Source organism: Nerophis lumbriciformis, linkage group LG18, assembly GCF_033978685.3.
Source record: "Nerophis lumbriciformis linkage group LG18, RoL_Nlum_v2.1, whole genome shotgun sequence".
NCBI lineage: Eukaryota > Metazoa > Chordata > Actinopteri > Syngnathiformes > Syngnathidae > Nerophis > Nerophis lumbriciformis.
Window position 1 is genome coordinate 18,536,088 of NC_084565.2, and position 142,439 is coordinate 18,678,526.

The 142,439-nt window shown below is 40.7% G+C and overlaps 2 protein-coding genes across 5 annotated transcripts; both read right to left on the reverse strand.

The window, feature by feature from the left end:
- Positions 1-1,864: 1,864 nt before the first annotated feature.
- abl2 (c-abl oncogene 2, non-receptor tyrosine kinase) lies at positions 1,865-97,481 on the reverse strand. 3 transcript variants are annotated; one of them, XM_061977783.2, is made up of 11 exons: positions 96,837-97,481; positions 32,924-33,088; positions 24,854-25,149; positions 24,490-24,762; positions 24,226-24,310; positions 21,390-21,567; positions 20,700-20,884; positions 20,466-20,618; positions 20,277-20,366; positions 12,157-12,339; positions 1,865-6,850 (listed from the first exon to the last, which is right to left on the reverse strand). In XM_061977783.2, the coding sequence occupies exons 1-11, from the start codon at positions 97,051-97,053 to the stop codon at positions 5,130-5,132; spliced, it is 3,546 nt and encodes a 1,181-aa protein (XP_061833767.1). In that variant the 5' UTR covers positions 97,054-97,481; the 3' UTR covers positions 1,865-5,129. The 3 variants fall into 3 exon arrangements, with proteins under 3 accessions (XP_061833767.1, XP_061833768.1, XP_061833769.1); XM_061977784.2 differs by lacking the exon at positions 96,837-97,481 and adding an exon at positions 33,247-33,396; XM_061977785.2 differs by lacking the exon at positions 96,837-97,481 and adding an exon at positions 33,247-33,386 and having other exon boundaries at positions 32,924-33,085.
- Positions 97,482-102,852: 5,371 nt separating this feature from the next.
- soat1 (sterol O-acyltransferase 1) lies at positions 102,853-130,758 on the reverse strand. 2 transcript variants are annotated; one of them, XM_061977781.1, is made up of 17 exons: positions 130,612-130,758; positions 130,206-130,351; positions 116,457-116,515; positions 114,645-114,793; positions 114,229-114,288; positions 114,024-114,131; positions 113,646-113,931; positions 113,486-113,564; positions 111,935-112,019; positions 111,818-111,863; positions 111,601-111,730; positions 111,397-111,494; positions 111,197-111,295; positions 103,923-104,058; positions 103,698-103,843; positions 103,549-103,610; positions 102,853-103,357 (listed from the first exon to the last, which is right to left on the reverse strand). In XM_061977781.1, the coding sequence occupies exons 2-17, from the start codon at positions 130,348-130,350 to the stop codon at positions 103,354-103,356; spliced, it is 1,692 nt and encodes a 563-aa protein (XP_061833765.1). In that variant the 5' UTR covers position 130,351; positions 130,612-130,758; the 3' UTR covers positions 102,853-103,353. The 2 variants fall into 2 exon arrangements, with proteins under 2 accessions (XP_061833765.1, XP_061833766.1); XM_061977782.1 differs by lacking the exon at positions 116,457-116,515.
- Between the last annotated feature and the right edge of the window lie 11,681 nt (positions 130,759-142,439).

Here is a 142,439-nt window from a genome sequence, read left to right on the forward strand (position 1 = left end):
CTGCAATTTGTCTGTGAGAGAAGTCATGTACTGTGTGATTGGGGTGTTTAGGATAGGTTTCATACACTGAAGACATGGAGGGCATGTCCACCGTGTACATTTTGAGTCCTGCGCCGTCCATAACTAGCAAGGACACTTGTTAAAAAAAATTAAAAACAAATAAAAATTGCTGTCCTTAAATGGCCTGCTTGTGCAAGTGCTACCCTGTGCTCCTGTTGAGTCTGTTTTTGCTGAGCAAAGATAAAGTGTTATGCGGAAAAAAAAATAAAATTACCCCATTTGAAATATTGAAATGCTTTTGAGGACTTGGCGAGGTGAGAAATTCATTCAAGCCAGAAGAGGGAACGAAAACACTCTGCATGAAAGAAAACATACTAGGTTGAAATCCAAAATCAGTGAAGTTGGCACGTTGTGTAAATGGTAAATAAAAACAGAGTACAATTATTTGCAAAACCTTTTCAACCTATATTCAATTAAATAGACTGCAAAAACAAGATACTTAAAGTTTGAACTGAGAAACTTAAATTTTTGCAAATATTACATCATTTGGAATTTGAGGCCTGCAACATGTTTCAAAAAAGCTGGCATGATATGGGCTCTGGAACACTTCAGAAAACCACTGTCAGTAACTACAGTTGGTCGCTACATCTGTAAGTGCAAGTTAAATCTCTACTACGCAAAGCCAAAGCCATTTATCAACAACACCCAGAAACGCCGCCTGCTTTACTGGGCCCGACCTCATCTGAGATGGACTGATGCAAAGTGGAAAAGTGTTCTGTGGTCTGACGAGTCCACATTTCAAATTGTTTTCTGAAACTGTGGACGTTGTGTCGTCCAGAACAAAGAGGAAAAGAATCGTCCGGATTGCTATAGGCGCAAAGTTGAAAAGCCAGCATCTGTGATGGTATGGGGGTGTATTAGTGCCCAAGGCATGGCTAACTTACACATCTGTGAAGGCACCATTAATGCTGAAAGGTACAACATATGCTGCCATCCACGCAACGTTATCATGGACGCCCATGCTTATTTCAGCAAGACAAAGCCAAGCCACATTCTGCACGTGTTACAACAGCGTGGCTTCATAGTAAAAGAGTGCGGGTACTAAACTGGCCTGCCTGTAGTCCAGACCTGTCTCCCATTGAAAATGTGTGGTGCATTATGAAGCCTAAAATACCACAAAGGAGACCCCGGACTGTTGAACAAGTTAAGCTGTACATCAAGCAAGAATGGGAAAGAATTCCACCTGAAAAGCTTCAAAGATTGTTCTCCTCAGTTCCCAAACGTTTACTGAGTGTTGTTAAAAGGAAAGGCCATGTAACACAGTGGTAAAAATGACCCTGTGCCAACTTTTTTTGCAGTGTATTGCTGCCATTAAATTCTAAGTTAATGATGACTTTTATTCTTTGGCTTTTAACAACACGTGAGTTGTGTGGTCTTCTGTCCTGTTTTTTTTTTTATTTTTATAAATTGTGATTTCTATTTACTGTTTTAATTGGTTTTACCCTTTAAAATCGTTTTTAATCATATTTATTTTTATATTTATTTTTTGTTTTTATTCAGTCATTGGTGGAGCATAATATTGTTTTTAATATTGTTTTTAACATGGCTGTGTAGCACTTTGGAAACATTCTTGTTGTTTAAATGTGCTATATAAATAAAAAAAAAAATGGGTTGTACTTGTATAGCGCTTTTCTACCTTCAAGGTACTCAAAGCGCTTTGACACTACTTCCACATTTACCCATTCACACACACATTCACACACTGATGGAGGGAGCTGCCATGCAAGGCGCTAACCAGCACCCATCAGGAGCAAGGGTGAAGTGTCTTGCTCAGGACACAACGGACATGACGAGGTTGGTACTAGGTGGGGATTGAACCAGAGACCCTCGGGTCGCGCACGGCCATTCTCCCACTGCGCCACGCCGTGGGAGAATGGATTGGATTGGATTGGATTATTTGCAAAAAAAATAAGTTTCTCAATTCAAACATTAAATGTCTTGTCTTTGCAGTCTATTTAATTGAATATAAGTTGAAAAGGATTTGCAAATCATTGTATTCAGTTTTTATTTACGAATTAGACAACGTGCCAACTTCACTGGTTTTGGGTTTTGTAAAATAGGTTTCTGTTCTTCTGTTTATGATTAAGTGACCTGTGTTGTGTGTCATGCTTCATTTGGATTTTCCTACGATACAAAAAACCCCAAAAATTATGCAATATTGCCCATTGCACATTTATTTTAAGCTAATGATGGGCATAATAATCGATTCATATGTTGGTGGGCTTCATTGTCGATTAATGATTAGATTATAGTCAGATTATACCTACTCAGTGGCCTAGTGGTTAGGGTGTCTGCCCTGAGATCGGTAGGTCGTGAGTTCAAACCCCGGCCGAGTCATACCAAAGACTATAAAAATGGGACCCATTACCTCCCTGCTTGGCACTCAGCATCAAGGGTTGGAATTGGGGGTTAAATCACCAAAATGACTCCCGGGCGCGGCCACCGCTGCTGCCCACTGCTCCCCTCACCTCCCAGGGGGGTGGAACAAGGGGATGGGTCAAATGCAGAGGACAAATTTCATCACACCTAGTGTGTGTGTGACTATCATTGGTACTTTAACTTGAATAAGAGTGGGTCTGGTGTAGTCAGTAGGGCTGCTCACAACTAACAGACACACATACACAAGCAGAGTGAGCGTTCACTTTCGTAACAATCTGTGCTGGTGACCCACACTTGACATTCATTTCACCACATTAAGTTTGTAATTATGTTTGTAAACAACACAAATTTCTCTGAGGTACTTAACACATTGTTCTAATTTCATCACCGCATCCTCCCAAAGGTACCGCATTGACCCGAATATGAGTATTTTCACCATAAAAAAACAACAATCTTGGGATTTATAAATGCAAACCAATAGAATACTGCAGGACAACTTGGTTTCTCTGAAATCTTTGTCACCCTTTAATATTGGTTGTGTTGACACTTGTGGTTCGGTACGCAGGTCCTGATAAAAAATTTAAAAAAAGGGATAGTTGGTGCAGTTTGCGTGGCTTCATGGGACCAAAGTCCGCACAGTAAAGATTGTATGCATATTATGCGACAAACCTCAACATTTCCAAAGCAGAGTGCTCTCTATTGTGTTGAGAACATAGGATATTTCTATATTGGGTTAAATTTCACAAAGCTTCTAAGAAATGCAAAACCCAAAACCAGTGAAGTTGGCATGTTGTGTAAATAGTAAATAAAAACAGAATACAATGATTTGCAAATACATTTTAACCTATATTCAATTGAACAGACTGCAAAGACAATATATTTAACGTTCGAACTGGTAAACTTTATTGTTTGCAAATATTAGCTCTTTTGGAATTTGATGCCTGCAACATGTTTCAAAAAAGCTGGCACAAGTGGCAAAAAAGACTGAGAAAGTTGAGGAATGCTCATCAAACACTTATTTGGAACATCCCACAGGTGAACAGGCTAATTGGGAACAGGTGGGTGCCATGATTGGGTATAAAAGCAGCTTCCATGAAATGCTCAGTCATTCACAAACAAGGATGGGGCGAGGATCACCACTCTGTGAACAAATGCGTGAGCAAATTGTCCAACAGTTTAAGAACAACATTTCTCAACCAGCTATTGCAAGGAATTTAGGGATTTCACTATCTACGGTCCGTAATATCATCACAAGGTTCAGAGAATCTGGAGAAATCACTGCACGTAAGCGGCAATGCCTGTGACCTTGGATCCCTGAGGCTGTACTGCATCAAAAAGTGACATCAGTGTGTAAAGGATATCACCACACAGGCTCAGGAACACTTGAGAAAACCACTGTCAGTAACTACAGTTTGTCGCTACATCTGTAAGTGCAAGTTAAAACTCGACTATGCAAAGCGAAAGCCATTTATCAACAACACCCAGAAACGCCACCGGCTATGCTGGGCCCGAGCTGATCTAAGATGGACTGATGCAAAGTGGAAAAGTGTTCTGTAGTCTGACGAGTCCACATTTCAAATTGTTTTTGGAAACTGTGGACGTCGTGTCCTCCGGACCATAGAGGAAAAGAACCATCCGGATTGTTATAGAGGCAAAGTTGAAAAGCCAGCATCTGTGATGGTATGGGGGTGTATTAGTGCCCAAGGCATGGGCAACTTACACATCTGTGAAGGCGCCATTAATGCTGAAAGGTACATACAGGTTTTGGAGCAACATATGTTGCCATCCAAACAACGTTATCATGGACACCCCTGCTTATTTCAGCAAGACAATGGCAAGCCACATTCTGCATGTGTTACAACAGCGTCGCTTCATAGTAAAAGAGTGCGGGTACTAGACTGGCCTGACTGTAGTCCAGACCTGTCTCCCATTGAAAATGTGTAGCGCATTATGAAGCCTAAAATACCACAACGGAGAGTCCGGACTGCTGAACAACATCAAGCAAGAATGGGAAAGAATTCCACCTGAAAAGCTTCAAAAATTGATCTCAGTTCTTAAACGTTTACTGAGTGTTGTTAAAAGGAAAGGCCATGTAACATAGTGGTAAAAATGCCCCTGTGCCAACTTTTTTGCAATGTGTTGCTGCCATTAAATTCTAAGTTAATGATTATTTGCAACAAAAAAATTAAGTTCGAACATTAAATATCTTGTCTTTGCAGTCTATTCAATTGAATATAAGTTGAAAAAGATTTGCAAATCATTATATTCTGTTTTTATTTACGAATTACACAACGTGCCAACTTCACTGGTTTTGTGTTTTTGAAAAGTCCCCTTACAAGCAGACAGAAACCTCTCTCAAAAGAAAGTATCTGGCAGCTTGCTTGTTGCATTCACACTCGACCAAAATAAACCGCCTTAGTGGAGCAAACACGCCAGAGTTTATTTTAGCGAACGCACCTGTAGCAAACAACAGAAAAAGATGCTGATTGGAAGATTACAACAACTGTCATATGAATTTGATCAATCATTCTTAGACCAACGGATGGATGAAATGAATAAAAAATCAATTTGTCACAACACCCTCTTCTTCCACAAACTTGTAAAAGAGGATGTGTGATATTCAGGGTCATCTTATATTCTGGTCAATACGATATTAAAGGAATAAAATAATCTTGCGGCGTTAGTGTCAGCTACCTCTGGACTACATCACTAATCTCTTTAATACAGCTGTGCAGGTTATCTAGTTGGACGTTGGGCCCCACGCAGCTCGGCCCCCCACCACCTCCCGAGGACGAGGCCCTCAGCTCCTGCAGGCTGAGCTCCAGCTTCCCCACCACCTCCCGGAAGGCAAACTTGTTCCTCATCTGGGGAATGCAGTCCACGTAACCGGAGCAGTAGTCCAGCAGCTGGTGGCCGGCGTCCAGTACTTGGCTGCTGGAGGGGCTTTCGGGGCTGCTGTGGAGGATGTTGCTCAGGCACTCAGCACACTCCAGCAGGGCCTCGCGGCTCACGCGCTCCGGCTGCGATTTTTCCGACTGCTGCCTGGTTCGCCTCAGCCCCGCTTTGGAGTGCGTGGAGGATGTGGCACTGGGTGCTCCGTTGGACATTTTGGTGGGAGTTGTGTTGGCAGGGAAGGAAGTAGGAGGCACCTGCGGAGGAGGCACTGTCGGTCTACACGTGGTCACTCCTCCTGGCAGTCGCCCTGACTTATGACCTTTTAACGAGTCCCCGTTGACTTGGACTGGTGTGGCTCCGACCTGCTCATCCCCCTCGCTGCTGTAAGAGGGATGCATGCCGCGGAGGGTCGGCGGAGGTGGCGGGGCGCATTTGGGCTTGACAAGCCGCGGCCTGTCCCGGTCCGCCTGGTGCTCGGACAGAAGCTTGAAACGGTTCCCCTGAGAGTCCAATCCGACGAGGTGCACGTCTCCTAGGCTGTTCTTTAACGTGGGGGATATAAGAACCGGAACTTTGTGGTTGTGAGTTTGTGCACCTGCAGCAACTGAACTAGAAGTCTTAGAGGGGGACGCCCAGCTTTGCTGCCCGCCCCCGTCGGATTCCCCCACTTCCCCTCCAACCCCTGGGGCCCTACCCCCTGCAGCGGTTGTCCGGGGTAGCAGCTTGGCTTTGGGCCTTTCCCTGATCTGTGCGGTCCCCTCATCCATCCTCCTGAGCGGAGTGTCTGTGGGCCGTGCGGTCCCGTTCTCTGGCTGGGAGGTTGTGGAGGCAGTCCTCTCCAGAGGAGCTTTAGCACTGCGGTTCCTGGGCAAAGTCAGAGCAATACGCTCCAGGTCTGGCAACCCGGAGGACATAGAGGAGGTAGAATTGGACCTCGGTAACGGTTTCGGCCCCCCCACTATGGTTCCACCATCCCCTGAGCAGACCGCCTTTCCTGTCCGTAGCCCGAGGGTCTTTTTGATAAGCCTGGGGGTAAAAAAGCCGGCAAGTCCCCCCCAGCTGCTACCACTTGTTACCTGTGAAACAAACCCTCCGCCAGAAGGCTTCTGTCCAAATGCGGCTCCACAGCAGCGTGACTGAGCCTGGGCAGGCTCACCTTGGGAATGAGAGGGAGAGGCGGAGAAGCCCCCTAAACTGTCAGAGGGAGGCGGGGCGCTAAAATCAGCAGTAGGCTCATATTTCTTGTGGGGTTGCGTCTCCATCTCTCGAAAGGAACTGCTCCTTTTGGGAGGCGTCGGAAGGTTCTGTTGGTGCTGGGAGGACGGCGAGGAGGACGAGGATGACGACTTCTTCTTAATGAAGGAGCTGAAGAAGCTAGTCTTGCGGTCTCGTGTGAAAGTCCCCGTATCCAGTGTGTCCTCTAAAAAGCTGCTCGGAGATTTATCACGTGGCTGCTGTTTTCTGGGCAGTGCTGGGGAGCTGCCCGAGCGTCCATTGCCTCCTAACAGAGGCCAGCCTGAAAGGAAGAGAGAGGGATTAATTAATTGTGCCTTGGTGAGCTCACCAGGAAAGTAGCAGTGTTGATCACATTCTCTTGCAAAAAAAAAAAAGTTGATTTTTTCATTGTAGACCAGGGGTTCGAAAGTGTAGCACAAAGAGCCAGAGTGGAATGCACAGGAAGTCTCACTGCCTGTTCACTTTGTTCTGTTCAAGGACATAACACAATGAATACACACACATAGTATCTTCTTGGGTTTGGATGTTGAGAAGAGGTGCCAGAAACGAGACAAAACGAGAACGGACGAATGAAACACGTTTCATTAAGCGGTGGCAGCAAGGTGGACAAACGCGTGTGTGTAAAGGGACCATCGAGAAAGAGCACCAGACTTTGTAGGGCATGGTCTTCTCTCCGGCGGTGGTATTGCTACCGTTTGTCCATTTGTGGAATAATTTATTAATCTTCATTTGGAGTCTCCTCACACAAGCGATTAGAACAAAATAACCTGGGGGGAGTTTGCCCTTTAAAAAGAAGATCCAAACAATATTGTATTTCTAAACCGTTTTGATGATTTTAATTTACAGCTAATAAAAAAACCAAAAACATTTTTTATTCAAATTCAGTATAACATTCATTTTTGTTTGACTACTTTTGGATTGTTTTGTTTGTCCTCAATTGCTCTGTTGATTGCTATTCTGAATGTTGCTAGGCCGGGTTTGGTTTTGGAATTAGGATTGTATTATTGGGTATTATTTTGTTGGACTTTTAAATAGAGATGTTTAAATGCGTTAAAATATAATATCGGAATTTATCGGTATCAGTATTTTTTATTATCGGTATCGTTTTTTTGTGTGTTTTTTTTATTAAATCAACATAAAAAACACAAGGTACACTTACAATTAGTGCACCAACCCAAAAAACCTCCTTCCCCCATTTACACTCATTCACACAAAAGGGTTGTTTCTTTCGGTTATTAATATTCTGGTTCCTACATTATATATCAATATAGATCAATACAGTCTGCAAGGGATACAGTCCGTAAGCACACATGATTGTGCGTGCTGCTGGTCCACTAATAGTACTAACCTTCAACAGTTAATTTTACTCATTTTCATTAATTACTAGTTTCTATGTAACTGTTTTTATATTGTTTTACTTTCTTTTTTATTCAAGAAAATGTTTTTATATAAATTTTTATTTTATATCATACCTGGTTGTCCAAATTAGGCAAACTGTATATATCAGTTGATATCGGTATTGGTAATTAAAGAGTTGGACAATATCGGAATATTGGATATGGGCAAAAAGCCATTATCGGACATCCCTATTTTTTAAATAATCCATCCATCCATTTTCTACCGCTTGTCCTGTTCGGGAATAAAAAACATATTTATAATTTTTTTTAAATTCTGTATAAAATTAGAAAAATTGTCAAAAAGGTAAGTATTGTAAACTACTGGTTGACGCTTTAATCAAATAATGAACTGCCAAAAAACATCCACATCCTCCATTTAGTATCTTTGTATTAACTGAACTCCGGAATTCAATTCTGCACAATTTTCTAATTTATTGAGATGTGACTGTATAATACTGTCCCCTTCTTTTCGAGGACTATTATGGAGCATATCTTGTGGCGTTCTCACCTCAGACAGTTTACTCTCTCACCATATAAAGTCAAACTGAAATGAATAATGCATAATAGTCATAGCTGAAGTTGGCTAAGTGTGTTTGATTCTCACCCCGACCCCAAAGCTTCTGCAGCTCCCTTGAAATCTTCTGCCTGTCTCACATTTTGAAAACCCCTGCTATACACTCTCTTTTTTTTTAATACCGGTTGTGCCTAGTAGCCGCATGGGCAAATAATATTGTTGATTTAGATGTCTGTAATTGCTGTACAGATTTACCTGACAAATGAGAAGTGCAGAATACTTCTTGTTGCATTATTTGTATTTAACTTTATTGAATGTTTGGCTATATTTACTGTTTGGCGCAATCTGACCTGAGTAAGAGGGGATAGAAAGAAAAAGAAAAAATGTGGGAATTGTGGGGACAAAACAGAGAGGGACAATAACAACAACAAAAAACTGCATCCACAGACACAATATACTGTATATACAAACATGATACCAGTATTAATAAAAAAAAAAAAAAGATGGGATAAGTAGAAACTAATAACACATTGTTAACAATGAACATTAATACGGACACTTGCAGCATCTTAAAAAGCTGTTTTTCCATCATGAGCCTGACAGGGTGACAGTACAGGATGAAAAGATACAACCATGCGAGTCATGCACACTTAATTTGGACTTCAGTTGCACTTTTGCAACAATTTGTGAATTTAAACATTCAGTGAACACATGCAAAATTGCCACGCATACAATTATGTATGATGCATTTTGTGGCTGCTCTGATCAAATGCATTCATTTTTAACCAGCATCTTCTTCTTTTTTTATCACAGAAACAGTTTTATTAGAATCAAGAGGTTGTTCACGTGTATTGTAATAGTACAATGAATGCTCTATGTGTTAATAGACAAGGGAGGGAGAGTCAACAAAGTGGTTGGGGACTGACAGCACAGAGTGAGGACAAAGACAGGCATACAGGCAGACTTGTTGACATCACAAAGACACAAGATTAACACTTTATTACCAAAGAAAGAAATAAAGGGCTCAACTGAAATCACAAATATGACCTGTTCTGACTTTGGAATATTTTAGTAAAATGCAACAAAATACGATCTTTATTTTACTTTACATCACATTGGTCTTTTTAGTTTGCCATTATACCAGAAATGTATTTCTTATTTTCAGCATTGAGGTTATAGTTAGTAGTTACATTTATCTATCTATCTATTTACAGTAGCTAGCTATCTAAATATTAAGACAAAGGGATATTATTCTTGTATTGTATTGTTGTATTCTGGAAAAACTAAACTGGAGAATCTCCGTAGTTCTGTAACAGCTTCTTCCCTCAGGCCATAAGACTCTTGAACGCATCATAATAATCCCCTCAATTCACCCCAAAAGGAATTAACTCGCTGGACTATAAAGACAGTATAACATACGTCCATAAACATGGATGCATATGCAAAAGTGCAATATATTTATCTGTATAGTAATTTATTTATATCTGCAACTTCTTTTGTAAATGCAAACACAGCAAAATATTGCTCTTTTATCCTGCACTATAACGAGCTAATGCAACGAAATTTCGTTCTTATCTGTACTGTAAAGTTCAAATTTGAATGACAATAAAGGAAGTCTAAGTCCAAGTCTTACTTTCTGATCTACAAAAGGTTTGTGTGTAATTAAACACGCGCAGACCTGGCCTGTGCAAAGCTGATTTACTAGGCTTGTGCACCTCAAATTGTGCCATATATTCAGCCCTTTTGAATTCATGCATATGCACAACATATGGAGAATATCAGAATGTGCAAAATACTAGAGGATATGGAAATGTTTCCCTTTAGTGCCCGCAATGTGCTTTATCAAAGCTAAATGTGTTTGTTATTGTGTACACATTCATAATAGATCACCTGCAACATGCCCACTAATAGTAAGTGCACCTTTTTAGTTTTCACCCACCACATTTGAAGGTAGAAAAGCGCTATACAAGTATAACCCATTTATCATTTATTTATTTATTAAGAGCTTGTTATTTGGGATCTTAGTAGATCAGGCCCTAGGATTTTAAGGCACGCAGCATTCTCTGAATTTAGAATATATCGCATTTTTCGGACATCAAGGCGCACTTAAAATCCTTTCATTTTCTCAAAAATCGACAGTGCGCCTTATTACCCGATGCGCCTAATGTACGGAATAATTCTGGTTGTGCTTACCGACCTCGAAGCAATTTTATTTGCTACATTGTGTAATGATAAGTGTGACCAGTAGATGATAGTCACACATAAGAGATACGTGTACACTGCAATATGATGGCAGTAAACAACACCAAAACTTTAAATGTTCCATTGAAAATAAAGAACATTTCACACGGCACTCAAAAATCTGTCAAACTGTTTTAGTATGACTTTGAAGCCGCACCGCTTGATGGATTGTCGGCCCATTACGGCTACCGTGGTCAGAGATGCAAGTATTACTATGGTGTTTAAAATGGAACCCATTAGCAGACATATTATCTGGCGTTTTGTTTCACAATATTATGCAAAACCAATTTTTCTTACCTTCTGGTACCTGCTGATGTGTATTTGAGATCTGCATAAGTCCTGAAAATTTGCGCAAGTCCGCCACTGTAGTCCGTGACGAGGCTGTAGTCGATAAGATTCTTCTTTTTCACTATCTTCTTGTAACGGGGCATTCACCCTCTGCTGTTGCCATTTGTAATATAAAGTAGTCTTAAGTTCTAACTTATATCTCGCTATGGAAGCGCTAAAACTTCCAGTGTAGTGAGTTTACATACCGGTAATTCACCAACGGAACTTTAGTTATTAGAGTTCCGGTCGGACGGTTTTTCACAACACAAATTTTTCGGCGTTGTTGTTGCACAAGTGAGCCACGGATGAGGAGATGCTGCTCCGTTGTTGATTTAAGTAAAGTCTGAATGTCATTAAAACAGTTAGCTCCTTCTTTTGACACTTCTTCCACTACACCGCTACAACAAAGATGACGGGGAGAAGACACTGTTGAAGGTGAGCCACGTAAATAAGACGCATCCTGAAGCGACTGTTGGAAAGCGACTTGAAGATGGTCTGTAAAACATAATCTATGTGACATTTTGACCAAAGAACCACCATCACATGTTATGGAGACCACAAGGAAGTGTTTTACATTTAGAAAGAAATCATAATATGACCCCATTAATGCGCCTTTTGTATGAAAAAAGACCTGAATAGACCCGCTCATCGGCAGTGCGCCTTATAATCCGGTGCGCCCGATGGTCCAGAAAATACGGTAATTAACTTTCATGTCAGGCAGATGCACTTCCTTACATTTCTGTACGTTCATTAGACTATATTAGCACTTATAACATTGCATGTGTTTCTATTTTGTCAGTGTTGGGTTGTTTTGTTTGTTAGAAAGAGTTAGCAGAGCCATTTATTCTTTTCTCATGGAAGAAATATAAAGGATGGATGATTTTAATGATTTTACTGAACTGCCAAGAACAGACTGGTTGACTGGAAAAGGACAGACGACTATATAAGGTGGTCATTCGTGGAGAAAAATGACAGCCCTTCTCCTCAGACGACGGGCTTGACGACGCTGCAGTTGGCTCTTCGAATCAAGGCCGCCTTGGACACTTGTGAGGTTGTAATGCGGTACACGTGATGGCTTGGCGGCGAGGAAGGCATGTCTAGCTGTACCTGAGGGGCCATGAGTGCCGTGGTCTGGCCGCCCGTCTAGCCCACTCTCGATGTTCTCCTTGTTTTCCGTGTGCTTTAGGTGTGTGCGAGATTTGGAAGGCAACAGGGGCGTGTCATGGCTGAACGCGTGAAGGGCACCGCTTTGACCAGAGGAGGCCATCTTGCAGAGCTCCTCTGCAACCTCTGCAAAGAAAAAGAAAAATAAATCAAATTAAAAGGTAGTAGCCAAAAGGAAAACGGAACTTTTGAAGTCAAACAACCGTGAAGCTTAACAACATTGGCGGAAAATATACCTCTAAAGTCATACACAATCGGTTTCTGCTGTTGCCATTAATGCTATCACACAAGACCTCCACAAATCCTGTAAAACTTTATGTTCAGATTCAAAGGGTGGCCAACTCCAGCTCACAGAGGATATCAAACAGTCACACAAGTTAACATACATGTTTTATTTACTTTTTGAAATGCACAAAATATTGTGCATCAAAGATCATTAGTGTTGTTGCTGATGTTGTCAGATGCCACCTTGGGTTGCAAAACATTAGCTGTAATAATCTACCGTTTGTCAAATTAATCAACCATTAGAAGTTTCAATGAAAAATCCATTGAGATGTGTGGCATTGAACAATTTCAACAAGACTCCAGTGTTTGAGGTTTAGCTAAGTTAGATAATTATATTCCACATGACTAACTATTAAATAAGTTAACGTGAAGAGTCGGTCACATTTTGTGATGCCCATATGTTGCTCCAAAACCTGTATGTACCTTTCAGCATTAATGGCGCCTTCACAGATGTGTAAGTTACCCATGTCTTGGGCACAAATGCACCCCCATACCATCACAGATGCTGGCTTTTCAACTTTGCGCCTATAACAATCCGGATGGTTCTTTTCCTCTTTGGTCCGGAGGACACGACGTCCACAGTTTCCAAAAACAATTTGAAATGTGGACTTGTCAGACCACAGAACACTTTTCCACTTTGTATCAGTCCATCTTAGATGAGCTCAGGCCCAGCGAAGCCGACGGCGTTTCTGGGTGTTGTTGATAAACGGTTTTCGCCTTGCATAGGAGAGTTTTAACTTGCACTTACAGATGTAGCGACCAACTGTAGTTACTGACAGTGGGTTTCTGAAGTGTTCCTGAGCCCATGTGGTGATATCCTTTACACACTGATGTCGCTTGTTGATGCAGTACAGCCTGAGGGATCGAAGGTCACGGGCTTAGCTGCTTACGTGCAGTGATTTCTCCAGATTCTCTGAACCCTTTGATGATATTACGGATCATAGATGGTGAAATCCCTGAATTCCTTGCAATAGCTGGTTGAGAAAGGTTTTTATTAAACTGTTCAACAATTTGCTCACGCATTTGTTGACAAAGTGGTGACTCTCGCCCCATCCTTGTTTGTGAATGACTGAGCATTTCATTGAATCTACTTTTATACCCAATCATGGCACCCACCTGTTCCCAATTTGCCTGTTCAGCTGTGGGATGATCCAAATAAATGTTTGATGAGCATTCCTCAACTTTATCAGTATTTATTGCCACCTTTCCCAACTACTTTGGCACGTGTTGCTGGCATCAAATTCTAAAGTTAATGATTATTTGCATAAAAAAAAAAAGTTTATCAGTTTGAACATCAAATATGTTGTCTTTGTAGCATATTCAACTGAATATGGGTTGAAAATTATTTGCAAATCACTGTATTCCGTTTATATTTACATTTAACACAATTTCCCAACTCATATGGAAACGGGGTTTGTACATAAGGTTTGGATTTTTGGAAGAGATATCTTCTCTGTCATCTGCATGTGCATCCATCTCTCTTTATGCTGTTAATTTGATCGACTCACGTAACATGCGAATTCTCTGGCTGTCTGACATGAGCCCACCTTTGAATGTTGCCGAGGCTGAGTCGAGCGGACCCTATTGTTGTAGTAGCGGCAAAATTCTTTTTTTTCTTTTTTTAAACGAAAGGCAGAAAAACTGGAAAAATTTCAAAATGCTGGTAAAAAAAAGACAAAAAAACCAAAAAGGCTGACAGGTATGACCAAATGCTCGTCTTTTTGATCTGTTACTAGTAGGGTTGTCTCGATACCAATATTTTGGTACCGGTACCAAAATGTATTTCGATACTTTTTTTTAAATAAAAGGCACCACAAAAAATGGCATTATTGGCTTTATATTAACAAAAAATCTTAGGGTGCATTAAACATGTTTCTTATTGCAATCGAAGAACAATTTATTCCTTAAATAAAATAGTGAACATACTAGACAACTTGTCTTTTAGTAGTAAGCAAACAAACAAATTGACTGCAGACATATGCAGTAATATATTGTGTCATTCCCCATTCTATTATTTTGTCAAAATTATAAATTACAAGCTGTAAAAATTGATTATTCATCTACTTGTTCATTTACTGTTAATATCTGCTTATTTTCCGTTTCAACGTGTTCTATCTACACTTCTGTTAAAATGTAATAATCACTTATTCTTCTGTTGTAGAATTAGTTTTGGATGATACCAGAAATTTAGGTATTGATTCGATACCAAGTAGTTACAGCATCATACATTGGTCATATTTAACATCCTCATGTGTTCAGGGACATATTTCCTGACTTTATGAATATAATATGAATAAAAAGAAAAAAGATTTTCTGACGATAAAAAATATCGATGTAATTATAGTAGTATCGACTAGATACGCTCTTGTACTTGGTATCATTACAGTGGATGTCAGGTGTAGATCCACTCATGGCATTTGTTTACATTGTGACGCCGGTGAGCGATTGTATCCTACGGTGTGTAGTGAAGCATGTTTAGCTATTCCTCGTCCTGCAGGGATGATACTTGTAAGAAACCTCACTTTATTTGTCGCCATGGAGGCAAAGATTAGTGATTTGGAAGTAGCTAAAACACTGCCGACTGCGGATGGACGTTAGCCGCTAACTAGCTAGCCATGTTTTAAAGTACATCTTCCTGTGGGCGTTTCAGTGTTATAACTTCAACTTTATTGTTAGTTTTTAAGCCAAAATGCATCCGTTCTCTCTTTTCTGTCTACACACTGTGTCTACTTGTAAGCACTCCGTGATTGTGCGCTGCCGAACATGCTCCTCTGCTCGTAAAACCAGCAATGTCATGACGTGACATGACCTACTCAGTGGCCCTGAGATCGGTAGGTTGTGAGTTCAAACCCCGGCCGAGTCATACCAAAGACTATAAAAATGGGACCCATTACCTCCCTGCTTGGCACTCAGCAGCAATGGTTGGAATTGGGGGTTAAATCAACAAAAATTATTTCCCGGCGCGGCCACCGTTGCTGCCCACTGCTCCCCTCACCTCGCAGGGGGTGAACAAGGGGATGGGTCAAATGCAGACACATTTCACCACACCTAGTGTGTGTGTGACAATCATTGGTAATTTAACTTAACGTGACGACGACGCGCTATCATGTACGTCTAAAAAAATTTGACGAACCGGTACCTTACAGAGTATAGTACCGTTTTTGATTCATTGGTACCGCGATGCTATACTAGTACCGGTATACCTTACAACCCGAGTTATTAGCATGCCAAATCATGAATTTTACTACCATCAATCTTTTCTTGTTTCATTACCCCTAACTTTCGGCTTTTCAGTGAGTGATCTGCATAAATGGTTTTGGCTTCGTTTTACATTAGATGCCCCTTCTCACGCAACTTTGGCACGGAATCGGAACCATGATCCCATGCATTCTGTGAAAGGCATGTATCATTACTAGGGGTGTAACAGTACGTGTATTTGTATCGAACCGTTTCGGTACGGGGTTTCCCTTTCGGTTCGGTTCGAAGGTGTACCGAACGAGTTTCCACATGGACATATTAAGTAGCGTAGCGCTCTTTGTGTAAACAATGCACACTGAGGCACAAGTTACACACGGCATGTTAGCAACAACCGGGCTAGGACAACATGTAAAAGCCAGAGCTGGAAGACCCTCCTGCCTCGTTAAGATCTCCCGTTTGGGAACATTTCGGCTGCGCAGTGCGATACAACAATGGAGGACGGAGCTTTGCAGAGATTGTTCAGCAGCGGTAAAGCATGCTTCTGCCAACACGTCAAACATGCTAACCCATTTGAAGCGCCACCACCCCCAAGTGAACATCGCTTCAACAAAGATAAAAACGAGCAAACAGCTCCCACCTCTTACTGCCAAGTTAGCCAGGCTGGGGGGAAGAAAAGTTAATCTGAGGCTGAGTTGACTTGAAACTGTTTAATGTTGTACTTTTTATATGTAGAAGAAAAGTTTTGTCATTTTATTTAATCTGAGCAACAACTTGAAGCAGTTTAATGTTGATTAACGTGGACCCCGACTTAAACAAGTTGAAAAATCTATTGGGGTCTTACCATTTAGTGGTCAATTGTACGGAATATGAACTGTACTGTGCAATCTACTAATAAAAGTCTCAATCAATCAATCAAAAAAAGCACTTTATATGTAGAAAAGTTTTGTTAAGAAACCATTCTGAGCCTTATCTTATTTAGTTTTTATTTTATATACGTTGACCACATTATCCGCCATCAAATCCGTGCTGCAGTCGCTGCTGGGCCACAACATTAGGTATACCTGCAGACTGCAGAACGGATTTCATATTTAATTCATTCACAACTCCTCCAACACGAACATTATTGTTTTTGCACTTTTGGCTTCTTATTAAATACCTTTTTTAAATAGTTTCAATCTTGCACGTGGAAACTTTAAGTGTGGGCTTTAGTTGATATAACACTCCCGTCAGGGGGTGCATTCTACGCCGGGGGTGCATTATCCTGCACAACACCTGAAACTTGGAGCTTCAGCTGAAGAACAGAACGGCCGACTTTGACTGTTTTTCGCTGGCTTTGGATGAGAGCTGTGATGTACGTAACACCGCCCAGCTGCTCATCTTTTTACGTGGGATAACTGCTGACTTTCAAATCACGGAGGAGCTGGCAGCCATGCAGTCAATTAAAAGGGACAACCACAGGTGAATGCGTGTTTGGACATGTTAGGACTGAAATGGGACAAGCTGGCAGGTGTGACAACAGATGGTTGTCCAAATCTGACGGGGAAAAATGTTGGACTTTTAAAGAGGATGCAGGATAAACTTTAAATTAACCCTGCGCAGAAATTTACATTTTTGCATTGTATTGTACATCAGGAAGTGTAGTGTAAGACAGTGTTAAAAATAAAACCATCAAAAGCAATCTGATTTTGTATAAAGTTAAGTTAGGTTAAATGAAAGTACAAACCCCGTTTCCATATGAGTTGGGAAATTGTGTTAGATGTAAATATAAATGGAATACAATGATTTGCAAATCATTTTCAACCCATATTCAGTTGAATGTGCTACAAAGACAACATATTTGACGTTCAAACTGATAAACATTTTTTTTTTTTGCAAATAATCATTAACTTTAGAATTTGATGCCAGCAACACGTGACAAAGAAGTTGGGAAAGGTGGCAATAAATACTGATAAAGTTGAGGAATGCTCATCAAACACTTATTTGGAACATCCCACAGGTGAACAGGCAAATTGGGAACAGGTGGGTGCTATGATTGGGTATAAAAGTACATTCCATGAAATGCTCAGTCATTCACAAACAAGGATGGGGCGAGGGTCACCACTTTGTCAACAAATGCCTGAGCAAATTGTTGAACAGTTTCAGAAAAACCTTTCTCAACCAGCTATTGCAAAGAATTTAGGGATTTCACCATCTACGGTCCGTAATATCATCAATTTGGTTCAGAGAATCTGGAGAAATCACTGCACGTAAGCAGCTAAGCCCGTGACCTTCGATCCCTCAGGCTGTACTGCGTCAACAAGCGACATCAGTGTGTAAAGGATATCACCACATGGGCTCAGGAACACTTCAGAAACCCACTGTCAGTAACTACAGTTGGTCGCTACATCTGTAAGTGCAAGTTAAAACTCTCCTATGCAAGGCAAAAACCGTTTATCAACAACACCCAGAAACGCCGTCGGCTTCGCTGGGCCTGAGCTCATCTAAGATGGACTGATACAAAGTAGAAAAGTGTTCTGTGGTCTGACGAGTCCACATTTCAAATTGTTTTTGGAAACTGTGGACGTCGTGTCCTCCGGACCAAAGAGGAAAAGAACCATCCGGATTGTTATAGGCGCAAAGTTGAAAAGCCAGCATCTGTGATGGTATGGGGGTGTACTAGTGGCCAAGGCATGGGTAACTTACACATCTGTGAAGGCGTCATTAATGCTGAAAGGTACATACAGGTTTTGGAGCAACATATGTTGCCATCCAAGCAACGTTACCATGGACGCCCCTGCTTATTTCAGCAAGACAATGCCAAGCCACGTGTTACATCAACGTGGCTTCATAGTAAAAGAGTGCAGATACTAGACTGGCCTGCCTGTAGTCCAGACCTGTCTCCCATTGAAAATGTGTGGCGCATTATGAAGCCTAAAATACCACAACGGAGACCCCCGGACTGTTGAACAACTTAAGCTGTACATCAAGCAAGAATGGGAAAGAATTCCACCTGAGAAGCTTAAAAAATGTGTCTCCTCAGTTCCCAAACGTTTACTGAGTGTTGTTAAAAGGAAAGGCCATGTAACACAGTGGTGAACATGCCCTTTCCCAACTACTTTGGCACGTGTTGCAGCCATGAAATGCTAAGTTAATTATTATTTGCAAAAAAAATAAATAAAGTTTATGAGTTTGAACATCAAATATCTTGTCTTTGTAGTGCATTCAATTGAATATGGGTTGACAAGAATTTGCAAATCATTGTATTCCGTTTATATTTACATCCAACACAATTTCCCAACTCATATGGAAACGGGGTTTGTATTATTATTATTAATTACTATTATTCTTTATCTTACGGTATATCAAAATTGATTGATATTGAGCAAAATGTAATTGAAATATTGTCGATGTGGCCCTCCAGCAGTGCTCAGGTTGCTCATGCGGCCCCCGGTAAAAATTAATTGCCCACCCCTGCTGTGTGTATATGTATGTTATGCCATTGTTTACAAATTTGGTAAATAAATAACCAAAAAATTTATATTTTGTTGTTTTCTTACTGTACCGCAAATGAACCGAACCGTGACCTCTAAACCGAGGTACGTACCCGACCGAAATTTTTGTGTACCGTTACACACCTAATCATTACATCACCAGGGATTTTATCATCGCAACAAATATTTATATTTGCATTATTTCACATGTTCAACCTTAGACGTTCTAATGTACCACTGTTCAAAACTATCGACTAGCCTAGGGCTGGGCGATATATCGATATACTCGATATATCGCGGGTTTTTCTCTGTGCGATATAGAAAATGACTATATACTAACGGTGTGGTGCGAATGGTAATACGAGAGAAAGAAGGTGAGAATCTGGTAACAAATGGAGGAATAATTAATTCCCAAGAAAAACAGCACGGGGTTCATCGTCTGACGGTGGTTTGGCTTCAAGCGGGAATATGTCTTTACATCATGTCAACATCTATGTTCGGTGCCACACCAACTAAATGCCGAAGCAACTATTTCCACATCAACATCGAAGGACATATACTATTTCATATGCAGCTCATTTTTATGTGACACTTTTTGAAATATCTTGTGTGTCATCATGCACAAAAGTGCACTTATAGCTTGTTTTAAAATGTCTCTGACGATCTTGCACTTTGTTTTGGAAATGACATGATTGTCCAGGGTGTACCCCGCCTTCCGCCCGATTGTAGCTGAGATAGGCTCCAGCGCCCCCCGCGATCCCAAAGGGAATAAGCGGTAGAAAATGGATGGATGGATGAATGTTTGTGCCGCTGCTTAATAACTCTTTAATAAATACAGTTATGTTAAATTGACTTAGTTGTGATTTCCCTCTCTGCATGAAAGTTTAAAATTATTATATATTAATGCAGTATGAACAAGAATGTTTTAATGTAGACACATAGAATCATCATACTGCTGTGATTATATGTATCAAGTGTTCATTCAAGGCTAAGGCAAAATATCGAGATATATATCGTGTATCGCGATATGGCCTAAAAATATCGAGATATTAAAAAAAGGCCATATCGCCCAGCCCTAGACTAGCCTACTCATTTATCCTGTTGCTCTACCTTCTGAGATGCTGGAGTCATGGAACATTGTTTCAAAGGCTTGGTGGATTTCTGCAAAAGATGGTCTGTCCAATGGACTCCACTGCCAGCCTGGTAGGAACACAATCAAGTTTATTCTACATAAAGTAAGGATTGCATTAACATAACAATCCAAAGAACTCTTGTTGTTCTGAAGGGAAATCTGCTTACATGCTCTCATAAGCTCATAGACCTTTGGTGGGCATCCCTCGGGTTGTTCCATGCGGTAGCCCTTCTCCAGAAGGTCATAGACCTGAGACAAATCAATGCCTGGATATGGAGACATTCCGTAGGTGGCAATTTCCCACAACAGGACCCCAAAAGCTATAGGACAACACAATATGGTTCAGCAACCATAAGTGCAGTGATAATACTGTTATTGAATTCATGAGATGTGTTACTCACCCCATACGTCAGATTTGATGGAGAAGGTGTTGTAGGCAAGGCTCTCGGGCGCGGTCCACTTGATGGGGAATTTTGCCCCAGCGTGCGCAGTGTAGGTGTCGCCAGTCATCAACCTGCTCAGACCAAAGTCTGCCACCTTAACAACATGATTCTCCCCAACCAGGCAGTTTCTTGCGGCTAGATCCCTGAGAAGGGAATGAGATGTTAGAGTAGCTAAAAATATTTATTATGCCTTCTTATTGTGAAATGTGAAGTGAAGTGAATTACATTTATATAGCGCTTTTCCTCAAGTGACTCAAAGCGCTTTACATAGTGAAACCCAATATCTAAGTTACATTTAAACCAGTGTGCGTGGCACTGGGAGCAGGTGGGTAAAGTGTCTTGCTCAAGGACACAACGGCAGTGAGTAGGATGGCGTAAGCGGGAATCGAACCTGCAACCCTCAAGTTGCTGGCACTGCCGCTCTACCAACCGAGCTATATCGCCATACTTTCCCTTTCTTCCTTCCAAGCTTTAGGTATAGTATATATTTTCTTAATACTTTATTGCTTTGTATATTTAATCTCAGCCAATGCAAAGTAAGGTGTATATATTCCTAACCTGAAAAGCTGAAAGTATGAGACGGTAAGAGTGTTATACTAAATAAAGGCACAAAGAAATGGCACCTGGATTTTTTTTTAAATCACTTACCTGTGGATGAAATTCTTTTTCTCCAAGTATTCCATTGCAGAGGAGATCTGTGTGGCCATGTAGAGCAGAACTACAGCATTCACTTCTTCCTTGTCGCAGTCTCTCAAGTAGTCCAGAAGGTTACCATGTGGCATGTACTCGGTCACAATGTAAAACGGAGGCTCCAATGTACACACACCTGTGGGAGAGGCAGCTTTATTATACTTCACTCCTACCAGCGTGGTGATTTCTTTCCTTTTTTTATTTGTGTGATACAATTTTAGTACTATTTGACTCAAACTAGAATTTATTTAGATGCATGTTTTGGTTTATTAAAAATAAATGATAAACAAATTGTTTAATCAAATATATTTTAGTACAAAACAACAAAATTCACAATAAAACAAACCTCTGTGTGCTATCCCCTAATTAATATTTGTTTGTTATCGACAGGAATTAAACCAACATTTTCTGCTTCAAAAGCGCTTGCTCTTTTAACCCAGTGGTTCTCAGACTTTTTCACCAAGTACCACCTCAGAAAAAACTTGGCTTTCCAAGTACCACCATAACGACCGACATTAGAATAGTAGCAGAGGTTTTATTTTAACAACTATATTTAATATTTTTGGCCACTACTCCTCCATGAATCGCCACCTTAATGTGGTGGGGGAGTTTGAGTACCCAAATGAGCCAAGGAGCTATGTTGTCAGGGCTACATGCACCCTGGTAGGGTTTCCCAAGGCAAACTGGTCCAAGGTTATGGGTCAGACTAAGAGCAATTCAGACGACTCTTATGAAGAAAAGAAAATCGAGGAACCGCACCTCGCCCGGGCGAGGGACATTGGGGCCCCACCAATGTTCCCTCTAATTGTTTATGTGTCTGAGCAAACACAAAAACTCCCTGAGCATTCAGTGGAGCACATGTGAGCAACATCACACGTGGCAAAACCAGCAGCACACCTGTCTCAAACCAATCTTTTATAATACGTTTGTAACACTCAAATGAGAGGAGTCATTTTCATGAGATTATTTTGTAATATTAGTGATTTGGCCTACTTGTAATGAAAATAAAAGAAATCTTGTTTTTCATAAGCTATGGATTAGTATTGTACAATATGTCTAGGTGTGGGTCCTGCTTTGGAAATCATTTGTACCCCTTTCAGAGATCACATTTAGTTCCCCTTAAACATCCTCATGTTGCACAATGAAATGTAAGCATAGGATGAAGTGTGCATTCCTGTAACTTTCTCTAGTAACAGCATTCCATAATTAATATAAATAAATTAACATTAATAATAAATGACAGTAGAATAAGCAAACATATGACTGAGGAGTCATAGTGTAACTTTGAGTGGTGTTTGAGTTGTCCGACTTTTTGTGTGGCCATAAACGCACCAGTGGCTTAGTGGTATGCGTGTTGGTGACAGATGACAAGTTGGTTTTGGCCTGGTTTGTACGGCATAAAATGACTAGTTTTTCGAGATAGAAGTTTTTTACTCATGTTTTTGGTGTGGTTCTGGCCGAATACAAACAGTTTTGCTCAATAAAGTGATCGATATAATTCCTGTCCTCGAAGCATCTCGATAGACGTTACAATAATTGAACGGTGTTCAATTGAACGGTATTGACGAACACCGTTAGGGCCGCTTGCTGTCACTGTCACTCAGAGTTGCATTGCAAAATTATACAGAATAAATGTGTTTATTTAGTTTAGAATTCAGATGGGTTTGATTTGGTGCGCGGCATATATTTGCTATGCGCAGAGGACGCTTGAGCAGTGCGCAATTGCACAGGCGCGCACCTTAGAGGGAACGTTGGGCCCCACTATGGATCGCCAGGCCAAGGGCAGGGGCTTGTCAGCGAGCGCCTGGTGGCCGGGACTTCCTCCACGGAGCCCGGCCGGGCACAGCCCGAAAGAGAGACGTGGAACCGCCCCCCACACCCCCACCTGCGGGGGATCCACGAGAGTCCGCTGTTATGTGGATTGGGTAGCAGTCGAAGGCGAATGCCTCGGCGACTCGGTCCTCGGTTGACAAGTCCTGTTGTCGGGACATGGAATGTCACCTGTCTGGCGGGAAGGAGCCTGAGCTTGTGAATGAGGTGGAGAGATACCGTCTAGATATAGTTGGGCTCACCTTAACGCACAGCATTGGCTCTGGAACCAAACTCCTTGAGGAGTTGGACTTTACGATATGTATGCTGGAGTTGCCACAGGGAATAGGCGGCGAGCATGTGTGGGCTTATTATTAGCGCCTGTGAGATTACCAGTTCGAACATTAAATATGTTGTCTTTGCAGTGTATTCAATTGAATATAGGTTGAAAAGGATTTGCAAATCATTGTGTTCTGTTTTTATTTACGATTTACACAACGTGCCAACTTTACTGGTTTTGGGTTTTGTAGTTGCAGTGTGTATATGAAACTTTAACGGAAGCTTTTGGATATCTTTTTTAAGGGCTTTTATAGACAGAATAGAGAAACCATCATAGGCTCCATGGTAAACGGAATATTGATTGCATTTATTTACTATTTAGAAAGCATTAAAAAAGAAAAACATGTTATTTTTTACATCAGGATTGTGAATGACAGGCAAATTTACCAAAATACTGCAGTTCTCCTTTGAAGCCACAGACACATAAAAAGTTCAATTTCCAGTTGAGCTTACGAAAAGCACTTTTAAACCGTCCAAATTTCAGAATCAACGCTAGTGTGACGATTGTGTGACCTTTGAGACTTACATTTTTTAAAATAGTATAATATGGGACTAATCTATGAGGAATGTGGTTATAGCCCTGTTCCATATGAGACAAATGGTGATGTACATTTACGACAAACTATAAAACAGAGACGATACTGACCTAGAAGCTGAACCAGGTTTGGATGTTTGACCTCTTTCATTACAGAAGCCTCTTTCAAAAATTCCTCAACTTCCATGGTATCCTCCTGTTATTAAAGAAATAGAGATAAATACAAACAACAACCGTTAATAATAATAATAATGGGAGATACAAAGACAAGGCAAGCAATTTTAATTTCTATGTAATACCACAGTCTAACTGCAGGTGGTGACTTACAACCATGTTTGGCCATTGCCAGATAACAAAAAAGTACATACAACAAACCTTGAGCGTCTTGACTGCCACTGTGAGGTTGTACTTCTTCCACACGCCCACGTACACCTCGCCGTACTGGCCTCCTCCGAGCTTGTGCTTCATAGTGATGTCGGTGCGCTCCATCTCCCACTTGTCATGGATGGGCGATACACCGTACACGGTGGGCTTGTTGCACTTGGGTGCTGGGTAGTGCAGTGTGGTGACCAGGCCGTCCGCTACTGTGGAGTGGTGGTGGACCAGCTCAGCCAGGGTGGCGAAGCGGCTCTCGGAGGTCACATATACCTAGATGAGGTGATTGTTTAACTATTGGATGCCGTAGTTTACAGTGTAATATTAATACAACAACTCATAAATAACATTTACATAACCTTACCTTGCCATCCGAGGAAGTGTTAATCCGGTAGTGGTAGACTCTACCCTCATAGCGGAGGGAAATGGACAGCTGTCCGGGGCTGCTTTCACTTTCCCGGACAAGGAAGCTGCCATTTATAAGGGACGACAGCAGGTACTCGGCGGCACTGCGTGACACAGGCCCGTGATACCAGCTATGCTTCTCCAGGCTGTTGACAGGTGTAATGTAGTTGGACGGGACCCAACCCTGGCCGTTCTTAGAGCGAACCTCACTCCACTCTCCATTCTGGTTGTAGCCCAACACGCGTAACTTCTCGCCTAGATAATAGACACAGGGGGGAATATATCAAGACTACATAAACCACAGGTGTCAAACTCAAGGCCCAGGGGCCAGATCTGGCCCGCAAACACCTGGAAATGATGTGTCAATATTTTCTCACTCAATTTAGGTAATGGATATTTTTCATTTTGACAGAAAAAATATAAGTACTGCTTGAAATTGCATGCCTTCTAAACTTTAATAGTATCCATTATTGCAACAAATATTACTGTAGATTATCATTCCAAACATTTTTCTGTCTAAATAAATACTTACGGTAAATATCTGCTTGACTTATGATTTTACAGCAAACTACCCATCAAATTAATAAAAATGACAATACATTTTACGGTGTTCTTTATAGTATATTACTGTAAATTTAAAAAACCTACCATTTTTTTGCGTTCAAATTCTGTTGATTGAGCTGCTTATTTTTACTGTAAAATCTTGTTTTTAACGGTGTAGTAATGGAAAAACGATTCATTTGTTTTTACTAGGGGTGTAACAGTACGTGTACTTGTATCGAACCGTTTCGTACGGGGGTTCCGGTCCGGTTCGAAGGTGTACCGAACGAGCTTTCACCTGGACATATTAAGTAGCGTAGCAAACGTTGTGTAAACAATGCACACTGAGGCACAACACACGGCATGCTAGCAGCGACCGGGCTACGACAACATATAAAAGCCAGAGCTGGAAGACCCTCCTGCCTCGTTAAGATCTCCCGTTTGGGAACACTTCGGCTGCGCGGTGCGATACAACAATGGAGGACGGAGGTTTGCCGACATTGTTCAGCAGCGGTAAGGTATGCTTCTGCCAACACGTCAAACATGCTAACCCATTTGAAGCGTCACCACCCCCAAGTGAACATCGCTTCAACAAAGATAAATAGAATAGAATAGAATAGAAAGTACTTTATTGATCCCTGTGGGAAATTCAGCACCACAGTTCGCTCACAACAGTAATAATAATAAATAATATATATAATATATTATATATATAATATATAAATAATATAAATATATTCTACATATACTCTACATTTAAGTGCAGTCAAGGAACATATCATACAGTCTGATGGCTGTCGGTGTGAAGAACAGCTCCCACCTCTTACTGCCAAGTTAGCCAGGCTGGGTGGGGAAGAAAAGTTAATCTGAGGCTGAGTTGACTTGAAACTGTTTAATGTTGCACTTTTTATATGTAGAAGAAAAGTTTTGTCATTTTATTTATTCTGAGCTACAACTTGAAGCAGTTTAATGTTGATTAACGTGGACCCCGACTTTAACAAGTTGAAAAACTTATTGGGGTGTTACCATTTAGTGGTCAATTGTACGGAATATGTACTGTACTGTGCAATCTACAAATAAAAGTCTCAATCACTCAATCAAAAAAAGCACTTTATATGTAGAAAAGTTTTGTTAAGAAACCATTCTGAGCCTTATCTTATTTAGTTTTTATTTTATATATGTTGACCACATTAACCCTGGCAATGGACCCTGTGTGTATATGTATGTTATGCCATTGTTTACAAATTTGGTAAATAAATAACCAAAAAATGTATATTTAGTTGTTTTCTTACTGTACCGAAAATGACCCGAACCGTGACCTCTAAACCGAGGTACGTACCGAACCGAAATTTTTGTGTAGCGTTACACCCCTAGTTTTTACGGTATAAAAACTGGCAGCTAACTAATACAAAGTATTCTCCCCATTCCCCTCAGGCAGGAGACTACGGTCCATCCAGACCCACACCTGCTGCCACCTGAAGAGTTTTTTCCCCTCGGCCATCAGGCACATGAACAATAACAAGATCTGATAGCTCGGTTACAGCTCATTTTATTACCTATTCTGTGTTATATGTTTTATGTTGCACGATTGCACCAAGAAAAATTCCTAGCTGGTGAACCCGTTCTCAAACAATGGCAATACAAACTATTCTGATTTCTGAGCTAAATTGCCAGAATAAAAAAGGAACTTTGTACTGTGTTTCCATTAACAATATAATGTTGTAAAAACCAATGTAAATTTAATAGTAAAATTCTGGCAACTAAGCCACCAGCCTCTTCCGTAAAAAAACAAAACAGTGGTACTGTTTTTATAGTTACCGTAAAATGTAATAAATAAATAAAACATTTTTTTTTACAGTAACAATGCCTGTACAAAAGCATACATTAGATGTTTTAAAAGTATGACGACGTCAGGAGAGGCACAGTAGTTTAGAAAAAAATAAAGAATTGAAACAAAGATTAATAAAAAGAGAAGAACAAGAAATATTTTTTTCTCAAACTGGTTAAATCATTTATTATTTCTTAAACCCACTAAGTAAACCTCAGTTATGTTTAAAATATTTTTAGTTCCTCCGAAAAAAGAGTCAACTTGGACTGTGACATACTTTGAAAACCCCTTGCTTGAAGATTTCACCTGCAAAAGCAAATGAAAGGTTACAATCGAGCTCTTAACTATTAAAAGTTGTAGAATTTCCTCATCAATTTATTCTGTATACAAAGGATCAAAATGTATTATCATACCACAAATTCACAACAAACCTATTCTGTTTATGCACTGTTCAAACTTGTTAAATCTAATTGCAAGTAAATGCACTTTATTGATGAGATCTGTTGGAAAACTGGGTTGTAATTACAGCTTCATTCTATCCTGTGTATGTAAAAAGTCAGACGGTCAAATTATTAATTTTCCTGAACTACAATAAATATACTTTTGAGATGTGATTAATCATGATTAGGGATGTAACAATAACATTTTATATCACCTGACTAAAATGATCACGGTTATTACTATTGCGATATTGTATTGTGGTCAAAAAGTATTTATACACACAATGACATTTTTTGATTATTTCAAATAACTAAATAAGTACACACACTGTTAGAAAGGCAAACATTTGCTTGTTTTAAGTTTCTTATGTTTCACTGACAAGTGCCGTTGTGTTGTCCTCTGTTCAGCGGTCCTTGAATGCACCATGAAAACACTTGCGTCATATTTCTCCAAGTATATATCGACCCCTTGAAGAGAACACAGCTTGTAGGTTTAATGTGCTCAATTGAATAGCTTAGTTACTAAGACAGAAATGTGCTTGTCTAAGTTAAGATAGGGGTATGTCTTTGCTATATGGGGCAAGACGCTAATGTCTTTTGTTTTCATGTTAGCATTTAAGCTACCGAGCAAGCATCAGTCGGTTTGTGAGTTTATTAAAGTGCAGTTATCAATCACGGTTTTTCGATAATTTTGATTCAAAACTGTTATACCAACTGAAAGTAGTTTTGACACGGTTATCATTAAGAACTTTTGTCGTTCATTCCCTAATCATGATTCATTGAATAATCACAGTAGATTAATTGCTTGCATTATTTGACTAAACTTTAAAAAAGCCCCCGATATTTTGACACAAATGCTATCTGTCAGAATGGTATAATTGAAGGTGTAATTTATTGGCTCAATTTGGTAACAGTATTATCTAGTCCCACCGGGGTGTACTTAGAAGCAAAATTTGCCAGTGAGCACATCAGTCGGAGTCTACTCACTTATCTTTGCACCGGTATGTGCATTGACCAGATCACTGACCGTATAACAACCCGTGCCGCCTTTCAGGTAAACATCTGTGGTTAAGGTAAAGGAGCATGTGCAGTCAAAATAAATAGAGTGACTCACCTGCTTTGATACATGATTAATGTGTGTGATTAACCGCCCTGGTAAAAAGTAATTTTAAAAATACATTCATACGTTCTAAATCGGCGCTCAGTAACTGAGCGCCGATTGACCTAAGTGTTGTCCTATACAAACCTGGATGAAAAATTTATTTTTTTGGCTTCTTGTCATTAGGTTGGAATGTTGGCGATAGTGTCCTTGTGGCACAACACAAAAAGGAAAGATATGGTCATATTGTGAGTCCTGCTGAACTACATCAAAAAGCTGTGCACCATTAAGAGAGCGAGGCCGGGCAAAGGCAGACATGTAGTGACTTGGAGTCTGTTCTCTGTCAGTCTCTTGACGTCAGAGACATGAGACAGATGTAAAGAAGACCGTGAAGCTTGATTTTCTCGAAACTGGAGGACGGAGTGTTTCCATAACCCAGCGCTGCCTTTCTGTACCTTATTATCTGGCAGATCTAGATTGCCAAAAGTAAACAACCTACAGCAGAGGTCTTTAACAGGGGTCCGTGGAGGTACTGCAGGAGGTTCGTGACATTTTTGGCATTTAACACTGATCCAACAGACTGCAGTGGACATATAAATGGAGGCAGAAGACCTGTGGATGAATTACTACAGTAGTGAATCTTACGAGCAGAAGAAAGTCCACGGCAAAGATATTAAACTGGTCACTGATTAGAAGGACAAAAGGACTTTCAAGCAGCTAATTCCTGTTTGTAGTCAACTCCTTCCTGCTGGGAGTACCCACTGGCTGTGACGGATGAAAAAAAAAAAATCCATCTTTTCACATATCTGTGTTATCACTATCACTCAGCTATGGACATCTTAGTACAAAAATACTTTTTGTAAAATACAGTACAGGCCAAAAGTTTGGACACACCTTCTTATTAAATGCTTTTTCTATATTTTCATGACTATTTACATTGTAGATTGTCACTGAAGGCATACAAGCTATGAATGAACACATGTGGAGTTATGTACTTAACAAAAAAAGGTGAAATAACTGAAAACATGTTTGTGGAGGGGTGTGTGGCCTGCGGGTCTGCCGCGGAACGGGGTGTGCAAGGACCGGCCTCGAAGACAGCGACAGGTGTCACAGCCTTGTTATCTAATCACCTGTCGCCTTTATTAGCAGCAGCCGGAACGAGACAGGGAGTTGGAGTGTGAGCCAGAGAGAGAGAGACACGGACTAAGACAAAGACATTTTGCTGGAAAGCGAAATCCTCTCAACATTTATGAAAATAAAACAGTGTTGTACCCTGAAATCCGGGCTCTTGTGGCAGTGTGTGGTGGTCCGAGGAACCCACTAGAGGGCAACCTCTACAATGTTTTATATTCTAGTTTCTTCACAATAGCCACCCTTTGCTCTGATTACTGCTTTGCACACTCTTGGCAATGAGCAGGTAGTCACCTGAAATGGTTTTCACTTCACAGGTTTGCCTTATCAGGGTTGAGTGGAATTTCTTGCTTTATCAATGGGGTTGGGACCATCAGTTGTGTTGTGAATGAGAAGGTGTGCCCAAACTTTTGGCCTGTACTGTAAGTGAGATGAAATAAATTGGAAGCACTGTAAAAACATTCCAATGGCATTACTTTACATGAAACTGCTTTCCTCAATAATGACCACCTGCCAATCAATGGCATGGCTTGAAGGAGCGTCTGCTAAGCAAATCGGTACGCAGTTCTGTTGCAAGACATGCTTTTGTTGAAGGTGTGGATATCAACAATAACAGGGCGTAACCAAGCAACTGCTTCAAGCATGTTTGATGATGCAGACATGATTCGTATTCTGTTCACTTAGGACATGATTCAGCCTGCAATGACGCGCCATGTTTCATGTTATATCAGCAGCCATGAGATAATATGCACACTTCACTTAGAGACAAAACAATTCTAGCTAAATAATGATAAAGCTCGGTTTTGATTGAAACTGGCTGAAAGGTGTTTATTTAACAATATGTTTGTTATTGTAGTTTTAGGAGGTTTCAGTAAGGTGGAAGGAAAAACTATCAAAAACAGATGAATCAGTATGATGTTGTGTGGTTTGACAGACACCAATCTACAACCACACATATCCTGATTAGCAGGTTGACTGACCACTTTAACCTGACTAAATAACTTGATGGGCTGGATCCTTAACTTTTTAACAAACATAACCCAGAAAGTCAGGGTCAATGATACTTTGTCTGTCAGGAAAGGTACTTCTACCGGCTCACCACAAGGTTGTGCGTTGTCTCCCTGTTATTTATTTTGTACACAAACATGTGTCGGAGTAAATATGACAACAGAACAATAATCAAATATGCTGATGATTCAGTAATTGTTAGTTTGCTAAATGGAGAGGAAAACCGCCACGGCCCCATTATTGATGACTTGTACGCTGGTGTGATGACTCTTACCTCCAGCTCAACTTATCAAAAACAAAAGACATGCTGATTGACTTTAGGAAGACACCCAATGTGAACCAGCCAACTGTGATTAAAAACCAGGTCATTGAATATGTGCACACAAGTATAAATACCTTGGGACTATAATTGATGAACAACTGAAATTTGAAGCTAACTGTGAAGTAACTGTGTGTAAAAAGGCTCACCAACGTTTGTACTGTCTGAGAAAACTGCCTCATTTTAATGTTGACAAGACCATCATGATCATGTTTTACCGTGCTTTTATAGAATCGGTTTTGTCCTTCCCCCTGGTCTCATGGTTCAGTCACCTGTCACTGAAGGACAAGAATTCCCTAAATCAAATTGTCAGGTAATTTAATTAGTGAGTCTCAGTTGTCTCCAGCCACCCTCTACAACACCCAGGTAGTGAGGATAGCTTCCTCCATTTAACTGATGTATCTCACTACCTACACATCCATTTTCAGGTTCTACCATCTGGACGGAGGTTTTTAGTCCCAAGAGGCAAAACAAAACATATGTAGTTTTGTCCCAGGTGCCATCACAGAACTAAATAAGCTGTGGTATCTATTTTTGCCTGTATTTATTTTAGTGCAATTTATTCTTTTATTATGGTGTTTTATTCTGGCTTGTCACAAATCTTATCTGATTGGGATTTTATATGTTTGATCCTTTTTATGGGGAACTTTAAGTACATGTACTATTTTGTGATCTTGGCAATGTTTGTGATGCTTGTTATGTGGTAGGTCGTTGTATTGCATATCTAAGATGTTATTTTCTCTGTATGTTTAAATGGATGTCCTGATCTTGCTGGCTGCAAATCAAGTTTTTTCCTTCGGGTACTAATAAATAGGGATGTCCGATAATGTTTTTTTGCCGATATCCGATATTCCGATATTGTCCAACTCTTTAATTACGATACCAACCGATACCGATATCAACCGATATATACAGTCGTGGAATTAACACATTATTATGCCTAATTTGGACAACCAGGTATGGTGAAGATAAGGTACTTTTTTAAAAAGTTAATAAAATAAGATAAATACTGTAAATTAAAAACATTTTCTTGAATAAAAAAAGAAAGTAAAACAATATAAAAACAGTTACATAGAAACTAGTAATTAATGAAAATTTGTAAAATTAACTGTTAAAGGTTAGTACTATTAGTGGACCAGCAGCACGCACAATCATGTGTGCTTACGGACTGTATCCCTTGCAGACTGTATTGATATATATTGATGTATAATGTAGGAACCAGAATAATAATAACAGAAAGAAACAACGCTTTTGTGTGAATGAGTGTAAATGGGGGAGGGAGGTTTTTTGGATTGGTGCACTAATTGTAAGTGTATCTTGTGTTTTTTATGTTGATTTAATAAAATAAAAAAAATAAAAAAATAAAAAAAATAACCATACCGATAATAAAAACAACGATACCGATAATTTCCAGATATTACATTTTAACGCATTTATCGGACATCTCTACTAATAAAGTAACCTAACCTAACCTAACCTAACCTAACAAAAAACCTAGTGACTAAATAACTTTCTTGTAAACACCTTTTGGATTTGATGTCGTTATACCGTGCCGGTTTATTGAAATAATGCAAATGTCATTCTTAATAAATAAAAAATCAAAATTACCTGTTATTCAAGACTGTACATAAGCGGGAAAAAAATGAACATTTCCCACTATTTACCTTTCGTGATGCTGAGAGTATTGTCCCCACTGGCGACAAAGTCATAAAGTGCAACAAACAGGTTGGGGTCGCTCTCAGCTGCCCCCAGCAAGTTCTCCTTGGAGCTCCAGCGTACCGCTTCTGTCAGGGCTGCAGAGTCCAGGCCGAACGGCCTGTGGAGAGCTTCTGGAAAAAGGGAGAAACAAAAAGAGAAGAGAAAAGGAGAAGATGAGTGATGATACATTTAGCAAGCCAGCATGAGGGCCCACTGCTGAAAAAAGTACATATGAAATGCCTTAAAAACCTCCAGATCGCAACCTAATTAAGCTGTCCTTGTGATCTACCTGTTTGTCCAGATTGAGGTTTGTGTCCCAAGCCAGTGTGGAGATGTTGGCCACTAAAGGCTGTGCACTCTTCTTCAAAACTGTTTGCCTGCAGACACCTTAAAAGCATTACTTTTACCAAACGGCTCTTAAGCGCACACCTCTAAGATCGGCAATGATCTGAGCTAGAAATGTTTTTAATGCCTTTTTAAAGAGCACAAAGAGGGAGGGGACCAAGACGTGACGCTACCTGACCAAGGTGCGGTGATACACTACACACACCCACAGAGACTGACAACCAATTGATGAACGAGCTTATGAGTAGCCAAGATGAACATATTTCTGCAGCTGCTGCCAAAGTCACTGCATGCCTGGACAGCTGCTGTTGAAGTGGGAGAGGATGGTGATGAAATAGAGTCACTGATGATGGAGTGCACGCAATGCAGAGAGCTGCTTTGATACCAAAGAAATGTCATGTAACCTACAGTATCTGTATTGTAGAAGAGACCCCTCACATTTCAGTAATCACTTTTATAACTGTATACTGTATCTTCTCCAGGGACAATACTGTAATATAGAAAGGATTTATGTATGTTAGAGTAGTCAGTATACAGCTTGTATACCAGTTATGCATTGTTATCCACTGAAAATTACTCAACACAGCCATTATTGTTTAACCCTCGGAGAATATTCAGGACTGAGTTGTCCTTTGAGGTAAATTGTTGCTCTATTTTGGGCCATAACTTTGGTTGTGTTACTCAGAATAGAATGCTTTTTTTCCCCAAGAGTTTTTTTTTTAATGTTAAATTTTAATATTTTAATTTCAAATACTTTCATATATCAATGATACACTCGGAACAAAAAAAAAGTCCTCTGGGAGTTTAGAGTGTATAAAACATGATTGGATTAGTATATTTTTCTACTTTTTTGCTCAAATCTCTCAATTAACTCTTGCCCCAAATAAAAATAGCAAACATATTGTGTTTTTATTTTAACCCACGTCCATGTGATCCAATTATGTCAGTTTTGTTTATTTTGAAAAATTTGCATAACATTAGTTATCATCTATATAGTAAATGTTAATAGACTGTAGTACCGGTGTAAAGCTCATGACTAAATATACATAAGATTAGTAATAAAACCAATTTTGATGCATTGCTATAATTTTTGCTGTGTCAGGGTACAAACTTTATAGCAGTGTAGTAACCTTGGATCCCTCAGGCGGTACTGCATCAAAAAACGACATCAGTGTGTAAAGGATATCACCATATGGGCTCAGGAACACTTAAAAAAAACACTGTCAGTAACGAGAGTTTGTTGCTACATCTGTAAGTGCAAGTTAAAACTCTACTATGCAAAGCGAAAGCCATTTATTAACAACACCCAGAAACGCCGCCGGCTTCACTGGGCCCGAGCTCATCCAAGATAGACTGATGCAAAGTGTAAAAGTGTTCTGTGGTCTGATGAGTTCACATTTCAAATTGTTTTTGGAAACTGTGGACGTCGTGTCCTCCAGACCAAAGAGGAAAAGAACCACCTGTGATGGTATGGGGGTGTATTAGTGCCAAAGGCATGGGTAACTTACACATCTGTGAAGGCACCATTAATGCTGACAGGTACATACAGGTTTTGGAGCAACATATGTTGCCATCCAAGCAACGTTATCATGCTTACCCTGCTTATTTCAGCAAGACAATGCCAAGCCACGTGTCTTATCGAATTTCCTACATGTATGTGCACTTCATGTGTACCGTATTTTCCGGAACATAGGGCGCACCGGATTATAAAGCGCACTGCCGATAGTCTATTCTCGATCTTTTTTCATATATAAGGCGCACCGGATTATAGGGCGCATTACAGGAATCGTTTTTTTTCTTTTTTCTAAATTGAAAACACTTCTGTGTGGTCTACAAAACATGTAATGGTGGTTCTTTGGTCAAAATGTTGCATAGATTATGTTTTACAGATCATCTTCAAGCCGCTTTCTGACAGTCGCTTCCGGATGCGCCGTTTTGTGGGCGGTCTTATTTACGTGGCTCACCTTCGACAGCGCCTTCTCCCCGTAATCTTTGTTGTAGCAGTGTAGCGTGCTAGGACAGGGGTGGAAGAAGTGTCAAAGGATGGAGCTAACTGTTTTAATGACATTCAGACTTTACTTAAATCAATAACGGAGCAGCATCTCCTCATCCGGAAACAACAAGGCCGAAAATGTGTGCTGTGAAAAACCATCCGACCAGAACGGTTTAATAATTAAAGTTCCTCGGGTGAATAATGTAAACTCACTACACAAGTATGTTTTAGCGCTTTCATGGCGAGTTTACTGACAGATATAAGTAAGAACTTTACACTACAATTTGTAATAACAAATGGCAACAGCAGAGGTTGAATGTCTCATAACAAGAAGATAGAGAAGAAGAAGAAGCTTATCAACTAGGTGTCGCCACGGACTACAAAGGCGGAAGCGCGCACTTTTTCAGGATTTATACAGATCCCAAATGCAGATCAGCAGGTACCAGAACGTAAGAAAAGTTGCTTTTGCATAATATTGCGAAACAAAACGCCAAGTACACACACACCATAATAATACTCGTACATTGAAGCACAGTACAATCCATCAAGCGGTGCGTCTTCGTAGCTTACCAAGGTCGTACTAAAACATTTTCATAGATTTTTGAGCGCTGTGTGTAATGTTCTATATTTTCAATGGATCATATAAAATGTTAGTGTTGTTTACTTGAGGCATATTGCAGTCTATACGTATCTCTTATGTTTGGCTGTCATCTACTGGTCACACTTATTATTACACCATGTACCAAATAAAATTGTTTCGAGGTCAGTAAGCAAAACTAGAATTATTCCGTACATTAGGCGCACCGGCTTATAAGGCGCACTGTCGAGTTTTGAGGGGAAAAAAAGGATTTTAAGTGCGCCTCATAGTCCGGAAAATACGGTATATATAATGCACTTTCCTTACTGTGGTTAGTTTTACAGTGACTTCAGTGTGGAGAATAGCAACAAAACACCTAAAGTTATATTTTTTTCCATCCCTAATTCATATTTGGTAAAGTAAATTGCAACATTCAGGGATGGCAGAAAATAGTGTAGCCTGTTTAGTTTAGTTTATTAAAGGCCTACTGAAATGCGATTTTCTTATTTAAACGGGGATAGCAGGTCCATTCTATGTGTCATACTTGATCATTTCGCGATATTGCCATATTTTTGCTGAAAGGATTTAGTAAAGAACATCGACAAGTAGCGTGACGTCACAGGTTGTGGAGCTCCTCACATCTGCACATTGTTTACAATCATAGCCACCAGCAGCGAGAGCGATTCGGACCGAGAAAGCGACGATTTCCCCATTAATTTGAGCGATAATGAAAGATTTGTGGATGAGGAAAGTGAGAGTGAAGGACTAGAGGGCAGTGGGAGCGATTCAGATAGGGAAGATGCTGTGAGAGGCGGGTGGGACCTGATATTCAGCTGGGAATGACTAAAACAGTAAATAAACACAAGACATATATATACTCTACTAGCCCCAACACAACCAGGCTTATATTTAATATGCCACAAATTAATCCCGCATAACAAACACCTCCCGTCCATATAACCCGCCAATACAACTCAAACACCTGCACAACACACTCAATACCACAGCCCAAAGTACCGTTCACCTCCCTAAAGTTCATACAGCACATATATTTCCCCAAAGTTACGTACATGACATGCACATAGCGGCACGCACGTACGGGCAAGCGATCAAATGTTTGGAAGCCGCAGCTGCATGTGTACTCACGGTACCGCGTCTGCGCATCCAACTCAAAGTCCTCCTGGTAAGAGTCTCTGTTGTCCCAGTTCTCCACAGGCCAATGGTAAAGCTTTGACTGTCATCTTCCGGGAATGTAAACAATGAAACACCGGCTGTGTTTGTGTTGCTGCAGTCGGCCGCAATACACCGCTTCCCACCTACAGCGTTCTTCTTTGCTGTCTCCATTGTTCATTGAACAAATTGCAAAAGATTCACCAACACCGATGTCCAGAATACTGTGAAATTTTGCGATGAAAACAGACGACTTAATAGCTGGCCACCATGCTGTCCCAAAATGTCCTCTACAATCCGTGACGTCACGCGCTGACGTCATCATACCGAGACGTTTTCAGCAGGATATTTCGCGCAAAATTTAAAATTGCACTTTAGTAAGCTAACCCGGCCGTATTGGCATGTGTTGCAATGTTAAGATTTCATCATTGATATATAAACTATCAGACTGCATGGTCGGTAGTAGTGGGTTTCAGTAGGCCTTTAAGGATCCCCAATAGTGTACACCGCAGTGGAGACTATTCTTCCTGGGGTCCAGCCTGTTACCTTTCACAATAAGCAGCAACAATTGAATTTGCATTGAACAAAGAGAGCACAGACTGCCAGCCCTCCCGTGACGCGAAAGGGACAAGTGGCAGAAAATGGATGGATGGATGGAATACGACTCCTTTGTCGAAAGAAGCCAGGTATGTTTAACTACTTTATGCTTTTGGGCTTTCACTTACCCTTTAATATTACGGATTTTCACTCTGCTTTTTTTGTTGAGAGATACTTTGCATTGCCTGGTAACCCGTGCTTTTGGTGTCATCATATCCAGCGTTTTGGTCTGTAGGTGTGGTTGGTGTTCACACTTGCCTGGCTCAGGAGGTCAAAAGCACTGTTTCTTATAGACCTGTTGGTCCTAGTCTGTGCTCACACTTGGCCAAATGAACTTTACTTGCAGAGCAAACGGGCTAGTGTGTTTTAACAGCACCACAAATTACACTTCTATCCATTAAGCTCCACCAGTGATGTCTTCATAGAGAAGTGGAAGAGGCTTCCAGTAACAACCTTCAGTCACATTTACTGTATGTTGCAACTCGCTCGCCTTAATTGTGATTGGAGTATAATGAGGACGTTTGTGTTTGTGTGATGATCGCTGGCTGTGGTGGAATGTGTTTGTGTTGGATCTGATGACTGCTGTTGGCGTGTTAAGAGCGACAATAAAACGTAAAAAGAGCATCCGACAGTGTGTGTCTGAATTGCTGCATTAATGTGTCAATTAGTGCTGGGCGATATGACGATACATATTGTTGGCACGATAGAAACATGTCTATGCCATTTCTATTTTTAGCGTTTCAAGCGATAGGCTGTATTTTATCCATAGGGCTTGTGCCATCAGATGATTCATAGTAACAACAACAATAATTGCACATTCAGTAAGTGTATTTGGTGTCAAATGGGAGAAAAAACAATATTTTCTTAGAAAGAAAAGGATGTGTTGACATGTAGACTCGCATTTCTCTTTCGATTTTGCGACATGACGCCGCTTTACGTGCCCTCTTTGTGTCCAGCGTCTCCCGCCGTTGCGGGTTACCTGGGTTACACACATGAGGGGATCATTGTAAGTAAACATGGAGACAGGACGGGTAGGCGATGCGCTGGCGGAAAAAAAAATTGAACCCCCACAATCAGCAAAGACGGAGTCTTAGGACGAACTCCGACCCAAAGAGGGGGTAGCTCATCAGTCTGGCTTTATTTATCGCTGCCTGCAAACTACTTATTTCCCAGAGGATCACACCGGAGCCGCGATAGCCCAAAGTATGTGTGGCAGCTAACGTTAATATTGCTGTGTTTATCCATTTTTCTTATGTTGTTTTGCTAACATACCTCTGAATAGAGTGTAAGGGTGTACCTTTGCATGCAGTATCCCGTTTATTATTAAACTGTCCAGTCAGGCTTTGTGTAGTGTTAGTGTTCATGTGACTGTGTGTGGCAGTGAACCCTGAAAAATGTGTTTTGTTGCTATTGTTGTTTGCTATACCAAATGTATTTGTTTATTTCACTTGCAGATAAAGTGAGGAAAAAAGGTAAGTGGTCATGTATGTTGTTAAATTTTTCATAGAACTGAAAGCGTACCATATCTATATCGTGGTATATCGTTATCGTGATATAAAATGATCCATAACGTGATATACATTTTTTTCCATATCGCCCAGCATTAGTGTCAATTAATTGTTTTAGCACCCAAATGAGCCTCTTTTTTGGTCTGGCTACAATTGCCATGTTGGCATTAAGAAACAGAGTTTTGGCACCCATCCTTAACAATCAGTTGGGTTTTCATCCATGTTCACTGTCTTTAACATAAAAGTTCCTCCGCCGTAATTTACACTTTCTTCTCACATGTTGTAAAGACGCTTTACCGTTTGTTGAGGGAGGAGGCGGTGCGGCGCTTGTTTATAATGCAGCATGTGGAGAATCGTCTATGTTTACAAATGGGATCCCGTACATGTGTGATTTGAGATCACAAACTTTTAATGATTAATCATGCAGCCTTACTAAATATTGACAATTTAGAAATGCTCACTGTAAAGTGTACTCACATGTGGAAAAAAAAAAGACCACTGTACCGTATGGCTAAGCATCATGATTTTCTGAATGGAATGAAAGAGATGTGTTCAGTCATGCCTCAGAGAGCCTACACATGTTGATGAAGACCAACTATAGCTCTAAAAATGCAATGCAGTGTATACTGTACATCTGGGAGAGTCTCGGTTTCAATTACAAAGCCAAATAACATTAAACCCCCTCATCTGATTAATTGATCTGAAAACTTATGGCCAGGTGCTATTGTTCCACTTCAGTCCTGTAGATGGGGGTAGTGCACATTGCAAAGTGGGTTCCAATTGTTTCACATACACAGGGTTTCCCCTTAGTATAACTGATGGTGGGGCACCGCCACAGCAAAATTAAAGCCGCCCAACCTTAAAAATATGTTTTTTTTTACATGAAAACTTATGAAAGGAATACAATGTATTGTAGCTTCCAGAAGAAATCAAAACTCTAAATCTATTTAAATCTTTTATTGCCAATTCTATACAAAACAACCAACCCAATTCAGACATATATTCCCCATGCGCTTTGGTCTCCGTGCTTCCTCAGACACACAACACTTCCTCATTCTCCGCCAATTCCCTTTCAGGCACGGACGATGTACTCACGATCATGAGAACAATGAACATAAAACCAAACAACATGAACATAAAACTTTATCACCAGCTGGTTGTTACAGTATGAATGGGTATACATACAGTATATAGTAGGGATGTCCTGATACAGGTTTTTGCACTTCCGATCCGATACCGATATTGTTTTTGCACTTCCGATCCGATACCGATACTGGCCTATCCGAGCATGTATTAAAGTTTAAAGTTATTTAGCCTACTTAGTTGTCAGAATCATGTTGAAAAGGGTTTTAGTACTCTTGATAACAACTAGCCAGCTGAATTAGGGGAGTTTGAATAATACACAATGGTTGGTAACAAGAAACTGACCTGTTTATTCAAGGATAAACACAAAATAGACAAAATTATACATGACAAACAGAAATGGCATCATTGAACTAGGGCTGGGCGATATGGCCTTTTTTTAATATTGCGATATTTTAAGGCCATATTGCGATACACGATATATATCTCGATATTTTGCCTTAGCCTTGAATGAACACTTAATGCATATAATCACAGCAGTATGATGATTCTATGTGTCTACATTAAAACATTCTTCTTCATACTGCATTAATATATGCTACTTTTAAACTTTCATGCAGAGAGGGAAATCACAACTAAAAAAAAATCCCTATTTTTTTCATACGGTGTTGATGTGGAAATGTTTGCCTCGGCATTTTGATGGTGTGGGCGTGTGGCACCGAATGGAGATAAGCGTCTCGACAGACGTTACAATATTTGAACAATGATGACGAAAACTGTTTTCTCTGTCGTGTCCGTGTGTCGAAAATTGTTATGCGCTTATTTTTTTATTTGATTTTGTGCGTGGCATAAATTTGCCGTGCGCAGAGGACGCTTGAGCAGGCGCGCACCTTAGCGGCTGCGCTAGCATCACAGCTAACGTTAGCCATGCTGCTACCGATCAAGATCCATTTTTTTTTAAATTCCGGTCCGTGTTCTCCAACGCACCGATTTAAATAATACATTCCACTTTTCTGCTGCTCCCTAATTTTCCTGCCGCGTTTTCCAGCACACCTTCAACACATCCACAGGTCTGTGTCCTAACCATCCTAATCGGAAGTGGATGCCGGTTCATGGTTCCGAAAGGCGAGCGGAAGTTACCAGTAAAAATGTCAGCTGTGTGGGATTATTTTACCCAACAAAACGAAAAAGATGAAGAGGTGGAGTACAAAACATGCTACAATAAAGTCAAGCGTGGTGGTAAAGTTGTAAGACATTTTAATACAACAAATCAGATCAAGCATTTAGCGAAATACCACCGTAAAGAATATGAAGAATTTCTAAAGAAAACTGACGAAAAGAAAAAGAAAGGTCCTACCCATCTAAGTCTGACAGAAATGTTCGCGAAGCGTGACATACTGCCACTGAACAGTGCTAAAGCCCAGGGGATAACTAGAGTCATTGCCGAGGAAATAATTCTGGATGATGAGCCGTTATCTCTCGTGAGTAAAGTGGGCTTTCGATGCACCATCCAACACATCTCCCTATTATGCTCAGACTGCAGTCAGGGGGGGGCAAACAATTGAAGGGAGTGTGTAGATAGTTTTTTTTTTTATGTTTACACTTGTTCAAGAGCAAGTATTGATGCTGAGTTATAGACATTTTATCCCACTCAGGTTGTTGTGTGTTTTACTTTTTTTAATAATGTTTACAGCATTATTTGCACTTTATACTGTTCACTTTTTTACTGTTCAATGATGCCATTTCTGTTTGTCATGTATAATTTTGTCTATTTTGTGTTTATCCTTGAATAAACAGGTCAGTTTCTTGTTACCAACCATTGTGTATTATTCAAACTCACCTAATTCAGCTGGCGAGTTGTTATCAAGAGTACTAAAACCCTTTTCAACATGAATCTGACAACTAAGTAGGCTAAAAAACTTAAAACTTTAATACATGCTCGGATAGGCCAGTATCGGTATCGGATCGGAAGTGCAAAAACCACATCGTTATCGGATCGGAAGTGCAAAAACCTGGATCGGGACATCCCTAATTGTTAATCCTGATTGGTTATTCTCCATATATTCTGTTGTACACACAACATTATTTAGGCACACATATTACTCAACAAGACCGTAAAAAAGATCTCTGCCTCCACATTACAATAATTATCTTGTATGTCCACAGTGTCAAAACACACAAGAAGCCCACCTTTGTTTTGGACCAGCATGCATTGCAGTGCGGCACAAGCTGTGACCTGGCTGAGCCACAGTTCCCAGTACATCTTCTGCTTCGGTATGGAGCTTTATGAGTCTGATACGCTGTGTGATCTGGCAAGTGATGTAAGCCTTGACAGAAGTGCAATTGCCAGTATGCCATCACAATGAGAGTTAAGGCGTTAACTAGGTTAAGGCGTTAACTACGCAGACTAATCCTTGAGTTGAGAATCCAGTACAATATTCCAATGATAGCAGAGACAGTCATGATTGATGCTTCCGAAACAGAATGGCAAACAGCGGCGAGTGGGTGGGAGGCACCTAGATGTGTGCAAGGATTTGGGGGCGAGGGCAGAGTGTATGATTTGGCAGGAAAGCTGAGAGCCGGGTAATGTACGTATACATGTGTGAATGTGTGTGTGAGCCCTGGACCAGAGCTACAGTCAACAGCAGATGGTCTTGTTCTCCTGGGATTGTGTGTACAACTGCGAGTGACACTGAGCCAACTGGCCGAGCTGCTCCTCTTACATAGCTGCATATCACATCGCTCTCCTTGAAGAATGTTTTTTAATGACATGACACACACGTGAAGGTCCTAATATTAACAATTTCAGTTTATTAGCACGACAATATGACTGATTAGTCCAACTGAACTACCAAATGACATGAAATCATGAAGCTTCATTAACATACAGTATCCCCGGTTGCTTTTCCACTTGGCCCAAACACAGACTTTCAAGTGCTGTAACATTTGACTGAGTGAGCAATTGGTCCCACGTGTTGCAGTGTTTGTGCGTGAGTGTATGCTGTGAAGCATGTCACATGCGCTCTGAGAAAACACTTTGTGTTGAATGGACCAGAAGGGTCTTCGCGAGTCTTCCCCCACCCCTATCTAAGACAGCCGGGAAAGAGGTGACCCTAATCCCATGGCACATACTCCTACCAGGACCCTGCATCTACTCAGCAGCTGTTTGTACGACCAGATATTTTCGCATCGTCGTGTGTTGATCTTTCACTTGGCCAAAGCACCTTGTTGCAAATCAAATTAGTAATAAACTCCAAATACAGTAGAACCTCGATTTATGAACCTAATTGGTTCATCAACAGGGTTTGCCAACCAAAAAAAGTTTGTACAGTGAAGCAGAATCAACGTTATCATGAGTAATTGGTTCTGGCCTCGACAAAATTCCATATTTTAGAAAAGAACTGCACACATTGAAGACACTATAATGTATATATACACTCTATGTATATGTATATGTAAAGACAAGATACTTAACATTTGAACTGGAAAACTTAATTTTTTGCAAATATTAGCTCATTTGGAATTTGATGCCTGCAACATGTTTAAAAAAAGTTGGCACAAGTGACAAAAAAGACTGAGAAAGTTCAAGAATGTTCATCAAACACTCTTTTGGAACATCCCACAGGTGGACAGGCTAATTGGGAACAGGTGGGTGCCATGATTGGGTATAAAAGCAACTTCCATGAAGTGCTCAGTCATTCACAAACAAGGATGGGGCGAGGGTCACCGCTTTGTGAACAAATGCATGAGCAAATTGTCCAACAGTTTAAGAACAACAATTCTCAACAAGCTATTACAAGGAATTTAGGGATATCACCATCCACGGTTTGTAATATCATCAGAAGGTTCAGAGAATCTGGAGATATTACTACACGTACGCGATGATATTACGGACCTTCGATTCCTCAGGCGATACTGCATCAAAAACCGATATCAGTGTGTAAAGGATATCACCACATGGGCTCAGGAACACTTCAGAAAACCACTGTCAGTAACTACAGTTGGTCGCTACATCTGTAAGTGCAAGTTAAAACTCTACTATGCAAAGCAATAGCCATTTATCAACAACACCCACAAACGCTGCCGACTTCGCTGGGCCCGAGCTCATCTAAGATGGACTGATGCAAAGTGGAAAAGTGTTCTGTGGTCTGACGAGTCCACATTTCAAAAAAATTTTGGAAACTGTGGACATCGTGTCCTCCGGAACAAAGAGGAAAAGAACCATCCGGATTGTTATAGGCACAAAGTTCAAAAACCAGCATCTGTGATGGTATGGGGGTGTATTAGTGCCCAAGGCATGGCTAACTTACACATCTGTGAAGGCGCCATTAATGCTGAAAGGTACATACAGCTTTTGGAGCAACATATGTTGCCATCCAAGCAACGTTATCATTGACGCCCTGCTTATTTCAGCAAGACCATACCAAGCCACGTATCACAACAGTGGGGCTTCACAGTAAAAGAGTGCGGGTACTAGACTAGCCCGCCTGTAGTCCACACCTGTCTCCTATTGAAAATGTGTGGCGCAATATGAAGCCTAAAATGCCACAACAAAGACCCTGGACTGTTGAACAACTTAAGCTGTACATCAAGCAAGAATGGGAAAGAATTCCACCTGAAAAGCTTAAAAAATTGGTCTCCTCAGTTCCCAAACGTTTACTGAGTGTTGTTAAAAGGAAAGACCATGTAACACAGAGCCAACTTTTTTGCAATGTGTTGCTGCCATTAAATTCTAAGTTAATGATTATTTGCACAAAACAAAAAATAGGTTTCTCAGTTCAAACATTAAATATCTTGTCTTTGCAGTCTATTCAATTGAATATAAGTCGAAAAGGATTTGCAAATCATTGTATTCTATTTTTATTTACAAATTACACAACATGCCAACTTCACTGGTTTTGTATAACATGAGGGTAATGGCTCAACAAACTTTTTTTATCCAAACAACACAATAACATTCCGGCAAGCTTAAATATCAGTGCACACATACGCACGCACCCACGCACGTATCGTTGGTGCACTCCAAAACCAAAAAAAGGAAATCCATTTTACTTTCTTTTTGGGAATATTTGAACACTCTGGGAGTTTTGGAGTGACAAACAAGCAGTGGCTTCATGCCGTCGCCGCTAGGGTTAGCACAAACTAGCAGTGGAGGCGATCATTCATCGGCTTGTGTCCAGGTAGCGCCTTCTCCTTGACATATTTTTCGGTCTCATCACAGTTAAAGACTTGCTTACGAAACAAATACCCCTTCACTGATAAAAATCCTCGAATTAAAAGGGCCGAAGTCAGAAGCTAAGTAGCTAAAATGCTAGCTCAGTGGTTGTCTGGCAACGCAAAGCTATACAGCAAGACTGGGGGAGTTTGGATTAAGACTGGGCAATATGGCTGAAAAGATCATATTTTTTATATTGATTGATATCAGTAATTATTGATATGGACGAAAAATATCATATTTTTTATATTGATTGATATTGATAATTATTGATTTGGGCGATATGGATGAAAAATATATTTTTTATTTTGATTTATATCGGTAATTATTGATATGGGCGATATGGCTGAGAAATGTATTTTATATATATTGATATCAATTATTGATACTTTTTATGATTTATTTAAGCTTGCCAATAAATACAGTAAACACTTGACAAATTACGGTTTTCTGTTCGACATATTCCCACTTGAAGCCAAACCACCGCCAGACGATGGACCCCGTGCTGTTTTTTTAGGAATGAATTCTTCCTTCATTTGTTACCAGATTGGCACCGTCTTTCTCTCATATTACCACTCACACCACAGCTAACGTTACCCATGCTGCTACCTCTCTGCTCAACGAGGGCATATACGTATGTGACGTATGTAAGAAGTAGGGTTGGGCAATATATCGATATACTCAATATATCGATATACTCGATATATCGCGGGTTTGTCTCTGTGCGATATAGAAAATGACTATATCGTGATATTTGAGTATACGTTCTCACGCAATTGGTTTTAGCTGCGGGGCATTAAACTGCATGCGTTTCTCACTCTTTCCTGTCTCTCAAACTCACAGAGAGATAAAACAAGCACACCTTCTTACATACGTCACATACTGTCATGTGAGCAACGTCACAAGCTCCCGCGGAGCGAGAGGTAGCGACATGGTAACTAACGTTAGCTGTGATGCTAACAGCTAACGGTGTGGTTTGAGTGGTAATACGAGAGAAAGAAGGTGCGAATCTGGTAACAAATGGAGGAATAATTAATTCCCAAGAAAAACAGCACGGGGTCCATCGTCTGACGGTGGTTTGGCTTCAAGCGGGGATATGTCTTTACATCATGTCAACATCTCCGTTCGGTGCCACACCAACTAAATGCCGAAGCAACTATTTCCACATCAACACCGTAGGACATATACTATTTGTTATGCAGCTCATTTTTATGTGACACTTATTGAAATATCTAGTGTGTCATCATGCACAAAAGTGCACTTAAAGCTTGTTTTAAAATGTCTCTGACAATCTTGCACTTTCTGTTTTGGAAATGACATGAATGTTTGTGCCACTGCTTAATAACTGTTTATTAAATACAGTTTTGGTCAGTTGACTTAGTTATGATTTCCCTCTCTGTATGAAAGTTTTAAAATGAGCATATATTAATGCAGTATGAACAAGAATGTTTTAATGTAGACACACAGAATCATCATACTGCTGTGATTATATGTATCAAGTGTTCATTCAAGGCTAAGGCAAAAATATCGAGATATATATCGTGTATCGCGATATGGCCAAAAAATATCGAGATATTAAAAAAAGGCCATATCGCCCAACCCTAGTAAGAAGGTGCGCTTGTTTAAGTCTCTGTGAGAAGGAGAAACTAGAAAGAGTGAGAAGAGCCTGTAGTGTAATGCCTGCAGCTAAAAGCAACTGCGTGAGAACGTATACTTGAATATCATTTTCTATATCGCACAGAGACAAACCCGAGTATATCGATATATCGCCCAGCCCTACTTCTTACATACGTCACATACGTATACGCCCTCGCTGAGCAGAGAGGTAGCAGCATGGGTAACGTTAGCTGTGGTGTGAGTGGTAATTTGAGAGAAAGACGGTGCGAATCTGGTAACAAATGAAGGAAGAATTAATTCCTAAGAAAAACAGCACGGGGTCCATCGTACAGAGACAAACCCGCGATGTATCGAGTATATCAATATATCGCCCAGCCCTAATTGGAAGTGTCAGGAAGTTGCCACACCGTCTGCATTAAAACCAACAAATATAAAGACACATTTCTGGTATTGAGTTGATGATATCAACATATCAAAGATTCTCTTCTCGCTCCATGCAAAGAACCCACGGCGAGACAGAAAGACCGCGCAAACCAACCTTAGTAGTTGGTACTGTTACGTGATTGGCTGTTAGCCTGTCCCTCCCATTGATCAGTGAATACTGTTAACTAATTGGCTGTTGGCAAAATTAGCCAAATTAATGAATGAAGCGTTCGTACACCGAGACATGGTCCCCATGTTTGGCGCGATGTAAACCGAAAAGGATGCAATTAGGGGCATTTGTTGATTCAAGGTTCTATTGTACAATTGTTGTTGCTGACCCCGATGTCCTCCACAGGACATCCTACAATTGTCTGATAGGGTTGTCACAATACCAGAATTTCAGTGGCCGATACTACCGATCAGTATTGGACAATTTTCGTGAAAAGTACATATGTGATCACCATTGCAGATCAATGTCTCCCCTAAGATAAAAATAATGACCTTCTTTACGGTAAATTAATTTAATTCCTTAGTATTTTAAGTACCATTACCAGGAATCTGAGCACCCTCTGAGGGAAAAAAAGACGAACATTTCTATCATCTCGAAGCACTGCCACGAGAACCCCGAAAGAAAATTTTGAAAATCAAGACTACATTTCTACACTATATTTTGCGTTTATATTTATTCACATCTACCAAAGTCTTTCTGGCTGTCTTTTTAACACTTACATGTGTTGTGTAATGTACCACAACATTTTTAGCTTTTTCAGTAGATAATTTACGGACATTATTATCATTGAAAATGCAATGTACATTCTATAACATGCATGCCAATAACTCAAGAAAATGTTCCCACTTGGCAACTCTACTGGGTCTCTGCAGGTTTCAACAAGTCAAACTTTTCAAGACTTTTTAAGGCCATATTGACAATCCTTACAGACAAAAAAGTACAAAGACATAAAGGAAAATCAGAGGGCCAAAATGAATTGTAAGCATATGAATCCATTTACTGCTCTTTGGAAAACCAAATGGTCAAACTAACTAAATACACCAGATGCTTCTCTATTGTAAAAAAAAAAAAAAGCAAACATCATAACAGCCATTTTTAAGATTGCCATTGAAGTGTTTTCTTGCAAAAGGTGCAGTGTGCTTCATATCAAGTGTTTTCATGTAACAATTTGAACGTCAGCAATGGTAGAGGAAAGCACAACAATACATTGTCTGTGAAAGGGACTGTTAGCATCTCTGCTAAAGCAAAATGGTTAACTTTTGCAATGTTTTTGTGGTTAATGGAATTGACATATTACTTATAAACAAGGACTATTTGTATCTAAGCATGACAAGACGACATTTGCAAATCTCCCTTGCATTCCACAACACACCATTTACAGTTTCTAGTTTGAAAAGTTTCTCAAACTGATTAAACTAGTTTAGTAACTAGTTTAAATATGCTGTTAATAATGTTAAATTGTCAATAGCACTCACCATAAATTAAAAAATTGACAGTTACAGCATGTGATCAGTATCGGCTGAACCCACTCATGGATGATCGTATCTGAATCGGCAGCATGTAACATCCCTTGTCGTCACCAATACCTGTGAATTTCCACGATTTTTAAAATGTATTTGATGCCACGATAAAAATAAAAAACTGAACCCATGTACTTTTAAATACACTACTTCATTGAAAATGGTTTCAAACTCAAGTATTTAAACTCACTGTGCTTGAACATGTTTCTGCGCAGAATTTAAATCGCAGTAACAGCTGTCAAGAGATCACTATACAGTACATTCAAAAATCAAACAGCAGTGGCCTATAACCTCCAAGTGTATCAAATCAAACAACACTGTGAATATAAAAAGGCTAAAAAAACAACAGTAAACTATTTTACATTAAAAAAGAACAGCAGTGGCGTAGCGGCTTTCAAGGCCATAAAACACACAAACAATATTCTTAATTTTCTTTCGATATGGTGGTAGCTTGATACCATTATGTAATTTGTAATGACATAGACTAAAAAGCAGCAATAAATAAGAATGCAGCAATGGACAGAGACATCCTGGATGAAAACAAATGCTTGCCAGTTCCCAGCCAACCTGATGGAACTTGAGAGGTGCTGCAAAGAGGAATGGGCAAAGAGGAATGGGCAAATCTGTCCAACGATAGGTGTGCCGAGCGTGTGGCATTATATTCAAACTTAAGGCTGTAATTGCTGCCAAAGGTGCTTATCATAATGTAATGAAGCTAGTGTCGTTAGCAGTAGCTAATATGCTAACACTTTTACTGTGTTAATATTATTAACTTACAATAATGTAGCATTATTTACAGTATTGTTCCAGTTTCACAACTTCCTCAGTAAATTCACCAAGACGTCTGTTGATTGCTGATTGGAGAGCTAACTTCTGCAGCTAGTGGGTCCATGACGATGACATCGGTTTTGTTAGACCATCCGTTTTACTGCTGTTTTACAGACACCGTTTGGAAACAATGAATAAACATAAACATTTACAAAATATCTATTTGTAAATAACTCATTAAACAACACATATATCTGTGGTTTACAGTCAGGTACGGCTAATACATGTAAAAATATTTTTTTCTTCTAAAATTTTGTGAGTGCAACTTGCATATCGGTGCGCTCTATAGTCTGGAAAATACAGTAAATATTTAATTGATTATGACATGCACCTGGGGATAGGTTGATTGGCAACACTAAATTGGCCCTAGTGTGCGAATGTGAGTGTGAATGTTGTCTGTCTATCTATGTTGGCCCTGCGATGAGGTGGCGACTTGTCCAGGGTGTACCCCGCCTTCCGCCCGATTGTAGCTGAGATAGGCTCCAGTGCCCCCCGCGACCCCAAAGGGAATAAGCGGTAGAAAATGGATGGATGGATGGATGTTATACCGCCATCCAGTGTTTTTGTGTGATTGTAATTGTGATCAAAAATGGAATCATCAATGGGATCAGTATCAGCATTAGTATGACTAATACTGTCCATGGAGTATTGATCGATATCCAAATTTGTAGTATCAACCAAAACTAATGTAAATGATTGAAACAGCATTAAGTGCTTAGTACATTTTAATAGAAGTGCAGATAGAAACATGTTGCATCAGAAAGCAACCTGCTATTAACCGTAAATTAACAAGTATATTAATAATAATTTTGAGAAAATAACACAACCAGAACTAACAAAATATGTTACTGCATAAATCAGTAGCCAAATTAGGAGCCGTTAGCCTATTTTTAAATGGTTATACAAACCCCGTTTCCATATGAGTTGGGAAATTGTGTTATATGTAAATATAAACGGAATATAATAATTTGCAAATAATTTTCAACCCATATTCAGTTGAATATGCTACAAAGACAACATATTTGATGTTCAAACTGATAAACATTTTTTTTTTTTGCAAATAATCATTAACTTTAGAATTTGATGCCAGCAACACGTGACAAAGAAGTTGGGAAAAGTGGCAATAAATACTGATAAAGTTGAGGAATGCTCATCAAACACTTATTTGGAACATCCCACAGGTGAACGGGCAAATTGGGAACAGGTGGGTGCCATGATTGGGTATAAAAGTAGATTCCATGAAATGCTCAGTCATTCACAAACAAGGATGGGGCGAGGGTCACCACTTTGTCAACAAATGCGTGAGCAAATTGTTGAACAGTTCAAGAAAAACCCTTTCTCAACCAGCTATTGCAAGGAATGTATGGATTTCACCATCTACAGTCCGTAATATCATCAAAGGGTTCAGATAATCTGGAGAAATCACTGCACGTAAGCAGCTAAGCCCGTGACCTTCGATCCCTCAGGCTGTACTGCATCAACAAGCGACATCAGTGTGTAAAGGATATCACCACATGGGCTCAGGAACACTTCAGAAACCCACTGTCAGTAACTACAGTTGGTCGCTACATCTGTAAGTGCAAGTTAAAACTCTCCTATGCAAGGCAAAAACCGTTTATCAACAACACCCAGAAACGCCATCGGCTTCGCTGGGCCAGAGCTCATCTAAGATGGACTGATACAAAGTGGAAAAGTGTTCTGTGGTCTGACGAGTCCACATTTCAAAATGTTTTTGGAAACTGTGGACGTCGATTCCTCCGGACCAAAGAGGAAAAGAACCATCCGGATTGTTATAAGCGCAAAGTTGAAAAGCCAGCATCTGTGATGGTATGGGGGTGTATTAGTGCCCAAGACATGGGTAACTTACACATCTGTGAAGGCGCCATTAATGATGAAAGGTACATACAGGTTTTGGAGCAACATATGCTACCATCCAAGCAACGTTACCATGGACGCCCCTGCTTATTTCAGCAAGACAATGCCAAGCCACGTGTTACATCAACGTGGCTTCATAGTAAAAGAGTGCGGGTACTAGACTGGCCTGCCTGTAGTCCAGACCTGTCTCCCATTGAAAATGTGTGGCCCATTATGAAGCCTAAAATACCACAACGGAGACCCCTGGACTGTTGAACAACTTAAGCTGTACATCAAGCAAGAATGGGAAAGAATTCCACCTGAGAAGCTTAAAAAATGTGTCTCCTCAGTTCCCAAACGTTTACTGAGTGTTGTTAAAAGGAAAGGCCATGTAACACAGTGGTGAACATGCCCTTTCCCAACTACTTTGGCACGTGTTGCAGCCATGAAAATCTAAGTTAATTATTATTTGCAAAAAAAAAAAAAGTTTATGAGTTTGAACATCAAATATCTTGTCTTTGTAGTGCATTCAATTGAATATGGGTTGAAAAGGATTTGCAAATCATTGTATTCCGTTTATATTTACATCTAACACAATATCCCAACTCATATGGAAACGGGGTTTGTATTATCATTTATATACCAAATAACATATTGTGGGCCCTGCGATGAGGTGGTGACTTGTCCAGGGTGTACACCGCCTTCCGCCCGGATTCAGCTGAGATAGGCTCCAGCACCCCCTGCAACCCCGAGAGGGACAAGCGGTAGAAAATGGATGGATGGATATATATCGTTTTTGAAGGAAGCTGCATATTGCAGTATAGATTTTAAGCCACATCGCCATTTCCCAATATGCAATAATGTACTTCGAAAACATTTGAGTTTATCTGTACAATCATGCCCATGTTTGTTTGGACTGTCTTTGGCCACGTGTCGAGCCTTATTGTCGTCCACCGGTTTCAAACTAAGTTAAAAGACCTCTCATTGATGTTACCAGAGAGTTTCCTTCGGCCATTTTACACTGTCAGCATTAAAACTTTTTTCAGATACAGTACTGTAATACAATGCAGGTGGTATTTGTTATTAGCACACAGACTACTGCATTGGCTGCAGTGCACACAAACTTGCGCTTTCCTGTAACGACTTTTGATCGGCCAGCAAAACGCGAGGCTCGACAATTCTGATTCGAAGACGGAGGAGAGGTCAAAATAAATTAACCTCAGCCTCTTGCGAATAGGTTATTGCAGTAATCAAAACCTCAATGCTGATTAATCGTGCAGCCAGCCCTAGGATCAAAACTTTTGACAACCCTAGTCTATGAGAATGTATTGACCCTTTTCCACCAAGACTCAGGAACCTCTAGTTCTTGGAATTATGGGTTCCTGTAGAAGTGCGTAGTTTGTGTTTCCACTGCATTTCACAGTCAAGGGTAGTTTACACGGATCAGGCTGATGACGTTGAAGGAGTAGTTTACTATATTTCTACACTGATACCATGTAAATAAACAGACAATATTAGGTCAAATATATTTGACTAAAAATTAAGTAAATGAAATACAAAGCAATAATATACAAATGGTAAATGGGTTATACTTGTATAACGCTTTTCTACCGTCAAGGTACTCAAAGTGCTTTGACACTATTTCCACATTCACCCACTCACACACACATTCACACTCAGATGGCGGGAGCTGCCATGCAAAGCCCTAACCACGACCCAACAGGAGCAAGGGTGAAGTGTCTTGCTCAAGGACACAACGGACGTGACAAGGTTGGTAGAAGGTTGGGGATTGAACCAGGAACCCTCAGGTTGCAGGCACGGCCAGTCTCCCAACCACACCACGCCGTTCCATACAAAACAATATGACTTAAAAAATAAAATGTACCAAGTTGTTCATAAAAAGTCAGGCTTTTGTCTGCAATGTCCAACAGTCAGAAAGGTGTCTTGTCAGTAAATAAGCTGTAAATAACAATATATGAATAATAAATGTCAGTGTTTCTCTCACGCCGTCAACACGATCACATCGGCTTTAGCGTTAGCTTGTTAGCATTAGCATTCTGTTCACTTGGGTTGAGGATAATAATTACACAAAGGGAGTATAATTGACTACTTTTACAACATGTAATAAAGTAAATAGTTAATATTTGATGTCATTTACCTTTGTTCCACTCTTGAACTGTCTCCTTTATTTTACATTTATCCAAGTAAGTCTGAGTAGTAAGCAGCTAAGGTCGTTCCTTCGAGTCCGCCTTCATACTCTTCTGTAAATATGTTTAAAAGAGTCTCTCCACTTCTCTTATCCAAATGAAGTTTGTAAAAATAATAAACAATAATAAACTGCATATAATTTAAAGACTATGGCTCAGTAAACACTGCAAGATAGTTCCACTGATCAGCGTTCAGCACAAAGATACCCTACAAAAATTTCTGCAAGTCAAAAGTTCCTTTTTTTCTTCTTTCTCTCCGTTGTCAAGTATTTTGTAACAGAAATACACAAGAAATGGGGAATAAACAAGTCGTCTAGCATTCTGTAATGGCGCTTGTGTGTTTGAAAAACAAATTTTAGGAACACCCCCAACTGTGTTCAACAGCACAGCCCACATAGCTGGCAGGAACTCCGAAAGGTTCCTGAAAAAACTAAATATACCCAGGTAGTTTTTAGTGGAAACAACACAAAAAACATCTATTGATGATGATCTGCTTCTTCCTACTCCTTTTCAGACATGTAATGAGAAACTGGAAATATGTGATGTGCCATATTGTAACAGTATGTATGTTAGAAATAAACTAATACCATAACCATTTAAGTCACCTTAAATATGATGATAGTGGCAGCAGAATTGTCGAGCACGTGGTTAAAATGTCTGCTTCATAGCTGCTAGGTTCTAAGTTTGAATCTTGATGGCACTGTGTTGAGTTTTGCATGTCTCTTCAGCCAAGCCCAGAGAAATTAATTTTTTGGATAATCCAACTAACCAACCAATCTACCAAAATATACTTCTTGCTTAACACTGTTCAGGAGCAATAACAGCTTTCATAACTTGTAAACGAGTAAACAAAAATATACAATATAGCAGAGGCCCATGGCTAGGTAGAGACATGTTTATTTTTAGCTGATGGTGAACAAAACAGCAGGATGACACCAAGAATAACTCTGCAGTGCATACAGTGATGCTGGTGCAGACAAAAGATGGCTGGCTGGCTGCAGGAAGCCCAAACCCAAGCCAACTTGAGACAATAATCCCCACATGGACAAGACATTACATAAGCTAGATCAGTCTCGATCCGATCCTGCGACAGAAAGACAGGAGTCTGATTGTTACAAGAAGGAATGGTTTAAGTCAAAAAGACTTTCTACTGTTAGTCACAAAGGTTGACTACTCTCAGATTATAAACAGTACCAGCCAACCATTTGGACACACTTTGTCATTTGATAGCATGAGCAAGTGTGTCCAAACTTTTGATTAATACATTCTTCATTTACACAGACCACCATTAATTTAATTTTACCCCACTAACAGGTCTATACAAAGATATAGCACAATCACAAAGATGACAAGTGACTAGTGAATTTATTTTCTAAGGGAATGTTTGAAAAATGCTAACAAGCTGCAGACACAAGAGAACTATTAAAACACATACAGTTGAAGTTAGGGTCGTCCCAATACCGATATCAAAATGTATTTCAATACTTTCTGATACTTTTCAAAATAAGGGGGATCACAAAGAAAATGTAAATATTGGCTTTGTTTTAACTAAAAATCTCATGATACAATAAATATATGTTTACCTACCTCTGTTATAATGTAATAATCACTTATGTGTCTGTTGTTTGGATACTTTACATACATTTTGGGTGATACTACAAATTCTGGTATCAATCAAAAACCAAGTAGTTACAGGGTCATACATTGGTCATACTTAAAGTTTGACTCTGTCCAGGAACGTATTTCCTGAGTTTATAAACAATAAAAAAATTACAAAATATTTTGAGATAACAAAAAATATCGATGTAATCATTGTAGAATCGACTATATTCGGCTCTTGTACTTGTTATCGTTAGAGCCGTTGTCTGTGTATATCCACCCATGGCATTTGTTTACATTCAGGGGCGCTAGCTTGCTGTTAGCGGTGACTGTGAGCTATTGTATCCTCCTACGGTGTGTAGTGAAGCATGTTTAGCTATTCCTTCTCCTGCAGGGATTATACTTCTGAGAAACATAGTTTGTCGCCATGGAGGCGATGATTAGTGATTTAGAAGTAGCTAAAACACTGCCGACTGCAAATGGACGTTAGCCGCTACCTAGCTCGCCATGTTTAAAACAACCCTTCAAGAGCGGCGATTCAGGGTGAAAAGCTTCACCTTTATCATTTGTTTTTAAGAGAAATTACGTCCCTTCTCCCTCTTATGTCTCCACAGTTTGTCTGCTTGTAAGTACACCGTGCAAATGGGTTGCCTAACATGTCCCTCTTTGCTTGTTCTACCAGCAATGTTACAACTTCATGTCCAGGAAAGAAAAAAAAGTACCGGTATTTTTCAGATGTAGTATAGTACCATTTTTAATTCATTAGTACCGCGGTACTTTATTAGTACCGGTACACCGTACAACCCTGGTTACAGTTTATATACTAATTATGTGCATGAATGTCATATTAACATTCACCTCTTAATTAATTTGAACTATCTTTTAGTATATTTGAACTTTTTTAATTTGAACTATCTAGTCCACTTGTGCACTGAGCAGAGAGAAAATACTTACAGCAGCCTCATCTCAGGCTTCTACCCTGTATTTAGAAAATGGTAAAATATTATTAGAATCTCACAAAACTACATTCATAACACTGTTCGGTGAAATTACAGGTATATTAATAACATCCATCCATCCATCCATTTTCTACCGCTTATTCCCTTCGGGGTCGCGGGGGGCGCTGGAGCCTATCTCAGCTACAATCGGGCGGAAGGCGGTGTACACCCTGGACAAGTCGCCACCTCATCGCAGGGCCAACACAGATAGACAGACAACATTCACACTCACATTCACACACTAGGGCTAATTTAGTGTTGCCAATCAACCTATCCCCTGTTGCATGTCTTTGGAGGTGGGAGGAAGCCGGAGTACCCGGAGGGAACCCACGCAGTCACGGGGAGAACATGCAAACTCCACACAGAAAGACCCCGAGGCCGGGATTGAACTCACGACTACTCAGGACCTTTGTATTGTGAGGCAGACGCACTAACCCCTCCTCCACCGTGCTGCCCAAATTAATAACAATTTTATGTTATTATTTTGTTTTTTTATTATTCGCTTTTCCTCACCTGCCTTCCCTGACTGCAAGTTCCGGTAAGGACTAGAAAGGAAATGTGAACCACTGTTAAAAAAATTCCTAAGCACTGAAGGCATACGTTGGGGGGGAGATAATCTCCTATACAAATTATGAGAAAAAACTCATGAAGAAAAAATTGATTAGGTTGACAACGCATATCCTCGCTAGACAACTCGCACTCTCTCTCCCCAAATCCAGATATTTATAAGGAAAGGCTCTCTCCACAGGCAGAGCTTGATGTTCTTACGACAGACGGTGCTACTGAACAAATGCTCCGTTCAAGATGCCAGTTCTTTGAACATGGCGATAAAGCTAGCAAACTACTAGCCCATCAACTTGGCCAGATATCAGCGTCCCACTATATCCCGCAGATTCAAACTGATTCAGGTATAACCACTGATGATCTTGAGATTAATAATGCATTTAAGAATGTCTATGCGTCCCTCTACTCATCTGCTCAATGTTCTACTCCCAAGCTTGATAACTTTTTTGCTAATCTGGACATCCACTCTGTTGACCAGTCTGCTGTGGTTGTATTAAAACAGGGGTGTCAAACTCAAATACAGAGTGGGCCAAAATTTAAAACTGAACAAAGCTGCGGGTCAAGGTTGAACAAATTAACCTTTTAATAGGGACCCAAACATGTTTTGCATTGAATATTGAACAAGCAAGGCTTATATAACTTTATAGTGACATGCAAAATCGAGTTTCAAATAATAATAATAATAATAATTCAAAAATATCAATGGCATATCAAATAAAATGTACATAAAAATTGAATGCCTCTTTTCTATGTGCAGCCTTCTGAGGTAAATATCAAAATAAACTTTTTCCACAGGCTAATAATAAATTTGAAAATAAAATAACAATAATGAATGAATCAAACAATCAAGCCTTGAAGTAGCAAGAGAAAGTGCATGAATAAAACGTTAATTATTGCTCAGTTTGCTACACTGATTTGCTTTAACACTGAATATGTAACAAGCAACGCTTATATAACTTAGTGGTGCAAAATCAACGAAAAAACATCAATGGTATATTAAATACAATTTAAATAAAAAATGTAATGCCTCTTTTCTATTTGCAGCCTTCTGAGGTAAATATCAACATTAACTTTTTCTACAGGCTAATAAATTTGAAAATAAAATAACAATGAATAAATCAACCATGTAGGCCTTTTTACTGCTCAGTTTGCGACACACTGATCTAATCTGATGTGCCCAAGCCAGATACCTGGCATCTTTTCTGGGATGCTAGTTCATTAATGTCAGGGCTCAGGTGGGCGGGGTTTGGTGGTAGCGGGGGGTGTACATTGTAGCGTCCCGGAAGTGTTAGTGCTGCAAGGGGTTCTGGGTATTTGTTCTGTTGTGTTACGGTGCGGATGTTCTCCCGAAATGTGTTTGTTATTCTTGTTTGGTGTGGTTTCACAGTGCTACGCATATTTGTAACAGTGTTAAAGGTGTTTTTGCGGCCACCCCCAGTGTGACCTGTATGGCTATTGATCAAGTATGACTTGCATTCACTTATGTGTGTGTAGAAGCCTGTGGAAAAAGTTAATGTTGATATTTACCTCAGAAGGCTGCAAATAGAAAAGAGGCATTAAATTTTTTATTTAAATTGTATTTAATATACCATTGATGTTTTTTCGTTTGTTTTGTGAAAGTTGATTTTGCACTATTAAGTTATATAAGCGTGGCTTGTTCCATGTTCAGTGTTAAAGCAAATCAGTGTAGCAAACTGAGCAATAATTAACGTTTTATTCATGCACTTTCTCTTGCTACTTAAAGGCTTGAATGTTTGATTCATTCATTATTGTTATTTTATTTTCAAATGTATTATTAGCCTGTGGAAAAAGTTTATTTTGATATTTACCTCAGAAGGCTGCACATAGAAAAGAGGCATTCAATTTTTATTTACATTTTATTTGATATGCCATTGATATTTTTGAATTATTATTATGATTATTTAAAACTCCATTTTGCATGTCACTATAAAATTATATAAGCCTTGCTTGTTCAATATTCAATGCAAAACTTGTTTGGGTCCCGATTAAAAGGTTAATTTGTTCAACCTTGACCCGCGGCTTTGTTCAGTTTTAAATTTTGGCCCACTCTGTATTTGAGTTTGACACCCCTGTCTCAGATGGTCAGTTACAACAAAAGGCAACAATAACAGTTGCCATTTTTCACAGACACGTTCCCTTGAACTGATCAACTATATAATAACATGCAGTGTTGAGGTAATCTCATCACTGATGCTCACATCAAACATCAGTAGTACGATGGTCATAGCCTGTTTGGTGCCCTGGACGAGATCTATATATTCAACAAATAGTTATATTTTGATTAGTTATAGTTGTATTTATTTCCATTTACAATATTGCAAAGTTATTTTTGTTAAAGCTTGATTTGGTATTTCAATTAACATTTTATTTTGTGTTTGTCCAGTAAGACTTGAAAAGAGAGCTACTCTTTTCTTTATTTTGAACACACTGAAATAAAACTGTCATCTAAATCCTTATTCTTCTAGTCTTTCCTTGATAAAAAGTCATCATGTCCCATGAAATCTGTTTACTCATCGTTGCCTAGTTGATGCAAAGCAGTGAGACAACCTCAGATATGTCTTTGTAAGTTTCAGCTTTGAAAAGCTCTGCTTTAGCAATGTTACAAAATAATAATTCTGAGGGCAATCCAGGAATTTGGGCTGTGTATATTTCTGAAAGTTCACTGTCATGCACTAAAATTTAAATGGTTATGCTCATGAAACCTCTGATTTTAAAAGCCAACATGACCCATGAAAAAAACACCCAACATGTAAACAACTTACAGCGGCAGATGAAAATGGACTCTGGCAGCTGGTTAACTACCAAATGGCAAAATTAAAAATATGTACGAATTACAAATCATTTTCATAATGGCATCTCAATTAAGTTTGTAAACATGTTTGTTGCAATCAATTAAGACACATTTTAATAGTTAAATTAACAATTTTAGTCGTACATATGTAAGGGTGTAGATCAGTGGTCACCAACCTTTTCGAGCCCATGATCCCTGGTCCCAGCCAAAAGCAAGATCTACCACTGCTTCAAATATATTTGGAATCTTTGAACAGCAGGACCTGGAGGACTACACTTTATCTGTGCTGAGCTATATCAAGTTCTGCACGGATATTGCTATGACCGAGAAGCGCATCCGGGTCTATCTAAACCAAAAGCCCTGGATGACTGGTGAGGTCAGGACCCTGCTGAAGGAGAGGAACAAGGCCTTCAGGTGTGGTGATGGGGCACAGTACAGTGCTGCCAGAGCCAGCCTGAGGAGAGGCATCATAGAGGCCAAGACAGCATATCAGAAGAAAATAGAGGGACACCTCAGCAGCAATAACACAAGGCAGGTGTGGCAGGGGGTGAAGCACATCACCGGCTACAAATCCAACAACCTTGCTGTGGCTGACGGAGACGCCTCACTGGCGGAGGAACTGAACATCTTCTTCGCTCGCTTCGAGGTGGAGCAACCACATGCAGTCACATCACAACCCTCAACCCGTGACAACGTCCTCATGTTGGAGGAACATGAGGTGCAGCGCACACTAAGGAGGATGAACCCGAGGAAAGCTGCTGGACCAGATGGCGTACTTGGACGTGTACTAAAGACCTGTGCAGACCAGCTGGCTGTTGTCTTTACCGGAATTTTCAACCAGTCCTTGTCCCAGTACATCGTCCCACCCTGTCTAAAGGACTCTGTTATTGTCCCACTGCCAAAAAAATACTGCAGTAAACAGCCTGAATGATTACCATCCAGTGGAACTTACACCAATCATTATGAAGTGCTTTGAAACTCTGGTTCGGGGGCACATCACCTCAAATCTGCCACCTGCATTGGACTCTCACCAGGTTGCGTACAGGGCCAACAGATCTACAGAGGATGCTATCGCAACAACCCTCCACACTGCTCTGAGCCACCTAGAGCAGCAAGGGAGCTATGCAAGGCTACTCTTTGTTGATTTTAGCTTTGCGTTCAATACCATCCTCCCCGACAGACTGGTGCCCAAACTGACGGGGCTGGGACTGTCTCCCTCCATCTGCCACTGAATCCTGGACTTCCTGACAAATCGCTCTCAGAGGCTGAGAGTAGGCTCCCACCGCTCAGCATCCATCAGCATCAGCACTGGCTTCCCCCAGGGCTGCGTGCTAAGCCCCCTACTCTACACCCTCTACACTCATGACTACACCCCTGCTCATGCCAGCAATACCACTATTAAATTTGCAGACGACACCACAGTAGTGGGACTCATTTCTCGGAGGGATGAGTCTGCCTACAGAAATGAAGTGGAGCGGCTGACTGGGTGGTGCAGGGAAAATAACCTGGTCCTTAACACCACCAAGACGAAGGAGCTGATCATAAATTTCCGGAAGAAAAAAACGATAAACATCCCACCACTGTACATCAATAGGGACTATGTGGAAAGGGTCTCTAACTTCAGGTTCCTGGGGATCCAGATCGAGGAAGACCTGTCGTGGAGTATGAACACCTCAGTGACCATCAAAAAGGCACAGCAGAGACTTTACTTTCTGAGACTCCTCAAAAAGAACCACCTGTCACAAAAACTACTTGTGTCCTTCTATCGCTGCTCAATAGAGAGTGTGCTGACATACTGCATGTGTGTATGGTATGCCAGCTGCACGGCGGCAGAGAGAAACGCACTTCAGAGGGTCATAAAAACTGCCATGAAGATCACTGGCTGCTCTCTCCCCTCCCTAGATGAACTGTACAGTGCCAGGTGCCTCAAAAAGGCCCAAAACATCATAAGAAACCCATCTCACCCTGGACATAAACTTTTTGAACTGCTGCCCTCGGGCAGGAGATACAGGACAATAAAATGCCGGACAAACAGATTTAAAAACACTTTTTACTCGAGAGCAATAGTGTCGCTGAACACAAGACAATAATGACTGTGCATGAGAGCTGTGTGCTTGGTATTTTTATGTATTTGATGTATTTTTATCTATTTATCTATGTTCTTATGTTTTTATGTGTTAATATGAATTTTCACTAAATTAGTTTTTGCTTACAATTTCGTTGTACAATGTACAATGACAATAAAGATATATTGTATTATATATATATATATATATATATATATATATATATATATATATATATATATATATATATATATATAAAATTACTTTTTTTTTTTAATGGAAAAAAACCCTATATATATAATTTTTTTGTTGGTTTTTGTTTCTTAAGGACAAAGCTTTGTGTCAACCTTTTGGCTTTTTCTCATTGTGTTTCTTACGGTTTTCCCAAATTTTTGCTGGTGTTTTTTGTAATGTGCCTAGGGTCAATGACAAACGAGTCACTGGCCGGCACAGATGCCCCCTGTGCCGCACTTTGGGCACCCCTGCTGTAGAAGCTAATTGTTTATGACTACTATAGTCTTAGTACCGTAGTATATTTGTTCATCCTACGGTCACATATGGGATGTGAGTCACATGGTTTTCCTACGTCAGCGCCGGTAGTAGTAAAATCAGCTGTTCACCTGACGGGTTTATCCTGTGTCATAAAAGAGGGGATAAACAGGATAGTCCTTCTTTAGCTACCGCCTTCTTTTATCATATATCACTGCCTTTGCACATGTCAATGTTTACTTTTGTATGCCCCAAAAAATATACAATCAATCTGTACTTTGGAGCAATGTTCACAGACTCTATTATTTGTCTTGTTAGTCCATTGACAGGCGAGCGATGATGGTTGTGGACTCGTGGTTGAGGGAAGAGTTGTTTGATGTTGAATGCTAGAAAATATCCGATTTGTTGCAACAGTCAGCCATAATGCATTGTTGCAGCTTCATGATTTAAAAGCTATGAGAGTGTGTATGTTGTCTGTCTAGCTGTGTTGGCCCTGTGACGAGGTGGCGACTTGTCCAGGGTGTAACCTGCCTTCCACCCGAATGCAGCCGAGATAGGCTCCAGCACCCCCCACGACCTCGAAAGGGACAAGCGGTAGGAAATGGATGGATGGATGGAGACGAGAGGGTGGAGCGCGCGGCTGCGTTCGGGGTGTGTGGTCGCGGTGTTCAGAGCCGCGGCTGAAGAGAGAGAGGCAGCGGCGTGCAGGCGTTTTCAGGGGTTAAAATACTTGGCTGATGGTGGGTCTGTTGGCATTGTCATGTTAATAAAACATTTTTTCTCATTTTTTTGCGATCGACCGGTGGAGTCCCAAAGATTGACTGGTCGATTGTGATCGATGGGTTGGGGACCCCTGGTGTAGATTGTCGCCACAGTGTTAAACAGCGCCGGTTGCTGGCGTTAGATTGTACAGGCAGGTTGCTGTCAGAAATGCACAGAGCTTTGAAGAATGCTATATGGTGTGCCTTCGTAATTTTATTTGCCCGCGATAATTGATAATTAAATGTTCATATATTTTATATTCATAAATTTATACCTAGTGCAACCGTTAGTGTGCAATATGTATTATGTATTACTCATTTTTAGTTTTTCCATTACATTTTACTTTTGTTACTGTATGTAAAAAAATTGCACTGCAACCACATCATTTCCCCATTGCGAGATAAATAAATGTCTATCCTATCCTACTGTATTTAATCGTGTATACATAACATTCGCTAATTGTTGTGAGCCCAAACTATACATCAAGCGACAGTTTATGAACAAAAGTGCACTTTCTCTGTATTAAAGTCATTTGTAATTTTTGATGTATTAGTTAGACTATACCAAGATTGCAGAAGGACTTGAAAGGGCATTAGATGGGAGCCATGACATGGGAAGTCTCCATGCTGCAGACATACACTCTTAGCTTCCTCTCCATCCTCGCTAGCTGACATGTGAAAATATCTTACTGACAATTTCTCCTTGTGGAGGATCTGATTTGACAAGAGGGGATTGTCTTTTCCTGCAATTCAGCCAGAGGTCATGAGAGTAGGCAACCCTGATTATTACGGATGTAAAAAGGAAAAGTCTGGCAGCTGAGACGGATGAAATCTTTCTGACAAAATGTGACAACAATTTATAATACAGTGAAAAAATAACATTGATTTGTGAATGCCTTAAGAGGGCTGGTACAGTGGTTAAATTTATATTTTCAAGTACATATGCTAGTATTTATTAAGTTATTATTTAAGTTATGGTCAATTTTGCATTATCTATTTCATAAGGTACCCTATTTTTCGGACTATAAGGCGCACTTAAAAATCCTTTCATTTTCTCAAACTCGACAGTGCGCCTAAAGTACGGAATAATTATGGTTGTGCTTACCGACCTCGAAGCTATTTTATTTGGTACATGGTGAAATGATAAGTGTGACCAATAGATGGCAGTCACACATAAGAGATATGTGTAGACTGCAATATGATGGCAGTCACACATAAAAGATACGTGTAGACTGCAATATGATGTAAGTAAACAACACCAAAATTTTATGTTCCTTTGAAAATATAGAACATTACACACGGCGCTCAAAAATCTATCAACATGTTTTAGTACGACTTTGGTAAGCACCACTTGATGAAATGTACTATGCTTCAACATATGGGTATTATTATGGTGTGTGTATAAGGTAAGAAATATTATCTGGCGTTTTGTTTCGCAATATTATGCAAAAGCAACTTTTCTTACCTTCTGGTACCTGCTGATCTGTAATTGCATAAGTCCTGAAAATTTGCGCGTCCGCCTTTGTAGTCTGTGGCGACACCGTAGTCGATAAGCTTCTTCTTTTTCTCTTTCTTCTTGTTATGTGACATTCATCCTCCGCTGTTGCCATTTCTAATATAAAGTTGTGTAAAGTTCTTACTTATATCTGTCAGTAAACTCGCCATGAAATCGCTAAAACATACCGGTGTAGTGAGTTTACATTATTCACCCAAGGAACTTTAGTTATTCGAGAGTTCCGGTCGAACGATTTTTCACGGGACACATTTCCGGCGTTAATATTGCTACAGTGAGCCACAGATGAAGAGAGAGTGAATTTTATTTATATAGCGCTTTTCTCTAGTGACTCAAAGCGCTTTACATTGTGAAACCCATTATCTAAGTCACATTTAAACCAGTGTGGGTGGCACTGGGAGCAGGTGGGGAAAGTGTCTTGCCAAAGGACACAACGGCAGTGACTAGGATGGCGGAAGCGGGAATCGAACCTGCAACCCTCAAGTTGCTGGCACGGCCGCTCTACCAACCGAGCTATGCCACCCCCACCCCCACGTCAAACCCCCCCACCCATCTCCCGAATTCGGAGGTCTCAAGGTTGGCAAGTATGCTCTAGTATACTCTGGACAGAAGCTGTGTGCCTTCATTGTTTTTGTAGCTGTTGTTTTGAGGCATGTTTAAAAAAAATAAAAAATAATGCACTTTGTGAAAGTCAAAGTATAGTATTTCCCATAGTTGTAGTGGGTATCAGGATTATCTCAGGGAGAGCATGTCCCAAATTCCAAGCTGCTGTTTTGAGGCATGTTAAAAAAAAGAATGCACTTTGTGACTTCAATAATAAATATGGCAGTGCCATGTTGGCACTTTTTACAATAACTTGAGTTGAAGTTGTTCTCTTATTTTGGAAAACCTTGTTTTTGATTGATTGATTGAAACTTGTATTAGTAGATTGCACAGTACAGTACATATTCCGCACAACTGACCACTAAATGGTAACACCCGAATAAGTTTTTCAACTTGTTTAAGTCGGAGTCCACGTTAATCAATTCATGGTAAAGTTACATTGTTTAATGCATCCAGCGGGGCATCACAACAAAATTAGGCATAATAATGAGGTAATTCCACGACTGTATATATCGGTATCGGTTGATATCGGAATCGGTAATTAAGAGTTGGACAATATCGGAATATCGGCAAAAAAGCCATTATCGGACATCTCTAATAATAATTATATGACCCCTTTAATTCGCTCTATAATTCGGTGCACCTTTTGTATGAAAAAAGACCTGACTAGACTCGCTCATCGGCAGTGCGCCTTATAATCCGGTACGCCCTATGGCCTGGAAAATACGGTATACGCCACAGTGAGTATTAAGTATCTTATTGTACATTTGAATTGTAATTTTTCATTTTTTTGAAGACTTATTAAAGTTATTGTACAAGGCTTTACTTGAATCATTGAAAGGTTCTCCTGGGTGTTAAATGCTATTAAAAACTACATGCGATCAAATTTTAAATATTTAGCAGTAGCAGAAATATTGTGGGCAATAGCATTTTTTGTCCTTTTAAGAAGCAGAATGTTTGTTGCACAATTTGAATGTTCGACTTTGCTTGTGCTCTTTTTTTTTCTTTTCACCTGTCTTTATTAAGAAGAAGACCGTTTAGAAGACACCGTTTTTGGCGAAATATGTGCTGGCGGATCAGCTTGTGGTATGTAAAATGTGTTTCACTGTGTATTTGCATTTGAAGTCAATATTTATATGCAGTAGTTTGAAGTCTGATTAAATGAAAATCATTAATTATGCTTATTATTTACATTTGTACGCTTCTCTGGGTTTCTGGTCTCCTCGCACTCGATACTTTAGGGATGACTCTCAGCTCACTTCGCTTCGAGGGAGGTACTTCGCCCTTCACCCATACCTGACGGATAAATCGAACGCCTCTTGACTGACGTGAATGCGCAAAACCAAGGAGGGAGGGCAAAAGCAAGGGCGGTGGAGGGGTATTCGAATTGAGCCTTATTTCACATTGGAGGAGAAGACTACTTCTCCTTCAGCGGGACCGCTTCAAACACACACACACACACACACACACACACGGAAGCACGCCCCCCGCCCACTACTTTTCCCCCTCTGTATGCTCCTTTCTCTCTTCTTGTGAGGTGTTCCTCTTCCAAAGGACCTTTGTTGGGGCGGTATAGCTCGGTTGGTAGAGCGGCTGTGCCAGCAACTTGAGGGTTGCAGGTTCGATCCCCGCTTCCGCCATCCTAGTCACTGCCGTTGTGTCCTTGGGCAAGACACTTTACCCACCTGCTCCCAGTGCCAACCACACTGGTTTAAATGTAACTTAGATATTGGGTTTCACAATGTAAAGCGCTTTGAGTCACTTGAGAAAAAGCGCTATATAAATGTAATTCACTTCACTTCACTGTTGTGAAGTAATGTGCTGTTACTGAATTTTACTTCAGAAAATGTTTATTATTGTAGCAATATGATCGTTAAAGTTTGTGATTTCTGACCGTTTGTGAGGGCACCAAAGGGACATCTCTGTGTGTGCGTGCGTGTAGGCAGAGCACCATGTTTGATCAAGGTAATGTATGCTAACAGCTGACAACTGTCATTGACAGATTAGCAGACCCATTTTCGGGTAAAGTGAAGGGTGTTACCCCCGACGAAAACATCGGCCCTATAGGGAACATATCTCCCCTGTGCTCCTCGACTACAGTCTGCATTGAACAGCAGGAAAGGTGTAACAACTACTTTATTACCTGTCACTCTTCATAACTCCTTGTGCAGATATGAATGCTTATTATTTAAACGTTTACCTAAGTTTGAAGCAAAGGTGGTAATACTAGAGATGTCCGATAATATCGGCCTGCCTGTTGTGTTTTTAGTGTTTTTCCTGCTTTCTCTTCTTGTCTACACCTGTGCTTCTAGTGATTTGTCCTCGGCGAGGGGCAGACCTTGATGCACACCTGCTCACAATTAGCACTCCGGTATATAGGCACGTCACGGTCAGCTTGGCCTCGCCGGTTATTGTCTCCTGCACCTCCCACGTGCATGTGCCACTCCTTATTCCTGTAATCCCTCACCTCTTTGTGCTTGCTTCCTAGCCCCCCCTGAGGTAAAGAGGATTTTTGTGTTGGACTTATTGCTGTGTTCAGTGCGCCCTGGCCTACCTCCCTGCCGACCACTGTGAAACCTGTTTTTGTTGATTATTCATGGTGTGCATTTTTTGCCCCATCGCCTTTTGTTGCAATTGTTGGACTTATTAAATATTCCCCTTTTTATTATTCAACATTGCCTCTCGTCTCTGCATCCTGGGATCACCGTGATCAAATCCTAACATAATAACCGGCCACATCATGAATCCCGCAGAGACCGAACCGGTCAGAAGAACTCCACGCCAACAGGAAGAACAGTTTAGCCTGCTTGGGGCTTGTGTCAACGCCATGGCGGAACGCCAAGACTCTCGCCTAAATGCCCTGGAGACACAACTGGGAAGTGTACTCACCGCGCTGCAGGCAATGACTTCCCCCTCGGCCGACCCAGCAGTCCAACTGCGCCATCTTTGTCCCGCAGATAATCCGCTGCCCAACGACATCCCTCCTGCTGCTTGTCCTCCACTCTCCAAGCCCGAGCGATTCTCCGGCGAATCAGGTGACGTGCGATCCTTCCTCACCCAGTGTGAGATTTTTTTTGAACTGCTACCAACATCTTTTTACTCCGAAAGAGCTTGTGTGGCTTTTGTCATGTCCCATATGAGTGGCAGGGCTTCCTCCTGGGCCACCGCGGAATGGGTGCGTCAATCTCCCGTGTGTGCTTCATACGCCGCGTTCGCCAAAGCCATGAAGAACATTTTCCAGCGCGAAAGGCCAGGACGTAAGGCAGCTCGGTCATTACTTCGTCTGCAGCAAGGACAGCGGAGCGTCACGGACTTCGCCATCGAATTCCGAAGGCTTGCGGCTGATAGTGGATGGCCCACTTCCGCATTGGTGGACGTCTTTTCCCTCGGTCTGGCTGACCAAGTCCGGAAGCAGATGATCCCGCTTAAAACTCCCGACAACCTTGATGAGCTTGTCGCTCTGGCGGTGGAGATTGAAAATCGCCTTGTTGACTGGGAAAAAGAGAGACTCCGCACTTCAACATATAATGGGAGTGGCCATGGAGCGCGTCAAACTGCATTCGCGCCGATACCCAGTGTCGATACCCCGCCGATATCATACAAAGAGAAGACAATGCAGCTCGGAGGAAATCGTCTCGCTCCAGCTGAGAGAGATCGTCGCCTTCGTCTCCAGCTGTGTTTATATTGCGGCAAGGCTGAGCATCGCATCACCCACTGTCCTCTTCGTCCTGCCCGCAGCCGCATCCAAGCGTCACCTCCTCGCCGCATCCAAGCGTCACCTCCTCGTCGCGTCCAAGCGTCACCTCCTCGCCGCATCCAAGCGTCACCTCCTCCTCGCCGCATCCAAGCGTCACCTCCTCCAGCGACCGACCCTGCTCTTCTACTGCCATCTACAGGTCAGACATTATCTAGGCTTCAACTCACGGGCATACTTACCTGGGATAAGGACCAGAGATTGGACATTAGGGCGCTCATTGACTCAGGTTCTGATGACAATTTTATCGATGAGTCTGTTGTTAAACATTTTTCTATACCCGTTGCTAAATTACCCAGACCTAGAGTGGTCCGATCCCTCGACGGAGGCCACCTGGCGAGCGTCACCCATCAAACTCAGCCGTTATCTCTCAAATTATCTGGTAACCATTTTGAGTCAATCAATTTTCTTATCATTCCCTCTCGTTCGGCTCCTGTTGTGTTCGGGCTTACCTGGCTAGCAAAACATAATCCCCATATTGACTGGGTCAAGACCACTATCATTAACTGGGGTCTTTTTTGTCATACGCACTGTCTGCGGTCCGCATGCCCTCGCACTGTTCCCACACGCGTCGTAACCCAGGAGGTCATTGATTTATCGGTTGTGCCAACTGCTTACCACAACCTTAAAGAAGTCTTTAGCAAGGACCGCGCGTTGTCGCTACCGCCACACCGTCCCTATGATTGTTGCATTAATCTCCTCCCTGGTGCCACACTCCCTTCATCCCGTCTTTATAACATTTCAAAACATGAAAGAGATGCACTAGAGGAATATATCACCACTTCGCTCGTTTCTGGTCTCATCCGTCCCTCCAACTCTCCTCTAGCCGCCGGTTTTTTCTTTGTGGAAAAGAAAGATAAGACACTCCGCCCCTGCATCGATTACCGAGCCCTCAATAATATTACTGTTAAAAATAAGTATCCTCTTCCGCTTCTCGACTCAGCTTTCAACCCACTACACGCTGCTAGACATTTCACCAAGTTGGACCTCCGCAATGCTTACCACTTAGTCAGAATTAAGCAAGGGGATGAATGGAAAACTGCATTTAACACACCACTAGGACACTTTGAATACCTGGTCATGCCTTTCAGCCTCACCAATGCTCCTGCCGTTTTTCAGGCCCTCATCAATGATGTCCTGCGTGACATGCTCGACCGTTTCGTGGTAGTTTACTTGGATGATATCCTCGTTTTCTCGCCGACCCCTGAACTTCACATTCAGCACGTCCGCTTAGTTCTCCAACGCCTTCTTGAGAATCGTCTGTATGTCAAGGCTGAGAAATGTGTTTTTCATTCCAAGTCTGTTCCTTTTTTGGGTTTTATTGTTGAGAGGGGTCAACTCCGAGCAGATCCAGCGAAGATCCAGGCGGTGGTTGATTGGCCCACACCCACGTCTAGAAAGCACCTCCAAAGGTTTTTAGGTTTCTCAAATTTTTATCGTCGTTTTATCCGTAATTTTAGTAGAGTAGCTGAACCATTAACGAGACTGACTTCCACTAAGCTCCCCTTTTTATGGACCTCAGAGACTCAGTCTGCTTTTGATAAACTCAAGTCTTCGTTCACCTCTGCACCGGTTCTTGTCCACCCTAACATTTCCTCTCAATTTTTTGTCGAGGTTGACGCATCTGACTCCAGCGTGGGGGCTGTTCTCTCCCAGCGCTCCACCTCCGACCAGAGGCTGCACCCCTGTGCCTTCTTCTCATGCCGCCTGACACCAGCAGAACGCAATTATGATATCGGCAATAGAGAGCTACTTGCCGTGGTGTTGGCGCTGCAAGAATGGAGGCACTGGCTGGAGGGCTCGGAGACCCCTTTTGTGGTATTCACAGACCATAAGAATCTGGCCTACATTCGAACTGCTCGACGGCTCAATCCCAGACAAGCAAGGTGGGCATTATTCCTAGCCAGATTCAATTTCACCATGACCTTCCGCCCCGGCTCCCAGAATGGTAAGCCAGACGCCCTGTCGAGGATGCACTCCTGCCCCGAGGAAGAGGTCAAGACCGAGATGATCATTCCGCCATCACAAGTGCTGGGAGCGTTGCAGTGGGACATTGAAGGCCGTGTTAAGGAGGGACTCAAGAACGTCCCCTCTCCTAAGAACTGCCCTCAGGGACGTTTGTTTGTGATCCCAGAGCTCCGTCCAGAAGTTCTGAACTGGTCCCACAGTTCCAAGGTCGCCTGCCACCGAGGCATTACCCGTACCATTTTCCTCCTGTCCCAGCGCTTTTGGTGGCCAACCTTCAGGGCCGACACCAGGGAATTCGTATCCGCCTGTGCCACTTGTGCCCGTAATAAGGCCTCACACCGGGCACCAGCTGGTCTTCTGCGCCCACTCCCCATCCCCTCCCATGTGGCGTTGGACTTCATCACAGGACTTCCACCATCCAAGGGCAACACTGTGATATTGACTTTGGTGGACCGCTTCTCCAAGATGGCCCATTTCGTAGCCCTTGCCAAATTGCCCTCTGCACTTGAAACGGCAGAACTGATCGTACGCCATGTTTTCCGGCTGCATGGTATCCCGGTGGATGTGGTGTCGGATAGAGGGCCACAATTCTCGTCTGCAGTTTGGAGGGCATTCTGCAAATCATTAGGAGCATCGCCAAGCCTCTCTTCAGGATACCACCCGCAGACAAACGGTCAGACTGAGCGCACCAATCAAGATCTGGAGGCCGCCATCCGCTGCGTCTGTCACCAGCAACCAGCCTCCTGGGCGTTCAATCTACCGTGGATCGAGTATGCCCATAATACACTCATCAGCTCTGCTACAGGCATGTCACCTTTTCACTCTGCCTACGGTTACCAACCTCCCATTTTTCCTTCTCTGAAATCCGAGGTCACTGTCCCTTCTGTGGCTGCCCACCTGAACCGTGCACATCAAGCCTGGCGCAATACCCGGTCTGCACTACTACGCACCTCAGAACGCAACCAGCGCCTCGCTAACCGCCACCGCAGCACAGCACCAGACTACAGGCCCGGTCAGATGGTGTGGTTGTCGTCCCGTGATCTACCTCTCCAAGTGGACTCCAAGAAACTTCAGCCACGATTTATTGGACCCTATCCCATTGAGCGAATCATTAATCCCTCCGCCGTGCATCTACGCCTTCCTGAATCCTTGAGGATACATCCCTCATTCCATGTCTCTTTAATCAAGCCCGTTTCCACCAGTCCCTTGAGTCCTCCAGAGGTGCCTCCTCCACCTCCCAGACTTATTGATGGCCATCCCGCATTCTCAGTCAAGGCTATTCTCGATGTGAGGAAAAGGGGCAGGGGTTTCCAGTATCTGGTCGACTGGGAGGGCTACGGCCCCGAGGACCGATCATGGGTCCCACGTTCACTTATTCTAGACCCCTCACTGTTAACTACCTTTTATGATCACTTTCCGGAGAAACCAGGTAAGCCGCCAGGTGGCGTCCATTAAGGGGGGGAGACTGTTGTGTTTTTAGTGTTTTTCCTGCTTTCTCCTCTTGTCTACACCTGTGCTTCTAGTGATTTGTCCTCGGCGAGGGGCGGACCTTGATGCACACCTGCTCACAATTAGCACTCCGGTATATAGGCACGTCACGGTCAGCTTGGCCTCGCCGGTTATTGTCTCCTGCACCTCCCACGTGCATGTGCCTGCTTCGTTTCATCAGTCCCGGTATGTGCCACTCCTTATTCCTGTAATCCCTCACCTCTTTGTGCTTGCTTCCTAGCCCCCCCTGAGGTAAAGAGGATTTTTGTGTTGGACTTATTGCTGTGTTCAGTGCGCCCTGGCCTACCTCCCTGCCGACCACTGTGAAACCTGTTTTTGTTGATTATTCATGGTGTGCATTTTTTGCCCCATCGCCTTTTGTTGCAATTGTTGGACTTATTAAATATTCACCTTTTCATTATTCAACATTGCCTCTCGTCTCTGCATCCTGGGATCACCGTGATCAAATCGTAACACTGCCGCTATTATCTCCCCTCTCCCCTCAGGCAGAAGACTACGGTCCATGCAGACCCACACCTCCCGCCACCTGAACAGTTTTTTCCCATCGACCATCAGGCACAGGAACAATAAAAACACACAGCACAGCTCATTTTATTACCTATTCTGTGTTATGTGTTTTATGTTGCACGATTGCACCAAGAAAAATTCCTAGTTTGTGAACCCGTTCTCAAACAATGGCAATAAAAACTATTCTGATTCTGATACACATATCTTAATACATATACATAAATATACATGCATAAATAAATATACGTACATACGATCCATCCATCTTCTTCCACTTATCTGCTTGTCCTTTCGATCATAACCCAAAGCTCATGACCATAGGTGAGGATGTGAACGTAGATGGACCGGTAAATTGAGAGCTTTGCCTTCCGGCTCAGCTTCTTCTTTACTACAACGGATCGATACAGTGTCCGCATTACTGAAGACGCCGCACCGATTCGCCTGTCGATCTCACGATCCACTCCTCCCTCACTCGTGAAAGACTGAGATACTTGAACTCCTGCACTTGGGACAAGATCTCTTTCCCAACTCGGAGATGTCATTCCACCTTTTTCCGGGTGAGAACCATGGACTCAGACTTGGATGTGCTGATTCTCATCCCAGTCACTTCACACTTGGCTGCGAACCGATCCAGTGAGAGCTGAAGATCCTGGCCCGATGAAGCCATCAGGACAACATCATCTGCAAAATGTAGAGACCTAATCCTGCAGCCACCAAACCGGATCTCCCCAACGCCCTGACTGCGCCTACAAATTCTGTCCATAAAAGTTATGAACAGAATCGGTGACAAAGGGCAGCCCTGGCGGAGTCCAACCCTCACTAAAAACGGGTCCGACTTACTGCCGGCAATGCGGACCAAGCTCTGACACTGATCACACAGGAGCAGACCGCCACAATCAGACTAATCTATGAGCACTCCTACAGGACTTCCCGAGGGACAGTCAAATGCCTTTTCCAAGTCCACAAAGCACGTTGTCTTTAAAAAATAAAAATAAAAAGATAGAATGTTATGTATGCGCGAATGCACACACGCACGCCTATAAAATTGTTTATTCAAATGTTCGCAATATTTAAGATTCCTCACGAGGAAACCTTACAATGTATTAAATCCATCCATCCATCCATCCATTTTCTACCGCTTATTCCCTTTGGGGTCGCGGGGGGCGCTGGAGCCTATCTCAGCTACAATCGGGCGGAAGGCGGGGTACACCCTGGACAAGTCGCCACCTCATCGCAGGGCCAACACAGATAGACAGACAACATTCACACTCCCATCCACACACTAGGGCCAATTTAGTGTCACCAATCAACCTATCCCCAGGTGCATGTCTTTGGAAGTGGGAGGAAGCCGGAGTACCCGGAGGGAACCCACGCAGTCACGGGGAGGACATGCAAACTCCACACAGAAAGATCCCGAGCCCGGGATTGAACCCAAGACTACTCAGGACCTTCGTATTGTGAGGCAGATGCACTAACCCCTCTGCCACCGTGAAGCCCTGTATTAAATCCATAAACTGTTATAAAAATTTATAAAATTGAGTAGATGGCGAGTTATTGTTATGTTGAGTAAATGAAACCAAATTAAAGAGTAAATTAAACCAAATTTCTAAGTATAATGATTGATGATAAAATGAACAGGAAATCTCATGTAAAAAATATACAACATAAAGTGGCAAGAAACACATCAATAATGAATTAAGCAAAACATGTTCTAGATAAAAATCACTTCATATGCTTTCTGCTAGCTAGTGTTACCATATCTGAGTTATTGTGCAGAAATATGAGGAAAGAACTACAAAAGTACACTTCATTCATTAACCGTGTTACAAAAAAGATCAATTAGAATAATACATAATGTTGGATATAGAGAACATTCAAACCCTTTATAAATTGAATCGAAAATACTGAAATTCCACAACATAGTGAATTTTCAAACAGCTAAAATTATGCACAAAGCAAACTACAATCTGCTACCCAAGAAAATACAACAATTCTTCTCAACAAAAGAGGAGAAATATAATCTTAGAGAAAAATGTAATTTAAAACATTTTAACACTTAAGACAGGGGTGCTCATTACGTCGATCACGAGCTACCGGTCGATCGTGGAGGGTGTGTCAGTCGATCACCAGCCTGGCATTAAAAAAATAGTCCTAAAAATGAGCGATCATAAATCTTCACTATGACGTCACTTTCGTCACTTGATTGACATTCACGGCACCCGAGGGTCTTCTGAGATGACGCTGGCTGCTGCCAGCTCATTAAAATTACCGACAGGAAGGCGAGAAACACCTTATTTCAACAGACTCTGGCGCCGTACCTGTCGTCAAAACTCCAAAGACCGACTGCACAATTGCACAATAAAAGCTCTGCTTCATCCTGCCTGCGCTAACAAAATAACAGTCTCAGAAAGCTGGCGTGCACAAGCTAGCAAGCTACGGAGTTTGCCGACAATGTATTTCTTGTAAAGTGTATACAAAGGAGTACGGAAGCTGGATAAATAAGATGCCAAAAATCAACCACTTTCATGTGGTATTGGACAGAAAGGAGGACTTTTTTTCTCCTCCATTCGAAAATGCGGACGTTATCAGCACCACTGTCTGATTCCAATCAATGCAAGTCATCAGAATCAGGTAATACAACAACTTATATTCTTGTCTTCATGAAAGAAAGGAATCTATATGTGTTAAACATGCTTGTATTATCTTTAAACACTTTTAACTTATTAACAATATTAACTATATGTGTTAAACATGCTTGTATTATCTTTAAACACCTTTAACTTATTAACAATATTAACTATATGTGTTAAACATGCTTGTATTTGAAAAAAAACAAATCGGTCCATCTCTAAAATATACAAAAAAATCGGTTATTGTAATGGTCTGGAAATGATTGTTATCGGTTCAAATTTCCAATATCATGCATCCCTAACCGGAATGTAGGATATCATGCACATTGTGTTGTGGCCACTGTGTGACTTTCTACGGTTGTTGAGGCTTTAAGCACACAGTCATAGGAAAAGTGGATTTAAGTCTAATCCAATTTTACCCTTGATGTAAATCAGCTTAGTGTCATTGATGATGAATGCCGGCATCCTTATCCAGTGTGTTGCGTTAAAACATTTTAAACATCCCCCTCTAATTCTATAATCAAGTGAATTAGGTTGAACAATAGCTGACTTTTTAAATAAATTCAGTTATGAAAAGTCCCACTATATGCTAAAAAAAATTGTACCTCTGATACACTAAACAGCTCAAGGGAAAGTCTGAGGGAGGCTGGGCCGTAGAGCTTGATGATAAAATGATTAGCAGGGGAGTTTTTAATAATCTGTGTCTACTAGGGTTGTCCCGATACCAATATTTTGGTACCGGTACCAAAATGTACATCAATACTTTGATACTTTTCAAAATAAAGGAGACCACAAAAAATGTCATTATTAGCTTCGTTTTAACTGAAAATCTTACGATAAATTAAACATATGTTTTTTATTGCACTCCCAGAACAATTTTAGAAGATTCAAATAAACAATTCAAAGGCACCAAACACACTGGGCTTTTAATTATTGCACTCCCCAAAGAACAATTTACACTTTTACTTATTACTGGTACATCTAGCTTGCCATAATCTAGAACAGTGGTTCTTAACCTGGGTTCGATCGAACCCTAGGGGTTCGGTGAGTCGGCTTCAGGGGTTCGGCGGAGCCTCCGCCACGGAGGTCAAGACACACCCGACTCATAGTGTAAATAAAAACTTCTCCCTATCGGCATATTATGGATACCCTCAAACACTGTTCCCTATAATTTTCCATATGTGTGAGCAAACGCAAAAACTCCTTCAGCATTCAGTGGAGCACATGTGAGCACACCTGTCCCAAACCTGACTAAATAACAAATTAAATGTTTTATTATTATAATCAAATGACAGCTGTCATTTCCATGAGATTATTTTGTAATAAAAGTGTTTTGGCCCACTTACAATGACAATAACAAAAACAAATATTTTTCATGAGCTGTGTACTAGTATTGTATGTCTGGGTGGAAAACGAAGAAAAGGAACAGACTTTGCTGTGAAAATAAATAAATCATTTTATTTTATCATTTATCATTTAACAAGACAGGAGAGGGGCACTTGCCAAGGTGAAGCCACGCATATCTGAACTGGTCTCTCAAAGGCAACAGCAGAAGTCGCACTGATTTGCAGGTGTGTAATTTGTTGTTCATGCATTGTGTTGGTTTTGTTCTTTGAACAAAGTGATGTTCATGCACGGTTCATTGTGTGCACCAGTAAAAAAAACATATAACTTTGCCTTGAATTTAAAAAAATATATATATATATTTTTTTTCACTAAAGAAGGTTTCAGTGAATGCGCATATGAAACTGGTGGGGCTTGGTACCTCCAACAAGGTTAAGAACCACTGATCTAGAATTAGGTTAGAAAAGAATAGAAAGCTTTACTGAGTCTGAGTTTATTTCAACCATGCATACAATTACAACATTATACATCACAATTTCCAGTTTCTCTTTTCAATATGTTCAAAAAGGAGTAGGAAGAAACAGAGCTTATTTAATCATACCTCTTTGCCATTACACCAGCAGATGACATGGCACCCCAAACCATCACCCAACCATGCAAATTTTGCATTTCCTTTGGAAATCGAGGTCCCAGAGTCTGGAGGAAGACAGGAGAGGCACAGGATCCACGTTGCCTGAAGTCTAGTGTAAAGTTTCCACCATCAGTGATGGTTTTGGGTCCATGTCATCTGCTGGTGTCGGTCCACTCTGTTTCCTGAGATCCAGGGTCAACGCAGCCGTCTACCAGCAAGTTTTAGAGCACTTCATGCTTCCTGCTGCTGACCTGCTCTATGGAGATGGAGATTTCAAGTTCCAACAGGACTTGGCGCCTGCACACAGCGCAAAATCTACCCGTGCCTGGTTTACGGACCATGGTATTTCTGTTCTAAATTGGCCCGCCAACTCCCCTGACCTTAGCCCCATAGAAAATCTGTGGGGTATTGTGAAAAGGAAGATGCAGAATGCCAGACCCAAAAACGCAGAAGAGTTGAAGGCCACTATCAGAGCAACCTGGGCTCTCATAACACCTGAGCAGTGCCAGAAACTCATCGACTCCATGCCACGCCGCATTAACGCAGTAATTGAGGCAAAAGGAGCTCCAACCAAGTATTGAGTATTGTACATGCTCATATTTTTCATTTTCATACTTTTCAGTTGGCCAACATTTCTAAAAATCCCTTTTTTGTATTAGCCTTAAGTAATATTCTAATTTTGTGACACACGGAATTTTGGATTTTCATTTGTTGCCACTTCAAATCATCAAAATTAAATGAAATAAACATTTGAATGCATCAGTCTGTGTGCAATGAATAAATATAATGTACAAGTTACACCTTTTGAATGCAATTACTGAAATAAATCAAGTTTTTCAAAATATTCTAATTTACTGGCTTTTACCTGTATATGTTAGATTTTTTATCGCTATATTAGTCTATTTATACCTGCATTGTCCTTTCCATCCTTACACTTTCCATCATTGTAACTGAGCTACTGTGTTGAAGAATTTCCCTTGTGGATCATTAAAGTTTGTCTAAGTCTTATTTGAAATTTAAGAGTTACATGTGCAAATGCACATAAAAATATTACAAAGGGTCATACTATGATTTTTTCCTACATAGCATGTAACGGTAATTTGGTAAAAATTTTGCATAGATTGTTTTACATACCATCTTCAAGCTGCTTTCTCACCATCTCTTCAGGATGCACCGTTTTGTAGGCGGTCTTATTTACATGTCTCCACTTCAACTTTGTCTTCTCCCTGTCAGCCATGTTGTAGTTTTTAGCACTTACATATGAGACTACTGACAGATATAAGTCACAACTATTGCTACGTTGTATTAGTAATGGCAACAGCACAGGATGCATGTGCATGTACGAGCCAGTCGGCCCCACAACAAGAGGATGGAGAAAAAGAAGGTACTTATTGACAACAGCGTCCAACTACAATGGCGGATTAGCGCAAAGCTCTCCGGGTAAATCTCTTATCATATATGGAGATATCCGTTGACGTCACTAATTATCTATCCCATGAATTTATTTTAAATTTCAGGACTGATGGGGATCCCAAATACACAAAAACACGTACCAACAAGTAAGAAAATTAAGTTTTGCATATTAGGACCTCAACTTAAAGTACCAATAGGGTGGAAAATACAGTAATGCCTCTCTGTTGAAGCTCTTATAATATGTATCCGATTTATACCACCAAAAAACGTAAAGTTTGTGAGTAAACAGATGTGATAAAAATGTCATCAATCTCACGTCGGTTCCCGAGCCATTTTTAGAGATAATGAGCAAGCCAGTCATGTGATGCGTAACGTAGAGGTAGGTACCACAGATCCCGTCGCCACCAACAACAATGCTAATCATGCAGACTTTGTGAGAGACAACGATTACTTTGTGACAAATTATGATCAGAACCTTTTATTTTTTAGCCTGAATATAAGGAGGCTGAGCGACACGTTTTAAAAGCTGTGTTCTAAGCAGATCTAGCTTTAGTGAAACACTTGCATCATGTAGTAGTATTGCTAAGAGTTAAACAAGAAATACAAACTACGAACATAATAAAATGATCACTGGTTGCACAATGTCTGCTCTCATTGCAACAACGACTGATAGGATGTTCATATCTTCCCGTTTAGTTGAAGAATTAATCATAATCCACACAAAGGACTAAAAAGTAAAGGTGCTGTCTGCAGACGCCGTCTTTGATGGTCCTGTCTTTGTCTCCATTCCCGAGTATAAATTAAATGTCACAAATGACCAATTTCTAGATTTATGGCTAAATCCTCCTATTATCCAGATGAGAGGCATGATTTATAACCTAGAATAACTTTGACAGCCGAAATGCTGCAGCACAAGCGAGTTATCTCTCTTTTATCAATGCGCTGCTAAAAAATAGTTTGTCGCTTTGGCACTTATAACAAATATATCGCTAATATTTGGTTAATATTCAGGTCACAACATGTACATAGAGTAATGTTGGCAGGTTTTGGATGTTTATTTAAAGGACTCTGTGGGCGGAATAGAGAGCCCCCATTGACTCAATTGTTAGCTGACTTTTTTTTAAATTTCTGACTTAAAATGCATTTAAAAAAACAGATGTTCATGGCTTGCATATGAATTGTTATTGATAGACAGCACATCCCTTTGTAGTTTTTGCATGCTTCCATTGTGACTGATTTGCTGATATGGTCAGAGTGCAGAAATGTTCCCATCGTGACATCATCCGACGATGAAACTACGGAAATTGCCGAAGACATTCGGAGCAGAATATAAAAAATGTCTGTCTGAAATTGTGGAATTTTGTGATGTTTAAATGGTATTTTCACATACTGTGCAAATCAGAATTACAATTGGATATGGTTCAATAGAGAGAATGAACCACAATTAGAGATGCAACAACTAATCGAATTAAATCGATTAAAAAAATAGTTGGTGATTAATTTAGTCATAGATTCGTTGGATCTATACTATGCGCATGCGCTGCGGCTACGTCTCATGAGGTGGCAGTAAGCCAGCCAATGATGTGTCATGTGCAGCTCACGTGAGGACGCAGTCTCCTTTGTCTGGAAACATTCGAAAAATGGTGGAGGAAAGCAGTACTGATAGTTCAGCGGAGAAACATCTGGAGGTTAATGCTTCAATGAAGAAAAGTGCACGACCTAAGTCGTCAAAAGTGAGGGAACACTTTACTCTAAAGACTTCAAAGAAGACAGTTTCCTGGAAAATGTGCAGCATGGACCTCGCATGGCACGCAAGTATAACATCACTTCGGGTCGGGCGCACCTGAAGAGGAAACATGTTGGAGCCATGGATGAAGGGAACTCACGGTACGTAACTTTTTAAGTCCATAGTCCGGGTACATTGATCCGTTGTGTCCGTCTTTGTGTGTTTTTAATCTTATGTTAACGAGGAGATTTCTTTTAAGGAAGCGCAGCAGCAACTGTTGTGTATAGCTCGGTTGGTAGAGTGGCCGTGCCAGCAACTTGAGGGTTCCAGGTTCGATCCCCGCTTCCGCCATCCTAGTCACTGTCGTTGGGTTCTTGGGCAAGACACTTTACCCACCTGCTCCCAGTGCCACCCACACTGGTTTAAATGTAACTTAGATATTGGGTTTCACTATGTAAAAGCGCTTTGAGTCACTAGAGAAAAAGCGCTATATAAATATAATTCACTTCACTTCACTATTAACTTTCAGAGTGTTACGAACTTTTTGGAGAGTGCGACGACTTCATTTTCTGTGTTGTTTTGAGTCGCAACAGGCATTCATGAGTTCAGCACGTCAGCTCTTTTTTTCTGAGTAACGTTAACGTTATCTCTTTGTTGCAACACGGGGCTGATAATGTGTCTCCGGTAGATTTGACTCTGTTTTGAGAGAGAAAACGCACGGTTACCAATTTCAAAATAAACGTAACGGACAGAAATATCTCAGGTTTGTTTCATAATGGATCAATGTAGCCAGGCCCAATAAAGCTATATAAATCTATTTATATTTGAGTGACGCTTTAGTATAACTAAACGTTGTGAAGGTGCTATTATTCAGATGCATCCTAAAATGAATCCTTTATTATTCACAACAGAAACGTGTACAATATCTGATCCAGTTCTGATCTGATGAGCTCTGTGTTATTATTGGTGTATGCTGTATCCCCAATGTCCATTTATTTAATTTAGGTTTTTTTTAATGTGGTGGCGTATTTGCCTTTTACATCAGAAATTATGAATTAAATCAACTAGGTATGTATTGAGTTACATGTAAATGATGCTACTATGTACGTTCATTATATGGTTTCTCTCATGTCAGAAAGAAACAACCCATCATTAACGACTTGGTACAAAGGAAGGTCTGCATAACACAGCAAGCGGCTGTATTGACTGAATATGTTACGCATGGTATCCTGAATATGTTGGTAACTGACATGAGGCCACTATCAATGGTGGAGGATGAAGGTTTTAGACCAGTGGTTCTTAACCTGGGTTCGATCGAACCCTAGGGGTTCGGTGAGTCGGCCTCAGGGGTTTGGCGGAGGTCAAAACACACCCGACTCATCGTGTAAATACAAACTTCTCCCTATCGGCGTATTACGGATACGGCAACAGCTGATTGATTTGCAGGTGTGTAATTCGTTGTGAGTTTATGCACTGTGTTGGTTTTGTTGTTTGAACAATGTGATGTTCATGCACGGTTCATTTTATGCACCAGTAAAAAAACATGGTAACACTTTAGTATGGGGAACATATTCACCATTAATTAGTTGCTTATTAACATGCAATTTAGTAACATAATGGCTCTTAACTAGTCATTAGTAAGTACTTATTAATGCCTTATTCGGCATGGCCTTATTATAACCCTAACCCTCTAACCCTGACCCTAACCCTAACCAAATAACTCAAAATTAAGTCTTTACTACTTAGAATATGTTTCCCTAGTGTCCAAATAAGTGAAGTGAAGTGTGAAGTGAATTATATTTATATAGCGCTTTTCTCTAGTGACTCAAAGCGCTTATACATAGTGAAACCCAATATCTAAGTTACATTTAAACCAGTGTGGGTGGCACTGGGAGCAGGAGGGTAAAGTGTCTTGCCCAAGGACCCAACGGCAGTGACTTGGATGGCAGAAGCGGGGATCGAACCTGGAACCCTCAAGTTGCTGGCACGGCCACTCTACCAACCGAGCTATACCGCTATACACAATATAATGCAAATTAGTAAGATAATGGCTTTTAACTAGTCATTAGTAAGTACTTATTAATGCCTTATTCGGCAAGGCCTTATTATAACCCTAACCCTCTAACCCTGACCCTAACCTTAACCAAATAACTCTAAATTAAATATTTTTTACTTAGAATATGTTCCCCATACTAAAGTGTTACCAAAAACATATAACTTTGTCTTCAATTTGAAAAAAAAACATTTTATTTTTCACTAAAGAAGGGTTTGGTGCATGCGCATATGAAACTGGTGGGGTTCGGTACCTCCAACAAGGTTAAGAACCTCTGTTTTAGACAAATGATTCAAGTCCTCAACCCTGGTTACATTCTTCTCTCCAGGACTCATTTTACCAAACTGATGGAGAGGAAGTACGAGCAGACATTCCAAGCAGTGAAGACTGACATAAAAGCCACCCAGACAAAATTGCTCTCATGACTGATGTGTGGACAAGTGTAACCACGGAAGCCCATCTTGGCATTACATGCCATTACATTGTAGACGAATGGAACATGAAGTCAATCTGCCTTACGACCATGCCACTAGAGAAAAGACATTCAGCATCTATCCATCCATCCATTTTCTACCGCTTATTCCCTTTGGGGTCGCGGGGGGCGCTGGAGCCTATCTCAGCTACAATCGGGCGGAAGGCGGGGTACACCCTGGACAAGTCGCCACCTCATCGCAGCATTCAGCATCTAACATTGCAGAATGGTTGGAAGAGGTAGTAGCCAGGTTTGAAATTCCCCCAAGCAAAATTATTGCTATTGTGCATGACAATGGTGCCAATATTGTGGCTGCAGCAAAACTTCTTGAGGAGAAGCATGGGTGGTCTTCAGTCTGCTGCGCTGGACACACCTTGCAGCTAGTGATCAATTCTTCACTGAAGCACTCAAACATTGAAAAAGAGGTTGGGGCTGCAAGATGTCTCGTGGAACATTTCAGAAAAAGTGAGCTAGCCTGCAACAAACTGAGACAAAAACAGAAACAAATGGGAACAACCCAGCACAAGCTTGTTCAGGATGTAAGCACTAGATCAGGGGTCGGCAACCTTTACCACTCAAAGAGCCATTTTGACCCGTTTCACAAATCAAAGAAAACAATGGGAGCCACGAAACTCTTTTGAAATTTAAAATGAAATAACACTGCATACAAACATTTTTTTTTGCTTTGTGCTATGTATAAACCAGACCCAATAAACCCGCGAGACGTTATTTTGCGGCCCGCACCTTAATATGAAAATGTAATGTTAGTGCGGCCCGCGAGTTTTATATGAATGGCGCTTGACAGCATCATACTTGCCAACCCTCCCGATTTTTCCGGGAGTCTCCCGCAATTTAGGGCAACTATTCTATCGGATGTCTGCTGATTTTCACCCAAACAACAACAATAAGGGCGTGCCGTGATGGCACTATCTTTAGCGCCCTCTACAACCTGTATAAGCAGCGTGCCAGCCCAGTTACATGTTGTATGAGGCTTCTGCAGACACACATAAGTGACTGCAAGGCAGAATTTGGGCAACAGCCATACAGGTCACACTGAGGGTGGCCGTATAAAACAACTTTAACACTCTTACTAATATGCGCCACACTGTGAACCCACACCAAAAAAGAATGACAAACACATTTCGGGAGAACATCCGCACCGTAACACAACAAAAACACAACAGAACAAATACCCAGAATCCCATGCATCCCTAGCCGCGGGTTGCCGACCCCTGCACTAGATGGAACAGCACATTATATTATTATATGATTCATTTTTAAATAAAATACTGGAAAGGATAGCAATGCAGTTTGTTTCTTTTATCCGATTATTAATCAATTAGGGTTGCAACTAACGATTAATTTGATAATCGATTAATCTGTCGATTGTTACTACGATTAATCGATTGATAATCGGATAAAAGAGACAAACTAAATTTCTATCCTTGCCAGTATTTTATTGAAAAAAACAGCATACTGGCGCCATGTTCTTTCAGCTTGCTAAATAAAACAAGGAAAATGTCACAAAAATGCACACTTTTGACACCCCTGCTATAGATAATAAAAAATTAAATGTGATAAATCTATGGATGAAAAGCAGAGCCTTACGATGCATGCACATTTATCACAACTCTCTCTCTCTCTCTCTCTGTCTCTCCCCCTCCCTCACGAATGCTGCTGCACGCACAATTTGTTGTGTTTTTAACCTTCTTAACCCTGAACGTACATTGAAAATACACGGAACCCTAACTCAAAATGCCGCACATTTGAGGCATTAAAGAAACACCGCCCGACAGCCCCGCAAAAGAGGACATGTCCGGTGAAAAGAGGACGTATGGTAAGGGTATCCTAGCCCGTTAGCTGCTAGTCCTCTTTTGCTAGCATGCTAGCAGCTAACTGGCTAGGATACCCTGACCATACGTCCTTTTTTCACCGGACATGTCCTTTTTTGCGGAGCTGTCAGGGCGGAGTTTAAATGCCTCAAATGTCTGGCGTTTTGAGTATTGTTTACACAACGTGCAGTACGCTACTTAATATGTCCATGTGGAAACTCGTTCGGTACACTTCCGCACCGAAACCAAATCCCCGTACCGAAACGGTTCGATACAAATACACGTACCGTTACACCCCTATTATTTTGATTATTGTTTCTCAGCTGTTTGTAAATGTTGCAGTTTGTAAATAAAGGTTAAAAAAAAAAAAAAAAACGTATCCTCAACGCATGTGCATAGCATAGATCCAACAAATCGATGACTAAATTAATCGCCAACTATTTTTATAATCGATTTTAATCAATTTAATCGATTAGTTGTTGCAGCCCTATAATCAATTAATCGAAGTAATAATCAACAGATTAATCGATTATCAAATTAGTTGTTAGTTGCAGCCCTAACCACAATTATGTAAAGTGAACTTGCTTTTCCATTCACCTTAAGAGGTGTTTTGAGATTAAAAAAAAGAAAAGAAAAGAAAGAAAGAGCTGTGGAAATAATATAAGAGTTAAAATATAAGCTTCAATCTTCTTTAAAAAAAATTAAAAAAAATTTTTTTATCTATGCTCAAATCTTTAACACAAAAAACATGAAATAGAGTGTCTGGTTTAAGAGAACATGTTTAAATGTCAACAGCAACTTGAAAATAATTTACCTTTAACAATTGTGTTTTTATTATCATTTTAACATAATTTTAAGGCATAAACACAAAGATTTTAGCCAGGAACACCAACCTGCCAACTGCTTCATGATGCTGTTTGACAGTTGATAATATTTATACTAAGAGATTGTGTACGTTTGTGTCAATGCTTCTTGTGCAAAGTAGTTGTGACTGGGAAGCTCATATAACCTGTCAATTATTTCCAACAGCTTTATAAATCAGCTTTTTTTCTACAGTTGCAACTGGTAACGAATCCTTAGCAATGTGACACCGCGTCAGTAATTGCGCACCACTTTTCCTTTAAAGTGGAACATAACAGAAAAAAGAAGCAAGCAGTGAGCTTTGTGCTGCTGTTAGCGTTTCAACGTACAACTTCACATACTTCTTATAGTGGAGTTTGTGTTAAGTTCTAACGTGTTGAAAAAAGATTGTCTTTTACTGACCAGTTCCTACTAATAAGGGCCTGATTTACCAAAGGTTTGCATGTACTAAAACACGTGCAAACTTAATAGCACACGCTAGGGCTGGGCGATATATCGATATAAGCGATATATCGCGGGTAAGGCTGCAGCTAACGATTATTTTTCTATCGATTAATCTATAGATTATTTTTCCGATTAATCGGTTAATCTATAGATTTTTTTTTTTCGATTAATCTACAGATTATTTTTCCTTTTACCGATTTTTTTTAAATTTAAAATGAAGATGAAAAAATACATGTTGGCCAGTTTTTTCAAAAGGCATGGCTTTTATTTACAAAAAAAAAAAAGGTATGACCACTCAGTCAACATTGACAACAACATGACAAAATATTCTGTAACAATGTAAACATTTAAAACTTTTAACATTTAACAAAATTAAAAGTAGTTTATTTGCTTTTTAATGTGCAAATATAAAAGTAGACATCCAGTGCAAATCTTAATATTCTGCAATAGTATAAGCATTTCAAAAGTAAAAGTATTGCTTATTTTGCTTTAAAATGTGCAAAAATAAAGATAAACATCTAATACAAAAAACTGCAAAACGGAAATATTCTGTAACAACAGTGTAAACATTTCAACAAAAGTAAAAGTATTGCTTATTTGCTAAAATGTGCAAAAATAAAGATAAACATCCAATACAAAAAAGTGCATAACGAAATATTCTGTAACAACAGTGTAAACATTTCAACAAAAGTAAAAGTATTGCTTATTTTGCTTAATAACACAACAATGATAGTATGATTAAAGTGAAAGTTAATTGTTCGTTTGTACATAGTATATGTAACTGTTAATGTTGTAAAAGGTATTTGCACAACTAATTAACGTTAGCGTTTGTGACACGTCTTGTGCAGTGGGGTTCTTTCAGGACCGACAGACTGAACGCCAGACGGCTTTGCCAGGTTTACAATCTTTTAATTTAACACAAACTCTTTTCTCTTCCAACTCTTTTCTCTTTCTTTCCTCGCTTTTCAGCTCCTCTTCCTCGCTCGCTCGTCGTCCTCTGTCTCTGGCTCTCCTCCTCACGCAGTTGCTTTTAGTTGCGGGCATTACACTAAAGGCTCTCCTCGCTCTTTCCTGTGTCTCCTTCTCACAGACAGCAAGCGCACCTTCTTACACACGTCACATAATGTCACGACATACGTCACATACGTATACGCCCTCCTTGAGCAGAGAGGTAGCAGCATGGCTAAAGTTAGCTGTGATGCTAGCGGAGTGGTGCCAGCGGTGATATGAGAGAAAGAAGGTGCGAATCTGGTAACAAATGGAGGAATAATTAATTCCCAAGAAAAACAGCAGAGGGTCCATCGTCTGGCGGTGGTTTGGCTTCAAGTGGGAATATGTCGAACAGACAACCGTAATTTGTCAAGTGTGGGGAAAAAGCGTTGCTATAAAAAGTAGCATTACTGCTGTAACAAACAGTCCAGGGTGTCCCAAGTTACCGGAGTGTGTTCGGTAAGGAGGAGGAGTTTTGTCCCTCCAGAGTTGCCGTAGGGCTGTGACGTAGGGTGTGTGTGGTTGTGGAAGGAGGTGTGCGATGTTGACATTAAAAAAGCGGTGGCTACCGAACCTGCTCTCATGTCTCCGGTTTATTATTTTATTAGGTAAGTACACTGTATAGGCGAACCCAGGACACTCGGCTACACTGCTAATATGTAGCATCATTTGAAAAGTCCCCTGCTAGAGAATGAAGAGTGCTCACTCCGCATGTCAACATTGTTCGATGCCACACGCCCACACCATCAAAATGCCGAGGCAAACATTTCCAGATCAACACCGTATGAAATTTTTTTTGATTTTTCTTTTTTGTTGTGATTTTCTTCTCTGCATGAAAGTTTAAAGTAGCATATATTAATGCAGTATGAAGAAGAATATTTTAATGTAGACACATAGAATCATCATACTGCTATGATTATATGCATCAAGTGTTCATTCAAGGCTAAGGCAAAATATCGAGATATATATCGTGTATCGCGATATGGCCTTAAAATATCGCGATATTAAAAAAAGGCCATATCGCCCAGCCCTAGCACACGCTAAGCTGATCTACTAAACATATGTTAAGTGGATTGCGTCTGTTAAGTGAGCAGAATAAGGCACAAAATCCATTTTGCATAGGTCTTCATTAATATGCAAAATACATGCTGGCCACAAAATGGCAAGAGAAAACGCAAATATTTAGCACGTGCAATGTGACACGCATCACCGTTTTGCGAGCACTATTTTGCGTTTTATTTTGTACGTGTCAGAAGGACGTGCAGGATCGGTGCCGCAGGATCGGTGCCGCTGCAGCAATCCTCCGTCCTATGTGTGTGTCTCAACATTTTTGGACGGTAGAAATAAATATTAGAAATACCGTCAGCTACATACCGTATTTCACGGGCTATAGCGCGCACCAGGATATAAAGCCACACTCACTAAATTTTAGAGGGCAGGCACCGTTTGAAAACATTTAAGGTTTAAACATTTACAAAATATTTCTGTGTAAATAGCTAATTTCACAACGTATCTTACCTGCGGCTTACAATCTGGTGCGGCTAGTATGTGGGAAAAAAATTTTTTTTCATCCATCCATTTCCTACCGCTTGTCCAATCAACCCCGCAGAACACTAAACGACGAACATTGGTAGAGAAAGCTGCACGTAACAATGATGTCTTCAAGGCCATGGGAAACCACAACATGTAGAACATAACATAACATAAGATCCAGTTCGTTAATATATTACTTTTTTTTTTTTTTTTAAACATTAAAAAAGGTGTTTTATTTTCCTGTATTCAAACACAATGTTACTGTTCCAACTATGTGTCATGTGACAGTGGCGAAGAATATTATATATAGTTGTTACACATCTGCATTGTTTTTTAATTAATACTTAGACCTACTACGTTACTGTATTTTGATGTTGGTCATTATGGAGCCAAGCTTTTTTTGAGGTGGTACTTGGTAAAAAAAAAAAAAGTTTGAGAATCACTGCTCTTGTTATCATGTGTTTCGCTATTCATGTTTTTACAAAACCCAAAAGCAGTGAAGTTGGCATGTTGTGTAAACTTGTAAATACAAACAGAATACAAAGATTAGCAAATCCTTTTCAACCTATCCAACTGAATAGACTGCAAAGATAAGATACTCAACGTTCGAACTGGAAAACGTTGTTATTTTTTGCAAATATTAGCTCATTTGGAATTTGATGCCTGCAACATGTTTAAAAAAAGCTGGCACAAGTGGCAAAAAAGACTGAAACAGTTGAGGAATGCTCATCAAACACTTATTTGGAACATCCCACAGGTGAACGGGCTAATTGGGAACAGGTGGGTGCCATGATTGGGTGTAAATGCAGCTTCCATGAAATGCTCAGTAATTCACAAAGACGGATGGGGCGAGGGTCACCACTTTGTAAACAAATGCGTGAACAAATTGTACAACAGTTTAAGAACAACATTTCTCAACCAGCTATTGCAAGGAATTTTGAGATTTCACCATGTACGGTCCATAATATCATCAAAAGGTTCAGAGAATCTGGAGAAATCACTGCACATAAGCGATGATATTACGGACCTTTGATCCCTCAGGAGTAAAAGAACCATCCGGATTGTTCTAGGCACAAAGTTCAAAAGCCAGCATCTGTGATGGTATGGGGGTGTATTAGTGCCCAAGGCATGGGTAACTTACACATCTGTGAAGGCACCATTAATGCTGAAAGGTAACATACAGGTTTTGGAGCAACATATGTTGCCATCCAAGCAACGTTATCATGGACGCCCCTGCTTATTTCAGCAAAACAATGCCAAGCCACATTCTGCACGTGTTACAACAGCATGGCTTCATAGTAAAAGAGTGCTGGTACTAGGCTGGTCTGCCTGTGGTCCAGACCTGTCTCCCATTGAAAATGTGTGGCGCAATATGAAGCTTAAAAAACCAAGAACTGTTGAACAACTTAAGCTGTACATTGGTCTCCTCAGTTCCCAAACGTTTACTGAGGCTATGTCTACACTAAGTCGTTTCCCTTAAACAAATAATTATTTAGCCTAAGCCCCGTTTCAGCCACACTAAACCAGCGTTTAAGGTCCCCCTACTTGGACAAATTTTTGCACGGGTAAGTGCGCCGTGTATTTCTTGAATCTCCGCACAGGAAGTGACGTCAGAAAGAACGTGCCACAGCCAGCTTCTAAAATAAAGCGGTTTCATAACTCGGAGCTAACCACTGGAAATATGAAGGCGAGTCATCCAGACATGTCTGTGTTTCTCCTTCCGCCTGTACAGACGCTTGTGGAAATCACACATGAATACCTTAAGAGAAAGCGATTGCAGCTATTTCGGATACAACACTTCTCAGACGGCAAGAGAACTTTCGAATGTCCGGGTCAGCTACTTAGCGAAAAACTTCGTCCACTTGTCAAAGGAGAGTCAACGAGAATGCGGGCTCCCGTGGATGTGATAAAAAGAGTAGCCTGTGCTTTGTATTACCTGGCCATCGAGGGAAGACTAACTACGGAAAACGGCAAATGCTTTTGGACTGGCAAAGCAGACTGTATCAGTTATCGTCCGCCATGTATGTCGCGGACCCAACGTCTAGGTCGAGAGTACCGGTATATAAAGTCACCAAAAAGGAATAGACAATGAAGGTGAAGGCAAAAGAGTGAGGAGTGTCTTGACCAGATATCTAGATCCCGAGACTGATTGTTGTAAAATGTTATTTATCACATTGTTTACGTGTCTAATCAAGATTTGATTAATTTATGATGGCTCAGGTGTGATTCACTACAATAGGGCCCCACAGCACAAAGGATTCCAGTTAATTGAAATACCACAACAATGGATATTGTTCAGATAAGTTAAATTTAAGAACTTGCACACAAAGCAACACTGGACGTGACTATGACGTGCGCATTTTCCGCGCATGCATATTAGGTCGCGTTGCACCAGTGGACGGAGGGGGGAGGGGTCTTAAACGGTGGCATTGTTGTGTGTGGACACGGATAAGGTAAGGTGGGATATACCCTGGATAACCTTATCCGGCTTAGTGTAACGGGGCCTGAGTGTTGTTAAAAGGAAAGGCCATGTAACACAGTGGTAAAAATGCCCTTGTGCCAACTTGTTTGCAATGTGTTGCTGCCATTAAATTCGAAGTGATTATTTGCAAAAAACAATGTACGTTCCTCATTTCGTACATTTAATATCTTGTCTTTGCAGTCTATTGCATTGAATAAAAGTTGAAAAGGATTTGCAAATAATTGTATTCTGTTTTTAGTTACAATTTACACAACATGCCAACTTCACTGGTTTTGGGTTTTGTATTAACTAGTTTGCAAATGTGTCACGACCAATTACGCAAACTCAACAATTACATTATTACTCCCCCACCAGAAATACAGAGCATTTTTGTGGGAAACACTCTAATCTAACTCAATTATGGTCACACCCCCTATAGAGAGAATGTTTACATGCTATGACATGTTGTGATGCATCAGCCAGTCGGACTGGTATCTCAAATGAAATGAAATAAAAGCAGCGATGTGACTAATCTTCCACAAAAGAAGACAAGACACACATCAAGATATCAAAACATAATCCAGCCAGCATGACCGTAGCCGTGCAATGACAGAAGGTGACCTAAATTATTCACAAAAGATCCCCCCCAGTGGATCATGGAGCTTGCTGTGTGTGCTGTAACAGTAGCCTGATCGGACAGGATGCAAGTGAGCATGACAAAACCACTCAAAATTGTAACTATGGTGAGTTAATGGACTGGAATTGCTGCTAAACTTCCCGAGGCGAGGGATCATTGTTTACTAAAGCGACAATCAGATGCGGGGATCTCAACCAGCCCGCAGGCTATGAAAATTGGGCATCCTTTATAACAGGGGTCTCCAACCTTTTTTTGCACCAGGGACCGGTTTAATATGGCATTATTTTCACGGGCCGGCCTTTCACGTGTGGCAGATAAATATAGCAAATAAGTGCATGAAAAATTAATACATGAAAAAACTCACCGTAACGTTGAATTAGAGGGAGCCCCTGGCCTTTTTCTTTTGTAAAAAAGTTCTTCATAGACTTGTTTTTTACTCATTTTTGCTAGTAATAAGCTTTTTTTTAGCTTTAGTATCTGATGGGTTATAGGTGACGCATCACATTCCAGGACAAGAGCTTGGATATATAATAAAGCTAGACATACTTGCCATTAGTTCCAATAGATTTATGTGGATTTCTATTTCCATACTAAAAGTTATATTTTGTGCAATATTCTTTATACGTAGATACACTAATGTTAGCTTTTTTGGTCCAATTTTCCATGCGTAAATACTGTACATCTGTTATTGCTAAATACTCATGTAATAGGACTATGTGCAATAATACCAGCACTTTAACTTACTAGGCCAAAGGAATGTGGATTTACTTCCTTCAGCACAATTATTATATGCAACAATTTAGCACTTTTCCATAACTCCTATGGTCACTTTGTTCCTGATCTGCCCTGATCTTAGGTCATTAACCTGCCGCGGACTGCAGATGGGACCTAGCTTTTGGCTACAATTTGGCATCTTTACATTTTATATGTTTATTAATGCGCATTGTCCCATGTAACAAAGATGTAACAAATATAGCAAATGGCAACTTCCTATCAGGAGTTTTATAATACATCTATGAACAAGCTTATTGATGTGTCTGGTGGGACTGGCGATAGTTCAATAGGAGAAAATGCGGTCTGTTACAACAGTGTTTTTAAAGATATATGAGATATTTTCTGGTATGCCGTGGGAGATTATGTAATTTCACCTAATTGGGTTAAAAATATTTTTTGCAAGCCAGTAATTATAATCCGCAAATAATGTGCCGTTGTTGAGTGTGTGTTCTGTGGAGAGCGCGGCAGAGTAACCGTGTAATACTCTTCCATATCAGTAAGTGGCAGCAGGTAGCTAACTGCTTTGTAGAAGTCGGGATCATGTTTTGTCGTGATCACAATATGCAGACGACAGCAGGAGGCATAGTGCAGGTAAAAAGGTATCTAATGCTTAAACCAAAAATAAACAAAAGGCGAGTGCCGCTAAGAAAAGGCATTAAAGCTTAGGGAAGGCTATGCAAAACGAAACTAAAACTGAACTGGCTACAAAGTAAACAAAAACAGCATGCTGGACAATAGCGTGTGGAGCAGCAGATGGCGTCCACAAAGTACATCCGTCCGTACATGACAAGACAATCAACAACAAAATAGGAGCGCAAGACAAGAACTAAAACACTACACACAGGAAAACACCAAAAAAACTCAAAATAAGTCACGGCGTGATGCGACAGGTCGTGACAGTACACCTACTTTGAGACGAGCTATAGTGATGCATGCTTGGTTATGGTTTGAATTTATATCCAACAATTGAGAGAACGACTTTTTACTGTCAATATCGGCTGCTGAGTTTAATTTTTTTATGTTTTCTGCTAGCGGTGTGCCTCTGGATTTTTTCAATGAAAAAAATGTGCCTTGGCTCAAAAAAGGTTGAAAAGCACTGTGTTAGAAATTATTTAATGTCTCTGTGCGGCCTGGTAGCAAATGCGTCACGGACCGGTGGTTGGGGACCACTGCTTTATAACATTGCCTTGCAGTAACATGCAACACATACGTGAGATAAATCCGTTTTTAGGACATATTAAGTGTAATCAACATTTATAATGGGAACAAAAAGAACAGAACATTTGTTTTGCTATTCATGTTTTTACAAAACCCAAAACCAGTGAAGTTGGCACGTTGTGTAAATGGTAAATAAAAACCGAATACAATGATTTGCAAATCCTTTTCAACCTATATTCAACTGAATAGACTGCAATAAGGCTGAAACGACGCGTCGACGTCATCGATTACGTAAATACGTCGACGCCGTTTTTGTGCGTCGACGCGTCGCATACCGTATTTCCTTGAATAGCCGCCGGGGCGCTAATTAATTTAAAACCTCTTCTCACTCCTGTGCTTACCAAAAGGCGTGGGGTAAATTTAGGCCTGCGCTTATAAATTTGAGTGATGTAAGGATACCATGTTCGAAATAAACTCAAACTCAAATCATGAAAAGCACATTTAATAAAAAAAAACTTTATTATGGTCTTACCTTTACTTATGAGTCCATGCGCAGCTGCTTCTGATCAAAAGCATCGATAACTTGTTTATAGAAGTCTTCCTTATCTTTCTTCAGTTTTAAAAGTCTCTCTGTCTCGATGGAGATATTCCTTTAAGTATTACCTCCTGCTTCGAGTGAAAGTCCAGTTTAGAAAACTGTTTTATTTTAGATATGTAATCCTCCATGTTAAAAGTGCAAGCAAACGATCGCTGCTCACTCTTGTGGCTTGTTGTCTTCTTCTGCAGCGCCGGTCTTCTGCAGTACCGGTAGTCGCAAGAAGGATCACTAGCGCCCTCTACCAACAGGAGGCGGGAGTCATTTAATGACTCATATTTGACACACGCAGCTACGGTATATTAATAAAAGATAGCTGCTTACTGTTCTTTTTAGCATATTCAATAGCTTGGACCTTAAATCCTACTGAATAGCTCTTAATCTTCTTCCCTTTATGCGATTTCAAATTATTGAAATCAGCCTCCTCCATTTTGAAAATGATGACAGGTGAAGTGTCACTCATGACGTGACGAGTTTGACCCAGCAGAAGTTCTAGACATATGCTAATTATTTTGCGAAACGAGTTTGACCCGGCGAAAATTCCAGACATGTGCTAATAAAATTAATATTTTGTGAAACGAGTTTGATCCGACGTTAATCCTGAGCCGGCGGTAAGGCCAAGCATGCGCTAATTATTTTGCGAAACTAGTTTGACCTGGCAGTAATTCGAGGCATGCGAATACTAGGCAAGGAAATACGCACTTTTTTGTATTGGATATTTATCTTTATTTTTGCACATTTTAAAGCAAAATAAGCAATACTTTTACTTTTGAAATACTTATACTATTGCAGAATATTAAGATTTGCACTGTATGTTTATTTTATATTTGCACATTAAAAAGCAAATAAGCTACTTTTAATTTTGTTAAATGTTAAAAGTTTTAAATGTTTACATTGTTACAGAATATTTTGTCATGTTGTTGTCAAATTTGACTGAGTGGCCATACTTTTTTTTTTTTGTAAATAAAAGCCATGCCTTTTGAAAAAACTGGCCTACATTTATTTTTTCATCTTCATTTTAAATATAAAAAATAATCGGTAAAAGGAAAAATAATCTATAGATTAACCGATTAATCGAAAAAAATAATCTATAGATTAATCGATAGAAAAATAATCGTTAGCTACAGCCTTAGACTGCAAAGACGAGATACTTAACGTTCGAACTGGAAAACGTTATTTTTTGCAAATATTAGCTCATTTGGAATTTGATGCCTGCAACATGTTTCAAAAAAGCTGGCACAAGTGGCAAAAAAGACTGAGAAAGTTGAGGAATGCTCATCAAACACTTATGTGGAACATCCCACAGGTGAACAGGCTAATTGGGAACAGGTGGGTGCCACGTTTGGGTATAAAAGCAGCTTCCATGCAATGCTCAGTCATTCACAAACAAGGATGGGGCGAGAGTCACCACTTTGTGAGCAAATTATCGAACAATTTAGGAACCACATTTTTTAACGAGCTATTACAAGGAATTTAGGGATTTCACCATCTACGGTCCATAATATCATCAAAAGGTTCAGAGAATCTGGACAAATCACTGCACATAAGTGATGATATTACGGACCGTTGATCCCTCAGGAGGAAAAGAACCATCCGGGTTGTTATAGGCGCAAAGTTCAAAAGCCAGCATCTGTGATGGTATGGGGGTGTATTAGTGCCCAAGGCATGGCTAACTTACACATCTGTGAAGGCACCATTAATGCTGAAAGGTAACATACAGGTTTTGGAGCAACATATGTTGCCATCCAAGCAACGTTATCATGGACGCCCCTGCTTATTTCATTCTGTACGTGTTACAAAAGTGTGGCTTCATAGAAAAAAAGTGCGGGTACTAAACTGGCCTGCCTGTAGTCCAGACCTGTCTCCCATTGAACATGTGTGGTGCATTATGAAGACTAAAATACCACAACGGAGACCACAGACTGTTGAACAACTTAAACTGTACATCAAGCTAGAATGGGAAATAATTCCACCTGAAAAGCTTCAAAAATTGGTCTCCTCAGTTCCCAAACGTTTACTGAGTGTTGTTAAAAGGAAAAGCCATGTAACACAGTGGTAAAAATGCAGTTTTTAGAACATATGAAGTGTAATCAACATTTATAATGGGAACAAAAGAACAGAAAAATGAGTGCCAGTGCAGGCTAGTGTTGGTTGGTGAGGCTATTTCCGCTAACTAGCCCATGCTAAAAAGCGGCAACAAATGAGATAATAACACTGCATTATTGATCATGTTACCTGAGTGCTTGGTGAATATATTAATCGACGGATCAGGGACATTGATCGCCGCTGTCCTGCCTGGCGGTGTACCGATGTTACTGCCGGCTTCCCGGGGTCTCCTCCCAGCGACGCTACCCCGGCTCCCCTTCACTTGGTGCGGTTGGGACGCGTGGGGCTGTGGCGGCTGAAGTCCGGTCGATGCGCCCTCACCGACGCGGCCTACCTGCTGTCCCATCCCGGTAGTTCGGAGTTGGTCAGGACGTTCAGGACGAAGCGAGCACACCCTCCCGCGGACCGCTGGCTCACATTCCCATGAGCCGGAGACGCCAGAGTACCGAACCGCGGTCCTCTTCTTCCCCCCGCCTTCGTGGTCTTCTCCTCGGCGGACTCTCCCCTGTTAGCTAGCTGGGTTAGCCAACTAACTAGTCGCATAAATCCACCCGGTCTGGAGTTAAAATGACAACCCGAGCAGCTTGACAGCCACTCCGTTCGCTCCGGGGGGATATAGGTGGTCGTCGAGTCCGAAAATTAACGAGCGAGAGTAGCGAAAATGAGCAGCATTTTCAAAAAGCTGTCGCCGTTGTCCGGCTGCTGCGCGCCCCCTCTGACGCCGCCATCTTTACCGCAGTACAGAGGATGTGTCGCGGAAGGCGGCAGGGGTTGGTTGAGTCTCCCCCGCAAGGCTCCCACAATAAAAGATGGTCAATTTACTTTAATGTGTGCTAAAATCTAAAACCGTCTAAATGTCACTGCTGCCTCTTACAAGCACCACCTGTTTTCATTGCGAGAATCATCAAGTAAAAATGAAAAAACACACGTATTTAATGTCCTATATACACTATATTGCCAAAAGTATTTGGCCACCTGCCTTGACTCACATATGAACTTGAAGTGCCATCCCATTCCTAACCCATTGGGTTCAATATGATGTTAGTCCAGCTTCAACTCTTCTGGGAAGGCTGTCCACAAGGTTGCGGAGTGTGTTTACCGGAATTTTCGACCATTCTTCCAAAAGCGCATTGGTGAGGTCACACGCTGATGTTGGTCGAGAAGGCCTGGCTCTCAGTCTCCGTTCTAATTCATCCCAAAGGTGTTCTATCGGGTTCAGGTCAGGACTCTGTGCAGGCCAGTCAAGTACATCCACACCAGACTCTGTCATCCATGTCTTTATGGACCTTGCTTTGTGCACTGGTGCACAGTCATGTTGGAAGAGGAAGGGGCCCACTCCAAACTGTTCCCACAAGGTTGGGAGCATGGAATTATCCAAAATGTTTTAGTCATACTTGCCAACCCTCCCGATTTTCCCGGGAGACTCCCGAATTTCAGTGCCCCTCCCAAAAATCACCCAGGGCAACCATTCTCCCGAATTTCTCCCGATTTCCACCTGGACAACAATATTGGGGGCGTGCCTTAAAGGCACTGCATTTAGCATCACGTCCGCTTTTAGACTTAGATTTAGACTTCCTTTTTATTGTCATTCAAATTTGAACTTTACAGCACAGATGAGAACGAAATTTCGTTACATAAGCTCATGGTAGTGCAGGATAAAAAAAGCAATAAGGTGCATATATAAATATATATAAATAATATATAAAATAAATAAATATATATAAATAAATAAATAGATTACTGTACAGATAAATATACTGCACTTTTTCACATGCGTCCACATTTATGGATGTATGTTATATTGTCTTTTTTATTCCAGCGAGTTAATCCATTTTGGGGGGAGTCGAGGGGAGTTTCCTCCATACAAACAGCGTGTCGGCCCAGTCACATAATATATGCAGCTTTTACACACACATAAGTGAATGCAAACGCATACTTGGTCAACAGCCGTACAGGTCACACTGAGGGTGGCCGTATAAACAACATTAACACTGTTACAAATATGCGCCACACTGTGGTCCCACACCAAACAAGAATGACAAACACATTTCGGGAGAACATCCGCACCGTAACACAACATAAACACAACAGAACAAATACCCAGAACCCCTTGCAGCACTAACGCTACAATATACACCCCCGCTACCACGTCGCCTACCACTTGGTGGCTGAGCTGCTGTTGTTCCCAAACTCTTCCATTTTCTTATAACAAAGCCGACAGTTGACTTTAGAATATTTAGGAGCGAGGAAATTTCACGACTGGATTTGTTGCACAGGTGGCATCCTATGACAGTTCCACGCTGGAAATCACTGAGCTCCTGAGAGCAGCCAATTCTTTCACAAATGTTTGTAGAAACAGTCTCCATGCCTAAGTGCTTGGCTTTATACACTTGTGGCCGTGCCAAGTGATTAGGACACCTGATTCTGATCATTTGGATGGGTGGCCAAATACTTTTGGCAATATAGTGTAGGACATCCATCCTTCCAGTTGTCACTCCAAGTACCACCATAATGAAACAAAAATTAAAACACAGTAGTGTAGTAGGCCTTAGTATTCATTAGTAACAAGGCAGACGTTTTATTTAACAAGTATATTTAATATTTATGGCCACTGTAACATTACACACAGTTTGAACAGTAACACTGTGTTTGATAGTAGGAACACAAAACACTGTACTTAAATAATAATTGCGCATAAGAGTCAAAGTACCACGAGATCAGGGGTGTCACACTCATTTTAGCTCATGTAGGAAAATCTGTTCACACGAGGGCCGTACTATTAAAATCATGGCATTAAAACAAAAAAAATAAAGACACCTTCAGATTGTTTTCTTTGTCCAAAAATAGAACACACACATACTGAAAATATTACAATAAAAATACAGAAAAAAATACCGGCAGCGGTAAAGTTTAGATCCATGAAGGAAGGAAGTACACTACAGAGGATGTGTTGCAGAAGGCGGCAGGGGTTGGTTGAGTCTCCCCCACAATAAAAGATGGTCAATTTACTTTAATGTGTGCTAAAATCTAAAACCACCTAAATGTCACTGCTACCTCTTACAAGCACCACCTGTTTGCATTGCAAGAATCATCTAGTAAAATGAAAAAACTTCACAGATATTTAATGTACTATATACAGTAGGTCATCCATCCATCCCTCCAGTTGGCACTCCAAGTTCCCCCATAATGACCAACATTAAAATCAATCAAATATTATTTATATAGCCCTGAATCAAGAGTGTCTCAAAGGGCTGCACAAGCCATGACATCCTCAGCTCAGATCCCACATAAGGGCAAGAAAAAACTCAACCCAATGGGATACAATGAGAAACCTTGGGAGGGGACCGCGACCGGTGCAATTAACGTCAAGTGGATCTCGTTAATAGTGTGAGAGTCCAGTCCATAGTGGGGCCAGCGGGGGATCATCTTGAGTGGAGACAGGTCAGCAGCGCAGAGACGTCATCAACTGATGCACAGTTGAGTGGTCCACCCTGGGTCCCGACTTTGAACACCTAATCTGTGCTCCCCCTCTCCATGCAGGAGAAGGGGCCAGAGCAGAAAAGAGACAGCAGATCAACTGGTCTATAAGTTAAAGTTAAAGTTAAAGTACCAATGATTGTCACACACACACTAGGTGTGGCGAGATTATTCTCTGCATTTGACCCATCACCCTTGATCACCCCCTGGGAGGTGAGGGGAGCAGTGGGCAGCAGCGGTGGCCGCGCCCGGCAATCATTTTGGTGATTTAACCCCCAATTCCAACCCTTGATGCTGAGTGCCAAGCAGGGAGGTAATGGGTCCCATTTTTTTAGTCTTTGGTATGACTCGGCCGGGGTTTGAACTCACAACCTACCGATCTCAGGGCGGACACTCTAACCACTAGGCCACTGAGTAGGGGGGTCTATTTAAAGGCTTGAGTATACAAATGAGTTTTAAGATGGGACTTAAATGCTTCTACTGAGGTAGCATCTCTAACTGTTACCGGGAGGGCATTCCATAGTGCTGGAGCCCGAATAGAAAACGCTCTATAGCCCGCAGACTTTTTTTTTGGGCTCTGGGAATCACTAATAAGCCGGAGTTCTTTGAACGCAGATTTCTTGCCGGGACATATGGTACAATACAATCGGCAAGATAGGCTGGAGCTAGACCGTGTAGTATTTTATACGTAAGTAGTAAAACCTTAAAGTCTCATCTTAAGTGCACAGGAAGCCAGTGCAGGTGAGCCAGTATAGGAGTAATATGATCAAACTTTCTTGTTCTTGTCAAAAGTCTAGCAGCTGCATTTTGTAATCTTTTAATGCTAGACCAGTGGTTCTTAACACACCCGACTCATCGTGTAAATAAAAACTTCTCCCTATCGGCGTATTACGGATACAGCAACAGCAGAAGTCACACTGATTTGCAGGTGTGTAATTTGTTGTGAGTTTATGCACTGTGTTGGTTTTGTTCTTTGAACAAGGTGATGTTCATGCACGGTTCATTTTGTGCACCAGTAATAAAACATGGTAACACTTTAGTATGGGGAACATATTCACCATTAATTAGTTGCTTATTAACATGCAAATTAGTAACATATTGGCTCTTAACTAGTCATTATCAAGTACGTATTAATGCCTTCTTGAGCATGGCCTTATTATAACCCTAACCAAATAACTCTAAATTAAGTCTTTATTACTTAGAATTTTTTCCCCTAGTGTCCAAATAACTCTAAATTAAGTCTTTCTTACTTAGAATATGTTCCCCATACTAAAGTGTCACCAAAAGCATATAACTTTGTCTTGAATTTGAAACTAAAACATTTAATTTTTCACTAAAGAAGGGTTCAGTGAATGCGCATATGAAACTGGTGGGGTTCGGTACCTCCAACAAGGTTAAGAACCACTGTGCTAGACATAGGGAGGCCCGAAAATAATACGTTACAGTAATCGAGACGAGACGTAACGAACGCATGAATAAAACTCAGTAGCGTAGTAGGCCTTAGTATTCATTAGTAACAAGGCAGAAGTTTTATTTAACAAGTATATTTAATATTTTTGGCCACTGTAACATTACACACAGTTTGAACAGTAACACTGTGTTTTATAGTAGGAACATAAAACACTGTACTTAATAATGAAATAATAATAATAATCAAAAAATTATAATAATAATAATCAAATAATGAATCAAATAAAATTGCACATAAAAGTCCAAGTACCACTAGACCTGCTCAGTGGCTTTGTGGTGAGAGTATAAATTTACATATGCATAAAAATGTGTTTTCTTTTGTATATATTTTTTTTTAAATGAATCAAGTAACATTTAGGACAAACTTTTTCCAGAACACAATATAGAATGTCAGATATAACAGGATAATGCATACATTTATCATTTGTTTTCAAAACGGTTACAAAATAGTGGGACACCAAAAATGTACTGTGGGACCTAATTTTTATGACTTGATGGGGTCCCCGAGACCCCATTTTGAAAATTCTTACGCCAACACTGATGGAGTATTGGTGCGTGCAAAACAGCAGCAGGCGGCTGTGGCCTGCGGGCCGGTTCTAATACTTATCAAATATCATCTGAGAGCCATAGATAATTCATTCATGGGCCTTGACTTTGGAGCCCAAGTACCACGGTTTGAGAAACCCTGATATGGGTACTTTCTAAGATTTCATTTTTATTTCAGAAACTATCTGGATTAAGTTTATCTTATGCACATAGGTACCACAGTTTGAGAATGATCCACACAAATTACCTGTACAAATTTGGTTGAATAAACCTTCTCAAGGTTTTAAGTTAACACAAACCTTAAATGTGAGTTGAACAACCAGATTTGTAAATTTTGCAAAAAAATTGTACTTCCATTTTACTCTTCAAAATAATGTGTTGAACAGTGACTGCAGTTGCATGTGGAAATAATTGTTTTGCAAAAAAATAAAGATTAGACATCTGGGAAGAAAAATAAGAGCAATATCAAACATGTGTACAGCTTGGCGCTGAACTGCAAACGTAAAGACTAATCAAAACTTTGTATCTGATGGCCTTTATAATCATTTATACCTACTACAGTAATTAATATAGTGTATATGAACGAATAGTAAGTGAGCAAGCACCAATGAACAAGCGCTCCAGTTGAGTCAAACTTTTATAAAACACTGCCACCTTGTGTTCAAGTAATGGTCACAATGTTTTGCATAGATTATTTTTTACTTTGAATGTTACATCTCGTTATTTACAGATGGTAGACATAAAACATCAACATTGGCAATGACGAGGTCTTTGAGAAATGTGTGCATGTATATGAAACTTAGTTTATTTTAATGGCAATGAGCATCAATGAAATAAGTGTACATTAGCATACAAAGAATAAACATCTAATTTGATCCTGTAAAGCATGATGCTCAATAAATAAATTGAGTAAGTTCATCTTGAGTGATAAACAGAAAATACAATAAATAATTGTTAAATTGTTTTACAAAGTGCATCAGATGAAGATTCCACAGACCAACATTGTTATGAGAAGGATGCTGGTTTTGTTAAATATTAACTATTATTGCTTGTGTAAAAAGTGTGTGCATAATGAATGTATTCAGCTGCCTCACAATGATTGCTACTCTCTATGTTGGCACAAGTTGCAACCTCAAAGTGAATCAGGTCAAAGTCATCTGCAAAATATTGAACAAACATAAAATAAGGTCAGAGTAATACTGCAGTTCCAGGTTAAAGACAGGAAATGTAAATAAGGCATCAGAGGGATGTGCAGAACAAAGATAAATAAAATAAACAGACAGGGCAGAAACAGAAAAGCCGGTCAACACGATAGCAATGTGTCATAGTCCTGGTCACAGCTTCTTACTTGGGCATCAAACTCCTCTTGCAGCTCCACGACCGAGGTTGTAGTAACTCAATGAAGGAGGGCTACAATAAAAAACAATCTTAAGAATTTGTATTTTATGACAAATCAGAAAAAATAAACAATCAAAGAGTTGACACTTCTGGTCATACCTCCTTTAGGGGACAGTAGTAGTGGGCATACCACTCTTGAGAGTATAAACAGATGATAACTCCCTGACCTAAGAAGAGCGATGTCCACATGATTATGTTCCAAATGGGACCTTTTCTTTGGTCATGGAGGACGAAGTTAAACATCACTGTGAAAAGGTGACAAGAAACACAAATTAATGCATTTTGTAATACAATTGGAAACTAGAATGTGTGTTGGCATCTTACTCCCAAAGCACATAAACAAACAAAAAAGGACTGGGTAGAAGAAGCCAAAGCAGATTGCTAGGATGTACTCGTGGACGATGGCAGACACTGTAAACACAAACAGCATGGCTGCTGGTCTGAAGCGCTTCTGGGATATCTGGAAGGAATAGTAAAAACAAGTAAGACTACAGCTTTGCATTGCTTTGTAATTTCATCATCAAAATAGCTCTCACACATCAGTACTTACGGATAGCACCAGTTAGTAAATCAAAATTAAGACAAACATTCTGGCAAAATTAAGCCACCAAAGTCACATAAAACTCATTTTACCTTACAGCAGTAGTCCCCAACCATTTTGTAACTGCGGACTGGTCAACGCTTGAAAATTTGTCCCACGGACCGGGGAGGATGGGGGGGGGGGTTATTTATTTTAATTTTTTTTGGTCATAAAAAAATACAATCATGTGTGCTTACAGACTGTATCCCTGCAGACTGTATTGATCTATATTGATATATAATGTAGGAACCAGAAATATTAATAACAGAAAGAAACAACCCTTTTGTGTGAATGAGTGTAAATGGGGGAGGGAGGTTTTTTGTGTTGGTGCACTAATTGTAAGTGTATCTTGTGTTTTTATGTTGTTTTAATAAAAAATAAAAAATAAAAATATCTATATATATATATATATATATATATATATATATATTTTTTTTTAATTTCTTGTGGGGCTCGGTACTAATCGATCCACGGACCGGTACCGGGCCACTGCCTTACAGGACCTCAGTTCAGAGCATAACAATAACAGCATTTCAAATACTGTACCGTATTTTCTGGACCATAGGGCACACCGGATCATAAGGTGCACCGCCGATGAATGGTCTATTTTTGATCTGTTTTCATATATTAGGTGCACCGGATTATAGACGCATTAAGGAGTCATATTATTTAATTTTTTTTCTAAATGGAAAACACTTCCTTGTGGTCTACATAACATGTGATGGTGGTTCTTTGGTCAAAATGTTGCATAGATTATGTTTTACAGATCATCTTCAAGTTGCTTTCTAACAGTCGCTTCCGGATACGCCGTTTTGTGGGCGGTCTTATTTACGTGGCTCACCTTCGACAGCGTCTTCTCCCCGTTATCTTTGTTGTAGCGGTGTAGCGTGCAAGGACGAGGGTGGAAGAAGTGTCAAAAGATGGCGCTAACTGTTTTAATAACATTCAGACTTTACTTAAATCAATAACGGAGCAGCATCTTCTCATCCGGAACCAACAACGCTGGAAATGTGTCCTGTGAAAAACCGTCTGACCGGAACTCTCTAATAACTAAAGTTCCTTGGGTGAATAATCAAAACTCACTACACCGGTATGTTTTAGAACTTTCATGGCGAGTTTACTGACAGATATAAGTAAGAACTTTACACTACTTTAGATTAGAAATGGCAACAGCGGAGGACGAATGTCACATAAGAAGATAGAGAAAACGAAGAAGCTTATCGACTACGGCGTCGGTGACAACACGCGTAATTTTTCTGGATTTATGCAGATCCCAAATACAGTTTAGCAGGTGCCAGAAGGTAAGAAAAGTTGCTTTTTTGCATAATATTGCGAAACAAAACGCCAGATATGTCTTACCTTATACACACACCATATATAATACTGGTATGTTTCATGCGCCGAAAATCCATCAAGCGGTGCAGCGTCATAGCTTACCAAAGTCGTACTAAAACATTTTGATAGATTTTTGAGCGCCGTGTGTAATTTCAGAAATTTTCTAATTATCACTTGATTTCAAATAACGTCCAAAGTGACATTTTAGTTATTCATGTTCACAGGGTTTCTGCAGGCATCAGCAAATCTAATTTAATTAGTTTTACTGCAACTTAATACACATTTAATGCCCATGTCTTACGGCAGACCGTTATTATATACGGCATACAATTGTCTTCATAGACAAAAATTTAAGCATTTGACAATGATAATCTTGAATAGTTGAAAAGTTTAGATCAACTGTGGCCAAATTAAGCACTAATGTAATAATAATTATAATAGTTAGAGATGTCCGATAAATGCTTTAAAATGTAATATCGGAAATTATCTGTACCGTTTTTTTTTTATTATCGGTATCGTTTATTTTTTTTTATTTTTATTAAGTCAACATAAAAAACAAGATACACTTACAATTAGTGCACCAACCCAAAAAACCTCCCTCTTCCATTTACACTTATTCACACAAAAGGGTTGTTTCTTTCTGTTATTAATATTCTGGTTCCTACATTATATATCAATATATATCAATACAGTCTGCAAGGGATACAGTCCGTAAGCACACATGAATCGTCGTGCTGCTGCTCCACTAATAGTACTAACCTTTAACAGTTAATTTTACTCATTTTCATTAATTACTAGTTTCTATGTAACTGTTTTTATATTGTTTTACTTTCTTTTTTTATTCAAGAAAATGTTTTTAATTTATCTTATTTTATTATTATTTTTAAAAAGGACCTTATCTTCACCATACCTGGTTGTCCAAATTAGGCATAATAATGTGTTAATTCCACGACTGTATATATCAGTATCGGTTGATATCGATATCGGTTGATATCAGTATCGGTAATTAAAGAGTTGGACAATATCGGAATATCGGATGTCGGCAAAAAGCTATTATCGGACATCCCTAATAATAATATAATGACTGTCTCAGAATCCTGCACAGATAGCCCAGGGGAAGTAGTGCCAGCAACCTTTTTTGTGATTTATGGAAAAACACCTTCCACGCAACCCTGAGAAAACTGATGTTTAAGTTTATATGTAGACTGCAGAGGTCTGAGAATTATCTTATTATAAAGATAACCAATCCTAAGTGTAGTTCTGTTACGTTCCAATCCTTCATGTGGAAACACTGGTATCTGTGCCTTTTATAGAATGTGTAGACGCATTTTTAAAATATATACATATTTTTTTATTGCTGCTTTTATTTATTTTATGCCTTTTACTGAATATGCACAAGCACTGTTTTAATATTATGTGATAATGCCTTTAATACTGTATTTTTATTGTTTTGTGTACTGTATGTGATTGTATGTCTACTTGGACGTTGGAGTCTGCTATAAAGCTTGATTGATTGATTGAATAACAAAGCAAGAGACATTTTCAAACGCAATAAATATATTTTTCATTCATGTAGTATTTTACCATTGTACGGTAATTGGAAGGTCAATAACTTAATGATCCTAAACAAGTAAAAAAAAAAAAACAACATAAAAATAAAACGGACTCAATTGTTGTTATCAAAAATTACACTTCAATAAATATTGAACATCTTGAAGAGCATTTTTTCCCCAATTGGAAAAACTGGTTCGGGTGGTTTGTTGTCTTTTTTTGTTGCCAATGCAATCACGGCATACTTGCTTGTTTGTCCGTGCTGATGTTGCTCATTCAGTTTGAATATGCAATATTATCACATAGGGACATTTGGTTATATCATTATCTTTTTCCCTCCTAACTTTTGTTACTGAGCAAGTGCTCCTCTCTCGTGAGTCGCCACTAGCAAGGTGATGTGCGGACATTCTGTTGCATAAGCTTGCGGTCTCGCCTGCTCGTACAGAAACAACAACTGTAGATGGCTAACAAGAGGCTTCACTCTGTTGGGTTTAATTATACTGTCAAATAAAAGTGCTCAGGTGCTGAGTGCGATGCACAGAGTGATACCTCTTGTACTCTTTGAAAGCCAGAGACGAAAAAAAGAAACACACACAAACAAATCAAGTTATCAAGTTCATTGTCATTTATCGTTCAATTAAATTACTTATTGTCCCAAGCCTACAATTGTATGATTTTTTTTTAAATTCCTCTGGACATCACATTTATTTTAAAGCCATTAAAAGGTCTTATTTTCGCAAAATCAATTTAATGACTTTTAATGACCTGTAGAAACCCTGTTTTATTTAAGTAGTGGGTTGTAAGTGTCAAGTATTAATGGTGGGCTTTTGTACAGGGCGTATTTAAGTATTATCATTAACTCTGGTTAGCTTATTTTTACATTTGTGTGACCGTAAAAATGTTACGTGTCAATAAAAGTTTTATAATTGTAGGAAAAATATAAACAAACTATAAAAAATTATGGAATAATGTCCATGAATGCACTTGACGTTATTTTCTGTGCTATTCGCTTGCTACAGTACCAAGGAAGTGTGTTTCTGGGCGAAATGTCAAGCTTGAGCGAGGAAATTCAGGCCAAAATGGGTATGATGGGAAAGTTGACTGGGAGGCGTTTAGGTCCAAGTAAAGTTTCTCTGATTCAAGTCCTCAGATATACCTTTTACTGAAAACCTTTACAGACACTTTTTATTTAAATAATTTTTTAACTAAGGCGCACTTAAAATACTTTCATTTTCTCAAAAATCCACAGTGCGCCTTATAACCCGGTGCGCCTAATGTACAGAATAATTCTGGTTGTGCTTACCGACCTCGAAGCAATTTTATTTGGTACATGGCGTAATGATAAGTGTGACCAGTGGATGATAGTCACACATAAGAGATACGTGTAGACTGCAATATGACGCCAGTAAACCCCAAAACTGCTCCATTGAAAATAAAGAATATTACACACGGCACTCAAAAATCTGTCAAAATGTTTTAGCATGACTTTGAAGCCGCACCGCTTGGTGGATTGTCGGCCCATTACGGCTACCGTAGTCAGAGATACAAGTATTACTATGGTGTGTGTATAAGGACCGCAAAATGGCACCCATTAGCAGACATATTATCTGCCGTTTTGTTTCACAATATTATGCAAAACCAACTTTTCTTACCTTCTGGTACCTGCTGATGTGTATTTGAGATCTGCATAAGTCCTGAAAATTTGCGTACTTCCGACACTGTATTCCTTGACGATGACGTAATCGATAAGCTTCTTTTTTTCCACTATCTTCTTGTCATGGGACATTCACCCTCTGCTGTTGCCATTTCTAATAAAAATTTGCGTAAAGTTCTAACTTATATCTCGCAATGGAAGCGCTAAAACATACCGGTGTAGTGAGTTTACATAATTCACCCACGGAACTTTAGTTATTAGAGAGTTCCGGTCGAACGATTTTTCACGGGACACATTTACGTTGTTGCACTAGTGAGCCACGGATGAGAAGATGCTGCTCCGTTGTTGATTTAAGTAAAGTCTGAATGTCATTAAAACAGTTAGCTCCATCTTTTGACACTTCTTCCACTCCCATCCTTGCACGCTACACCGCTACAACAAAGATGACGGAGAAAATAATAATAATAATAATAATAATGGATTAGATTTTATATAGCGCTTTTCTATTATTAGATACTCAAAGCGCTCACAGAGAAGTGAGAACCCATCATTCATTCACACCTGGTGGTGGTAAGCTACATTTGTAGCCACAGCTGTCCTGGGGTAGACTGACGGAAGTGAGGCTGACAGTTTGCGCCTACGGCCCCTCCGACCATCACCTATCATTCATTCATCATTCATTCACCAGTGTGAGCGTCACCGGGGGCAAGGGTGAAGTGTCCTGCCCAAGGACACAATGGCAGTGATTTGGATGTCAAGAGGCGGGGAGCGAACCTGCAACCCTCAGGTTTCTGGCATGGCCGCTCTACCCACTACGCCATGCCACCCCAATACGCTATCGAAGGTGAGCCACGTAAATAAGACCGCCCACAAAACGGCGCATCCTGAAGCGACTGTCAGAAAGCGGCTTGAAGATGATCTGTAAAACATAATCTATGCAACATTTTGACCAAATAACCACCATTACATGTTATGTAGACCACAAGGAAGTGTTTTCCATTTAGAAAAAAAAGAAATAAAATATGACTCCTTTTTTGGGCCCTATAATGCGCCTTATATATGAAAAAAGATCGAAAATAGACCATTCATTCATCGGCAGTGCGCCTTATAATCCGGTGCGCCCTATGGTCCAGAAAATACAGTAATTGTTCCTGAAATGTTTATTACCTCCACCAAGAGTGTTTGTATTCGCAGGGTTTGTCTTTTAGTTAGTAAACAACATAGCTCAAAAAGCTATTAGTCGATTTTGATAAAATGTTTAGAACAGTGGTTCTTAACCTTGTTGGAGGTACCGAACCCCACAAGTTTCATATGCGCATTCACCGAACCCGAACCGTAATCATAAAATTATGTTATTATATTATAGAAATACTAATAAAAAGATATATTTTACAAACAGAAAGAAACAGGAATGTACACATAATCCCATGTTTACATCTTATTGTGCAACATGTGAATGTTTTAGTGGAAACTAAATGCGATATCTGAAAGGGGTACACATTATTTCCAAAGTAGGACCCCCCACCCAGACATATAATACTAGTACACAGCTCATGAAAAACAATATGTTATAGTCATTTTAAGTGGGCCAAAACACTTATATTAGAAAATAATCTCATGGAAATGACTGTTATTTGATTACAATAATAAAACATTTAACTTGTTATTTAGTCAGGTTTGGGACAGGTGTGCTGCAAGTGTGACCACATGTGCTCCACCAAATGCTCAAGGAGTTTTTGCGTTTGCTCACACATATGGAAAATTAGAGGGAACATTGTTTGGGGGTATCCATAATACGCCGATAGGGAGAAGTTTTTATTTACACGATGAGTCGGGTGTGTCTTGACCTCCATGGCAGAGGCTCTGCCGAACCCCTGAGGCCGACTCACCGAACCCTTAGGGTTCGATCGAACCCAGGTTAAGAACCACTGGTTTAGAAAAAGTCTCATACGGGATAAGGAACAAGTGATTAGATTTTGCGGGTGACCCAGAATGCCGTCACTAAGTTGTGCCCCGCAGAGCAGCCATATTGTGCTCAGTGGTACGGCCACTGTAGGGAGGCGTGTCACTCTCCGCTGCTTGCTGCAGCCATTGTGGCGAGGCATGTCGCACACTCTTTGCACTCGGCTCAGCAGCGCAGACGGTCGCTAACTTTGCTTAGTGCTTCATTGTGGGAGATTGGGCCTGTCGGAGGTCTGTGATTCTTAAGTGTTTTTCTAGTTAAACTTGTTTTATGGTGGAACATTGTTATTTGGTACTATCTCAAATTCATTTGAGGTTTTCTTTAAATAAAACATTTGAGTTGACAAATTTCTGTGATTTGGATCACCACTTGCCATTAAGCAGTGATAGTTGGTCCTCAAGCTAAACCAGTTGACAACCACTACTTTAAAGGTTGCACTGTCCACTTTAAAAAAATTTGTATAAAACAAAAGGAACAAAAATATTTCTTAAGTGCATATTCACTGACAGACTCACCCACAAAAAGTCCCGATACACGTAGTGAAACAGCCAGTCATGGACGACCACATTCCAAGTACGGTAGTAGTTAGCAAAAGATGTTGAATTCCACCAATCCTATGATGCAAAATCATCAAAATAAGTGAGTTTGACAGCACGCACGTACGCACACATGCGCAGTAAAACAATTTTAAGAAGGTGAGCAGAAAGTGTGGCACCTTATAAAACATCCGGTCAGCAAAACGAAGCATTTCTGCGAATGCATTTAGCCAACAGTGGAGGAAAGCAAAGAACCCCAAGAAAAGAACCAGTACACCTACAAAATTTAACAACACAGAAACATTTTAATCCGTATTCTGTGCATTAAATAAAGCTGACTGAGCACGAACAAAAGCTGAAAATTATTGTGTGTCTGATCCTACCAGGCAAGATGGAGTTAAAGACACATAGCACCATGGTCCTCAGGTCAAAAAACTGAAGACTGAAGCTGCGGAACTGGGGGATACAGAGCCGCACAAACACGTAGTATGCATAAAACAGACAGCCGAGCACCTATAAGGAGGGAACCCAGTAGGTCTGGTAAGTTAAACAAGAAGGCAGTTTTATTCAAATTGAGTCAGAACTAATCCAAAAATACACCTGTAGTAAATTTGAGGCCACATAGCCCCATCTTATCATTGGGTTTCTGTGTAGAAAAACATAAGTCAATTTAGAAGCTTTCTTTTTATGAACCGTAAGTGCTGATGTTGTGTTTACCTTGGGTATTTATCACTGTAGATAAGCGTGGGTGCAAACAAAAAGTAGAGGTACTGAGAAACTTGAGGGACCACTGGGCCTGAGCCTGTAGACAACACAACAAATAGAACAAATGGTGCACACTCCTCACTGTTTCAATTACTTCATTAAGTAAACAACATTTGTGTCGCCCTGCATAGGCTGTGCTCAAAATGTTTTAGAATAAATGCATAACAGATATCCTCAAAATTGTATTCGCCTTCGACAAACGTTCAACGCTTTCTGGGATATTAGTTTCTAAGTCCCTGCAAAGACGTTTTGCTTGTTTGAGTGCAGGAGTGTATATATTCTGTCAGACAATATACCAACATTAGAAATAAACGTTGCATATAGAGATGTCCGATAATATCGGCCTGCCGATATCGGCCTATAAATGCTTTAAAATGTAATATCGGAAATTATCGCTATCGTTTTTTAAAATTATCGGTATCGTTTTTTTGTTGTTGTTTTTTTTAAAATTAAATCAACATAAAAAACACAAGATACACTTACAATTAGTGCACCAACCCAAAAAACCTCCCTCCCCCATTTACACTCATTCACACAAAAGGGTTGTTTCTTTCTGTTATTAATATTCTGGTTCCTACATTATATATCAATATATATCAATACAGTCTCCGTAGGTGTCCGTAAGCACACATGATTGTGCGTGCTGCTGGTCCACTAATAGTACTAACCTTTAACAGTTAATTTTACTCATTTTCATTAATTACTAGTTTCTATGTAACTGTTTTTATATTGTTGTACTTTCTTTTTTATTCAAGAAAATTTTTATAATTTATTTAACTTTTTTTTTATTTTTTTAAAAGGACCGTATCTTCAATATACCTGGTTGTCCAAATTAGGCATAATAATGTGTTAATTCCACGATTGTATATATCGGTATCGGTTGATATCGGTATCGGTAATTAAGAGTTGGACAATATCGGAATATCGGATATCGGCAAAAAAACCATTATCGGACATCCCTAGTTGCATAAGAAGGCAAAAGGAACACAATATACACTCACTGAACACTTCAATTCGGTTCAATTGCACATTTAGAAGTGAGCTAATACAAATGCTTTGTCACCAATTTTGTCATTAAAAAATATCATCATCAGTTATGGTTGTAACTCTCAGACAGGTACAAATGTAAGTATGTGCTTATCATTGTGATTAAAGGTGAGATAAGTGGGTAAGTGGTTTACACTTGAAAGACAGTTTTATTTAAAAAAAACAAGGATTTTATGGTCGCAAGTTTTACTCTGAACTTAAGTGTTCATTTCCATTTTAATTGTTTATGATAAAATTTGATCTGAAAAAAATAAAAATAAATCAGGCGTAAATGAGTAGAAGTTGTTTGATCTTAGAGGTTCCATTATTATTTCACATTAGAAAAACCCCTGACCTCAATATGGTGCATTGTAGTTCTATGCCACACAGGCCACAATAATATTAATTCTGATAAATTATTACTTTCCTGAATTCGTTGGTTATAAAGACTTTTAATACATGTCTTAGGGGACTTACTGGTTTTGTCTTTAGTCCAGGTCAGGACCCTTGGTACATTCTCTCTAATGTAGGAGTGGGCCTTCATCATGAGTCTCACCTGGAATGTGCACATAACAGCTATCATCAGATTATTTGGTTTACCTTATGAAAGTACTGAGACATCAGATACAGAATATACCTGCTCCATGATAATGATGAAGCATGAGGCTGGAGGCAAACTGTTCACAACTGCCATGTATGTGGGCAGAAAACCGAGGGCCAAAGCTTGGTAAAGAAGGAACATGGAGCCGTAGGCACAACTGTACAGCCTGTGATGACTGGAAGAGCTAGCTTGGCTGTGTGTCCACAGGTGGAACAGTGTGTAGGGAACCACTAAAACAGATAGGAACATACAGATCCACGTGCACACCACCAGAGGGAACTGTCCAAACGCGTAGACTAGCAAGTCAAAATCCAGCACCAGTCTGAAGAGATTGTGCATATAGTTTAGAAGATAAACTTACAGTAAAAAAATACATAATGCATGTGAACAGTTAAACCAGTCTTATTATTTTACCTGCCTTCATCAATGAAATCAACCACCAGTGTACTGAGGATAAAGAGAATGAGCAGGGCAATAAACATGTGGTAGATTGTCTGGATGTGGTTCACCTCAAACAACTCACTATGGGAATTAAAAAAAAAACAGACAAGTTACTGAAAACGGCATACTTGATTGTTTTGTTAACATCTTACACTAAGACACTAAGATGTCCTCTTACTCCAGGAGGGACCTGCGGCTAACAAACTGCTTGCCATGGCCATGAGGAGGTCTGAAATGCCTGCAAGACAGGGTAAGGAAACCTGAAATGCCTTTTCAGAGGCTTCTGTGTAAGAAAAGAGGGGATTTTATTTACTGTCTTCATTAGGTAAACCTACACAATCTACTGAGGCTCAATGCAAGAAAATACTGATGAAAACCTTTGACAGTCAGAGCTTAAAAAAAAAAGAAAAAAGATGACTCAAATGTGAGATACATCTCTCAGTATGGTAGTGTAGTTATATACCACTGTCAACAACAAACACATACAAAGTGTCAATCAAAATGTGTGTGATTGTCTTTATGAAGGAAACTTATTTGTCTGGTATTGGTGTATGTAAGGAAGTGTAGAGTGAATGAATCCTCTCAGCTGTATACCCGAGCCTGCTTCTCTCCTTGTCTGACAGAGGGGGTGAGAAGACAGCAGGCAGGGACGCAGGCTCCACACTTGCAGATTCCTCAATAAGACTGTCAATGAAGTCATTGACATGGTTGTTAACTTCACGTAACAGGTCCTTCTTCAGGTGCTGAGGAAAAATAATAGCAAGAGGAGGATCTTTTAATTAATTATAATGTCAGAAATATAGGGACAATATATAATATAGGGACTGTACAAACACATAATACACATTCTGTACATATACATTCACTGTACAAACACACATACACATACTGTACATATACATTCACTGTACAAACATACATATACACATACTGTACATATACATTCACTGTACAAACACATATACACATACTGTCCATATACATTCACTGTACAAACACATATACACATTCTGTACATATACAAGTACATATGCATACGTACACTCATGCACATAATCACGTTTCATCAAACATATATTAACGTTGCCCTAGGGTAAACTGGGTATAACACATGGCACACTGACAAAGCTTAACCTAATGTTACTATAACAATCTACAAGGTTAATGTAGGTTGCTTCTCTTTCTCCCCATCCATTTTCCTGCATTCTTTCGTATCTCAAGTTATCATTACGTATATGTATTGTTGCATTTGAACAACTGTATTGTTGATAATAAAGGTAAAGTATTGGTATTGTTCATTATCAATAAAGCTATTTCTATTGGTATTTGTATTGCTCCATTTGTAGTGTAATAATGCTCATTGTCAGTTCTGTATTATTTTTTTATTTTCGCTAACTGCTTATTTGCTATTACTTTTACCATCATATTTGTACATGTCGTATTTGCTGATGTTGCTCTATTGTTGTTGTTGTTGTTGTGTTTGCTGTTGTTGTTTTTGTCTCTCTGTCTAATCCCCCTCTTGTCCCCACAATTTCCCCCTCTGTCTTCTTTTTCCCCCTCTTTCTATCCTCTCCTGCTCCGGCCCGGCTGCACCAAATGATAACATAAATACATTTAATAAAGTCAAATACAAATAAGGCAACAAGAGAAGTATCCTACACTTCTCTTTTGTAAAGTAAATCTGAACAGCTGATATGGGCATCTACATCAACTATATGATTTGCCTGAGAAGCTGGACAGGACAAAAAAAAAAAAAAAAAAAAAAAAGAAATATAGGGACAATAGCATGTACATTGGACATGAGTACACTTTAGAGTAGTGAGTGTATAGTTGTACAGTAAGCAGTATAAATGTATAGTACTATCCACTTAAAATGACTCAAATCACTGCCATTATTGCCCAAATACCTGGTCACACAAGTCAATTCCAAGATAATCATGTCTCACCTACATTCAAACATGTAATTTTAAAATGATTGATAAGGTGTATAACCATTTCCTTTGTCGTGGTTTAAGGCTGCATGAGTGCTGCTGGCAGTTAAGAGCTGTGGTTCGTTGAGGTAAACACAAATCTGAAAATGTACTGTGACATTGTGAAGCACAACATGATCTTCCCCCTCCCTTAGGACATTTTTCCAGTTTCATTTCTATTGTATTTTCAATTGTGAGACAACACATGCAGAAACTTCAGTACAGGAAGGAAAATGCATGGTTTGTTAGAACAAAATAAGTGTAAAATGTTTGTTTCTTTTGCAGATGTTTTTTTGTTTGTACAAACGATTAAATTGCTCTCTAAAGATAATAATACCATAACTTCAGGTTGCAGAAACGTGACTCACACTTTTTAAAATGTTCCTAAGCCGCAAATCAGCTTCCACTTAAATACAAAACATTATTAATTTCGAACCTCTGATTTCATTTTCAGTTGAAGCTTATTGCTGATCACCTGCTCCACTTCAATTTTCCCTGAAAAGACAAGGAGAAATATCCATCTACAAACTGTATGTAAATATAACACTTAGAAATATACAGTACATCCATATACACATTGTGTAGTGTCTCTACATACATACATATACAGTCAGTCAGTCAGTCAGTCAGTCATGGTCAAAAGTTTACATACACAAGGACATAATGTCATGGCTGTCTTGAGTTTCCAATCATTTCTACAACTCTATCACTTTTTTGTGATAGAGTGATTGGAGCACATACTTGTTTGTCACAAAAAACATTCATGAAGTTTGGTTCTTTTATTAATTTATTATGGGTCTACTGAAAATGTGACCAAATCTGCTGGGTCAAAAGTATACATACAGCAATGTTAATATTTGGTTACATGTCCCTTGGCAAGTTTCACTGCAATAAGGCGCTTTTGGTAGCCATCCACAAGCTTCTGGCAAGCTTCTGGTTGAATTTGTGACCACGCCTCTTGACAAGATTGGTGCAGTTAAGCTAAATTTGTTGGTTTTCTGACATGTACTTGTGGTCACAAATTCAACCAGAAGCTTGCCAGAAGCTTGTGGATGGCTACCAAAAGCGCCTTATTGCAGTGAAACTTGCCAAGGGACATGTAACCAAATATTGACATTGCTGTATGTATACTTTTGACACAGCAGATTTGGTCACATTACCAGTAGACTCATAATAAATTCATAAATAACCAAACTTCGTGAATGTTTTTTGTGACCAACAAGTATGTGCTCCAATCACTCTATCACAAAAAAATAGGAGTTGTAGAAATTATTGGAAACTTTTGATCGCGACTGTAATGTATGTATATATATATATGATTGTCACACACACACTAGGTGTGGTGAAATTATTCTCTGCATTTGACCCATCACCAGCATCAAAGGTTGGAATTGGGGGTTAAATCACCAAAAATAATTCCCGGGCGCGGCCACTGCCCACTGCTCCCCTTAACTCCCAGGGGGTTATATACACACACACACACACACACACACACACACACACACACACACACACACACACACACACACACACACACACACACACACACACAACCCAAAACCAGTGAAGTTGGCAGGTTGTGTAATTCGTAAATAAAAACAGAATACAATGATTTGCAAATCCTTTACAACTTATATTCAATTGAATAGACTGCTAAGACAAGATATTTAATGTTCGAACTGAGAAACTTAATTTTTTTTTTGCAAATAATCATTAACTTATAATTTAATGGCAGCAACACATTGCAAAACAGTTGGGCATTTTTACCACTGTGTTACATGGCCTTTCCTTTTAACAACAATCAGTAAACGTTTGGGAAATGAGGAGACCAATTTTTGAAGCTTTTTGGGTGGAATTCTTTTCCATTCTTGAGTGATGTACAGCTTAGGTTGTTAAACAGTCAGGGGTCTCCGTTGTGGTATTTTAGGCTTCTTAATGCACCACACATTTCCAATGGGAAACAGGTCTGGACTACAGGCAGGGCAGTCTAGTACGCTGTTTTAACACATGCAGAATGTGGCTTGGCATTGTCTTGCTGAAATAAGCAGGGGCGTCCATGAAAAACACCATGCTTGGATGGCAACAATATTTGCTCCAAAACCTGTATGTACCTTTCAGCATTAATGGTGCCTTCACAGATGTGTAAGTTACCCATGTCTTGGGCACTAATACACCCTCATACCATCACAGATGCTGGCTTTTGAACTTTGCGCCTATAACAGTCCGGAAGGTTCTTTTTCTCTTTGGTCCGGAGTACACAACGTCCACAGTTTTCCAAAAACAATTTGAAATGTGGACTCGTCAGACCAAAGAACACTTTTCCACTTTGCATCAGTCCATCTTAGATGAGCTCAGGCCCGCGAAGCATTTCTGGGTGTTGTTGATGAATGGCTTTGGCATAGTAGCGTTTTAACTTGCACTTACAGATGTAGCGACCAACTGTAGTTACTGACAGTGGTTTTGTGAAGTGTTCCTGAGCCCATGTGGTGATGTCCTTTACACACTGATGTCACGTTTTGATGCAGTATCGCCTGAGGGATCGAAGGTCACGGCCATTGCGGCTGAAGGGGGGGTACACCCTCGACAAGTCGCAACCTCATCGCAGTGCCAACTAGGGCTGGGCAATATATCGAGTTTGTAAGATATATCGATATTTTTAAACAAGATATGAATCAAGAAAATATCGTAATATCGATATAATTTATTTCACGTTAAAATGACCTAACACCGCTTATTTGTTGTGCTCCTTGTTCTCCCCCGCTTCCCACTCCCTCTCAAAACTCCATGGACTACCAAACCCCTCCCCTTCCTCCTTCCAAGACGTGCTTGCACATATAAGAACACCCATGATTGGTTGGTTGTTTACGATGATGAGTCACGATTGGTTAAGATAAGAGAAAATCATTACGGCCAGGCCAATCAGAGACAAGATAGGGCGGGTCATGGAACCAGGAAGGGAAATCACAACAGACATCTCAAATGACGACGAGAGCGTCGTAAAAGAGAAGAGGGAATATTCAAGAGGGCGATTTATATATTTGAAAACTAGTGGAAGATGGCAGAGGGATTCTCTTAGATTTTTCTTTAAGCGATGTAGACGACGTCCAAGAAACCCACAATGAGTCTACTTGGCCACATTTTGGACAAATGTATGCGTCTGGATAAAACATTCATTTGAGTTGTTTACCATGCAAGCCCAAATCAAAACTGTTCTCGAGTTGCCAAGCCAAGCATATTTCGCACGAGAAATGCTGCCAAAAATGTATGCCGAAATGATGAAGATCATAGCCGCACAATTAAGTCAAGTCACTTACTTGGTGCTGACCAGGACCGTATGTGTGTGACAGTCCATTGCATCGTCGACTGGGAATTAAAAAGTGCCTGCCTGCAAATACATTTTTTTATCTGAGTTTGATACATTTTGAATTATTTGCACAGCTGTTTTATTTATTTTAGGTATAAAGAATATGTTTGTTTTATTTATGTTGTGTAATTCTGTGCTACTTAAACAGTTTATTTTGTGCTGTTAATCAGAATCAGAAGTACTTTATTAATACCAGAGGGTAAATTAAGATTTTCAGGACATCCCTTTCAAGAGTAGACAAACATTACAGGGAGAAAGAACAGGCTCGCTGACGGGTCTGCCAACTTCCTGCACCCCTTACAAAAAAGGTAACAAACAGGTAAAAGCTGGGGAGGGGAGGGGGGTGAGAAAAAAAAAAAAATCAGTCTAACCCTGAGCCCCTGGAGAGGGGGTCCAGTAAATACATAAAAGAGCAGAGCTGATGCAACGAGCTGACACTTCTACACAGCCACAAAATACCCAATACCCATCTTGACTAACTGGGGTAATAAAAGTGCCACTGACTGTTTAAAGTACAGTTTTTATTCAGTTTAAAGGCCTACTGAAACCCACTACTACCGACCACGCAGTCTGATAGTTTATATATCAATGATGAAATCTTAACATTGCAACACATGCCAATACGGCCGGGTTAGCTTACTAAAGTGCAATTTTAAATTTTGCGTGAAATATCCTGCTGAAAACGTCTCGGTATGATGACGTCAGCGCGTGACGTCACGGATTGTAGAGGACATTTTGGGACAGCATGGTGGCCAGCTATTAAGTCGACTGTTTTCATCGCAAAATTCCACAGTATTCTGGACATCTGTGTTGGTGAATCTTTTGCAATTTGTTCAATAAACAATGGAGACAGCAAAGAAGAAAGCTGTAGGTGGGAAGCGGTGTATTGCGGCCGACTGCAGCAACACAAACACAGCCGGTGTTTCATTGTTTACATTCCCGGAAGATGACAGTCAAGCTTTACCATTGGCCTGTGGAGAACTGGGACAACAGAGACTCTTACCAGGAGGACTTTGAGTTGGATGCGCAGAAACGGTACCGTGAGTACGCATGCAGCTGCGGCTTCCAAACATTTGATCGCTTGCCCGTACGTGCGTGCCGCTATGTGCATGTCACGTACGTAACTTTGGGGACTTTGGGGAAATATATGTGCTGTATGAACTTTGGGGAGGTGAACGGTACTTTGGGCTGTGGGATTGAGTGTGTTGTGCAGGTGTTTGAGTTGTATTGGCGAGTTATATGGACGGGAGGGGGGAGGTGTTTGTTATGCGGTATTCATTTTTGGCATATTAAATATAAGCCTGGTTGTGTTGTGGCTAATACAGTATATATATGTCTTGTGTTTATTTACTGTTTTAGTCATTCCCAGCTGAATATCAGGTCCCACCCGCCTCTCACAGCATCTTCCCTATCTGAATCGCTCCCACTGCCCTCTAGTCCTTCACTCTCACTTTCCTCATCCACAAATCTTTCATCCTCGCTCAAATTAATGGGGAAATCGTCGCTTTCTCGGTCCGAATCGCTCTCGCTGCTGGTGGCCATGATTGTAAACAATGTGCGGATGTGAGGAGCTTCACAACCTGTGACGTCATGCGCATATCGTCTGCTACTTCCGGTACAGGCAAGGCTTTTTTATCAGCGACCAAAAGTTGGGAACTTTATCGTCGATGTTCTCTACTAAATCCTTTCAGCAAAAATATGGCAATATCGCAAAATTATCAAGTATGACACATAGAATGGACCTGCTATCCCCGTTTAAATAAGAAAATCGCATTTCAGTAGGCCTTTAATTTCAGTGAATCACGCTCAAAAATGTATATCTTTATATGTATACTTTCACCGGAAAATATATTAAGATATACAGTATATCAATTATCGAGTTTAAGTAAAAATTAAAGAGATATACTTTTCCGTCTATATCGCCCAGCCCTAGTGCCAACACAGAGAGACAACATTCACACTCACATTCACACACTAGGCATAAGACTCTTAATTCCATCAAAAAGTGGTATGTCTAACTTATTCACATAATCTAATAGGAGGTGTCCAAACAGAAGCCTGTTTAATTCGAAATCACAGTATTGTAGTTGTAAAAGTCAGGTGGGGGAACTGGAAGAAATGTTATTTGCACAAATAATGTATGAGAAAAGTAATACCGTATTTTTCGGACTACGAAGGCACACTTAAAATCCTTTCATTTTCTCAAAAATTAACAGTGCGCCTTTCAAACCGGTACGCCTAATGTACAGAAAAATTCTGGTTGTGCTTACCGAACTCAAAGATATTTTATTTTGTACATGGTGTAATGATAATTGTGACCAGTAGATGGCAGTCACACATAACAGATACGTCTAGACTGCAAGATGAGGCCAGTAAACAACCCCAAAACTTTAAATGTTCCATTGAGAATATAGAACGTTAAACACGGCGCTCAAAAATCTGTCAAAATGTTTTAGTGTGACTGTGGTAAGCTATGAAGCCACACCGCTTGATGGATTGTGGGAGCATTACGGCTACCGTAGTCAGGGTATTATTATGGTGTTTTTATGAGGACCGCAAAATGGCACCCATTAGCAGACATATTATCTGGCGTTTTGTCATGCAATATTACCGTATGCAAAAACAACTTTTCTTACCTTATGGTAGGGCTGGGCAATATTGGCTTTTATTAATATCTCGATATTTTTAGGCCATATCGCGATATACATCTCGATGTTTTGCCTTAGCCTTGAATGAACACTCGATGCATATAATAGGGCGCATTAAAAGGAGTCATATTATTATTATTTTTCTAAATCGAAAACACTTCCTTGTGGTCTACATAACATGTAATGGTGGTTCTCTGGTCAAAATGTTGCATAGATGATGTTTATGGGGCCATGTCCTTTGCTATGTAATAAGTTACTGCGGACGTTATCTCCTTGTGTTTGTGACTATGTTTTTCATATGGTGTTGATCTGTAAATGGAAGACGTCAGGCTCATTTGTCAGTGCAGGTTGTTTCGGCATTTTTTTGGGTGTGGCACCGGGCGGAGATGTTAACGTGCGGAGTTTCAAGCACTCTTCATTATCTCGTGGGTGACTTTTTAAATGAAAGAACAAATTAGTAGTGCTGCTACCAATGTTCCCTTTAATCAAGGGTAGGGAACCTATGGCTCTAGAGCCAGATGTGGCTCTTTTGATGACTGCATCTGGCTCTCAGATAAATCTTAGCTGACATTGCTTAACACGATAAGTAATGAATAATTCAGCTGGTAATCACAGTGTTAAAAATAACGTTCAAAATATAAAACATTCTCATTCATTTTAATCCATCCATCAGTTTTCTACCGCACCTGTTCAAGAAGTCGCATTAATGGTAAGAAGTATTTTATTTATTATTGGTTAGCTTCAGAATAACAATGTTATTAAAAATAATAAGAAAATTATTATACTCTAAAAATGTTGGTCTTACTTAAAAATGCACGCATTTAGTAGTATTCAATGTTAAAAAAATATTATATGGCTCTCACGGAAATACATTTTAAAAAATTTGGCTTTCAGGGCTCTCTCAGCCAAAAAGGTTCCCGACCCCTGCTCCAATTGTGCATGTGTCTGAGCAAACACAAAAACTCCCTGAGCATTCAGTGAACTTCACGCGTGGCAATACCAGCAGCACACCTGTCTCAAACCCATCCATCCATCCATCCATCCATTTTCTACCGCTTATTTCCTTTGGAGTCGCGGGGGGTGCTGGAGCCTATCTCAGCTACCATCGGGCGGAAGGCGGGGTACACCCTGGATGAGTCGCCACCTCATCGCGGGGCCAACACAGATAGACAGACAACATTCACACTCACATTCACACACTACGGCCAATTTAGTGTTGCCAATCAACCTATCCCCAGGTGCATGTCTTTGGAGGCGGGAGGAAGCCGGAGTACCCGGAGGGAACCCACGCAGTCACGGGGAGGACATGCAAACTCCAAACAGAAAGATCCCGAGCCCGGGATTGAACCCAAGACTACTCAGGACCTTCGTATTGTGAGGCAGATGCACTAACCCCTCTTCCACCGTGCTGCCCCTGTCTCAAACCAATCTTTTATAATAACACTCAAATGAGAGGAGTCATTTTCATTCAATTATTTTGTAATATTAGTGATTTGGCCCACTTGTAATGAAAATAAAAGAAATCTTGTTTTTCATAAGCTATGGATTAGTATTGTACAATGTGTCTGGGTGGGGGTCCTGCTTTGGAAATCATTTGTACCCCTTTCAGAGATCACATTTAGTTGCCCTTAAACATCCTCATGTTGCACAATGAAATGTAAGCATAGGATGAAGCATTCCTGTAACTTTCTCTAGTAACAGCATTCCATGATTAATATAAATAAATTAATATTAATAATAAATGACAGTAGAATAAGCACACGTATAACTGAGGAGTCATAGTGTAACTTTGTGTGGTGTTTGAGTTGTCCGACTTTTTGTGTGGCCTTAAACGCACCAGTGGCTTAGTGGTATGCGTGTTGGTGACAGATGACAAGTTGGTTTTGGCCTGGTTTGTACGGCAGAAAATTACTAGTTTTTCGAGATAAAAGTTTTTTACTCATGTTTTTGGTGTGGTTATGGCCGAATATAAACAGTTTTGCTCAATAAAGTGATCGATATAATTCCTGTCCTCGAAGCATCTCGATAGACGCTACAATAATTAAACGGTGTTCAATTGAACGGTGTTGACGAACACCGTTAGAGCCGCTTGTTGTCACTGTCACTCAGAGTTGCATTGCAAATTATATACAGAAAAGTGTTTATTTTGTTTAGAATTCAGATGGGATTTGATTTGGTGCGCGGCATATATTTGCTGTGCGCAGAGGACGCTTGAGCAGTGCGCAATTGCGCAGGCGCGCACCGTAGAGGGAACGTTGGCTGCTACCTTTTGTAGCAACGCTTCTGCTGCATACTTTGCATATTACTGTTGTCTGCTGAATATCTTCCCGCTTGACAGTATGTGACGTATGGAAGAAGGTGCGCTTGTTTTAGCCCCTGTGAGAAGGAGAGACTAGAAAGAGTGAGAAACGCCTGTAGTGTAATGCCCGCAGCTAAAAGGAACTGCGTGACAACGTATACTCCAATAGCACGATATCACGATATAATCATTTTCTATATCGCACAGAGGCAAACCCGCGATGTATCGAGTATATCGATATATCGCTCAGCCCTACCTTATGGTGCCTGCTGATCTGTATTTAGGATCTGTATAAATCCTGAAAATGTGCGCGCGTCCGCCATTGTAGTCCGTGATAACACCATAGTCGATAAGCTTCTTCTTTTTCTCTATCTTCTTGTTATGGGTCATTCATCCTCCGCTGTTGCCATTTCTAATATAAAGTATAGCGTAAAGTTGTTACCTATATCTGTCAGTAGACTCACTATGAAAGCGCTAAAAACTACCGGTATAGTGAGTTTACATTATTCACCCATGGAACTTTAGTTATTAGAAAGTCCCGGTCGGACGGTTTTTAACGGGACACATTTCCGGCGTTGTTGCACTAGTGAGCCACGGATGAGAAGATGCTGCTCCGTTATTGATTTAAGTAAAGTCTGAATGTCATTAAAACAGTTAGCACTTCTTCCACACCCGTCCTTGCACGCTACACCGCTACAACAAAGATGACGGGGAGAAGACGCTGTCGAAGGTGAGCCACGTAAATAAGACCGCCCACAAAACGGCGCATTCTGAAGCGACTGTCAGAAAGCGACTTCAAGAGGATCTGTAAAACATAATCTATGCAACATTTTGACCAAATAACCACTATTACATGTTATGTAGACCACAAAGAAGTGTTTTAAATGTAGAAAACACATTATAATATGAGTCATTTAATGAGCCTTATGATCCGGTATGAAAATAGGCCTGAATAGACCTTTTTTCCAAGATGGCAGGAGCACTTTGCTCTTGTGTCATCCTTTTGTGGACCTGATGTTTTCATGTGTTTTTTTTGCCTTTTGGTTCGGGACCCTTTGGGACTGCGTGACAAGGGTGGCACTTTCGTGACTTCTGCTGTGCTTTTTTGTGAACTTCTGAATCTGCCTCCCGGGAGCCTTTTGGCCATGGAGACCAGCTGCTGGGTCTCTGCCACCCCAGAGTCAGTTTGGAGAGACTGGAGGAGAGGAGATGTGGATGAAGAGACAGCGCCAGCTCTGCAGCCCTGAGTGCCGGGACGGACGAGCTTCCCAGTGTCTTGACTGAATGAGCGGGTATCGGACACCTCAGTCTCCTTAGACGCATCCTCGCTCATCCATGCGGACTGGACACTGGCCGAGAGTTGGTGGGCGGCCGAGGGTGGAGGCGGCTCGCTTGGTTGCTTTGTTGGGTCTCCTCCTGTCTCTGGCCATGCTCGCCCCACCCCAGCAGACGATGGCGTGCAACACCACAGAGGCCACCAGTGTACATGTTTTTTTTGTTTTTTTTACTTTTGTAGCTGTATGCAGAAATGGCTTGTTGCATCAGCTCTGCTCTTTTAATGCCCTTTGTGTTATTTGATGTTTCCCTCTTACACACGTTTGTGTGTGCTATGGCTGTGAATTTTTTTTTTTCTTCCTTGGCCTCAGTCTGGACCTAAGTACATGTCAAACTACTTCCTTAACGTAAATGACCGCCATAACCACAACACCAGGGGGAGCTCCACTAACCATGTTAAACCCAGATTCCGATCTAACAAAGGTCTTAACTCATTCTCTTTCTATGCCACATCAACGTGGAATGCACTCCCAACAGGTATAAAAGAAAGTGCATCTCAATCCTCCTTCAAAACCGCAATAAAAGTACACCTTCAGGCAATTTCAACCCTAAACTAACATTCTCCCCAGATTGTTAAGAATCAAATGTAAACAATCAAATGTAGATACTTTTTCTTATGCTTTCTGATCTCTCTCTCTCTCTATGTCCACTACTTGCTGTACATATCCTACCAAGTCAGACCTACACTGTTTCAATATCCATTTCTCGGTTCTCAATTGTTGATGACTGATGATAACAACCAAACCTACCCCCCCACCCTATCCACACCCCGGATTGTAAATAATGTAAATAATTCAATGTATATACCCTGATGATTATCTTGTGTGATGACAGTATATATCTGTATCATGAATCAATTTAAGTGGACCCCAACTTAAACAAGTTGAAAAACTTATTCTGGTGTTACCATTTAGTGGTCAATTGTACGGAATATGTACTTCACTGTGCAATCTACTAATAAAAGTCTCAATCAATCAATCAATCAATCAATCAAAACTTTAACATTTTCAAGATGATATATTTTTTTACAATTTCAGACGCCACTGTCAAGAAGCTCAAATTCAACACTTTTTAGAAGCTTATTTGTAATTGACCCAGGTCCTCCTGAATGACATCATTGTCTAACTTGCCAACCTTGAGACCTACAAATTCGGGGGGGGGGGGGGGGGGGGGGAGGGGAAGAGTACATTCATAGCTAGAATTCACTTAAATTCAAGTATTTCTTATATATACACACACAGGTAAAAGCCAGTAAATTAGAATATTTTGAAAAACTTGATTTATTTCAGTAATTGCATTCAAAAGGTGTAACTTGTACATTATATTTATTCATTGCACACAGACTGATGCATTCAAATGTTTATTTCATTTAATTTTGATGATTTGAAGTGGCAACAAATGAAAATCCAAAATTCCGTGTGTCACAAAATTAGAATATTACTTAAGGCTAATACAAAAAAGGGATTTTTAGAAATGTTGGCCAACTGAAAAGTATGAAAATGAAAAATATGAGCATGTACAATACTCAATACTTGGTTGGAGCTCCTTTTGCCTCAATTACTGCGTTAATGCGGCGTGGCATGGAGTCGATGAGTTTCTGGCACTGCTCAGGTGTTATGAGAGCCCAGGTTGCTCTGATAGTGGCCTTCAACTCTTCTGCGTTTTTGGGTCTGGCATTCTGCATCTTCCTTTTCACAATACCCCACAGATTTTCTATGGGGCTAAGGTCAGGGGAGTTGGCGGGCCAATTTAGAACAGAAATACCATGGTCCGTAAACCAGGCACGGGTAGATTTTGCGCTGTGTGCAGGCGCCAAGTCCTGTTGGAACTTGAAATCTCCATCTCCATAGAGCAGGTCAGCAGCAGGAAGCAGCAGGAAGCATGAAGTGCTCTAAAACTTGCTGGTAGACGGCTGCGTTGACCCTGGATCTCAGGAAACAGAGTGGACCGACACCAGCAGATGACATGGCACCCCAAACCATCACCCAACCATGCAAATTTTGCATTTCCTTTGGAAATCGAGGTCCCAGAGTCTGGAGGAAGACAAGAGAGGCACAGGATCCACGTTGCCTGAAGTCTAGTGTAAAGTTTCCACCATCAGCGATGGTTTGGGGTGCCATGTCATCTGCTGGTGTCGGTCCACTCTGTTTCCTGAGATCCAGGGTCAACGCAGCCGTCTACCAGCAAGTTTTAGAGCACTTCATGCTTCCTGCTGCTGACCTGCTCTATGGAGATGGAGATTTCAAGTTCCAACAGGACTTGGCGCCTGCACACAGCGCAAAATCTACCCGTGCCTGGTTTACGGACCATGGTATTTCTGTTCTAAATTGGCCCGCCAACTCCCCTGACCTTAGCCCCATAGAAAATCTGTGGGGTATTGTGAAAAGGAAGATGCAGAATGCCAGACCCAAAAACGCAGAAGAGTTGAAGGCCACTATCAGAGCAACCTGGGCTCTCATAACACCTGAGCAGTGCCAGAAACTCATCGACTCCATGCCACGCCGCATTAACGCAGTAATTGAGGCAAAAGGAGCTCCAACCAAGTATTGAGTATTGTACATGCTCATATTTTTCATTTTCATACTTTTCAGTTGGCCAACATTTCTAAAAATCCCTTTTTTGTATTAGCCTTAAGTAATATTCTAATTTTGTGACACACGGAATTTTGGATTTTCATTTGTTGCCACTTCAAATCATCAAAATTAAATGAAATAAACATTTGAATGCATCAGTCTGTGTGCAATGAATAAATATAATGTACAAGTTACACCTTTTGAATGCAATTACTGAAATAAATCAAGTTTTTCAAAATATTCTAATTTACTGGCTTTTACCTGTATATATATATAGACTTTTGACAAGAACAAGAAAGTTTGATCATATTACGCCTATACTGGCTCACCTGCACTGGCTTCCTGTGCACTTAAGATGCGACTTTAAGGTTTTACTAATTACGTATAAAATACTACACGGTCTAGCTCCAGCCTATCTTGCCGATTGTATTGTACCATATGTCCCGGCAAGAAATCTGCGTTCAAAGAACTCCGGCTTATTAGTGATTCCCAGAGCCCAAAAAAAGTCTGCGGGCTGTAGAGCGTTTTCTATTCGGGCTCCAGCACTATGGAATGCCCTCCCGGTAACAGTTAGAGATGCTACCTCAGTAGAAACATTTAAGTCCCATCTCAAAACTCATTTGTATACTCTAGCCTTTGAATAGCCCCCCTTTTTTTAGACCAGTTGATCTGCCGTTTCTTTTCTTTTCTCCTCTGCTCCCCCCTATCCCTTGTGGAAGGGGAGACACACAGATCCGGTGGCCATGGATGGGGTCCTGGCTGTCCTGGGTCGGGACCCGGGGTGGACCGCTCGCCTGTATATCGGTTGGGAACATCTCTGCGCTGCTGACCCGTCTCCGCTCGGGATGGTTTCCTGCTGACCCCCACTGTGGACTGGACTCTTACTGTTATGCTGGATCCACTATGGACTGGACTCTCACAATATTATGTTAGACCCACTCGACATCCATTGCATTCGGTCTCCCTAGAGGGGGGGGGTTACCCACATATGCGGTCCTCTCCAAGGTTTCTCATAGTCATTCACATCGACGTCCCACTGGGGTGAGTTTTTCCTTGCCCTTATGTGGGCTATACCGAGGATGTCGTTGTGGCTTGTGCAGCCCTTTGAGACACTTGTGATTTAGGGCTATATAAATAAACATTGATTGATTGATTGATTGATATATATATAAAATAAATACTTGACTTTCAATGAATTCTAGCTAGCTATATATATATATATATATATATATATATATATATATATATATAAATAAATTAAATAAAATACTTGAATTTCAGTGTTCATTTATTTACACATATGCACACATAACACTCCTCTCTACTCATTGTTGTATTTGAAAGTGCAATGCTTTGCAGCCAGTAGCACAGCCTTTGAAGGAGCATAGGTATGTGCTGTGTAATATTCTGGGTTGGAGTCAATAACCAGGCGAGGTGATGAAGTTACGTCTCTTTACTTCATACTTCAGAACAGACTCCCACACTTTTTGCCGTCAGGGTGCCCAATACAACGTAAACCGTTGGCCAACAAAAAAGTAACCACAGAACACTATGGTTACTTTTTAAACCGTTGGCCAACGGTTTACATTGTATTGCGCACCTTGACAGCAAGTGTGGGAGTCGGTTCTGAAGTATGAAGTAAATGCGGACGTGACGAGAGGCTGTCCTCACTCAGGTCCGCACGGACCTGGAGGGGGCATGCCTTAAGTCTGGCTGGAAATCGGGAGAAATTCGGGAGAATGGTTGTCCTGGGAAATTTTCGGGAGAGCCACTGAAATTCGGGAGTCTCCCGGAAAATTCTGGAGGGTTGGCAAGTATGATCATTGTAAATCTGTCAACACCATGTCAGCGCTCTTCATAAAAAAGGTGTTAACAGGGTGTTCTGCGTTTTCAAGAGAAAAAAACTAACAAACCTCTAATAAAAAGGCCCCACAAATGTTAATACGTTTTTTTTTGTTGCTTTTACCATTACTAGTGACGTGAATATCACCAATGAGCTGGTGGCCGTGGTTCCCAAGACTACATCCGCCATTCTGAGGGCAATCCGGGCCAGAGACTGTGGACACTGCCGTAACGTTCCGGCGACGGCCACTGCCGCCCCCATTTTCCATCCTACAAAGCAAACAAAAAGATACATTTTGACATAGTTTATCTCACAACTCTATGGACAACAATGAACAAGACACACAGACGAGCCCAGTATGACAAGTGAATCAGTCTCACGTGATTCTGAATTGATAGGAATTCCACTAAATTAGGCGCCTAATATCCATTTCACCACAACTCTTTCAATCACTGTCAGCCATATTTGATTACCGTGTATAAGATAGCCAAATTGTGACAGTTGAAAGACAAATAAATAAAACACTCACTTTTTAATATCTGGGGAGTAAAAGCAGTCCTAACCGCCGGTGTTCACTCCCACTTCCACGCCGACAGTCAGTCAGTGCACGCAACTTGACGTCTTCTAATAATCACACAAAAAAAGAGCAGCTGCCTTAAACTTCCATCGTGTCAACAGTGAGCAGTTGATGATGATGACGATGACAAGTAAGCCCCGCGCTGATTGGCTGACAGGCAACGCCCACGCTGATTGGCTGAAAAGTCACTCCACCTTTTGACGTCATCAGAAAACAGGCGTTTTATTGTTTATCAGCACCGGAATCAGAATCAGAAGTACTTTAATAATCCCCGTGGGGAAATTAAGATTTTCTGCACAATCTCATTCAAGAGCAGACAAAAAAATACAGGGAGACAGGACAGAACAATTCAGTCTAAGCCTGGGTCCCTGGAGAGGGGGTCCAGACTGAGGCCACGGAAAAAAAACCTCATAGCCATAGCACACATAAGCATGTGTGTAAAAGGGGAAACATTGATTGATTGATTGATTTAGACTTTTATTAGTAGATTGCACAGTAAAGTCCATATTTCGTACAATTGACCACTAAATGGTAACACCCAAATATGTTTTTCAACTTGTTTAAGTCGGGGTCCACGTTAATCAGTTCATGGTATACATTTTTTACTATCAGCATAATACAGTCATCACACAAGTTAATCATCAGAGTATATACATTGAATTATTTACATTATTTACAATCCGGGGGGTTGGTATGTGGAGGGGGTTGGGGCGAGGGGGTTAGGTTTGGTTGATATCAGCACTTCAGTCATCAACAATTATATCATCTGAGAAATGGACATTGAAACAGTGTAGGTCTGACTTCGTAGGATATGTACAGCGAGCGGTGAACATAGTGAGCTCAGAAAGCATAAGAACAAGTATATACAAACCCCGTTTCCATATGAGTGGAGATTGAACCCTGACCACGCCCCGATGCAAGATGGCGCCAGTATGTGCTTTGGCCTGCCGTCTCTCGCTGTCAGCTCTGTTCGTTTTTGTGTTATTTGCGTCTATTTTCGTCTCTGTCAGCTCACTGCTTGTGTATGACCGCCAAACACTGTTGGATCTTTGCCCCTCTCCCACTGATATGATCAACTTCGACGTTGGTTTTTCGACGTCCCAGTCAGCTTTTTCACCTGGCCGGATTCCTGCCTTCCTTTCCCGCCCCCTGGCTCCTCTCCCCCGGCGGAAGCGTCTCCGGCGCCGCGGTAAACGTGGCGGCCAGCTGGTGAAAGTTAGGGCACTCCTGGTCCAGCTTCCCGTGGCTTCCCGAAGGAGGAATGGTGCGGTATCCGGTCTCCTCCTGCACCCACGCTCGCTCGATCCCATCGGCTCCTGGCTGGTTCCTATCGTTGGTTTGGAGGAAGAAGCTTGCCGTCGTCGCTCCTGCTGTCCCCGCCCCCGGAGGCGCGGGGTGGATCACCGCCACCTGCGGGCTGTGTGTCGAGCCCCACCCGGATTAATTGCGGCCTTGGACGTGCTGGCCCCCGCCAGGTTCGGTCTTGTGAACGCAAGATCTTTGACAAACAAAACTTTTATCCTGAAGGATTTCTTCACTTCCCGCGGACTGGACTTCCTCTGTGTGACGGAGACATGGCTGAGAGCCGGTGAGTCCGCCCCTCTTAATGAACTTCTGCCTCCGGAGTGTTCCTACTTTAATTCCCCACGGCCGTCCGGTCGAAAAGGAGGAGGATTAGCAGTCGTTTTTAAAAATGACTTTAAATGCCGTCAGATCCGCCTACAATCCTCCTTTTCAAGCTTCGAACTGTGCATGTTTGAAGTGGGTCTTTCTGATGTCGTCCTGTGTGCCGTCATCTATCGACCACCCAAGTACCACAAAGACTTTATAACTGACTTTTCTGAATTTCTGGCTGAAATCCTGCCCAAATATGATCGTGTCCTTATTGTGGGTGATTTTAATATTCACACCTGCTGTCCAGACGAGCCGCTTTCCAGGAGCTTCCTGAATATAATCGACTCATTTAACTTTGTACAGTCTGTGTGTGGTTCTACACATGAACGCGGGCATACACTCGATTTAGTGCTCTCGTATGGTTTGTGTGTTTTTAATTTGGACATTTGCGACGCTGTGTTCTCTGATCACATGCCGATAATGTTTGATATTGCCACGCAGTGTCCAGTTAAATTGTGCGCACCGCCCCAACGCTCTCGCATGTTTAATTCTTCATCTCCTGCTCGGTTCTCCTCTATTTTTTCGACTCTTTGTGATGATAATTCTGCAGCATCTGTGTGTCTGAATACTGAAGAGTTGGTTTCTGGGTTCAACTCTATTGTTTACAAACACTGGACACGATCGCGCCTTTCAAATGCCGCCGCTCTAAAGCCACGCCTCAGCCCTGGTTGAATGACGTCACTCGGGCTGCCAGGCGCGTATGTAGAAGAGCAGAGAGAAAATGGAAAAAAGACAGGCTGCATGTGTCCTTTGCCATTTTTAAAGAAAGCCTGTTTTCCTTTCAGATGACTGTAAAAGCAGAAATGAATATATATCTATCTCAGATTATATCTTCTAACTGTAACAACCCCAGAGTTCTGTTTAAAACTATTAACACTGCCATTGATGCTCCCAAATCTGCTGGTTTTGATGCTTCTTTTGAATTCTGTGAAAATTGTCTCCATTTTTTCACTGACAAAATTGTGTCAACTAGAGCCAGTCTATCTCAGCCTTCATATGACCCTTCTGTTCCCCTGCATTTATCTTCTGTTTTCCATCAGTTTGAGCCGGTGTCCTTTTCTTTTTTAAGTGACACAGTTAGTCATATGAAGCCCTCTGGTTCTCCTGCAGATGCCCTCCCACCTCGCCTGTTTAAGGAGGTACTTGCTACTATTGGATCAAGTGTCCTTAACATTATCAATAGTAGCCTCTCTTCTGGAATAGTTCCAGTAGAGTTTAAACATGCAGTGGTACGACCTCTACTTAAAAAACCCAGCCTCGACCCCTCTCGCCTCTCTAACTTCAGACCTATCTCTAATCTTCCATACATTTCCAAAATATTAGAGAAGGTTGTCTACAGTCAGTTGTTGCCCTTCTTAGAGGATAATGGTATCACTGAGCTGTTCCAGTCCGGTTTTAAAGCCCTCCACAGCACAGAGTCAGCGCTTCTAAAAGTTTTTAACGATATCCTCCTGTCCACTGATTCTGGTAAATATGTTGTCCTGGTGCTTTTAGATCTGTCTGCTGCGTTCGACACCGTCGACCACGCCACCTTAATCACTCGTCTTGAGAACTGTGTGGGCATTAAGGGCGCCGCCCTCAACTGGTTCCGGTCGTACCTAACCGACAGGAGTTTTTGTGTAAAAGTAGACAGTTTTATGTCGTCCACAGCTCCTTTACCACATGGGGTCCACCAGGGCTCAATCCTTGCCCCAATTTTATTTGCGCTTTACCTTCTCCCCCTTGGTTCTATTTTTAGGAAGTACAGTATTGCATTTCATTTTTATGCCGATGATTGCCAGATTTATTTTCCCATGGCACAAAATAACACGGTTCAACGTCTTATTGACTGCCTGCACGACATCAAAGTCTGGCTTTCAGCTAACTTCCTGAGCCTAAATGAAGACAAAACAGAAGTTATGTTGTTCGGTCCAAGTCGCTCTCCCTCCCCCAACGTTGACCTCGGCACTCTGACCCCGTATCTCAGCGACTGTGTCACAAACCTGGGGGTAAAGTTTGACTCAGATTTTAAATTCGAAAAACAAATCAGCAGCGTCGTTCAAAAAAGCTTTTATCAATTACGCCAAATAGCGAAAGTGAAACCGCTTCTATCAAGACATGATCTTGAGAAATTAATCCACGCCTTTATCTCGACTCGTCTTGATTATTGCAATGCCCTGTATGTAGGCATTAGCCAGGCCTCCCTCGCCCGCCTGCAGCTCGTGCAGAACTCTGCTGCTCGTCTGCTAACACAGACCCGCAGACGTGAGCACATCACCCCTATTTTAGCGTCCCTTCACTGGCTCCCTGTGCGTTACCGTATCAATTTTAAACTCCTTTTATTTGTTTTTAAATGTCTAAACAACCTCGCGCCAACATATCTCTCCGACCTCCTTCAGCCTTACTGCCCCACCCGATCCTTAAGATCAGCCGATCAGCTGCTGTTGACGGTCCCTGACACAAGGCTGAAGCTTAGAGGTGACAGAGCTTTCGCCGTTGCTGCTCCCAAGCTCTGGAACGACCTACCTCTGAGTGTTAGACAAGCCTCCTCTCTTCCTGTTTTTAAATCTCTCTTAAAAACATACTTTTATTCCATGGCTTTTAACACTGAGTGATATCCATCCTGCAATGGCGCCCCATAATACACCTGCTGTGATCCTGTTTTTATGTTTTTATGTTTTTATTAATTCTATTTTAATTATTTATTTTTTATCGTGTTCTGTTTGTGTTGTGTTGTGTTTGCTCGGTACTCGTTTTATCTTTTAACCTGTTCATTGTACAGCACTTAGGCTACCCCTGTGGTAAATTTTAAATGTGCTTTATAAATAAAGTTGATTTGATTTGATTTGATGAGTTGGGAAATTGTGTTAGATGTAAATATAAACGGAATACAATGATTTGCAAATCCTTTTCAACCCATATTCAATTGAATACACTACAAAGACAAGATATTTGATGTTCAAACTTATAAACTTTATTTTTTTTGCAAATAATAATTAACTTAGAATTTCATGGCTGCAACACGTGCCAAAGTAGTTGGGAAAGGGAATGTTCACCACTGTGTTACATGGCCTTTCCTTTTAACAACACTCAGTAAACGTTTGGGAACTGAGGAGACACATTTTTTAAGCTTCTCACGTGGAATTCTTTCCCATTGCTTGATGCACAGCTTAAGTTGTTCAACAGTCCGGGGGTCTCCGTTGTGGTATTTTAGGCTTCATAATGCGCCACACATTTTCAATGGGAGACAGGTCTGGACTACAGGCAGGCCAGTCTAGTACCCGCACTCTTTTACTATGAAGCCACGTTGATGTAACACGTGGCTTGACTTTGTCTTGCTGAAAAAAGTGGGGCGTCCATGGTAAAGTTGCTTGGATGGCAACAAATGTTGCTCCAAAACCTGTATGTACCTTTCAGCATTAATGGCGCCTTCACAGATGTGTAAGTTACCCATGTCTTGGGCACTAATACACCCCCATACCATCAAACATTTTTAACTTTGCGCCTATAGCAATCCGGATGGTTCTTTTCTCTTTGGTCCGGAGGACACGACGTCCACAGTTTCCAAAAACAATTTGAAATGTGGACTCGTCAGACCACAGAACACTTTTCCACTTTGTATAAGTCCATCTTAGATGAGCTCAGGCCCAGCGAAGCCGACGGCGTTTCTGGGTGTTGTTGATAAACGGTTTTCGCCTTGCATAGGAGAGTTTTAACTTGCACTTACAGATGTAGCGACCAACTGTAGTTACTGACAGTGGGTTTCTGAAGTGTTCCTGAGCCCATGTGGTGATATCCTTTACACACTGTTGTCGCTTGTTGATGCAGTACAGCCTGAGGGATCGAAGCTCACGGGCTTAGCTGCTTACGTGCAGTGATTTCTCCAGATTCTCTGAACCCTTTGATGATATTACGGACCGTAGATGGTGAAATCCCAAAATTCCTTGCAATAGCTGATTGAGAAAGGTTTTTCTTAAAATGTTCAACAATTTGCTCCCGCATTTGTTGACAAAGTGGTGACCCTCGCCCCATCCTTGTTTGTGAATGACTGAGCATTTCATGTAATCTACTTTTATACCCAATCATGGCACCCACCTGTTCCCAATTTGCCTGTTCAGCTGTGGGATGTTCCAAATAAGTGTTTGATGAGCATTCCTCAACTTGATCAGTATTTATTGCCACATTTCCCAACTTCTTTGTCACGTGTTGCTGGCATCAAATTCTAAAGTTAATGATTATTTGCAAAAAAAAATTTACATCTAACACAACTTACCAACTCATATGGAAACGGGGTTTGTACATTTGATTATTTACATTTGATTATTTACAATCCGGGGAGGTGGGATGTGGTGGGGGGAGGATGTTAGTCTAGGGTTGTAGTTGCCTGGAGGTATTCTTTTAGTGCGGTTTTGAAACATGAAACATCAAAGAACAAACAAAGGACATTAATAAATAAATAATGATAAATGGGTTATACTTGTATAGCGCTTTTCTACCTTCAAGGTACTCAAAGCGCTTTTGACAGTATTTCCACATTCACCCATCCACACACACATTCACACACTGATGGCGGGAGCTGCCATGCAACGCGCTAACCAGCAGCCATCAGGAGCAAGGGGTGAAGTGTCTTGCCCAAGGACAAAACGGACGTGACTAGGATGGTAGAAGGTGGGGATTGAACCCCAGTAACCAGCAACCTTCCGATTGTTGGCACGGCCACTCTACCAACTTCGCCACGCCGTCCAAAATACATTAAAAGAGCAGAGCTGATGCAACCAGCCACTTCTACATACAGCTACAAAAGTAAAAAAAAAAACGTATACACTGTGGTGGCCTCTGCGGTGTTCCACGCCATCATCTGCTGGGGTCGGTCGGGAGAGCATGGCCAGAGACAGGAGCAGACCCAACAAAGCAACCAAAGAGAGCCGACTCCACTCTTGGGCGCCCACTAACTCTCGGCCAGTGTCCAGTCCACATGGATGAGTGAGGATATGTCTAAGGAGACTGAAACGTCCGATACCCTCTCATTCAGCCAAGCCTGTCCGTCCCGTCCTGTCTCTTCATCTGCATCTCCTCTCCTCCAGTCTCTCCAAACGGACTCTGGTGTGACAGAGACGCAGCAGCTGGTCTCCATGGCCAAAAGGCTCCCGGGAGGCAGATCCAGAAGTTCACAGAAAAGCACCCCAGAAGTTCACAGAAAAGCACCGCAGAAGTCACGAAAGTGGCACCCCTTGTCACGCAGTCCCCAAGAACCCCAACCAAAAGACAACAAAAAAAAAACACACATGAAAACAAGAGGAAAACATCAGGAACACAAAAAGATGACGCAAGAGCACAGAGCACAGCAGCCACTACATCTTGGGGAAAAAAAATAAAAAATACTGTATAATATTTTCTTTATTAAACAATGAATATACAAACAGAAATACACTTTTATTCCAATAGTTTGATACATTTAATGCTGAGCAGTTGCGATATCCTATTCAAAATAGGTAAATTATGTGGAGTAAAAATGTGTTGTATGTTCAACAGTCCAGGGTCTCCGTTGTGGTATTTTAGGCTTCATATTGTGCCACATTTTTTCAATGGGAGACAGGTCTGGACTACAGGCAGGCCAGTCTAGTACCCGCACTCTTTTACTATGAAGCCACGCTGTTGTAACACGTGGCTTGGCATTGTCTTGCTGAAATAAGCAGGGGCGTCCATGGTAACGTTGCTTGGATGGCAACATATGTTGCACCAAAACCTGTATGTACCTTTCAGCATTAATGGTGCCTTCACAGATGTGTAAGTTACCCATGTCTTGGGCACTAATACACCCCCACTTTTTCAAAAGGTAGTTTTTGTCCCTGCACTTTTTAATGTCCAAAAATAATGTTATACTATTGAACAAAGGCAAGACAATCGCTTGTGCCAGGCTAAAAACCACCAGTCGGACTGAAGAAGCGTGTTCCCTTTTAATCGTCCACAAGCTCATTGATTGGCTTTCTCAGGCTGCCTTCTTGCCCTTGAAAGCCAATCAGTGGGCAGATGCTAACAAGAGCAAGTTGTTAAAATTCAGAGGAGAGAGATATTTATGATAGACATAATAAAAAAATGGTTGCTGTGTGCTATTGAACTGGTGAGTGAGATCATAAACATTTTCAAACACTGCTTTTGTCATATCACGGGTGTAGTTTACAGTCCGAAGCATACTTGCCAACCTTGAGACCTCAGAATTAGAGAGGTATTCAAAACTGCCGCAGGGGGGCTGTGTGTGTGTGTGTGTGTGTGTGTGTGTGTGTGTGTGTGTGTGTGTGTGTGTGTGTGTGTGTGTGTGTATATATATATATATATATATATATACAGTTAGGTCCATAAATATTTGGACATTGACACAATTTTCAGTATTCCAGCTCTGTACAACACCACAATGGATTTGAAATGAAACAATCAAGATGTGCTTTAAGTGCAGACTTTGAGCTTTAATTTGAGAGTATTTACATCCAAATCAGGTGAACAGTGTAGGAATTACAACACATTTTATATGTGCCTTCCACTTTTTAAGGGACCAAAAGTAATTGGACAATTGGCTACTCAGCTGTTCCATGGCCACGTTTGTGTTATTCCCTTGTTTTTTTTTCATTTATTTCATTTACAAAGAGCAGATAAAAGGCCTAGATGTAATTTCAAGTGTGGTATATTCATTTGGAATCTGGGGAGGTCGTCTCTTAATATGAAGTCCAAGCCATCATTAGGCTGGAAAATCAAAACAAAGCCATCAGATAGATAGCAAAAACACTAGATGTGGCCAAATCAACTGTTTGGTACATTCTTAAAAAGAGAGAAAACACTGCTGAGCTCAGCAACACTAAAAGACCTGGAAGACCACGGAAAACAAGTGTGGTGGATGACAGAAAAATCCTTTCCCTCGTCAAGAAAAAGCCCTTCACAACAGTTGGCCAGATGAAGAAAAGTCTCCAGGAGGTAGGTGTATCCGTGTCCAAGTCAACAATTAAGAGACGACTTCTCCAGAGGAAATACAGAGGTTTCATCACAAGGTGTAAACCATTGGTGAGCCTCAAAAACAGGAAGGCCAGATTAGAGTTTGCCAAGAAACATCTAAAAGAGCCTGTGCAGTTCTGAACAACATCTTATGGACAGATGAGACAAAGATCTACTTGTACCAGAATGATGGAAAGAGAAGAGTATGGAGGAGGGAAGGAACTGATCAAGATCCAAAGCATACCACCTCATCAGTGGTGGTGGTAATGGCATGCATGGCTGCCAGTGGAACTGGATCTCTTATATTTATTGATGATGTGACAGCTGACAAAAGCAGCAGAATGAATTCTGAAGTGTTTGGGGCAATATAATAATTCAGCCAAATGCTTCAAAACTCATTGCACGACGCTTCACAATGCAGATGGACAACGACCCGAAGCATACTGCGAAAGCAACCAAATAGTTTTTTAAGGCAAAGAAGTGGAATGTTCTGCAATGGCCAAGTCAATCACCTGACCTGAATCCGATTGAGCATGAATTTCACTTGCTGAAGACAAAACTGATGGGAAAATGCCCAAAGAACAAGCAGGAAGTGAAGACAGCTGCAGCGGAGGCCCGGCAAAGCATCACCAGGGACCAAACCCAACATTTGGTGATGTCTATGGGTTCCACACTTCAGGCTGTCATTGACTGCAAAGGATTTGCAACAAAGTATTAAAAAATGACAATTTTATTTATGATTATATTAGTTTGTCCAATTACTTTTGGTCCCTTAAAAAGTGGAAGGCACATATGAAATGTGTTGTAATTCCTACACCGTTCACCTGATTTGGATGTAAATACACTCAAATTAAAGCTCAAAGTCTGCACTTAAAGCAGATATTGATTGTTTCATTTCAAATCCATTGTGGTGTTGTACAGGGTTGGAATACTGAAAATTGTGTCAATGTCCAAATATTTATGGACCTAACTGTATATATATATCCAAGAAATGGAAGATTGTGAGTTTTGATTCGTCATAGAAACATATTTCTTTGAAAATTTTGGATAGTCCACAGTTGTTTCCTTTATTGTTAATTTTGTTATTTTGCACTGAAAATAGATGAATACATTTTTTTAAATGTATTCGTAATAATCCAAACTCGGAAGTTACAAAACCCCAAACCAGTGAAGTTGGCACATTGTGTAATTCGTAAATAAAAACAGAATACAATGATTTGCAAATCCTTTTCAACTTATATTCAATTGAATAGACTGCAAAGACAAGATACTTAACGTTCGAACTGAGAAACTAATTTTTTTTAATGTAAATAATCATTAACTTAGAATTTAATGGCAGCAACACATTGCAAAAAATTTGGCACGGGGCAATTTTATCACTGTTTTACATGGCCTTTCCTTTTAACAACAACGTTTGGGAACTGAGGAGACCGATTTTTGAAGCTTTTCAAGTGGAATTATTTCCCATTCTTGCTTGATGTACAGCTTAAGTTGTTCAACAGTCCGAGGTCTCCGTTGGGGTATTGTGTCCTTGGGCAAGACACACCCCTTGCTCCTGATGGCTGCTGGTTAGCGCCTTGCATGGCAGCTCCCGCCATCAGTGTGTGAATGTGTGTGTGAATGGGTGAATGTGGAAATACTGTCAAAGCGCTTTGGGTACCTTGAAGGTAGAAAAGCGCTATAGAAGTATAACCCATTTATCATTATTATATTGCGCCACACATTTTCAATGGATGACAGGTCGGGACTACAGGCAGGCCAGTCTAGTACCCGCACTCTTTTACTATGAAGCCACGCTGTTGTAACATGTGGCTTGGCATTGTCTTGCTGAAATAAGCAGGGGCGTCCTTGAAAAATAAGTTGCTTGGATGGAAACTTATGTTGCTCCAAAACCTGTATGTACCTTACAGCATTAATGGTGCCTTCACAGGTGTGTAAGTTACCCATGCCTTTGGCACTAATACACCCCAATACCCTCACAGATGCTGGGTTTTGAACTTTGCACCTATAACAGTCCGGAAGGTTCTTTTCTTCTTCGTTCCGGAGGACACGACGTCCACAGTTTCCAAAAACAATTTGAAATGTGGACTTGTCAGACCACAGAACACTTTTCCACTTTTCCATCAGTCCATCTTAGATGAGCTCAGGCGGCGGCGTTTCTGGGTGTTGTTGATAAATTGCTTTCGCTTTGCATAGTAGTTTTAACTTGCACTTACAGAGGTAGCGGCAAACTGTAGTTACTGACAGTGGTTTTCTGAAATGTTCCTGAGCCCATGTGGGCGATATCCTTTACACACTGATGTTGGTTTTTGATGCAGTACCGCCTGACCTCTCCAGGTTCTCTGAACCTTTTGATGATATTACGGACCGTAGATGGTTCCCAATTAGCCTGTTCACCTGTGCGATGTTCCAAATAATGTTTGATGAGCATTCCTCGTTTTTCTTATCCTTTTTTGCCACTTGTGCCAGCTTTTTTGAAACATGTCGCAGGCATCAAATTCCAAATGAGCTAATATTTGCAAAAAATAACAACATTTACCAGTTCGAACATTAAGTATCTTGTCTTTGCAGTCCATTCAATTAAATATAGGTTGAAAAGGATTTGCAAAACATTGTATTCTGTTACGACTGGGTCGCATGGTGATGCGGGGTTTGTTCTCCCAGGGTGCAAGCGGACAACTCCAGACAGGACTTGCAGGTAAAGAAAGATATGATTTAATCGTAAATTAACACAAAATAGGTACAAAACAGAAAACAAACCGACGGAACAAGGTGCTGATTGCACCTGAAGCTAAGGCTACATCTTAGCACAGACTAGGGAACACTCGCAGGAGCTAGGAGACAGGCAAAACTAACTAACAGTAGCGTGACGCAAATAAAAAAGCCAGGACGAGTGATCAACAAAGGCAGGCTTAAATAGTGTCTCTTGATTACAAACAGGTTTGTCCCGAACAACAGCGGCAGGTGAAAATCATAACCATGGTGACTAAACTCAGGAGGTGCACAAACAGGAACTAAAGGAGTCCAAAACAAACAGAATACACAAAACAGGATCCGGACCACGGATCATGACAGTATTCTGTTTTTTTTTATTACGATTTACACAATGTGCCAACTTCACTGGTTTTGGGTTTTATAGCATA

Bases quoted from the DNA above. Each gene is read 5' to 3' on its own strand.
- abl2 (XM_061977783.2), bottom strand. From the start codon at position 97,053: ATGGGACAGCAGGTAGGCCGCGTCGGTGAGGGCGCATCGACCGGACTT. The intron at 33,089-96,836 runs GTAACATGATCA...CCCTTTTTCCAG, and splicing joins TATATTCACCAAGCACTCAG to AAGCTCTCCACAGGCCGTTC. The intron at 20,367-20,465 runs GTAAGCAGATTT...TGTTCCTACCAG, and splicing joins CTATGAGCTTATGAGAGCAT to GCTGGCAGTGGAGTCCATTG.
- soat1 (XM_061977781.1), bottom strand. From the start codon at position 130,350: ATGGAAAATGGGGGCGGCAGTGGCCGTCGCCGGAACGTTACGGCAGTG. The intron at 112,020-113,485 runs GTAAGTCCCCTA...TGTTGTCTACAG, and splicing joins CTGGACTAAAGACAAAACCA to GCTCAGGCCCAGTGGTCCCT. The intron at 103,844-103,922 runs GTAAGATGCCAA...ACCTTTTCACAG, and splicing joins TTTGTTTATGTGCTTTGGGA to TGATGTTTAACTTCGTCCTC.